The sequence below is a fragment of the Mercenaria mercenaria genome, chromosome 2, assembly GCF_021730395.1.
Source record: "Mercenaria mercenaria strain notata chromosome 2, MADL_Memer_1, whole genome shotgun sequence".
NCBI classification, from domain to species: Eukaryota; Metazoa; Mollusca; class Bivalvia; order Venerida; family Veneridae; genus Mercenaria; species Mercenaria mercenaria.
In genome coordinates, this window is record NC_069362.1 from 78,376,619 (window position 1) to 78,520,797 (window position 144,179).

Sequence of the window (144,179 nt, forward strand, 5' to 3'; positions counted from 1 at the left end):
TCTGTTATTACTTCCTTTTTATATTCCAAGTTAAAATGAACAAATCCAAATAAACTATAAAAGTTTAATATATTTAGCAGACTTCCAGTAGTCTTATTATTTTGTTTATAATAATAAATAATTACATCATCGTATATTCTTGACATACTTGTGTATTCTGTTTCTGGATAAAAAACACCATTACCAACTTCAAGACGACAGGAGCTCAAAGTGCAATTTTTATTTGCTGCATTAACTTTAAATGTATCTAATAAATGTGGGTTATGCTCTTGTGAATTACTTTTATCAGGTCGTTGTAAATAAACAAATACATGTTGTGGTTTTGTTATACCAGCTGTTATTCTAAAGGTTATATTAGTTTGTTGTGTATCAGTTGATTGTGTCACCATTTCCCGAAGTTATGACCACCTTGCTTTTGTATGTCTTTCAGCAATTAGATTAAGTCCAAATTCATTAAAAATCAAACGTGGAACCCATAGAATTAATTTTGTTACAATTACTCTACCAGCATCAGCAGCATTAGCTCTAAAAAATAATTCATCATCATCTGTCAGCTGCAGTGTTATTTGAATTTGACTTGGAGGTATAATACTAGTTTCTAAACCCTGAAAAAATGAATAATTATTTAACGGAATTTTAGCATTTACCTCATTACCACCTTGGATTGATAACTTCCTAGAAGCAAAACCACTATTATAATTGTCATTATCTTTTCTACTTTCAGCAACATCAGTAGTATCTAAATAAATAAATTCATTTGTTCCAGTTGTTTTTGCATACTCATTGGATAGTTCAACTAAATGTTTTACATTTATCACCTTGTATAAATTATTACAATCATATACAATTTTTCCATTTTGTTTAACCACTAACTGATCAATTATTGAAGCTGCATTATTAATTAGAGCAATTTGATCTCCATCAGCATAATTATTACCGTTAGCAAGCTTATTTACTTTAAAACTTACTTCAAAATAAGCATTAAACCAATCAAAATATGAGCTTCTATCATTAATTGTAAAGTGATATCCGTTTTTTTTTGTTGCTTAACATTATTTCCCAAGACAGATATTAAAGCTGTATCTAATTGAATAGGAGTTAATTCATATCTTTCACAATATTGTTTTGTTCTAAACATGTATATATTATTTTATTTTTTATAAATTAATCTGTTAATACGTTTACGCTGAGTTGAAGTTCCAGATCCTGACAATATTCTATTTAATTTTACATTAATATCCTCCTCATTATCATTATTATTTTTACTGTTATTCTTTTCTTGTAATTCCTTGGCAATTAAATTACCAACTGCCGGAGCAGGTTTCTTTTTAAATTTTTCAACAATTTTATTAGCAGCTAAATTTCCAACTTCTGTTCCAACCTTTTTTGTTCCACTTTCAAGTGCTGCTTTTCCTGCTGTTTCCAAAGCTTTTTTTCCAGCTGTGCTAATTGAAGATGCAACTCCACTTGAAAACAATTTAGTTAAAGTGTCAAAGATACCTGTACCGTGTATGATTTCTTCTTCAGTCTGAGCATCAACATAAATAAATATTCCTTTATTTTTGTCATAAACTTTTTTGTACATTATATAAAACTAAAATTTATATTTCTTTTAAAATTAGTGTAAAACTTGTTTCAACCTCATTAAAATTAATTATTCTACCAAATACATCCGTAATATATATTCTAATTGAATTTATAATATATTTATTAATTTCAGAATATCCAACTCTTTGTGGTTCTTTTGTAAATGGATAAGCTCTTGTTAAATCTGCAGTACTTAAAGCATAGATAATATCACTGAAATTACCATCAACAAGTGAATTATCAATAAGATCGCAATGAATGTAAATTGTATCCACAGAGTTAGTTATATTTGGTGTTGTAGTTCCCCATTCAGTTTTGTTTAAAGCTTTTTTCTCAAATCCAAGCAAAGTATGAAAATTTGACATTCCTAAATCCAACATAAAATTATCTTTAATTGAAATCAAAATCTTAAAACTACTTAAATCAAATTACAAACTTATTGGAGCAATGTCTGATTTATCAAATTCATAATCACCATTACTTATTAATGTTTCCCTAATATAATTATTAACATCTGTGTAACTGTAAGAACCATTTGTAAATATGATATCTTTCCAATCCTTACCCTTACCGTTATTATAACGAATTCTTTTATTGTCATATTCATCACTAATATTATGCCAAGAGTAGGTCATAGTGTTAATACTATCCAAACCAACAACATAAGTTTTATTTTTATCTAAAATTAAAGAACGACTAAATCTGATTGTAAAATCACTCGGAGTATTTTTGTTATTATCTTTAACTGTTTCAGAATTTAATACTATTTTTTGTTCCATTTATATATAATTAAAATTTTAATTCAAGAAAAATAATTTTTATATAACATTTCATGTTCTTTTGGTAAGAGTGAATTCATTTTTAATAGTTTATCAATTATGCTAATACCTTCATTTTTTAGTTCTTCATTATTATTTCCAGCATTAATTGAACCACAAATTAACTCCAAGTCATTAACCAATTCTTCCGGATTACATGGACAAACGTCATAACCTTGTCCTCTAATTACTTTTTTAAATTTCATAGATCTTTTATTGATAGGTAATCCTGAATTTTCTGTTAATTCTTTAAATATTTGAATTGAATGTTTTTTATTATTGTTATATCTTTTATTAATCAAATCAATTAAATCATCATCTACTTTAGTGTTAATTACTTCTTTACCAGTTCTTTGATCCTTAGCAACCAATTTGTTTTGACCATAAAGTTTATTAAGATCAATAATTAAATTTCCATATTGATCATTTGGTGAAACTTTGTATGGGTTATGATATCTTATTCCTTTTCCCATATATTTTCCAGATTTTAGAATATTTCTAATGGTTTCTCTATATTTTCTTTAATTATCCGAATCAGCTATAATTGCTTCCTTTTGCTTTAGATCAAGATCTGTTTTGTTTTTCTTTCTAGTTATTGCACCAGATTCATTACCCAATTGTTTAATATCCTTTGATGCCTTTTCTATGATATTTTCTACTTCTTCTCTAGTCATTTTTTCATCTGGATCTTTAGATTTGCTGTGAAAAAATTCAAACACTTCTTGTGGTGTATTATATTTTTCACCGAAAAGTTCTAAATCAATGTCTTTATTAAAATCAACTGTAAATTCTTTTGGTCTTGCTCCCAATTCTTCTGATTTTTCAGTTGTATCATCAGATGTTTCAGTTATTCCCATCTTTTCTCTTCCATAATCTTCTAATTCTTTTAATTTATCTCCTGGTATCCATCTAACAGGTTCATCCCCGCAATCTACTGGTATATATTCTTGTTGTCTTTTAGATTTTTCAACTTTTCCAGGAGACCCTGTAATTGGTTGCGGTTCTTGGAATAGCTGTGGTAAACCCTGGTATGTCTTTCATTTCATCACCAAGTGACTCTAATTGTTGTTTTATTCCAGGTAATGCTTTTAACTGACTTGATAATTTTTCTTTTTGACTTTCTATTCCTTCAGTAATTGGCTTATAAATTTTAGTGTACATATCCCGATTTTTAGCTTTTTTAATTTTTTCTTTCATTATTTCTTCTCTAAGATCTTTCGTCTTTTGCCCGAGTTTTTTCTTATTCTTATTTCATTAAGTTTTGATTGCATTTATATAATAATGTAAGATAATGTAAAATAATGTAAAATAATGTAATATAATGTAAGATAATGTATTATTATATATAAATGGAAATTCCAAATAATGATACAAAAAGTGATAAATCTAATAACTTTAAACAATTTAAGCAATATCCCTTTATGCCAGATTCATGTTTTAGAATGTTAATATGTGGATCTTCTGGATCTGGAAAAACAAATACATTAATGCATATACTTCGAAAACCTCTTATATATTATGATAAATTATACCTATATGCTAAAAACTTAGAACAATCTAAATATCAAGATTTAATTAACCAATTAAGTCAAATTGCAAAAAAAAAAATTAAAGTAGATCCAAATGAAATACTTGAATATTCGGCCGATTCCAACCAAATTGAACCTTGTGAGAATCTTGAATCAGAAAAACAAAAAGTAGTAATATTTGATGATTTTGTATGTGATGATAAAAAGGTTCAAAATGAAATAACAAAATACTTTATTCAAGGACGTCACAAAAACTGTTATTTATTTAAGTCAGTCTTACTATAAAACACCAAAAGATATCCGTATTAACTGTTCACATTATATTTTATTTGAAAGTCCAGGTAAACGAGAAAATGATATGATTTGTAATGAACAAAATATTAACCCTAAATCTTTTGCTAATGCAACAAATCAAAAATATGATTTCTTATATACTGACAAACCAAGGAAGTTTTTTAGAAAAAACTTTACTGGTAATATATAATGGGAGTTTTTAATGATATAGAACAAATAAGTGAACCTGACAGTATAAGTAAAGTTAAATTTGATATTGATTTAAGTGATTATGCTACTAAAAAACAATTCAAAAAACTTTAAAAGGAAACGGAATCATATCTTCACAAAAATAAGGAGCTTGATAACACAATAAACAGAGCATTAGATATGGGAGGTAATGAAATAATCAACCTAGGAGATCCAGATAAACCCTACGATGCAGTTTCAAGACGGTTTATGTATAAAAAAGTTCAAAGTGTAATAGATGATTATAATCTTGAAGACATCAAATCTATAAAACAGACATTAGAAGAAGAAGTAAAGAATATTGAAGATTTAACAAAAGACTTAAAAAACAATTCATTATTAATAGTTCAATTACAAGGTAAACTCGGAGAAGAAACGAAAGCTATAGTTGATTCTATTAAAGAACTTGAAGAGAAATCTGATTTGACAGATGACAACATAAAAGAAGTATTTAGAGTCAATTTAAACATTTTACACAAGCAACATACGGAATTAAAAGATAGTATGATTAAACATGAAGAACTAAAAGACAAGATTAATGAAGCTGAGAAAAAGTTACAAAATATGTATCAGTTAGAAATCAAAACAGAAGTAAATAAACTAAATACTGAAACTGAAAAAAAGAATCAAGATTTACTTGATACATTTTCAAATAAACTTGCAGAATATAAATCTGAATTGGAAAAGGCAGCTTCACAAAGAGGTGATGATCATGACACAGCGTTAGATAACCTTAAAAAAGAGCTCAATTCTAAAATAGATGACTTTAAAAACAAATTCGAATTTGGATTAGTACTGTTGACAACCGTCATAATTTAAAGTATGCAGACTTAAGTAATATTACAAAAAAATTACAAGAAGATATTAATGAATTTAATGCTAAAGTTGAAAAACATAAAAATGAACTGGACTTTGTAGTTGAAAAATCAGTTAAACAAGGAGAATCAATTACTGCTAATGCTAAAGCAATTCACACAATTAATGATCAGCTAGAAAATTTTAAGAAACAACTTCGGAACTTGATTAGTACTGTTGACACACGCCACAATTTAAAGTACGCGGAATTAAGTGCACTTACAGAAATGTTAGAAAAAGATATCAGCGAATTTAATAATTAAATTAAAAAAATAATAAATGATCTGGACTCTGAAGTTGAAATATCAACTAAACAAGGAGAATCAATTACTGCTAATACTCAAGAAATTTCTACTAATACCCAAGAAATTACAAAAGTAAAAAATGTTTTTCTAAAACAAGAAACACAATTAGCTAAAACAAAGAATACTGTTGACAATCTAACTGCTTTTGAAGTTGCTACAACAAAACGACTTGATGATTTAGCTGAAATAATTCTTAAACTTAAAAAGAAAGATAGAAAAGATAGAGAAGAATTGGAAAAAGAACTAGAGAAAGTAAGACGTGAAGTGTTTCTTTTTGAATATAACAGTGGTTATAATGAAGGAGAATCCATTGTAGTAGCATATTCATACATAAAATTGAAAAAAGTATTTTGATCGCCACGGTGTCTGGATATATTCATTATATGATAATATAATTAATAGTGGTGCGGGCTATTTTAGTGCTTTTAATTTAGTATCTGGAAATATCATAGATTATAGAGATTTTATAAACACTAACCAAGAATATAAACTAGCTGTACCGGATGTACTATTAAAAAATGTGTCCTCAGTAAAAAAAGCCGGAATTTATATAATAGATATCAGGTTTTTTATAGTGGCGTCCCACCAGTCGACAAAATGCAAAATATCACATTTTCTTTTTAGGTGGTGGCAAGAGGGTTTTACAGGTACATTTCCCGGTGGGAGTGGAAATATAACATCCAAGATCGATGATAGTGGGCCCGAAGCGGGCAGTGTATGTATGTATCAGAAAAAAAATCAAAATTTATTTAACAGAAAGGACAATGTTTGACATTCATCCTTATGACGATTCATCATCTACAGAAATACCATTTATTCTTATGTCGGATAGTTATGTCAAATTCTACATATTGGAGGAATATATAAATTATAAAGAAAGCAAACTTTTGAAGGAATATATAAATTATAAAGAAAGCAAATTTTTGGATTATAACTTTAATTAAAACTTTATTTAATTACTGTGTTTTTATTTAACTGGAATAATTAATATAATGGGAATATTTAATAATATAAATGAAAAAGTAAATAAAATAGAAAAACAAATAATAAGAAAACCTCCATTGTTTCTAACATGTTATACTCAAGATACCGGTAGTGGATTATTTCAATGGAAAACTGTAAATGCTAGTCCTGGTTTAGTTCAAAATGGTAATAATGTAAGAATTAATCTTAATTGCATTTTAATTATTCTTGTTGATGCAATTAAATTAGATAAAGGAGAAGCTAAATTACAACTAAAAAATAAAGAAAACGCAATTCTTCAAAGTTACATTGTAAAAAATAACAGAAAAAATGAATCTATTTCTATTAATTATGCTAATGAATTTAAAATAAATGATGTTATTTATATTAATTTTTTAAACGTTATGAATATTCAATTAACAATTTATGGTTCTACAATTTAAGAGTTATTTAAGAATTAATTTAAGAATAAGCTAATGTATCAATACCATTATCAAGAATATATTTTTTATCGTCATAACATGATAAAGATGTTTTATTTATAACATAACTGGAAAGATTGTGTTTATCAGAACGAATAACTTTAAAGGTGTGATTAGTTTGGGTTGAATTAAACAAAGTATCTTTGTAATTTTTATGAACAATTGTTTTGTTTGATATTTTGATATGTACAATGGATAAATACCTGCAGGTTCTTCATAACCAAATATATTAAATGATATTTCATTTAAAACTTCTATTTTAGGTATTAGATTTAATGTAACAGGAAACTTTATTCCAGTATAATCAAGATCGTTTATATGTTTTTTATAATTTGAAACTCTTTCAGAATGTTTTGTGACAGGAAATTTATAAGCTAAATGACACAATCTAAAGCATTCGTTATCATCATTCTTTATATTTATCAATCCTTTCATTGAATTTTGTAATGGTTTTGGTAATTCTAAATAACTTGAAGCAGCCAATGGATTATACTTATATCTATTTATATAATGAGCATCAACTGACTCTATTCTCCAGCCACTTCCTTCTGAAATCCAATTACCAATTCTATTTATTATTTCATCAAAAGCTTGGCGTAAAGTGTTTTTGATTTCATTTGTATTAATTATTTCTAAAGCCTTTGATTGAAAATAAGCTGATTTATATATTGTATCAGTTGCACTCATTTTTACAAAAGTTAATTTTAAAACAACGTTTATTTTTATACCTTTTAAAGTTTTAAGTTCAGATTTAAGTATTTCATAAGAGTCGTTTATAGTTAAATATAATTGATTCTTTGGAACTTGTCTATATGTAATTTTAATTTCAAATTTCTTATAATATTTTTTTGTAGATCTCTCAACTTCCATCTATATATTATATTTAGAAAAACAATCACTAAGGAAAAAAGGATTTAAAAAATACTAAAAAATAAAATAAATAAAGTTTAAGATGAATTAAAATATTTAAATTTATATCTTTTTCCGCTGGTTTTTGATATTCCACTTTTAACTTGGTTTTTAGCTCATCTGATTTTTTGAAAAAAAATGATGAGTTATTGTCATCACTTGAGCGGTTGTCGGCGTCGGCGTCTGCGTCGGCGTCGGCGTTGCCTGGTTAAGTTTTATGTTTAGGTCAGCTTTTCTCCTAAACTATCAAAGCTATTGCTTTGAAACTTGGAATACTTGTTCACCATCATAAGCTGACCCTGTATAGCAAGAAACATAACTCCATCTTGCTTTTTGCAAGATTTATGGCCCCTTTTGTACTTAGAAAATATCAGATTTCTTGGTTAAGTTTTATGTTTAGGTCAACTTTTCTCCTAAACTATCAAAGCTTTTGCTTTGAAACTTGGAATACTTGTTCACCATCATAAGCAGACCCTGTACATCAAGAAACATATCTCCATCTTGCTTTTTGCAAGAATTATTGCCCCTTTTGGACTTAGAAAATCAGTTTTATTGGTTAAGTTTTATGTTTAGGTCAGCTTTTATCCTAAACTATCAAAGCTGTTGCTTTAAAACTTGCAACACTTGTTCACCATCATGAGGTGACCCTGTACAGCAAGAAACATAACTCCATCCTGCTTTTTGCAAGATTTATGGCCCCTTTTGGACTTTGAAAATATCAGATTTCTTGGTTAAGTTTTATGTTTAGGTCAACTTTTTCTCTTAAACTATCAAAGCTTTTGCTTTAAAACTTGCAACTCTTGTTCACCATCATAAGCTGACCCTGTACAGCAAGCAACATAACTCCATCCTGCTTTTTGCAATAATTATTGCCCCTTTTGGACTTAGAAAAATTATTTTCTTGGTTGAATATTATGTTTAAGTCAACTTTTCTCATAAACTATCAAAGCTATTGCTTTAAAACTTGCAACAGTTTTTCACCATCATAAGTGGACAATGTACATCAAGAAACATAACTCTATCCTGCTTTTTGCAAGAGTGATGGCCCTTTTTAGACTTAGAAAATCATGGGTAGGACAATATTTCTATTATACAAAAAAAATCAGATGAGTGTCAGCACCCGCAAGGCGGTGCTCTTGTTTCCTTTGCAGCACATTGTTATTAACCCTGAATTAATATTAAGGTCTTTGGATGCTGCATAAGTGCTTTTATATGTTTTTTCTTCATTAGTATCACAATCGTATTGCAATAACTTTTTTAGGATTGTTTCGAATATCATTTGGTCTGGGACAATCACATAATCTTTCAGCATTTTCTTCTTCAGTTGATAGACAACCGCAGTTCCATTCAAATAAATTATTTTTTAAAAGATAAGGATCTATATCATTTTGTAATTTATCAATGACATGATTTTTATATTCATCGCTAACTATTTGATCAAGTTTTGATTTAATAACATTTCTTCTTTTAAGAACTTTTTTATATGAATTTTTGTCTGGATTCATTATTTCTCCTAAAGTGCTAGATAATTTTGGCATAATCATTCTATCTACCTTTCTATTAACCATCTATATATAATATACTTATAGAAAAAAATCTTTAAAAACGCACCTAAAGAAATTATATTGATTTGAGAAATTTGTTTATATAATCTATATCTTTTGAATAAGATTTTAAAGTCATTTTTTCTAAATTGTTATCAACTGTTAAAATTGTAATACCTTCTTGAGACATTCTGTTTAACCATTCTTCGTGTAATTTGTGTAGTTTTTCTAAATAATCTAAACCAACTCTGTTTTCTTCCGTTCTGTTTCTTTTTTGAAGTCTTTTTAAAACATATTTCTGGGTCGGTTTTTAACATAACAAATCCATCCATTGGGTTTTTTCCGTAGGGTTTTTTATAATATGATCAGTTAAGAAAAGATTGTATACTGCCCACTCGGGGTCATTTATAACACCGTTGTCGTGATGTTGTTTTGTAAAAACGTTACTGTTAGTTAAATAACAACGTTCAAGGACAGAAACACCATCAAACTGTTTAGCAGAAGATAACATTTTTTATATGACTGTTTAAAGTTGTTAGCTGAAAAGGAAATAAATATTTGGAAGGTTCTTGAGCAGCAAGTTCAAAAAGGTTATATGAATTTCGCTTGGGTTCATAACATTTGCCATTCGTGAATTGGTTCTGGAATTATATTAAAATTAGGATTATATTCTTTAATAATATCTAAAAAACGTACTTTTTCCTGATGCAATATTACCTTCAACTGATATATTTTTTCTCATTTATATAAAATACTATAGAAAAATCTTTAATAATCTTTACTAATCTTTAATACAAGTCTTCTTCTTTTTTTACTTTTATATCCGTTAAGTTTAAATTCCTTCATATGCATTTCAAGAGGTGTTGAATAATTTTTTTCTTTCTGCATTTCTAATAGTATTGTAAAAATATCCTGAATAACTTTTTTCTCTTCTTCTTTATTTACTTTTCCTATCCGTGCTTTTGTTATAAGTTGTTTTATTTTGTGATGATGTGTTTTTAAAATAAATTTCTTGTCGTCAAGTTTTAGTCTATTAGTAAATATGGTAATTATTGTTGGAACAGCGCCAGCAACTGCTACAAATACAGGAATAGCTGGAACAAGTGCTAATGCAGCTGAGCAACCAAAGATACCTGCTGTAATATATAACCCAGTACTTACTCTCCCACAAAATTTATAACTTTTTCTGTAAGCAGCAGCTAGTTTAGTTAAGTGAATAATTAATTGATCTATTGTTTCTATTCCATTATTATTAGAAATTAGATTTTTATTACTCATTTTTATAATTAATATTAATATTTTTCAACTTAAATTTCTTCCAATTCACTAAACGGAACCCAACTATTAAATTTTTCATTGTAGCCTTTCCATTTTACTAAAGCTTGTTTTTTCTTATAGTCTCGTTTAATAACTTTTTCTATTCTAAAAACCTCTTGTGTAGTAGGTAAATAGTTCTTGTTCATAAAATGAACCTTGAATTATTTCATCATTTAAATCTTTAATAGTGTATGTTCTGGGATTTGCATTATTAATTCCATAAATTATAAATATTTCCTCTGTCCAGTTTGGTGTATATCCTTTTTCAAAATGTCTTTTAAGTTTGCTTAAGCGAACACGATCACCAATTTTAAATTTTGCTTTACTTTTTGGTATCTTTAAATTACCAAATTTAAAATTAAAGTAAACAGTACCTTTATTTAAGTTTTTTACTGGCTTCGGTTGGTGTCATTTTTATACTAGAATGTTTGTTTTGTTATATTTATCAACCATATCCTGCAAATTATCTAAATAAGTAAGTAATTATTTGCAGTAAAATATTTCCACATATTCTCTTTAAAACTTCTATTAAATCTTTCATTTACTACAGCCTTGCCTTCATTAAATGTATGGTACATGTTAATTTTATTTTTATTTAAAAATGATTCAAACTTTTTATTATAAAATTCTTTTCCTTCATCTACCCATAAATTTGTTAGAATCCTTGCAGTCTTCGGGGACTTTCGCTCCTGAATTCTATCTTCAGAAATTATTTTTTCAAATGCTTCAGTTACAGATTCTCCAGTTTTATTCTTTAATGGAATAACCCAAGCATATTTACTAAATATATCAATAACGGTTAACAAGTACTTTACTTCTTTATTATATTTTGAAAAAGCTTGCATGTCAACTAAATCAGCTGACCAAGTATCATCAATATCATGAACAATCACTCTCCGTTTCCTAAATTTTCTTTTAATTGGTTTGTGTAATTCTTCTGCTAATCCATCGCTCAAGCGGTAGCTTGGTACAGTTATTTCGGGGGTGTACTCTACCCCCTTTTCCCGTTTTTTGACTTATGTCCCAGCCCAAGTTTGTATTTCGTTTTAATTATAGGTTTCACAACTAAATGTTTGCAATCTTTTCCCCAAATGTTTTTTGATTTAGTGTTATTTTAAGTTTGAAAGCATTGTTTGTCGCATTTGCTTTATCAATATTGTTGCCGTAGCAGATATCATGAGTTTTGCATACTGCATCCAGTTCATTGACAGGGGGTCCATTATCTAGGGGATTTCCCGGCCCACAATAGCGAAAACCCGGAAGTGTTAGACCCTTTTTAGGCAATAAAGGTAACATTGCTTTGTGAATATCAATTGCACCTCCAGAACGTTTAACAAATTGTGTTTTTATATTACCACAGGATGCACACTGAGCTCTTAACATAAGTCTACCATTTTTGTTGTAACATATTGAGGATTTATACTATCAGTAAATTTCCTTTCTTTTTACACAATATATTTGTTTTTGATTATTTATTATTATTGTATTTAAAATTATTAAAAAAGCATTTTTACTAAAAATGGGTTCCGATAGGACTCGAACCTACACCCTCCTAAAATTGTGATTAACACAGAATAATGATAATACTTAAATGCTCTAATACCTTAACGCGGTTATATTGTATAACATTAAAGAACTATGTTCGTAAATGTTGTATAAACAACTGAAACCATTTGACGATGCATGGTTGAACAATATTCAAAAGCGTATGTTCAATCATGCATATGCCTATGGCATACTCAAACAGTTGTGTGATTTTCATAACATAAAAGTATTATGATATTCAATCATGCATATGCCTATGGCATACTCAAACGGTTGAGTGATTTCAGTTGTTTGTAATATTTGTTTAATAGTTGTTAAAAAAAGTGCAAAAGCCGTTTTGCGTACATTTATTTTAACCCCGACGCCAGGTAGAATTTATTACGTGCACACCCGACGCCGGGGTGAACCATTAGTCTTTCCTAAGAGACCTCATCTGTAGGCTCACCATACAGCTGGTATATCCTAAATCATCAAACCTGCCCGGTTTTGCAGCCAGAATCACCTTCAACCCCATTGTTCGTTGCCTCCCGAAACCTTCGAAACTAGAGACAAGAACCTTCGAAACTAGAGACAAGAACGAAGTAAGGCACGACATTGACGGAAGAATTCTTTATGTGCACAACCAGTCAATGTCATAACAGCAGGCTGTAACCGTTAACAGATAAGACGACCCAGTACACAAACCATACTGCAAGCTACCTTTAAACAGACAAGGAAACGTCAGATTAACTTCCGGAACAAAGCGTAACACAACTCGACTCAATGATATAAAAGTTGAAACCGTTCTTATATAACGTATATTCTTTATTATAATAATGTTATGGTTTTGAAATTATCATAATTTTATTTTTCATGTGTTATAATTTATTCAATTACTTTTTGTTTTTAAATAATAACAACTCCTAAAGTAATTTTATTCTTCCAATATTAATTAAAATAATTTGTGTGAATTTCAGTTATCAAAGGGAGATATTACTTGTTTTTTTAATTTCAATTATTAAAGGGAGATATATTTGTAAATAACCTGACCTTGTTATATTTGTTATATTTAGCATTTGGTTTTCCCGGTCTGTGTTATTTTTAGTTTGAAATTTTCTTGTTTCATGGATAATTATTAATGTATTTATTGGTACTGTGTACATTTTGTGTCATTTCTAATGTCTTTAACAGTTGTTTTATCTATGTAAAAGGATTACAAAACAAGGAAGTAGAAGAGTGATTTAAACAGAAAATAAATGTGGTCTAAATTCAACCACACTATATTTTACTTCCTGTATGTTATATTAGGCCAAACCTATTCTACATTTTATCTCTCGGTGTAGTGTTTAAAGTTTTTAAGTGGAAACTATTTTTGAATAAAAATATATGTTTTCTTCATTTTAAATCATCTTTAGTTAAATCAGAGGTTTTCATTCGGTTTAACTAAAGATTTAAAAGATTTTGAGGGTACAGGTGTACCGAATGCAACCGAAGGTTCCAGCTTCGCGAGTTAGTATTATAAGTTTAGGGTAAGGTGAAGGTGCACTTACAAAATAGGGATAAGAGGTTAAGTGAGGTTAAACTGACCCTGTTTTCGTGGTAGGATTTTGACAAATACTTGGTGGAAGTGTTTAATCATATTTTACTATAGGTTTTCATATAGTACTATGAAAACTTGTTTATTTTTTGTTTGTTTTTTTAATTGCTTGACTTTGTTTTAAAGGTTAAGGTCAAAAGGTTAAATAAGGTCAAATAGGGCTCCGTTGCGGTATTTTATACACTACTTCTGTTTCAATATGATTTAACGTCTTGTATCAATTTAAAAAGAAAAAAAAAACAACTAGACGACATAACAGAATTTCCTATTGACAGGACAGGACCATATCTTAACATGATATGACGTCTTGTTGACACTATAAACTGTCATTGTAGTAAATATATCTTCGTATAGACATGATATATTAAACTTCTTGCTAACAAAATAAAATATTATTTTAACAAGGTTTTATGTATTATATTTCTATATCATGTAAGGTGTTCTTGAGTACAACACGCAAGAAACAGGATCTCGTTAAAATATATAATCATTCTTGAATGATCTAATAAATTGGGGTGCAATATCGGTTCCAATGCTGTCTGTTTTGTCTCTAATTATATTGCACTCTCCTGCTTGGAAATATGGAATTTCTTTCGCTTTTTTTCTCTCTAATTATCTAGCACTCTGCACGGAAATCACTTGAAATACTAGTTTCCTAAATTTTTTGGGCTCTTTCTTTCATTTTTGGTATACAATGGAATCAAGAAACCAAAATGAATCATATTTCTATGCCAGATATGCTGAGACATAAAGATGGCAACATGAATTTTATTATTATTTTTTGCAAAAATCGCGAAACCAAAAAAAAGTTGTAAAGTCGTGAAGTCGGCCATGTTATAAAAGTAGCAAACTACTCCCGTCTCCCCCCCCCCCTCCTCACACACACATTAAAAAATCTAAAAAGTACCAAAAGTGATGCATGTCTACTCGAGTACGGAAGAGCTTTAGTGCCAGGTGGGTGTGGGTGTTATTTATTAACGCGAAAGTTTTATATTTTTACTGTTTCGAAATTTCGACTTATACTTACTCGAAGTATCTTGCCTCATCGAGTCCTCATCCTTAAATTAATTTGAACGCCCGTCCGTCTGTCAGATGTTAAAAATGTTAATAAATAAGTTAGTTATGGCTACCTAGCTTTAAAGACATTTTACTAACTCTTTACAAAAAGTAAAAATAAAATGATCATATACCAGCCTATACACATTCATATCCTTTCCGCTCCTGTAACGTAATAAAACGTATTAGCGTCTGATGGCCCTTTCACGCTTCCGTAGAATCAACATTTATTAAACGAAATTCATTTTGAAGTTATTTCTGAAATGTCTAGGTGTGTAGCTCTCAATTACGGAAATATCTTACATCCGAGGCATATACTGACACTTTCAGACAACATCAAAAAGGACCTTTTGAAAAAATCTCGATATAGATCTACCGTTGCTCCGTGGGATTTGTGTTTATGGTTTCGTAGATGAAAAGCTGGCATGTCGTGCTAAAAAACAGGTATTTTCAAAGAGAAGTCCACGCGCATACATTTAGACGGGGTGACCCCTGCGCGTGACCCCTGACTATCGACAAATGCAAATGCGAATTTCGTTTTCAAGTTAAGCCTGTCTACTTTTATTTTCTGTACTGCCGGGAATAGCTGACGTCATTTTCTGTGTCTATGCCTGGCGAGATTGCATGAAAAATGTGCCCGGTGTCCTATCCAACATGCAGAGACTCAAACGAATCACGGTAAGAGCGTAACATAGTGTCTACATATACTTAGAATCACCCTGTCATACATCCATGTAAGAGCTACTCTGACATCTAGAGCTTCTTCCGATTATGTCCATGTATAGTATGGGTACACATGTGTATCTTTTGGTCGCAGGAGCACGAACAAGGCCGAAAACCTTCCAGATATCGTCAAAATAATGAAGTATGCTAAGTTCGAACACTACCCGTTCACCTTGTATGAACTGCCCCTCACCTTTGTGATATCCCAGGTACCCGATCATGGTCTCAAACGGTAGAATGGTATATGACTACACGTCCATGTAGGGTATGGTTATATCTCCTTGCCATAAGGTTCAAATCAGGTTAAAAACCTTTCAGACTTATTCACGGTGGAAAAGGTGATATTTCGTACAGGTTACCAAGTCTTTGGTGTAGCTTTCTATAGCCACTTATGGTACGTGCCTACACATTTTTCTCAAATATCCTTTCGGCTACCATAGCAGACTAATACGTACCATAAAAACGGGGGTCGCTATTACCGCTATCATACACCGACTGACTACCACAGACGCCTAAAACGTACCATCAAAACGAGGGTCCAGATTACTGACATCGTACAGCGTAGTACTACCGGATTTTTTTTATTTTTCTTTGTATCTGGGGGGAAATTGAATGCTTTTTATTTATTGTAGAATTTGATCTGAAGTGTAAACTTTCATTTATGTTATTAACAAAACGGTATAAAATCAGTTAAACTAATGAGTTAAATCATTCATATGACATACTAAATAATATTACGCAACAATTACAGGTCTCCATAAAATTTGAAAACAAAACCAAACGTCTCGTGCGCAATAATGTTCTAACATCATTGTTATCGCAATTTGTTGATAGAAAATCCTTTGCAGACAATTAAGGGATCATTACTCTCCAAAAATACCCATTAGTTTTGATGGTTGCTCGTAGCGGTAATTACCGAACTCAGTTTTTAAAACTTAATTAATTACTCATTTCTACGTAACGGTATTTAAAGCTATTTTACTACGTCTGCATTATGCGGCTCCGGCATTCTAGAGTCTGAAAACCACGGGTCTGCCACTGATGCGTTTTGTAGACTTTTCACAGTTACTTTCACTGTGGCACTACGGTAGTTCTGAACTTTTTTCCATGAAAATTTAATACAAAATTTCACTGTGGTAATCAGAAATAATGTACATTTATACACTACGGCAGTAATATTTTAAATTGTTATTGCACATAGAACATACATATATACACTGTGGTAATTCTCTACAGAACGCTTCATCGTTTTTACGCCGCAACGGTAATATATATGCACACATCACTTCTTCCATTTGCATACTAGACGTGTGTAAATTTATCCACTATGGAAGTATTGTACTTTTCAAATTTAAATCTCAAACTTTAGGTAAGAATGCATTTAAATTATCCCAAAGTACTAAATGGTAATTTTGACTTTGAGCTCCATGCATTATGCATTATAATGCATGGATACTCTGGAATGCTTTATAAATGGTACAGTATTCAGTATTTCACATGTACCTTTATAAACTCATTATATTAATTTATAGTCCGGGTCCGTAATGTAGGAGATACATTCGTGCACTTGTAATCTCTGAATCCTCTCACTGACGGAGGGTCGCAGGTTCGAGCTGTGCTACCGACTAGGATTTTTTTATTGAGAAAGTAGGCAGTTGCTTACGGACTTTGGCGTCTAGTACTGGTCTTTCCCAGGAACGATGATTAGCTGAACTGGCTGCCTGATATAACTGTAATAATGTTGAAAATGGCCGTAAATTCAAACAAAAACAGACTCTAAAATGATCTGTTTCCAAAACCGTACATGAATGTGCTTTCGGTGAAATGAGATCTTATAATTCTTCATTATATGATTAAACAATTGATACCTTAATTGTGACTTTAATGAAAAGTATCAACGGGATACAGCTCGCAACTGGGATACGCTCTAATTCAGATTTAATGCTATTAATAAATTCAGTTATTTTAAAATCTGTTTGAAAGTCAGTAAGGCATAACAGACTAAGAAAACGACACTTTTAGCCACTATTATAAGTTTTACCACGAAGTGTTATTCGACATTTTTGAGTTTTGTTTTGGCACTTGCATCGTATACACCACAAAAACAGATTATGAATATGAATAAATTTAAATGAACCTCAACGCGTTTACATGGTCCGATCCGCTGACATAACTGGTAGGTGACTAAAGTAAAATGCAACAAAAACATTTTTATAACAGAAAATAATAAGATAAAACAATAAAATTAACAACTGAATGAATGTACAGGCAATCTCCTATGAAAGGTTATGAGTAAGAAGAATCATATATCAAATGCTACACAACCTAAACAACGTATTTTGGACTAAATTTCACGATAGACTTATACTACTTACAGTCCGATAAGGAGAAACGGGTAGGAGACTAAAAGTAAAACATTAAAAGCAAACAAAAACATTTGGCAGAAAATAAAAAAAAAATTATATTTAAACGAAAGCAAGTTGTGAAAGCTATAACAGATGAGGATCATTCATTACTTAAAAATCATCGCAAAAGGTAACATAGAGCATATGTAATGTTACACAAAAAGTTCACTAAAAGTCATGAAATGATTCCTGTTTTTTTTGGAATTTGTACTGTAGTCGTTTTAACTGAGTAAGAATGAAACAATTTTGTCAACAATTTACGACAGATAACCGTTAATCTATATATACATATATTTTTTGAATAGCCTTCTAAAGGCAAGGGGGTGGGGGTAGGGTAATTAGCATTGTTAATGACGCATAGAAAGAAAAATTCACTGTGATAAACGTGACATCGGTAGAACTGTTTAATAAGTTAGTTATGTGTATATATTTAATATGCCCGGTTGTATGATTATTATTTCGATACCATATTACAATGTATCAAAATTCACAAGAAGCCAAACTTTATGAAACATGTTTTTCTTGAATTTCAAAACTTTAACTCTAAACACCTTTTCCCTTGAGACAGCTCATATTAGAAAATGTTATTGCATGTGAAAATTAATTATCAAAAGATGAATCAATCAAACTTTCTCGTTCGTACTAAAAACATAACGTTCATATACACACGACACATAGTAAAAATGTGTACACCATGTAATGTTGTCACTAAACTTAGACACTGTCTGTTTCTTTCTCCAGTTTATGCTTAATGTCCGCTAGTCAGACAGTCATTTCTTCTTCGTCGATTTCCAAGATAATTTTGTTGGCATTTTACGGGGTGTTTCTATTTTAATATGTACCTTCCTGGGAGATTTTTTGCAACCGTTATGTAGCTAAATCGAAGGAAGGGATTTCTTATTAAAATGTAGTAATAATGAGCAATGATAAAACGTATCAATTTATAACATTTAGTGATTTGCAATGGTTATATATACTAAAAATCGATTTTCTGGAGTTTCTAATTTTGCTCTTGTTGCCATAAGTTTTACGGACGTTTTCGGATTGGAGGTCTGTATGGACTTGTCCTTTAGTTAGCCAATCCCAGTTCTGGACGCATGATACGAAAGAAAGCATTCCTGAAAGTATCATTTAAAAGATCACGGGATTAACCCTGAAAATAGATGACAAATATTTTTATGTAAGCAAGACATTTTGATTTTCAACTACAATTATTGCACAACTTCTCTGGAACTGGCTTTTGTACTTAAGGGCTGGATTTCTCGAAGCTTTTTATCCTGTACTAAGAAGATTAACCTGTTAAGAGCAGTCGAATATATAATGCAATAACAGACTTTTCCTCTTCTGACATGCTTAAATATTTTGAGAAATTTGACCCAGAGCGATAATTTGAGTACATTTTTGGATTTGAGCGACTTGTTGACTCAGACCCAATTTATATATATGGAGTAAAAGAAAGTACGTTCACGTAACATAGCAATGACTCAATAATACCATGAAATCTTTAAAACTACTCAATAGATCAATATAACTTTATAATAAGAAGAGTATTGTTATACCTGTGTAAATTGTCTTTACACCGCTTACAACCAAATGATGACGTTGGTGTTCGGAGACCACAGGCGGTCTTTAGTTTCTTCATACTGCAAAACTGACAAGCATTTGTTCGCCCTGACATTGAGATAATTGCATGTGAGTCTGCAAACTCTCGGTCAATGGTATCAACTACCTGCGTCTGTTTGGGTTTCCTAATTCCTGAACGGTAACCTTCCATACTCTAGCTACCATGTTTCCATCTTTGATTTGACGTGTCATATGCTGTCCTTTGTTCATTGTACTAACCGAAACCAGGACTTATAATGTATTACATGTATTACATTATTCCTGCCGAAACATCCTTCTGTCGGACTAATTTCTGTGGTTTCAAATCATATGGCAAGAATTTTTGCCCTAATTAAAAGACCCACAAAGATGGGCTGAGCTGGCAAGGAACGCCTGTGCCAAAGGGATGTGTCTAGAAGCACTATACGGTTCAACCAGATGTTCAACAACCTTCCTCGTTAGTTCTACTTCCTTTTTTCCTCTAATATAAACTTTAAACTTCCAAAGATACGCAGAAACTGCATCTGCTAAAACGAATATTTTAAAGCCTCTCTTTAATACATACTATTAACTAAATGTTTATCTATTTATCTTTTTATACTGCATCACTCCTCTTTACGAGTATTACGTGCAGCTGTGCGCCTGTACAAGAATTTTAAAAGTAGAATGGACAGGAGAATTAAATGCATGAATACAGCTGATAGTGTTAAAAACAAGAAGAATTTACAGATAAAAGCAGTTTAAAGAAACATCATGTTAAGCATTGTGTGCAAGTTTGGTTACACCCTGCCTAAACTGGTTCAGGGTTGGGGCTTGCACAAGTTGTACTGGAAGGGAATTCCAAAGTACTATGGTGCCTGGAAAAAAGAGTACTTATAGTAATTACAGGGAGTGAGGATCTAGGTATAGGAGTGGGGATGCATATGTCTTGTTAGACGGGATTGGGGAGGGGAGGGGCTGACATAGGGAGGAGTGGTACCAGCGACAAAACCACTCTGCAAATAATTACCACAGTAGACGTTTGCAGGAAGAACGAATTTTAATGTAGTACCGCAGTGTAGTTTTACTCGTCCTGTTACTAAGAACTATAGTAGATTTTTGTGAGAAACTTGAATTTTAAGGCAGTGTCATAGTGTAGTTAGACATATTAAATGAAATTAAGTGCACTTCCACAGTGCTGAGAAAGTTACCCTGCGAAAGGATTAAACTAGTAATCAAAACTTATCATGTAGGCATTATTTATTCCCCCGATTACCACAGTAATTTAATGCAGGGCATGCGAAACCAAAGAGAGTGCCGCAGCGTATTAATACATATTCACACAAAATAGCATGTACTGCCACAGTGATGCAGTGGCCGTTTAAATATGTGACTTTTCATAAATAACATTAACTGTTTGTTTTATCTTTATATAAATACCATAGTAGACTATTGCAGGAAACAAGAAATTATAAGTTGTGCCACAGTGTAGTTATACCAATAACCACACAATGGACATAACTACCATAGTGTAGCAACCGTTTTACATAAAAATTACCGCAGCATAAAAATGTAGTATATTTTTGTTAATTCCTTCTATTTTCAATTGCGAAAAAATACAATTTTTACCCAAATACTGCATTATGCGCTATGGAAATGAGCACCCCCATTTTTCTGATACGTATTAGTCGTCTGCGGTAGCCCGCCTGCAAAACAGTAGCGGTAATGGAGAACCCCAAAAATATAGTCTGCATTTGGCGTCTCAGGTAGTGCGTCGGTGTACGATAGCGGTAGTCGAAAGGATATGAAAAAAGAAAATAAAATAAGAATTGAAGAGTGAGGGGGTAGAGTATTGCGAGGGGACACCCATCCCATACCCACACCGTCATCTATTAAAACTACACTACCATGCTTACCACCGCAGCCACGCAACTAAAACTGTCAAGAAGCGTGACTTCATTGTGCATAGTTTACTGCATTATCGTGATTGACTGACAGTGCCATCGAATCAGCATGATACATGCGAAAATTGTTAAGTGCCATGAAGCAAATAAAATATTTGCAATTATTTTCGACGTAATTAAGACATAATTTTGTGCCATTTGATAATTTTCGTGACGTTTTTTTTTTATAAAGAATGTCGGTAAAAATTATACAAAACTTATAATACCAAATTTATTAAAACCTTTCGACAACAAATAAATTTTGACTTGATTAAAATTGACTTGAAAATAACATTTGCAATAACAACAAGAAAATATATATTGAAAACTTTAAAATACCTAATCCACCGGCCAAATGATAACTGGCAGGTTAACTGTTATAAACAGACTGCTCAAACCTGTAGGTACAGACGTATTCATTTCTTGCCGTTCTTAGTACATGCACTGTTTTTCATACTTGTTGTTTATACATGAAGAACGTACATGTATTGTTATTTACAGATTTCTGCATTAAATTTGTTTTATGAGCAGACGTATGGAAACTATTTTTGTATGGCAAAATAACAAAATTATTTACCTTTTTTGTCTCAAATTATGTTTCAATGTGCCCAAGAACGCATCTTCGGTGATACAGAATTTCAAACTTTTTCGAAGGGGCATGCCTCCGGACCCCCTAGTAAATTAGCAGCCTACATATTGAATTTTGTCACCCTCCGTCCCTGCAAGTATGATGTTAGTAAGCCAAAATTCCACACGTCACTTTTTCGTTGTTAGTGTTTTTATGTACCATTCGAATGTTACATTTCAGCTAGATCTAGTACTGCGTATAATATGTTTACGTAGACTTTGATATTGATTCAAGTTGTTGATGATTCAAGTTGTTTATCAATCTAAAACTGTTACGCAGTAGCCTAAATGCACCTATAAAGTCCAAGTGCTGAGGTGGAGAAAAGAAGGCAATCGGTTTTTCACCCATATGATGCATGCATGTCTGGTCATAAATTTTCAAATAAATGAGATAACTTTTTAATTACCCACCGCTTCAACAGTCATATAGATTCTACAGAGATCACGCAGAGTGCAATTTCTATAAATAGCAAAACATCGGTTTTCCCGTTGATGGATACCGCATGATGTTTACACGCGCGTTCGGTCAAAGGTCAAATAATCGTATCATATAAATAACACGTGTTGTTGTTTTTCATTCATTACAAAACGGATTTAAAGAAAGGTAAGGAAGTGACTTTATTTATAAAATACTTTTATTCCAGATTATTTCAGATGGAATAATTAACGAAATAAATATCTAAGTTATTATACTTAATAAGTTCTTTTTTTATGGATTAGTGTAGTACTGAATATTACTTTCTTACACGCGCTAGTGAAAACTTTCTCACTTTTACAAGATCATGGTTTAGAGAAAAAAAATGAAATACGATAGCAAAATTTGTTTTATCTTTTCTTCAATACTGAGATCGGAGTGTATCAAACAACAAAATAAATGAATAGATAAATAAATAGATACTATTAGTAAATTAGTATTAGTAAATGACGCGGGACGAAGAACAACCATGGCAGGTGAGCTTTATCACAGTATAATTTATTTTAAAAACATATTTTGACGCAATTTTTGGGTATAAACAGTTGAACTGTTATCCGGTCTCCACTACAGCAGAAATTCTCTAAATGAATTGAGTCTCAGATTGAAGGTACCTATATAACCTGACATCTGACTGCCGGATATTTTTGAATGAGGTCCGCTCTATTAGAACCACTTTTGACAAATCCTTTTTCCCCGCATTTATCATTTATAAAACGAAATATCATATCTTATTATATAACACGGAAGAATGTTCGATCAGCACAAATATTTCGCAGATTCATCCACCTGTCCATCTGTCCAGTCTAAAAATTGTTCACAGCCTACTAGGGTATTAATAGAAAACTGTTATTTTTGTAAACTTTAACTATTTATAAAACAATTTTGGGTAATAGCATTTTTTTCAAACGAAAAGCACTGTATCAAGATGCCTTACATTGACTCGAGATGCTATTGTTTGCTGAGAAAATACATATAGCTTATCTGTTCAACAGATGCTTCCTTTATTGATGATGTACGCAAATAAAAAATATAATGTACGGACACGAAGTACATTAAATTTCCATGAAATGCGCGGTAATGTCTGAGTTTTTTTTTCATGTTGACTTCATTTCCTTTTGAATTATCCGTTTTCGGGCCGTTATACGTTTACGCGCATATATAAAAAGGTGTTTTAACAGCACGTCACGCGTTTTCTCTTGTTAACCCCCTTCCCCACCCGAAAAATGACAAGAACAGCAGTTTTATGCTAGAATATCCATTTAACAGCAAGATTTTTGTTGAATTTTATTCCCGCATCATTAAATGAGTAAAACTTTATGCGTATATGTATATGTACCACAAGTTAATAAAAATGAAGATATTGATCAATTTATCGGGGAATCATTTTATTATGTTATTTGACTAACGCGATTTGATTTCTTTCACAGTTATAGATTGAAAATCAGCTGCTTTAAACCCCGCTTTGGAATTTTACACTAAGCTGTTATTCATTTATAAAAAGGTTGTCAATAATTAGGAAATAAAATGTTTTTAGCGTTTGTGTGTCATTACTGGAGCATACCGTCGAACTTGACGGGAAAGTTGAACTATATTTTTGTAAAAAATGCTCATTCCTTTAGATTTTGTTCTTATAATCATTAACTGAAACTATATGCTTTACTTTAGACTGCAAAATGTCACCACGTGCTGGATTAGATGAGAAAGGTGATTCGTTTGAAGGTGACACACAAGCACCAGTTGACAGCCTCGGTCTGGCACCGACCGTATCCGAGGACCCGGAACCGGAAACAAACCGACCGCCATTACAGATAGTTTGGAGAAATGTTATTTTAATGACAACACTTCATATTGCGGCAATATATGGACTATATATCGTTCCACAGGCTAAATTGGCAACCTTAGTTTGGAGTAAGTATCTCTCATCTAAATAATTTTACAGAAATGTTACTGTCTGACGAATAGTGAAGTTTGCACATAATGGGAGAGTTCAAAGCGGCCGCATATATTCAGTGTTATTTGCCTTAGCTTTAACTATTTAACGCACCAGATATTTCTCCCTGAATATAATGTTTCTCTTGCACTTACATATAATGATTTTATTTCAGCATTGATTCTCTACTGGTTAAGTGGAATAGGGATAACTGCTGGTGCTCACAGACTCTGGTCACACAGATCATACAAGGCAAAGCTACCGATGAGGGTCATTCTCGCTCTTTTAAACTCAATGGCTTTCCAGGTAACTTTAATTTAATATAAACATCTCACTAGCCAAAGTTTATGATATAAAAATATTGAAAATGAATATGTCGGTCATGCAGATGTTATGAGGGAAGGACAGGCAGCGGATCGATTGCAAAATAGAAGAAAACTAGCAAGGTATCACTAGTAATCTAGTTCATTTGTATATTAGTTTGGTTTGTAGATCGCGCTCAAATAAAGCGAAGAAGAAAGCAACTAACCTAAATGAAAAATATAGCGTTTTAGCATTCTTATACCTATACACTTACTGTTAGTTCCAATATTTTCATATAGTGTTATTCTGTATGGTTACTAGACTGAATGTTTTCAAAATTTGTTTTCATTTCATAGTAGTAAAAAGCCAGTCTGTTTGGAGCTTTTCTCAGAGATTTTTTTTTTACATAGGATCAAGACTATGTTTTAAGTGAGAATTTACAACTGAAATATGAACCGTAGTCTAGGAGCTAGTCCAGGCTAGTGTGTATGATCCACATGTATGCTATCATGGATGCTCTATAAAAAAGTTAAAAGTCAAAAACATATACATGTATACATTGTATTGATAGATAGAGGAGCAGATACGATATTGTTATGTTTTAGCTCACCTGCCACGTAGTGACAGGGTGAGCTTTTGTGATCGCCCTTCGTCCGTCGTCCTTCGTCCGTCCGTCGTCCGTCCACAATTTCTTGTGAACGCGATAGAGACCACATTTTGCAATAAATTTTAATCAAACTTGCACACAACTTGTATTGGCATAATATCTCGGCTCCTTTCGAAAACTGGCCAGATCCCGTCATGGGGTTCAGAGTTATGGCCCCTAAAAGAGCCAAAATTTGCTATTTTTGGCTTGTGAACACGATAGAGACCACATTTTGCAATCAACTTTAATCAAACTTGCACACAACTTGTATTGGCATAATATCTCGGTTCCTTTCGAAAACTGGCCAGATCCGATCATGGGTTCCAGAGTTATGGCCCCTTAAAGGGCCAAATTTTGCTATTTTTGGCTTGTGAACACGATAGAGACCACATTTTGCAATCACCTTTTATCAAACTTGCACACAACTTGTACTGACATAATATCTCGGTTCCTTTCGAAAACTGGCCAGATCCCATTATGGGTTACAGAGTCATGGCCCCTTTAAGGGCCAGAATTTGCTATTTTTGGCTTGTGAACACAATACAGACCACAATTTGCAATCAACTTTTATCAAACTTGCACACAACTATATTGGCATAATATCTCGGTTCCTTTCGAAAACTGGCCAGGTCCCATCATGGGTTCCAGAGTTATGGCCCCTTAAAGGGCCAAAATTTGCTATTTTTGGCCCTACTTTCTTGTTTTTTTAAGATACAGCTTTGAAATTTGGATGACATGTACAGTTTTGCATGCCGATCTTAAAACCGACTCCCAGTGACCATGAATATGACCTACTGATCTACTTTCTTGTTTTTTAAGGTACAGCCTTGAAATTTGGATGACATGTACAGTTTTGCGCACCGATCTTAAAACTGACTTTCATTGACCATGAATATGACCTACTGACCTACTTCCTTGTTTTTTAAGATACAGCCTTGATATTTGGATGACATGTACAGTTTTGCACACCAATCTTAAAACTTACTTTCAGTGACCATCAATATGACCTACTGACCTACTTTCTTGTTTTTTAAGATACAACCTTGAAAATTGGATGACATGTACAGTTTTGCATGCCGATCTCTAAACTGACTTTCAGTGACCATCAATGTGTGACCTACTGACCTACTTTCTTGTTTTTAAGCTACAGCAAAAAGATTTGGACCACTTGTAATATTTTTTTACACATTTCAAAAGTAATCTTGCAAAATCTTTACCTTGACCCACTCTCCTATTTTTTTTTAAAGTTTAAGCTAAGAAATTATTCAAGCAAGCAACTCAACTCAGGTGAGCGATATAGGGCCATCATGGCCCTCTTGTTTATTTATTTCATTTAGATTCAACCCCACTTAAAGCAATACTAATGAAGTATATAAACAATGATATTAATCTGTGTGAATCGTATGTCGCGTGCGCGAATTAACTAAGTAGCTGTATATATTGTTCGTTTTAAGTTCTGAAACCTATACACTGTATATATATATTCCCGAAAACACTGAACTACAAAGTTACATGATAAAATGTTGAACCAGCCTGACTAGAGTTATAAAATGTCTTCTCAGATCAAATTCAGTTTTGTTTCCTTACCATCTCTCTGTTAGTATATAAGTTTGAAAGTATACAATACCAATAACACATCTTTTCTTGAACCGATGTTATATCAATACTAGTACCCATTAAAAAGATATTTTAGCTTTCATTACACGGATACAATGAACAACATTTCACAATTATAATAAAACTGATTTCTGATCTGTTCAAGCCAAGCTGTTCGCTTTCACCTTGACCCAAAATCATGTCAGAGCGAAAATCATACCTGGTTTATACCACAGTCACACATACGGCGCAAAAGCTACGTCGAGCTACGGATAGAAACGTAGTAACCCGTATCGATCCGTACCTGAGCCGTACGAATTGATACGGCTTACTACATTAAGGTACGTCTCAGGTACGTTTCAATACGGATTACTACGTTTTTATCCGTGGCTAGACGTAGCTTTCCGCGCCGTATGTGTGACTGGGGTATTAAGCGTAAACTACGTTAAAACTCTAGATTATTGACTTGGTTTATTTGTAGATCACACTACGCTATATACATGATCAGTTTCCCTGTGCAAGTTTAGGTAATGCGAGAACTAGCATTGCTAGTACAGTAAGAAGGTTTGTGTTTATGTCTATCCCTGTACCCCTACAGCAGCATGTAGGCGGACAATTATTGTCCCGGGTCTGTAGTAGTATGTAGTACAGTCACAAGCCTTGTTCACTGTGCCGAAACAATCATTTGGGCAGTTGTCAGTGTCCTCACTAGGATCACATATCAGGTTTTAGCACGTGTCGGGAACTTTATCTACTCGTGTGTATTGATAAACATGACGCGAAAAGCCGACAGACCCGTGGATATTTATATGCATGTATGTCTTAAATTACTCATACAAAGTCCAAAGGTTCTATTTTGTCCAAGACATCCTCCACAGTGATAGGCCCCTTTCTTGTTTCCATTTCCGGCTTTAGTGTCTGTACCACGTGATCCGCATTATTTGTTAGTTGAACCCCCTTGATAGGTGTAGCCGTCGCAGTTGTTCGGAGACTGGTTGTAGTTGTTACAGCAGACGTATGAATGTATTCTCGACACACCTCCCAAACTAAACGCCAAACATTGGCCTTCCGGGGCTTGATCCCAAGTCCTTTGCTTAACACGAAAAGTCGAAATGACATTCAGCGCACTTAAGAAGCTCAGGAAAACAAGAACACAGAAAAAATCCATAGTCATATGTTTTGTAACCCATCAATTCTACGATATTTATAGACAGCATGCACAGTAGAATCTCTCGCAGTAGAAAGCATACATCATGCATAATATCTGAGTCGGATGCGTATTCATACTACGGTGTATCTCTACAGTTAGAATGTGCACTAAACTTTCTGCTTTAAAAACTGATAGGTTGTTAGAGCTAGCAGGCAGTTCATTTTTACGGCACCAGATGTAACATTTGCAAAATATTGCTGAAAGATTAACACGGCGTCTTGTCTGCAGCACTTTATGCAGCAAAGAATACTGACATGTGCAACATAATACTGACAAATGCAGCACAGAATACTGACATGCAGTAGCATAGAATACTGACATATGCAACACAGAATACTGACATGCAGTAGCATAGAATACTGACATACGCAATACAGAATACTGACATGCAGTAGCATAGAATACTTACGTGCAACACAGAATACTGACATGCAGTGGCATAGAATACTGACATATACAACACAGAATACGAACAATTCTTTATCTCTTTATCAACAGAATGACATCATTGAATGGGCCCGTGACCACAGAGTGCACCACAAATACTCGGAAACTGATGCAGATCCCCATAATGCCAAGCGCGGGTTCTTCTTTTCCCATGTCGGTTGGCTGCTTGTAAGGAAACACCCGGATGTGAAAAGGAAGGGGAAGCAACTCGACATCTCAGATCTTCTGGCTGATCCCGTCCTTCGTGTCCAACGGAAGTAAGTAGATTAAACCTTCTAATGGTTGCACTTCTAGTAGCCTAACTCCGTAAACAGAGTTAGGTTCATTATGCTTTAAATACAGAATATCACAAAAGGAAAGAGAGCATAACTCTGGCTCTACTGATTATTGAATTAATAATAAAAATATACTCATTTCCAGGGCATAACTTTTAAGACATTTCAATGATATTGGTATTGGCGGTTCGCTTGATGCATGGCGCATAATGTCCTGGAAACGTAACGTTATAATTTTTAATGACTTTTAAAATCAGGGGTCGGTAGCATCTGCCATTTAAAGTACCTCAAGTTTTCTTTGTCGGAATGATTACATTTAATTTGGTCTAAGTTTTTCTTCTGTAAGACTTTCACATCGCCCAAAATGTAATAAGTTGAAATCTAGATGTGTTTACATGCCGTTAAGTCTTTGTTCTTTACATTTCGAAATTGCATTTATCCCATTATTCCGCGCATCAATTCCTGCCAGAAATATTGATAAGTAAAAGTTACTGTTTATAACAAAAAAATAATGTAGACAAGGAACTATTTAATTTCGCATTGTCTTCTCCCTTCAATTAGCAGGTACATTCAGGACGTTTTTATTATTATTTGGTATCTCGGGATCCCCTCATATATTTTACTTTGTCCTGAATAATTGCTGTATTAAATTTAATATTTTCCCGGTTAGTCCTTTAAGTTTTTTTTAAAGGTTTGTCGAAGTTGAAAATCTAGTTATAAGATCAAGGCGATATAGTTTCAGATGGATTGGTGGACAGCTTCATGTTATTTTACGCTCAACAGCTTAAATTTGGGTGGAGATATTGAAATAAAACTGGGAACACTGTACTTAATAGTAAGACCAATGGTTAGATTGCATACGGGGCCAAAGGAGTCAATGTGAAGAACACTGATAATAAAATAAATTAAAAAAACAGTTTCCACGCAATAAATTTAGTTTGGGTTGATGTTTGGTCTATACGCATGTTACAGAAAAAAACAATATTTAAGTTTACGAATGAGGCAAAGTGATCAAATGTAATCTCTTCATGATTTAATTGATTAATTGGTTATTTGGTTTCTATTTTGGGTCGCTGTTACTGAAACAGAAATGGATTTCTACTCAATAACTTATTAGGAATGAGATATTGGGGTGGATCTTGGCATGTATGTTAAAAAGACAGAAAGGTTTTCTGGGGATTGTTTTTTGTGTGTGTCAGCTAGGGTCAGGGTCACTATAAGGTCAAAATAACGGTTACTAAAAAACAAAAGAAGATAGTTTTAAAAAATCTGCGTTTGTATAGAATTTACACGTCTCATATCTCTATATGACTATAATGAAAGCTTCTCATCAGAAACCGCAGGCCAGATTTCATAATAATTTCACTGAAATGTCTCTTAAGTGGCCCTCTACAAATTTCCTTCAAACCATTATTCATATTTTTACAAGTCAGGGTCATTTCAAATGGCTGAGCTAAAGGTAGAAAAATCTTCAAACGATATATTCTCCTAAATAGCTGGTTTGATTTGGAAATAATTTATCATATATTACATTCATAGGCATCATCCTGCAAGCTTTTACATTTTCTTTTGATTCTTCGAATATATGCCACCAAAACTAAAAAGAAAAAAATCTTCAAACCTTCAAACCAGTGGTCCAATTTTAAAATTATTTGACAGCATTGTTTCTTTGGGTTTGTCAAAAACATAGCCACCAGACACCTTTCTTTATATGTCTAAAGTGAAAACTTTAAAAAGCTCGTTTATCATATTTATACCTTTTAATATCTTACGCGATTGGAAAACCATTTATATTGGAGATATATTGTACTCCTTTTCCGTCAGTCTGTCGACACTAAATTTAGGACCGTTTCAAAGCCTGTCAGTATGCGCGTCTGAAGTTTTGAGCCTCATGGAACCATTCAATGGGCAATAAAACACAGTAAATTTGAGAGAATTAACTCGAAAGTATCGTGCATGTAGAAACCAAATAAAGACAAGGAAATTCATTGATGCAAGCATCAAAGACGCCGCCAAGTGTTGTGTCTGAAGTACATTTACTGCAACATGAGAAATTACCTAATCGTTACTGTATTAGACTGTCTGGTTACAAATTATCAACATTAGCACATAATACAATATATGTTATAAACTGTTAAAAAGCAGTCAAGAATAAACATGATGTATTACCATGCAATACAAATCCTCTACCTGCAATGACCATGACATTGCGAGTTGGCGGTCCCTTTACATACAAAGTTAAAGTTATTATTTCACCAACTAAGGTTTGCACCTGTGGAAAGTTATTATATGCAGGTATATGTGTATGAAGTTTCACATAAATGCAGTTTGTTGGGAAATGAGGAAATGCTGAAAGGTAATTATTTCAGAGATGTGGTTCACAGAAACCATTAGTTTTATTATCATAATGTAATGAGTGTTTTCTTTTCACTGACTACTCACCTACATTATAGATTTCAGGATTCAGATTATATACAGCATTTTACTGTTTCCGTTGCCAAAGCAACCAAAATTTTTGTCCAAGAAAAGAATGATATAACATACATAATCTCTATATTGCCCCTATACACAAAGCAAATGTCATGAACCTTTCTTATATACTTTTGGAATATCATAGATTTCAGTTTTTTCGGACGAATGGTAAACCTGAAGTCCTCTTTGGTTGAACCGTAGGGTTACTAGAAATATGTCAGTGTCTGGTTACGAGAAATTTAGCAAGCATAATAACCCACTGCTACCTGGTATAAATTCCATTGTATCAGGTAAGTAAGTCATACGAAGGTCAGAAATAGTAAACTTGACTTAGAGTAGCCTCCCTTATCAATAAATCGGATCAACATTTTGACGAATTTTTAAATAAAAAATATTTTCTGATCTTCAAATAAGGAGAGGAATGACAAATAACATTGTTTTATATCACATGATAATTTGCATAACATACATTTTTGACGTTTTCTTTTTGTTTTTTTTTTGTTTATTCACTAAAATCTATTGTGCAATATCGTGGGTCCTTTAACACACTATTCACTTTGTTCTATTTCTCGTTTCGAAACTATTCATAACTATCTTTACATGGTCCAAAATAAAAGTGTATCCCATATACTCGACACCGCCAGGATAATTCAACAATCTATTTCAGATTTTACCTGCCGTCAGTGGTGCTGCTATGTTTTGCCATTCCATCGATAGTTCCTGTGTATTTTTGGGGAGAGAATCTCATCACTGCCTTTATGTTATGTGGTCTGTTGAAGTACTGTGCTATACTGAATGCCACGTGGTTTGTGAACAGTATAGCTCATCTTTGGGGTATGAGACCCTATGACGTTCGTATTAATCCAGCTGAAAATAGACTTGTCGCAACCGTTGCCATGGGTGAAGGTTTCCACAACTACCACCATACGTTTCCGCAAGATTATTCCACCGCCGAGTTCAAATGGTTTCTTAACTGTTCGACGTTGTTTATTGACATGTTTGCATTTTTCGGACTTGCTTATGACAGAAAAAGTATGCCAAAACCATTTATTGAGAAGCGAAGACAACGGACTGGTGATAATAGTGCACTTGCTGGAAGAAAAATAAAATGATATGTGCGTTATTCCTATTTCTGTTAGGCATATTTTGAGTCAACGTTCTGTTATAGTTTTTGATTATTACCTCGTGTTGTGATGATTAAATATGTTTGCTCAGAAATGTTTTACTTATTTTTCTGAATACATTTACATATATATAGAAAGAAAAAGATATTCTTGTTATGCAGTAAAATATACAATAAGAAATAAAAGCCGTCAAGACAATGATAGTTATATCTTTAAAAGTATAATTTTATCATTATTACATACAGCATTCATTACCTGATCTCAACCGGTTGAACTTAAAGGCATTATCTAAAGCAGACTTTTGAATGCACGAAGAAAATGTAGAAGTGCCTTTCTTTTATCTAATCCTTCAGAGCTCCTTGCTAAACGATATTTTTTTTACTCGAACTGTGAAATCATTTAACTTGGGTGGTGGTGGTGATGGTGATGTGTGTGTGTGTGTGTGTGTGTGTGTGTGTGTGGTGGGGAGTGGGGCTTGAATTCGTTATATTTGGGATTTGGTTTCGTGGATTGACCTAACCGATAGATCCACGAAAATTAGTCCCTCACAAATATTAATGATATCACATTCTTGAATCATGAGTGTGTTTAAAATCGTTTCATTTTGATAACATTAAATAAAGGTACATTCTTTGATAAATTGTTCTCGTGTACACACCATTTGTGTATTAAAGGCATGTATTTTAATGCTCCACTTTCTTGATTCACCGAAAATGCTGACCCAACTGAAACATCAGGTCTGCTATTACTTTTACTGTCAGTAAAGTAGTACGTTCCACAGAAACTTTGCTGTTTCTATAGATTTCTTTTTATGTTTTCTTGGGCATGAAACAGTAACAAAACTGGAAATAGGTGATACACATGAATAATTGTACTTGATGTCCTCTTTAAAGAACAATTACATAGATTAATCAAAACCATATCCTAAGTCAGTCTTGAGTAAACTTGCATAAAAAGTTTGGTTAACATGTTAAAAGTATATATCCCATATCATCGATGGTGGGATTTATTTAATACGAGTTACCATAGTATTGCGTTCAACCATCGAAGTGCAAAAAGCAGTATAAAATAAAACATGCAGCCCATATGGCTTACTGTACGGAACGTAACGTTGCATAAAAAATATAAGCGCAAATGTTTATACATCTGTAGCAGATAACAATAAAAACGAAAAGAAAAAAAGAAATTAAGAGTTATTTACTGAAGTGTGTTCATGTATGCAATATAATTGTATAACCTACAATTCAAGAAGATCTCTATTGACATGGGTTATGAGACTCGTCATGAATTCGGAATTTCTCTGTGTACGGTACATGACACTTGTATGTCATGCCAATGTTCTTATATCTACAATGTGATTAAATATTTAGGAATCGCAGTGTCTCTGACGTGACAGTCTGTACTGTTTACGTTGTAAAGATAGTCTTCAGGTCGAGGCACACTGAACGAAGTCTCCTTTTAATTTCACTTCAAAACAGATTTCCTTCAAAGACAAGAATATGGCTTTTTGGCTGTTTTATATTCCAGTATTTTCGACCTAAACTAAATTGCAACTTTCTACTTCTTTGTACTATACTTTTAATTATGTACAGGTGATTTTGTATTTCTATTTACTTCCTACGTGGTGCCATTGTGTCTTATTATCTCTCGCAGTCTCATATACGTCAATCATCATGATCATTTATACAGATGTGTTCATTGTTATTTCTCTGTAGAATATCTTTCCAGTACGAGAACATCTTATAGGTCAGAGACCACCAATTCAAAAAAGTACAGGGAACTTACTGGGAATGAGGTAAGTGTATACCTGGTAATAAGGTAACGTCTGTGCGTTCTGATTGGTCAGTCATGTAAACAAACCCAGGAAGTGATTATTTTTTCAAAATTCATATTTTTTCACTGCATTTACAGTATTTTATTATACATTTTGACAAAATTTGCTACATTTTATGTGTATTGAAAAAAAGTTTTATCAAACGAATTTCTCCCGCCATGTCAATGATGTAAACAGGGGGTCGTCTCATTCACACGAAAATTACTTAAATAAAGTATCACTATTCATGTGTTTTTCGTCCGATATTTTGGTAGAACTAAGATAGTTCTTGAAAAACTTTTAATTAGATATACATGTTTCGATGTATGGAAGGCCGTACACGCCATAATGTTACAATGTCAGTCTATGGGAAAACAATTGGTGGTCTCTAACCTATAATAGAGCTAAAACATGACTTTCGTCGGAAGTCATCACAGGTATTGAAAATGGCCACAAATCTGTTGTAAATGAGGTAGAAAGACGTTTTCGTGCAAAAATAAGCGTGAAATTTGATTTTTTTTTAAATTTTGGCCTCTTTTTTTTTAACAGGTGTGCCCATTTTTATCTGAGCTTTTTGGCTAAAAAGGATCATTTTTATCTCTGTAATGTTAGAGAATGATCAAAATTACTAGACCTTATTTCTGTTTTTTACGGAATGAATCGTATTTCAGCTTCCAAGTCAAATCAAAAGCAGACAACTGAAATTTTCACGAAAAATTGCAATCTGACGACGACAGGGACTGAGCCTGGGCATATAAATCGACAGGGGGTGACCTCAGTAATCTGTCCATATCTTTCTTAAAACTGAACATTTCTTGATGAAACTTTGTAAGACATTTGGTATTGGATCATGTTTTACAATATCACTGTAAAATTGGAAAATGATATATGAAACATTCATCTATAGGTCAGAGACCACCAATTCAAAAAAGTACAGGGAACTTACTGGGAATGAGGTAAGTGTATACCTGGGAATAAGGTAACGTCTGTGCGTTCTGATTGGTCAGTCATGTAAACAAACCCAGGAAGTGATTATTTTTTCAAAATTCATATTTTTTCACTGCATTTACAGTATTTTATTATACATTTTGACAAAATTTGCTACATTTTATGTGTATTGAAAAAAAGTTTTATCAAACGAATTTCTCCCGCCATGTCAATGATGTAAACAGGGGGTCGTCTCATTCACACGAAAATTACTTAAATAAAGTATCACTATTCATATGTTTTTCGTCCGATATTTTGGTAGAACTAAGATAGTTCTTGAAAAACTTGTAATTAGATATACATGTTTCGATGTATGGAAGGCCGTACACGCCATAATGTTACAATGTAAGTCTATGGGAAAACAATTGGTGGTCTCTAACCTATAATAGAGCTAAAACATGACTTTCGTCGGAAGTCATCACAGGTATTGAAAATGGCCACAAATCTGTTGTAAATGAGGTAGAAAGACGTTTTCGTGCAAAAATAAGCGTGAAATTTGAATTTTTTTTTAAATTTTGGCCTCTTTTTTTTAACAGATGTGCCATTTTTATCTTAGCTTTTTGGCCAAAAAGGATCATTTTTATCTCTGTAATGTTAGAGAATGATCAAAATTACTAGACCTTATTTCTGTTTTTTTTACGGAATGAATCGTATTTCAGCTTCCAAGTCAAATCAAAAGCAGACAACTGAAATTTTCACGAAAAATTGCAATCTGACGACGACAGGGACTGAGCCTGGGCATATAAATCGACAGGGGGTGACCTCAGTAAACTGTCCATATCTTTCTTAAAACTGAACATTTCTTGATGAAACTTTGTAAGACATTTGATATTGGATCATGTTTTACAATATCACTGTAAAATTGGAAAATGATATACGAAACATTCATCTATAGGTCAGAGACCACCAATTCAAAAAAGTACAGGGAACTTACTGGGAATGAGGTAAGTGTATACCTGGGAATAAGGTAACGTCTGTGCGTTCTGATTGGTCAGTCATGTAAACAAACCCAGGAAGTGATTATTTTTTCAAAATTCATATTTTTTCACTGCATTTACAGTATTTTATTATACATTTTGACAAAATTTGCTACATTTTATGTGTATTGAAAAAAAGTTTTATCAAACGAATTTCTCCCGCCATGTCAATGATGTAAACAGGGGGTCGTCTCATTCACACGAAAATTACTTAAATAAAGTATCACTATTCATATGTTTTTCGTCCGATATTTTGGTAGAACTAAGATAGTTCTTGAAAAAATTTAATTAGATATACATGTTTCGATGTATGGAAGGCCGTACACGCCATAATGTTACAATGTAAGTCTATGGGAAAACAATTGGTGGTCTTAACCTAAAAGCACTCCACTCAAAATTTAATTGATGTCGGATTTATCACAGCAGCTTTTACACTTGGGAAATAGGCTAGCCAACTTTAAAGTTATGACATGGTTATGTGCAAAAATAGCGGAAATTTAATTTTTTAAAATATTGGCTTATTTTTTAACATGTCCATTATTATTTGAGCTTTTGCAAAAAGGATCATATTTCTTATTCACTGTAATGTTAGAAAATGATCAAAATTACTAGACCTTTTTTCTGTTTTTTACGGAATGAATCGTATTTCAGCTCCAAGTCAAATCAAAAGCAGACAACTGAAATTTTCACGAAAAATTGCAATCTGACGACGACAGGGACTGAGCCTGGGCATATAAATCGACAGGGGGGGACTCAGTAAACTGTCCATATCTTTCTTAAAACTGAACATTTCTTGATGAAACTTTGTAAGACATTTTGTATTGGATCATGTTTTACAATATCACTGTAAGATTGGAAAATGATATACGAAACATTCATCTATAATAGAGCTAAAACATGACTTTCGTCGGAAGTCATCACAGGTATTGAAAATGGCCACAGATCTGTTGTAAATGAGGTAGAAAGACGTTTTCGTGCAAAAATAAGCGTGAAATTTGATTTTTTTTTTAAATTTTGGCCTCTTTTTTTTTTTTAACAGGTGTGCCCATTTTTATCTGAGCTTTTTGGCCAAAAAGGATCATTTTTATCTCTGTAATGTTAGAGAATGATCAAAATTACTAGACCTTATTTCTGTTTTTTTTACGGAATGAATCGTATTTCAGCTTCCAAGTCAAATCAAAAGCAGACAACTGAAATTTTCACGAAAAATTGCAATCTGACGACGACAGGGACTGAGCCTGGGCATATAAATCGACAGGGGGTGACCTCAGTAAACTGTCCATATCTTTCTTAAAACTGAACATTTCTTGATGAAACTTTGTAAGACATTTGATATTGGATCATGTTTTACAATATCACTGTAAAATTGGAAAATGATATACGAAACATTCATCTATAGGTCAGAGACCACCAATTCAAAAAAGTACAGGGAACTTACTGGGAATGAGGTAAGTGTATACCTGGGAATAAGGTAACGTCTGTGCGTTCTGATTGGTCAGTCATGTAAACAAACCCAGGAAGTGATTATTTTTTCAAAATTCATATTTTTTTCACTGCATTTACAGTATTTTATTATACATTTTGACAAAATTTGCTACATTTTATGTGTATTGAAAAAAAGTTTTATCAAACAAATTTCTCCCGCCATGTCAATGATGTAAACAGGGGGTCGTCTCATTCACACGAAAATTACTTAAATAAAGTATCACTATTCATATGTTTTTCGTCCGATATTTTGGTAGAACTAAGATAGTTCTTGAAAAAACTTTTAATTAGATATACATGTTTCGATGTATGGAAGGCCGTACACGCCATAATGTTACAATGTAAGTCTATGGGAAAACAATTGGTGGTCTCTAACCTAAAAGCACTCCACTCAAAAATTTAATTGATGTCGGATTTATCGCAGCAGCTTTTACACTTGGGAAATAGGCTAGCCAACTTTAAAGTTATGACATGGTTATAGTGCAGAACACAATGGGAAACAGTTTAATATTTAAAAAGGTATTTATACTATGTCAGAAATTGACTATTACAACAACAGGAAACAAGTATTTGCTGTCTTTACACTGTTCTGTTTTCAGAAAGTATGTCACCACAAGCTCGTTTCGAAGAGCACTTTGCCGCTTTGAAAGTTGCTGACGAAACCATAGACATGCTTGACCTGACGCCGGCCATTTCTGAGGAACCGTAACCGGAAATAAATCGTCCACCAGTACAGATTGTTTGGCGGAACGCGATACTGATGGGGTCGTTACATCTTGCTGCGCTGTATGGACTGTATCTCATACCAAATGCGAAGATATCAACATTTGTTTGGGGTAGGCATTCTCCATCAAAGTTTGGTATTTACACAGACAGAAAAGCAATTGAAACCTTACCTATTAAAACGTGAGTTGTATAAAAAGAAAATGGGCCCAGACATGGAAGGAAATTAACCGTCTTTTCTTTCATATACAAAAATGATATACGAATTTCTTCAACGCTTGTCTGTGCAGCTCCCCAATGCAGCCATGTGAGATCTCATTTGTTTCATTTTTCCCCAGATATAAAAGACTTTTTAGTCAAAGCTTTCTTGAATATTCAACTTTTTGAATTTATATGAACTATATTTACTTCCCATGTAAAGTTACAGTCAGTTGGATAGCGAAAACTACATGTTTTGTCGCCAGCTTGTAAGATAGTTTTAGGTCAAGGCGAACAAGGCATTATATATGGTGCATTTATATACATTTCCAAAATCTGGAACACGGCTAGCGCAGAAAAATGGTTTGAAATATCACAGGATTTACCAGCGAACAACAAATTCATGTATCGATTTGAAAACAGCGGTTCCATTCAACTGAGAACTCTAAAGAAATTTCATCTGCATTTACATGTATTTTGACGCAAAATCAATTCCTGTAAATGTCCTTACCGCTTAGTTGACACATACACTATTATAGCTCCAGTAATTGAAATATTTATGGTTAGAAACTCCCAAATGCTTTTACCACTTAGTATAGTAGAAACCATTCAATACTATCTGTCTTAAGTTCTTTCATTTTCTTTACAGCATATTTTCTGTACATTATTGGGGGACTTGGTATTACGGCAGGTGCTCACAGACTATGGGCTCACAGGTCGTACAGGGCGCGGCTGCCAATGAGGATCGTTCTAGCCGTATTCAACTCTTTGGCTTTCCAGGTATGAACGAATATCCCAGACTGTAGGGGTAGCGTTACTGCGTCTAATGCAGAGTTATATTGAAGGATAATCCTCATACTTTATAAGCAAGTATGTAACTCCCACATGTAGTGGAGAGACATGTTGATTTAGAGCTCTCTGTCTGTCTGTCTACCTGTCATAAAGTTTGTGCACACAACTGCTACTACACCATTAGGCGGATTTACACAAAACTTTCAAAAAGTGATAATTGCCAAGCCTAGTTATACATGTCGTTCTCCGTTTCGGTGATTTTCAGCGGAGTTATGGTCCTTGATTTGTCATATTTTACCTTGTCCGCGCAACTGCTCCAATACCACTAGGAGGAATTACACCAAACTTCTCAAATGTGATTATTGCCATGCCTAGTTATGCATATCGTCGGTATGTTCTGGTTCGGTAGTTTTCAGTAGTTAACTTATGGCAATTTATTCATCAAATTTTATGATGTTTTGGCCACTTCTGTTATATGATAAGGCAGATTTCCACCAAACCCATGCCATGAATATCCTACCACTTTAGATTTCATACAGTTTGCTGGGTTTTAGTGATGAATATAGCCAGTCTATCCCTCTGATCCATGACATTCCGTGCAAAGCATGGTTGCAAATTCATTCCGTGCAAAGCATAATTGTAAATTATCTAAATACATGTACACTGCTCACTTGCGTACAAATTAAACCAACTATCAGACAAATCGAGTCTGCAATATTTACTATTTGTTTTGTCCTCATTGCTTCTGAGGGATCTATTTTTCAGATTTTGTTAGGGCCTAATATATTATGTTGTTATTAAGTGATTAAGTATATATCACATGATATCTATTTCAAGAAAAAAAATAAATAAAAACAAAAACATTAGATAATTTTAGGATTTTATTTAATGATAACATCCTTACATCATTTAAAGATGTTTCAGCAAATAACCTTTTTATTTACACTACAGTATGTTCTTTGATTTTAATGCCGACCGTAACTTTGTAAATTCTTGTCCGGGCTGTAATTCTGTCATCCATGAAGGAATTTTGAAATAGTTTGGCATAAATATATTAACCTTTATGAGACGACGTTTCATGTGTAACACTCAGACCCCTTTCTACAATGTCAAGGTCACACTTAGAAGTCAAACAGTCTGTTTTGTGTCCGGATCGTAACTTTACCATTCATCAAGAGGTTTGAACCCTAGCTCCAAGGTCAAGGTGTTAACAGGGTTATTTTTGTGTCCGATCCATATTTCTGCTATCCATGGAGAGATTTTGAAATATCTTGGCATAAATGGTAACTATAATCAGACAATGTGTCACGCGCAAGACCCAGATCCCTTGCTCAAAGGTCAGTGTCATATTTAGAAGTCATATCATAATAGGTCTTTACGTGTCCGATATATAACTCTGTTATCCATGAGGGGGTTTTGAAACAACTTGGCATAAATGTTTACCATAAGGAGGCAATGTGTTACGCGCAAGACCCAGACCCCTAGCTCCAAGATCAAGTTTACACTTAGAAGTCAAGTGAAAGGTTAAGAGGGTCTGTTTCATATCCGATTCGTAACTCTGTCATTAATGATGTTACAATCTAAATATTTTAAGATTTTGTACCAATTGCAAATTAGCTCAGTGGTAAAGCATACAGTCCATGTTAAACAGATCTTTTACCGTGTGGGTTCGAATCTCACCATTGACATTATTTTTTTTTCTCGTAAACATTTAGATTCCTTCATGAACTATGTGACAACACAACAGAGAAGTATCATAAGCCGATATGGCAGATCAGAAAAGTTTGCCATTATATCAAAGATGATATTGACTAAATACATGCATTTAAGCCATGCAAATAATAAACATACTGTTGTTTTATATAAAGGCATACATACAAATACAAACCATCAAAGAAAGAAACAAAAATATGGGAAATGAAAATGAAAACATTAAAAATATTCCCCGATAACGAGAAAACGTGTCGTGCATAACAACCAGACCGCTAGCTCCACGATCGCTGTCACATTTAGAGGTTAACGGTTTACATGGTGTGTTTCTTGTCAGTTTCTTGTCAGTTCCAGACCTATACCGTCGGTGAAGACATTTTAAAATTACATGGCATAAACGTTCCCTATATTAAAATAAGGTGTCAGACGCAAGTCCAAAATCTCTAGTTTCAAAGTCAAAGTCAAACTTAGATTAAAAAGATAACATTTATGTTTCTTGTCCAGTCAATAACTCTGCCATCATCAAACATTACTTGTCACAATTTTCCCTATGATGAGTTAGTGTGTCATGTTCAAGACCCAGACCCTAGCTCTAACGTCAAGGTTACCTTCGGAGAAATTTTTTCTCTTGTCGAAAAATTAGTCATAACTTAACTATTCTGGCATATTTTGCGCATCGAACTGTAGCATTCTTGGACAAACCTCGGGGGCGTTTGTCACTAATAGTGCCATCTCTTGTTTGAGCTTCAATTCTAACTTTGAGAGTTACATATATTTGTACTTATCACTTTAAAATGTCAAGGTCAGTAGTGGCTATTGTCATGTTACCTTAAAGACACACCACCACTAACTAACTGTAACCTTTTGTATTTCCTTAATGCTGTCTGACTAAAGTACATCTCCTATTACGCTATACTTCGGATCTGAAGACGTGCTATTGATAGCCTCGTTCTGACGACCATTCCGTTAGCCAGGCAGAAGGCTTACTTACAACATTCTGTAAGAATAAAAAATCTGTAAGCGACTGGTCCCGAATTCGAGTCCCTGACAGCCTACACATTTTTACTTACTTACATTTTGTAAGAATAAAAAATCTATATTTAGACTGGGTTTTTTGATAGTTACATTTTTATGACGTAAAGTGTCAGCCGGTTAGCTCTGTCGGTAAACCGTTAGCTCTGTCGGTAGAGCACTTGCTCTGTAAGCGACTGGTCCTGAATTCGAGTCCCTGACAACCTACACATTTTTTTCTTAATCTTTGACATTCGAACAAGTCGTCTGATTGGTTAACATAAAAAAAATAGAATTGCGAAAATAAAAATAGCAATTCTGGAAATCAAAAATATACAGAACACGATTAAGAATGGGTCCTTCTCGGATCTTGGTTTAGAAGATCAAGTACTTCAGTCAGATTGTTCCATAATTGTAATTATACATTTTTGTATGGAGAAATGAGAAATAACAAGTGTCTAATTACAGTATGACAGTAACAGATATAAGGCTAAGACAATGTAATACTAAATATATTATTCAATTAATGTAGTAGTATGCACGGTACTTCATGTATTAAGGTGAGTTTAGATCACACTTTGTTTCTATATACAGTGTAAGATAGTTATTATTCTACTTTTTATAAAACTATACTGAGAAGAGAATGACTGAGTAAGTTTGCAGATGAAGTTATGAAAACCGGACTGAGCTTGTCCACCTGTCATCTTGTAGAATAGTTGTATGATACCAGTATTACCAGAATTATTTGCACAAAGTTCATGTGGGAGGAAAAGTAGACCACTAGGTATTGGTGGGTCTTTAACTCTTCTAACTTGTTAAATACCGATGGATAAAAATAAATGCTAGAGCTTACAATTAACGGTCAATGCAATACGTTAATGTTACACACCGATAGCCACACGAAAACTATATGCAGATATAGATTTGCCACAGTTCTCTACTGCGAAAATCTAAAGTGGTAATTTTGACTGGGAATTCACGGCATGCTTACAGTAGTTATCAGTGCCAAGTCTTATTATGCATATTATCGACATGTTCCGGTTCAGTGATTTTCTGGGGGAGTTATGGCCGCTTATTTGTCAAAGTTTATAATAATTTTGCAACTTCTGTTACACCATTGGGCAGATTTCCGCCAAACCTTACAGTAGTTATCAGTGCCAAGTCTTATTATGCATATTATCGACGTGTTCCGGTTCAGTGATTTTCTGGGGAGTTATGGCCGCTTATTAGTCAAAGTCTATTATTTAAGGTAGCAAGGTACACTTAGATGCGAAAATTTTGGGCACGGACGGTCTTACATGTAGCGCGTCGCAATATTGCACTTCCCCTATGAGCAAAATTTGGGTGGCTATTTTATAAATTGCGTGCATGTTTTGTGCTTTTAATTAATGGCAAGATCGGGATTCTCATACAAGAATAAAGAAAGCTATCAAAGCGAAAGGTTTACATCATCCATGAAAAATAGCGTGCCAAAATCATCAATGTTGCACCTTTTGAACAGTCTACAATGATCCCGCTGCAAGAACACTGTCCAATTTTATTGCATTTCTTAATTTAATAGTCCTTACTGAACGTCAGGACATAAACGGAATGGGGGCCCATCCAGCTCGTTTTTTCGGAAAATAACGAAAATGTTCCTGAGTATCAATCAACAAGCACAGAACCCTTCCGTGAATTGAATTTTTCCGCGAAATGGTGTCTCATTGATCATACAAAGCTACCAGCAGTTAGTTTTCCAACTGACATCAGAATTTTACATGTATCGGCTGTATAAATTTTCTAAAGAATTAATAATCATTATCTCTCACCTTAATTTACAGTCATCCAAAATCACGATGTTCTCTTTATAACAAATATTGACGGGGGCCAAAATTCGAAAGTGTACCCTGCTACCTTAATATTTTTGCAACTTCTGTTACTCCATTGAGTAGATTTCCGCCAAACAGAACAGGAGTTATCAGTGCCATGTCTAGTTATGCATATCATCGACATGTTCTGGTTCAGTGATTTTTAGATACTATTAGGCCGAATTTCAACAAACCTCGAGTGATTAGTGTGAAGTGTAGTTATGTATATCACCGTCATGTTGTGATAAAATGATTTTCAGCGGAGTCATGACTTGATTTGTGAAATTATTTTATATCTGTGCTACTACTCCTGTACCACTGGTTGGAATTCAACCAAACTTCACGAGAGTTACCACTGCCAAGCATAGTACATATTAGTGCCAAGCCTTATCGTTGAAATGTTTATGGTTCAATGGGTTTACTTTAACTGGGAATGGACATACATTTTTTGTATTTAATTGAGAATTAGTTTCAAGAAAGAGACAAACCTGCACTTTGACGATAGGCCTACAGTAACTTCCGAACTGCAAATGAAATTAATAGAATTAATAGACTACCTACTGACACTAAGAGTTAAGGGAACTTGAATATTTCATGTATTCTTGGAAAGAAAATATATTTCAATCTTAAAAGAAATGGATTTGGAAACTGTGATAATTACTGTACAGTAGTTAATCCAAGTTCAGGAAAAATAGGTAAAAACATCCAGTACAATTTATAAACAGATGTTTTAAAACATTTGCAGAATGACGTCATAGAATGGGCAAGAGATCATAGGGTTCATCACAAATTCTCGGAAACGAATGCCGATCCCCATAATGCAAAACGCGGGTTCTTCTTCGCTCACGTGGGATGGTTACTAGTAAGAAAACACCCGGATGTAAATAGGAAAGGGAAACTCCTTGGCGTGTCTGATCTGATGAAAGATCCCGTTCTCCGTTTTCAGCGGAGGTAAGCTTCATGTAATACTGTAATGTAAAAACTTTTAATAAGGTAGCGTTGATCTCTGCCATTGTGAGAAAGTTACAGATCCCTCGAGGCTGGTAGCATCATAAACCGCCAGATAATGCCAGGAGTTCAGTACTCGTAGGATAACTAGGTGAATAATGCTACAAATTAAGCGTTTATATTGTCGTGATACTGATTGTTCTCAGGTCTCTTATATCAGTTAAGGCCGAATTTCTTTTCAGATTGCACAATGATAGATGATTTAAGTAATTTCACTTTACCATTGCCTTTGTGGGTTCAAGCCCAGTAAGGTACAAGCTTCTACAGATGTACACCTTTTCTTGGAATTGTGACTGGAAAGACATATTGGGTCTTCATCCAACATTAAATCTGGAAAGTCGTAATATGGCCGAAAATATGTCGGCGTTACTTAAATCCAGCAAAACAAACTAAAATCAACTTCTTTATTTCATTTCTTATATCTTAACAACGAAACTGTTGAAACTGTTGCAATCAAGAATTTTTGTGAGTTCGATATTTTTGCTTTACTTTTCAGATTTTACCTACCATCTGTGATAGTGCTGTGTTTTCTCATCCCAACGATTGTACCAGTGTTTTGTTGGAGTGAATCAGTTATCAACGCGTATTTCATATGTGCCACATTAAGGTATATAGTCACACTAAATTTCACATGGCTTGTTAACAGTCTTGCTCACATGTGGGGTATGAGACCGTACGATGTAAATATCAACCCAGCAGAGAATGTTTTCGTCGCCATGGTCAGCGCGGGAGAGGGATTCCATAATTACCACCATACTTTTCCACAAGACTATTCAACGTCAGAATTTGGATGGTGTCTGAACATCACAAAATTCTTTATAGACACGTGTGCTGTCTTCGGTCTATCGTGCGACCGGAAAACCATTCCAGAAGAAATAGTTGAGCAGAGACGGCGGCGAACTGGAGATACGCGTGTAGTTACTGCGGAGCTGAAACAGGAATAAATGTTGAGAACGACTATGGTGCTAGCTCTTTCTGAAACAGAATGGAAACTTTTATTCTTTTAGCATTTGCTTTGTAGGCTTTTTTAATCATATATTTTTATGCGGTTGAGTAACCCGTCGTCATTAGTCAGTTCTAGAATGCTGTTCGGAATAAATCAATCAAATGATGGACTAGAGGGACACAACCTTATAAAGCTCATAGCAGAATTTGGTAACTACAAGCTTGGACTAATACCTAGACTGACTTAAAGTTAGAACATTGCAGACGATTTGAGACATTTGTGTTCCTTGCTTGTCAAATGCATATTTTTCAATTCATTGTATCTTTGATTGGTGTTTTGACTTCTTATATGCTTTTTCTAGCTCATCTGAGCACAATGTTTATCACCTAATGCCCGTCTTCCGGTATCCTTCGTCCACCTAATAAAGGCTTTCAATGAACTCCACCTAAACCACTTGCCTAGTTTCAACCAAACTTCTCAGAAAAGTTCTTTGATGGTCGTCGAAGAAATCCATTCCATGGCAGAATTTTGGTAGCCGTGGCAATAGAAGAGAGTTTAAAAAATTCTTCTTGTCCAGTATCGAAATAATGTCACACAAATGTTTAGTGGGATCGAGTTCTTATAATGCTAAAATAGAAAACTACTCGCGATTCGTGAAAAAAAAATTACCGCTTGGGGACATGGTCACTTTAGTGGAAACTTTGTAATTGTTGGCTAGGTTTTGAAATAAATTCACATACATGAGTACGTTAGTAGAGGGTCACTAATAAACAATTCCTTGAAATGCTTTCAAAATCAAATTAATTAAATGTTGTTTGTTAATTTTTCTACATTAATCTTGGTAGAGGGTAACCCATGGAATGATTTCGGAATAAAACAAACGGTTTATAAGAGTTTTCTATTTTTAGCTCTGGTGGCCATGTTTTACTGATACAAGCTTGATAGACAGTCACCCACGAAATATTTCTATAGAATGGTTTTACAGTTTGGCTAGCAGGTTTCTGACATATTGGAAAAAGTGACCTTGTGGATTTTGATGTAGCGATCATGTACTTTTACGTATAAGAATGGTTGAACAATATTGTTATAATGTCCAAAAATTGTATGACATTTTGTTAACATGCCGTTTTATCTTGTCGACATAATGTTACATGCTGTAGGAATATAATCATATCTTGTCAATGGAGAATCCATTGATTTTGCGAAACTGCCGTTTTATCTTGCCGACATGATGTTACATGATGTAGGAATATAATCATATCTTGTTAATAGGGAATCCATTGATTTTGCGAAACTGCCGTTTTATCTTGTCGACATGATGTTAATTGATGTAGGAATATAATCATATCTTGTCAATGGGGAATCCATTGATTTTGCGAAACTGCCGTTTTATCTTGTCGACATGATGTTACATGATGTAGGAATATAATCATATCTTGTCAATAGGGAATCCATTGATTTTGCGAAACTGACGTTATATCTTGTCAGCAAGACGTTATATATTGTAAAAATATAACCATACCTTTTCTAGGCCTACATAAAGTTATATCGAGATTCTGTAGGACAACATGACGATATATAACTCAGCAACTCGTCAAAAAATAAGACTACAAGTTGTGAAAATCTGGTCATGACGTTAAAAAAGAACTCAACTTGTCGTCTAAAACTAAGACGACATGTATTATAGAACTTGCCAAGATGTTAAAAATTATGTCTACTTGTCGTATTAATTATTGCATGGGCTTTTTGTTAAAAGAAAATCAGAATTTTACGAATATTTGTGACGTATCATAAAACTATTCACTTTCTTTAAAAGTCCTATATTTCTTAAGCTATTTGCATGTTAGAAACACATACTATTTATCAAAATACAATATTCACATTTTTGTTCAAGAGGCTTTGTTTCATTCACATGATATCTACAAGTGAAGTGAAAGTAAAACTCCCAGAATTCTGGCGCAAAAATTGGCTCATTGCAGTTTACTGATGTTAGCTTCTAACATAATGTAATGTTGCATGTAACATTTTCAAGGGCGTACTATTAGGATGTAAACTATAAAATTGTTTTCAAATTATTAACTAAAAAATAATTTCTTTTCAGTAATAAAGCCTGATCGGGCAATAAAACCTTGATTGGACCGCTAAGCTGGATCTTGCCATGTTACAAGGCTGTTTAATGTATACAGCAGTGAGTCAGTCTTACAATTGTTGTTGATCAGATGGTAGGGATCGCTGACTGGCGTAAATCTGCCGGGGACTATGTATTGCCATGCAGTATTCCAATAACTTTTTTTGAGTGTCAATATGTCAAATGTCAAGGTTGTTGAGGTCTGAAAATTTAAATCATTTCCATACATGATGCAGTAACTTGAGAATCATCTGAAAAGGTTTACTGTAGAACATTTAAACTTAATAGATGCGTCAGTCTCAGTCATCGTGAAACCTCCCAGGCCTGAGCTGGACATCCCGACCAACTTCCATTGCCCCGGACACAGATATTATGAAATTTGAGAAAAAAGAAACATGGGCAACTTGTAACTGTATTTATGATGGCCTATGGGTAATGACTGTCACTATTTATCGTAAAAATACGGGAACCATCCGGGGATCTGAGCTTCAGTCTATAATTCCAAATTGTGAGCCATCTCGCGGCAGAAATAAACCACCATACGTAAGGGAATAAAATTCCAGAGTCCGACCGAATACGACACGCATTGCCTAATTAAATACTGTTCCATCTAGATGAGTAAAATTGAATAGATTGATCAGTGAAAGTAAAGTATAACGGAAATAAAACACATGCAAATTTGACAACTTGTAAACAATTTCAAGGCATGTTCTCCAATTTTTAGTCGGTCACTGCGGTCCGACGAAAAAGCAACCTCCGTCGGGTGCGTCCGTCGGTCAGGCCGTCGGTCCGACGAGGTCTGGATTTGACTGAAGTCTTGGTCTGTAGATGATCCCTGTTCATATTAAAGTCTGTGTACCAATACTCGTACAATATATACAGGGGGAGGAAGTGGGGTGACATACAATTTTACCTCAAAAAATCTTTGCAATTTCTATTACCTAAAGCATATATATATATATTAATTAAAAAATAAATTACACTTTAATAAGTTCAGTCACTGAGGCCACAAACCATGGCGCAGTATAATTAACTAATGTCGAAAAGATTACATTATGTAGATATGTCGGATAAAATTTAGTAGTAAAGCTGTATTAATTATGTAGACAATACATCTTAATAAATCCCGACATACCGTGTTATTTCACACTTAGTCGACATAAATACTCGTACATAAACAAATCATCCGGGTGTACCATATACGTTTCCATATATACGTTTCCATACGAAATGACTAAGATATCACATGTCTACTAAAGTACGGAAGCGCACTATAAGTGCAAAGCGGTAATTACTTTTTTTATTCATGCGAAATTGTGGTATACTTACTTTCTACTCGGAAATTCGGAATATCGACTTTGTATTAAGACTTCTCATCCTCAAAAATTGAACGTCCGTCCGTCTGTCAGACGACGAAAAGGTTTATGAATAAATTTAGTTATAGCTACTTCTCTTTAAAGACATTTTACTACCTCTTTTAAAAGATGATACACATGCAGAGTTTCAAACAAGGGTCAGAGCGTAACATGCATGTATCTAATCAACAATGCAAAAACATTCCAGATATCGTCAAAATAACGAAACATGCTAAATTCGAACTTGAATGATCTGCCTTCACCTCTAGTGATATCCCAGGTACCCGATCATGTTGGCTACACGTCCATGTAGGGTATGCTATATCTCGGGTTGAAAACCTTTCAGGCTTATTCATTATGGTAAAGGAGATCTTTTTTAAAATGTGAACACTGACAGGTCACCAGTTATGGTATCCAGATCAGAACACATACATAAAAGTCCATAGATTAATAGATGGTAGTTACTTAACCGAAATTCCGAGTAGCGTAAGTATAGGATATCAAGATTTTGCGTTGACAAATAAGACCCACCCGGCATTAATGATCTTCCGTACACAGTGAGAAGTTAGTTAATGTAGTAAAACAGATGATCTTTTATTTTATATTTTCGCAAAAAAGAAAAGAAAAAGAAAAACAATAAAAGAAATAAAGTAAAACTCACACGTCACTGCCACCGTACCACCTTTGTGAGGGTAGTTAGAGCTAGTGTGTTTACATAATTTTTTGGTATATTTTGTATAACATTAGAATGTTTACCTAGTGATGTTTAGATCGAAGTCGCCATATGACCTATAATTGTGTCGGTGCGACGTTAAACAACAACAACAACAAGGCAGTCTGAAAGACAGCTAAATCCCCCGCCACTGTTATGGATGGTGAAAGGGTAAACCTTTGACCTTTAGCTGTGACCTTGACCTTGAACTGATATGGCTGACTCATGAATTCTGCACAACATCTTGATGAGGTGATCATTTGACCCAAAATTCATGAAAATCCTTCAAGGGGTTTAGGAGACACAAACTGGAAGGCTCAAACCTTTGACCCTAAGCCGTGACCTTGACCTTGTGCCAGCATGGCTGACTCGTAAGTTCTGCACATCGTTTTGATAAGGTGATCATTTGACCCAAGTTTCATGAAAATCCTTCAAGGGGTTTAGGAGATACAGAGCTAAAACCTTTGATCTTGAGCTGTGACCTTGACCTTGAGTTGACATGGCTGACTAATGAACCCTTGATGAGGTGATGATTTGACCCGAGTTTGATGAACATCTTTCAAGGGGTTTAGGAGATACAGAGTGGACACAAAATGGAAGGCTTAAACCTTTGACCCTAAGCTATGACCTTGACCTTGAGCCAGCATGGCTGACTCGTAAGTTCTGCACATCGTTTTGATAAGGTGATCGTTTGACCCAAGTTTTATAAAATTCCTTGAAGGGGTTTAGGAGATACAGAGCGGACACGAAATGGAAGGCTCAAACCTTTGACCTTGAGTTGTGACCTTGACCTTGAGCCGGTATGACTGGCTCGTGAGTTCTGCACATCGCCTTGATGAGGTGATTATTTGACCCAAGTTTGATGAAAATCCTTCAAGGGGTTTAGGAGATATAGAGCGGACACAAAATAGAAGGCTCAAACCTTTGACTTTCAGTTGTGACCTTGACCTTGAGCCGGCATGGCTGACTCATGAGTTCTGCACATCGTCATGATGAGGTGATCATTTTGACCTAAGTTTTATAAAATTCCTTCAAGGGGTTTAGGAGATATAGAGCGGACACAAAATGGAGGCTCAAACTTTTGACCTTGAGTTGTGACCTTGACCTTGAGCCGGCATGGCTGAGTCATGGGTTCTGCACATCGTCTTGATGAGGTGATCATTTGACCCAAGTTTCATGAAAATCCTTAAAGGGGTTTAGGAGATATGGAGCGGACACGAGTGTTACGGACAGACGGACGGAATGACGGAAGGATGGAAAGACGGACGGAGACCATTCCTATAACCCCCCACCATTTGTGGCGGTGGATTAAAAAATAGATCTACGTATTATTTTTACGTTTAGACTTTGACACTGATTCAAGTTGTTGATCAAACCAAGAGTGCAAAGTCGATCTAAAACTGCTGCAATAACAGTGATGATGCGCCTTCAAAGTCCAAGTACTGTGGCGGATCAAGAATTTACAATCGGTATTTCTGGGGTAGATTCGAAGGACATGCCCTCAGAAAATGTTTGCAAGTGCACCTCATATGGTGCAGTCTGATGTTTATTTCCAAGTCATAAATTTTCAAAAAGATGAATTACCCACCACTTCAACAATAATAGAATCTACAACATTACTGATATAAAGAGAGTAAAAAAATTTGACACGTATGTTTGACAAATACATGCTCACCGGATTTTAATGAAGGCGTGCCATCCCCTCTCCATGGATCCGCCGTTGAAGTGATTTCAGCATGTATTTACATCAACCCAACATCACGTCGAGTGCAATTTCTATAAATAGCAAAACATCGGTTTTCCCGTCGATCGATACCGCATGATGTTGTAGCGCGTTCGGTCAAAGGTCAAGCAATCGTATCATATAAATACATAACACGTGTTTTTTTTCATTCATTACAAAACGGATTTAAAGAAAGGTAAGGAAGTTACTTTATTTATAAAATATTTTTATTTTATTTCAGATGGAATAATAAAGGAAATAAATATCCGTGTTAACAAACTTTATGTTCTTTTTGTATATAGTGTAGTACTGACTATTATTTTCTACATGCGCGAGTGAAAACTTTCTCACTTTTACAAAATCATGTTTAGAGAAAATAATTGAAATACGATAGCAAAATTTGTTTTATTTTTTCTACGATATATGAGATCAGAGTGTATCGAACAACAAAATAAGTAAATAGATACAGAAATAGATCGGGACGAAGAACAACCAGGTGAACTGTATCACAGTATAATTTATTTTATATACATATTTTGACGCAATTTTGGGATATAAACAGTTGAACTGTTATCCGGTCTCCACTACAGCAGAAATTCTCTAAATGAATATTGACTCTCAAATTGCAGGTACCTAACATGCACATCTGGCTGCCGGATATTTTTAAATGGGGTCCACTCTATGAGAACCCCTTTTGACAAATCCTATTTTTTTCGCATGTAGTATTTATAAAAGCTAAAGATTACATCTTATTATATAATAGAGAAGAATGTTCAGCGATTCACCCACCTGCCCATCTGTCTGGTCTAAAGTTATTCAACAGTCTACCAGGGTATTAACGTTCAGTTAAACTGATGGCAACAAACACTTCGGCAAAATATAGAAAACAGTTATTTTTGTAAACTTTATTTTTTTTTAAAACAATCTTTGGTAATAGCATTTACATTTTTTTTCAAATGAAAAGCATTGTATAGAGATGCCTTACATTGACTCGAGATGCTATTGTTTGCTGAGAAAATACATCTAGCTTATCTGTTCAACAGAACCTGATGCTCCCTTTATTGTATGATGGTGTACGCAATTAAATATACTGTACGGACACGAAGTACATTACATACACGTATATTACACTATACGTATATAACTTTTGTAATATTTGTGATATATTTAAAAAAATCATTAAATATGGAGTATTCCAAATCACCATACGTTTTTATTTTCAATTTGTTTATACTTTTGCACCACTCGTTACTGTTCACTAGTGGCTAGTGCTTTCCCCATTCTTCGGAAAATGTCTTGAACTCATGTCAGTAGCTAGGACATAGTGCAGTTAATTAACAAGAAAATACTGTGTTATATGGGGATAACGCATGTTTTTTCGTGTTATAACATCTGCAGAATCCTGGGGGATCCTGGGGGAATGGTTGGTGCCCGAGCCTGGTAGGGCAAGGGTACTACCGAGGGATTTTGAAGACGTTATAATACGAAATGAAAATGAATATTTTATCCCTGAACATCATAAAATTTCCATGAAATGCGCGGGGATGTCTGCCATTTCCTTTTGAATTATCCGTTTTGGGACCGTAATACGCTTACGTTATACCACGAAATGCGCATATATATAAAAAAGTTTTTTAACAGCACGTGAGCGCGATATTCTCTCCGTTAACACACGTTTTCCCTCCTGTTATCTCCCCTCCCCTCCCCCCGAAAAGTGACGAGAACGGCAGTGTTATGCTAGAATATCCATTTAACTGCAAGATTTTTGTTTATTTTTATTTCCGCGTCATTAAATTTTTTAATGAGTTCAACTTTATGCGTATATGTATATGTACCACAAGTTTATAAAAATGAAGAAGTATTGATCGATATATAAGGGAATCATTTCATTATGTTATTTGAATTTATGATTTGATTTCTTTTACAATTTTAGATTAAAAAATCACCTACTTTAAACCCCGCTTTTGAATTTAACACTGTTAGAATGGATTCATTTATAAAAGGTTGTCAAAAATTAGGAAATAACACGTTTTTAGCGTTTGAAGCATATTCGAACTTGACTAAAGTTGAACGATATTTTTGTAAAAATACTAATTCCTCTAGATTTTTTCCTAAAATCATTAATTAAAACTATGTACTTTGCTGTAGATTGCAAAAATGTCACCACGTGCTGGATTTGATGAGAAAGGTGCTTCGTTTGAAGGTGACACACCAGTTGACAGCCTCGGTCTGGCACCAACCATATCTGAGGACCCGGAACCGGAAACAAACCGACCGCCAGTACAGATAGTTTGGAGAAATGTTATTTTGATGACAGCGCTTCATATTGCGGCTGTATATGGACTGTATATCGTTCCTCAGGCTAAACTTGCAACCGTAGTTTGGAGTAAGTGTCTCGCCTCAAAATAATTTTACAGAAATGTAACTGTCTGACGAATAGTGAAGTTTGCACATAATGGGACGCATATATTCAATGTCATTTGCCTTGGCTTTACTATAATGCACCAGATATTTCTCCTGAACTCTATATGCCTTATATGTTTCTCTTGCACTTACATGATGATTTTATTTCAGCATTGATTCTCTACTGGTTAAGTGGAATAGGGATAACTGCTGGTGCTCACAGACTCTGGTCACACAGATCATACAAGGCAAAGCTACCATTGAGGGTCATTCTCGCTCTGTTAAACTCAATGGCTTTCCAGGTAACTTAAATTTAGTATACACATCTCACTAACCAAAGCTGCGGTATCACTAGTCAGCAGATCAAGACCATTTTAAACAAGAGCTGTCAAAACCGCCTCGGTAGCCTAGTGGTAGAGCGTCCGCTTCGTGTGCGGGAGGTCGTGGGTTCGATCCCCGGTCGCGTCATACCAAAGACGTAAAAAATGGTACTAGCAGCTTCCTCGCTTGGCGCTCAGCATTAAGGGGTTTGTGCTAGGAATGGTCAGCCCGGTGTCAGTATAATGTGACTGGGTGGGGTAACATGCCACGTGTCTACTGCGTGATATTCCAGTGAGGCAGCACTATAAAGTTGGGCATTGTGCTTACTGCTACAAGTAGACACCGTCGTTTATATGACTGAAAAATTGTTGAAAAAGATGTTAAACCCGAACACACACACACACACACACACGCACACACACACACACACACACAAGAGCTGTGTAAAGGGGCATCATTTAAAATTGCAAAACAAGGTTATGGAACCTGTACATTGCATATCAGCTCATGACAGTTGACAAGTTTGTGAAGTTTCAATCCATTCCCGTTTTGTGGGTACTGAGTTATCTGCTTACATACAAAAACTTAGCCAAAAATAGCTAAGTCGAAAAAGGGGCATAACTTTGTGAAAGACAAAAAACAAAGTAGAGTTATGGAACCTGTGCATTGCATGTCAAATTATGATTACATACAAAAACTTAGCCAAAAATAGCTAAGTCGAAAAAGGGGCATAACTTTGTGAAAGACAAAAACAAAGTAGAGTTATGGAACCTGTGCATTGCATGTCAAATTATGACAATGAACAAGTGTGCGAAATTTCAATCCATTCACATTAGTGGGTACTGAGATACCAGCTTACATACAAAAACTGCTAAGTCGTAAAAGGGGCATTCTAGCATAAAAACTGCTGTTCTTGTCACTTTTCGGGGGTGTTTTAACAGAGATTCTCGCGCTCACGTGCTGTTAAAAGACCTTTTTATATATGCGCGTTTCATGGCAAAGCGTAAACGCAAATTACGGCCCCAAAACGGATAAATCAAAAGGAAATGACGTCAGTGTGAAAAAAAAAACAACACAGACATTGCCATGCGTTTCATGGAAATTTAATGATGTTGAGGGATAATTTATTCATCAGTTTTTACGCGTTTATGCTAGAATAGCGTTAACGCATGTTTATTTCGTATTACAACATCTTAAGAATCCCTCGGAAAACGTTGATACCCTCGCCCTGCCGGGCTCGGGCACAAACCAATCCCTCAGGATTCTGTAGTTCTTATATCACGAAAAACATGCGTTATTACCACATAATTTTGTAAAAATACAAAATAGAGTTATGGAGTATGTGCACTGCATCATCGCAGTGAAAAAGTGTGTGAAGTTTCAGTCCATTTTCATTAGTGGATAGGCCTACTGAGATACCAGGTTACATATAAAACCTTAACCAAAAATTTCTCAGTCAAAAAAGGGGCATAATTTTGTAAAATAGCAAAATAGAATGAGTTATAGAATCTGTACAGTGTAAGTCAGTTTATCACCGTAAAAGGTGTGTGAAGTTTCCACCCATAAGTGGTTACTGAGATAACAGCTTACATACAAAAACTTTACCAAATCGGGACGCTGACGCATGGGTGAGTCCAATAACTCTACAGTACCTATTCTTTGACTAGTCGAGCTAAAAATAGATAAAGTATGAAAATATTAAAAATGAATATGTCGGTCATGCAAATGTTATTCCTTCCTACTTTTCGCAGAGGGAAGGGCAGGCAGCGAATCTATATACACGCATTTTCAAACTATTTATAGGCAATTTGCGGTTTCATGAACATCGTTACTTAAGATACTTTGTGGTTTCTTAAAGCGACATTTCATGGATTTGTTGCTATTTCATATATAAAAATATGAAATACCATAAACTAGTCATGCTATATATATTGTGGTGCCGAGACTTAAATTTTGACGAACTCGGTTGATAACTTGCAAAATATTAGCAGAAAAATACCAGGGTATCACTAATCTAGCTCAGTCTGGTCAGGATCCATGCTGTTCGCTAACAGTTTCTCTAATTACTATAGGCTTTGAAAGCGAACAGCATGGCATGGATCCTGACCAGACTGCGCGGATGCAAATCCACTATGTTGGTTTTCTCATTGCGCGGCTCATATAAACAATGATATTAGTATTTTTGAATCGTATGTCGCGTGCGCGAATTAACTAAGTAGGTGTTCCGAAAACACTGAACTACAAAGTAACATGATAAAATGCAGACCCAGCCTGACTAGAGTTATAAAATATCTTCTCAGATCAAGTTCAGTTTTGTTTCCTTATCATCTCTCAGTTAGTAACTTAGTATGTAAGTATTCAATACAAATAACACATCTTTTTCTTGAACCGATGTTATATCAATACTAGTACCAATTTAGATATTTTAGCTTTCATTACGGATACTATGAACAACATTTTATAATTATAATAAAACTGATTTCTGATCTGTTCGCTTTCACCTTGAGCTAAAATCATGTCAGAGCTAAAATCATACCTGGTTTAAACGTAAACTACGTTAAAAACTCTATATTGTTCCAGATTATTTGTAGATGACGCTACGCGAGAGATTTATAAATAGTTTCCCTGTGCAAGTTAGGTAAAGAGAGAGCTAGCATTGCTAGAACAGTAAGGAGTTTTGTGTTTATGTCTACACCTGTACCCCCACAGCAGGCAGGTGCTGCACAGCATGTAGGCGGACACTTATTCTCCCTGGGGCTGTATGTAGTCCAGTCACAAGTCTTGTTTACATTGCCACAACAATCATTTGGACAGTTGTTAACGTCCTCACCAGGATCACATATCAGGTTATAGCACGTGTCGGGAACATTATCTGCACGTGTATATTCATCTTTGCAATGGTCATTAAAACATGACGCGAAAAGCCGACAGAATCCTGGAAATTTATATATACGTCTTATATTACTCATACAAAGTCCAAAGGTTCTGTTCTGTCCAAGACATCCCCCACAGTGGTAGGCCCCTTTCTTGTTTCCATTTCCTGCTTTAGTGTCTGTACCACGTGATCCGCAGTATTTGTTAGTTGAACCCCCTTGATAGGTGTAGCCGTCGCAGTTATTCGGAGACTGGTTGTAGTTGTTACAGCAGACGTATGAATGTATTCTCGACACACCTCCCAAACTAAACGCCAAACATTGGCCTTCCGGTGCTTGATCCCCAGTCCTTCGTTCAACACGAAAAGTCGAAACGACATTCAGTGCACTTAAGAAGCTCAGGAAAACAAAAACACAGCAAAAATCCATAGTCATATTAGACTCTTCCACGCGTTTATAATACATATTAAAGTATGTATTCGCTAAGACAGATCAGTGCTACAGACTATAGTCATATCAGCACGGAGAACTGTTTTGTACCACCCTCAATTCTACGATATTTATAGAGAATCTCTCGCAGTGTAGAAAACTGATAAAAGTAAACTTTTTGTGTTGCTGCAGACGAGACTTAGTATAAATCTGTCAGACGTATAAATTAACTTCCTGGTAGCAACCTATTTTAAACTTTATGTAGCAAGGAATATTGACGTACGCAGCTGACATATGCAACAGAATACTGACAAATGCAACACAAAATAGTGACCTATGTAGCACAGAATAATGAGATATGCACCACGGAATACTGACATATGCAGCCGAAATATGCAACAGAATACTGACAAATGCAACACAAAATAGTGACTTATGTATCAAAGAATTATGACATATGCACCAGTCCACAGAATACTGACATGCAACAAAAAATACTGACATGCAGCAGCACAATATACTGACGTATGCAACACAGAATACTGACATGCAGCAGCACAAAATTCTGACATATGCAACACAGAACACTGACAAGCAGCGGCACAAAGTACTGAGATATGCACCATAGAATACTGACATGCAGCAGCACAAAATACTGACATATGCACCACAGTATACTGACATGCGCAGCAGCATAGAATACTGAGATATGCACCACAGCACAAAATACTGACATATGCACCACAGCATACTGATATGCAGAAGCATCAGAATGCTGACATATACATCATAGAATACTGCCATGCAGTAGCATAGAATACTGATATATGCACCACAGCATACTGACATGCAGCAGCATAGAATACTGACATATGCACCACAGCACAAAATACTGGCATATGCACCACAGCATACTGACATTCAGTAGCATAGAATACTGACATGCAGTAGCATAGAATATTCACATATGCACTACAGAAAACTGACATGCAGCAGCACAATTACTGACATATGCACCACAAAATACAGACATGCAGTAGCACAAAATACTGATGTATGCACCACAGAATACGGACATGCAGTAGCGTAGAAAACTGACATATGCACCACAGCATACTGACATGCAATAGCATAGAATACTGACATATGCACCACAGAATACGGACATGCAGTAGCACAGAATACTGACATATGCACCACAGAATACTGACATGCAGTAGCATAGAATACTGACAAATGCAGCACAGAATACTGACATGCAGTAGCATAGAATACTGTCATATGCAACACAGAATACTGACATGCAGTAGCATAGAATACTGACATATGCACCACAGAATACTGACATGCAGCAGCACAAAATACTGACATATGCATCACAAAATACTGACATGCAGTAGCAGAAAATACTGATGTATGCACCACAGAATACGGACATGCAGTAGCACTGAATACTGACATATGCACCACAGAATACTGACATGCAGTAGCATAGAATACTGACAAATGCAGCACAGAATACTGACATGCAGTAGCATAGAATACTGTCATATGCAACACAGAATACTGACATGCAGTAGCATAGAATACTGACATATGCACCACAAAATACTGACATGCAGCAGCACAAAATACTGACATATGCACCACAAAATACTGACATGCAGTAGCAGAAAATACTGATGTATGCACCACAGAATACGGACATGCAGTAGCATAGAATACTGACATATGCCCCACAGAATACTGACATGCAGTAGCATAGAATACTGACATATGCACCACAGAATACGGACATGCAGTAGCACTGAATACTGACAAATGCACCACAGAATACTGACATGCAGTAGCACAGAATACTGACATATGCACCACAGAGTAGAAACTTATGTATAGCAGCACAAAATACTGACGTATGCACCACAGAATACTGACATGCAGTAGCACAGAATACTGTCATATGCACCACAGAATACTGGCATGCAGTAGCATATAATACTGACGCATGCACCACAAAATACGGACATGTAGTAGTATAGAATACTGACATATGCACCACAGAATACTGACATGCAGTAGCACAGAATACTGACATATGCACCACAGAATACTGACATGCAGTTACACAGAATACTGGCATGCACCACAGAATACTGACATGCAGTAGCATAGAATACTGATGTATGTACCACAAAATACTGACATGCAGCAGCAGCACAAAATACTGACGTATGCAACACAGAATACTGACATGCAACAACACAAAATACTGACATATGCACCACAGCATACTGACATGCGCAGCAGCATAGAATACTGAGATATGCACCACAGCACAAAATACTGACATATGCATCACAGCATACTGATATGCAGTAGCATCAGAATGCTGACATATACATCATAGAATACTGCCATGCAGTAGCATAGAATACTGACATAATGCATCACAGCATACTGACATGCAGCAGCATAGAATACTGACATATGCACCACAGCACAAAATATTGGCATATGCGCCACAGTATACTGACATGCAGTAGCGTAGAATACTGACATGCAGTAGCATAGAATACTGACATATGCACCACAGCATACTGACATGCACTAGCATAGAAAACTGACATATGCACCATAGATTACTGACATGCAGTAGCATAGAATATTGACATATGCACTACAGAATACTGACATGAAGCATCACAAAATACTGACATATGCACCACAAAATACTGACATGCAGTAGCACAAAATACTGACGTATGCACCACAGAATACGGACATGCAGTAGCAAAGAATACTGACATATGCACCAGAGAATACTGACATGCAGTAGCAGAGGATACTGACATATACACCACTGAATACGGACATGCAGTAGCACAGAATACTGACAAATGCACCACAGAATACTGACATGTAGTAGTACAGAATACTGACATATGCACCACAGAATAGAGACTTATGTATGGCAGCACAAAATACTGACGTATGCACCACAGAATACTGACATGCAGTAGCACACAATACTGTCGTATGCACCACAGAATACTGACATGCAGTAGTATAGGATACTGACATATGCACCACAGAATACTGACATGCAGTAGGATAGAATACTGACACATGCACCAGAGAATACGGACATGTAGTAGTAAAGAATACTGACATATGCACCACAGAATACTGACATGCAGCAGAACAAAATACTGTCGTATGCACCACAGAATACTCACATGCAGTAGGTATGAATACTGACGCATGCACCACAGAATACTGACATGCACTAGGATAGAATACTGGCGCATGCACCACAGAATACGGACATGTAGTAGTATAGAATACTGACATATGCACCACAGAATACTGACATGCACCACAGAAAACTGACATGCAGTAGCATAGAATACTGACATATGCATCACAGATTATTGACATGCAGTAGCATTGAATACTGATGTATGCACCACAAAATACTGACATGCAGCTGCACCAAATACTGACATATGCAGCACAGAATACTGACATGCAGTAACATAGAATACTGACATATGCAGCACAGAATACTGACATGCAGTAGCATAGAATACTGACATATGCAACACAGAATACTGACATGCAGTAGCATAGAATACTGACATATGCACCACAGAATATGGACGTACAGTAGCATAGAATACAGACAAATGCACCATAGAATACGGACATGCAGTAACATGAATACTGACAAATGCAATACAGAATACTGACAATTCTTTGTCTCTATAATAACAGAATGACATCATTGAATGGGCTCGTGACCACAGAGTGCACCACAAATACTCGGAAACTGATGCAGATCCACATAATGCCAAGCGCGGGTTCTTCTTTTCCCATATCGGTTGGCTGCTTGTAAGGAAACACCCGGATGTGAAAAGGAAGGGGAAGCAACTCGACATCTCAGATCTTCTGGCTGACCCCGTCCTTCGTGTCCAACGAAAGTAAGTAGATTATACCTTATAGTAGCTGCACTTCTAGTTACCCAACTCCGTAAACAGAGTTAGGTTCATTTTGCTATAAATACAGAATATCACAAAAGGAAAGAGAGCATAACTCTGGCTCTACTGATTATTGAATTAATAACAAAAATTTAATCATTTCCAGGGCATAACATTTAAGATATTTCTATGATATTGGTATTAGTGATTCGCTTTATACATGGCGGATAATGTCCTGAAAACGTAACTTTAGAACTTTTTTAATGACTTTTAAAATCAGGGGTCTGGGAGCATCTGCCATTTAAAGTGCCTCGAGTTTTCTTTGTCGGAATGATTACATTTAGTTTGGTCTAAGTTTTTCTTTCGTAAGACTGTTTTACTGAAATGTTGCAATTATTTCGATATTTTGTTTCACATATAACCGTATTTGCCGGGATATCCAGTCTTCTGAAATGTTTCACATGGCCAAAATAATTTCACTGAAATGTCTCTTTAGTGGCCCTCTACAAATTTCCTTCAAACCATTATTCATTCCTTTACAAAAAGTCATTTCAAATGGCTGAACTAAAAATCTTCAAACTTTATATTCTCCTAATCGCTGGTTTGTTTTTGAAATAATTTATTATATATTAAATTCGTATGGATCATCCTGCAAGCTTTTACATTTTCTTTTGATTCTTCAAATATATGCCACCAAAACTAAAAGGAAAAAATCTTCAAACAACCAAACCAGTTGTTCAATTTTGAAATAATTTGACAGAAATTTGTCTTTGGTTTTGTGAAAAACATAGCCACCAGACACTTTTCTTTATATGTCTAAAGTGAAAACTTTAAAAAGCTCGTTTATCATATTTATACCTTTTGATATCATACGCGAATGGAAAAAGCCGTCTGTTAAACCATTTATATTGGAGATAATAATTATATTGTAGTCTGTCGACACTAAACTTAGTACTGTTTCAAAGCCTGTCAGTATGCGCTTCTGAACATTGAGCCTTCTGGAACCATTCAATGGACAATAAAACATAGTAATTTTGAGAGAATTAACTTGAAAGTGTCGTGCATGTAGAAACATACTATTTCCAAAGGGGAACAAATAAAGATATTTCAACAATCTGTTTCAGATTTTACCTGCCGTCAGTGGTGCTGCTATGTTTTGCCATTCCGTCGATGGTCCCTGTGTATTTTTGGGGAGAGAATCTCATCACTGCCTTTGTGTTATGTGGTCTGTTGAAGTACTGTGCTATATTGAATGCCACATGGTTTGTGAACAGTATAGCTCATCTTTGGGGTATGAGACCCTATGACGTTCGTATTAATCCAGCTGAAAATAGGATGGTCGCAACCGTTGCCATGGGTGAAGGTTTCCATAACTACCACCATACGTTTCCTCAGGATTATTCCACCGCCGAGTTCAAATGGTTTCTTAACTTTTCGACATTATTTATTGATATTTTTGCATTTTTCGGACTTGCATATGACAGGAAAACTATGCCTAAACCATTTATTGAGAAGCGAAGACAACGGACTGGTGATAAAAGTGCACTTGCTGGAAGAAAAATAAAATGATTTGAGTTATTATTCATATTTCTGTTAGGCATATATTGAGTCAACGTTCAGTTATAATTTTTGATTATTACGTCGTGTTGTGATGATTAAATATGTTTGCTCAGAAATGTTTTACTTCATTTTCTGAATACATGTACATATATATAGAAGGAAAAAGGGTATTCTTGTTATGCAAATAAGTATACAATAAGAAATAAAAGCCGTCAAGACAATGATAGTTATATCTTTAAAAATATAATTTTGTCATTATTACATATTACAGCATTCATTAACTGATCTCAGCTGGTAGAACTTAAAGGCATTATCTAGACAGACTTTTGAATGTAGAATTGTTCGTTATAGTTAAAAATACACGAAGAAAATGTAGAATTGCCTTTCTTTTATCTAATCCTTCAGAGCTCGTTGCTAAACAATACTTTTTTACTCGAACTGTGAAATCATTTAACTTGGGGCGGTAGGGGGTGGGGGGGGGTTTGAATTCGTTGTTTTGGGGATTTGGTTTCGTGGATTGACCTAACCAATAGATCCACGAAAATTAGTCCCGGACAAATATTAATGATATCACATTATTGAATCATGAGTGTGTTTAAAATCATTTCATTTTGATAACATTAAATAAAGGTACATTCTTTGATAAATTGTTCTCGTATACACACAACATGTGTATTAATGACATGTATTCTAATGCTCCACTCTCGTGATTCACCGAAAATTCTGACCCAACTGAAACATCAGGTCTGACGTTCCGCAGACACTTTGCTGTTTCTATATATGTTTTTATGTTTTCTTGGGCATGAAAACAATAAGAAAACTGGAAAAAGGTGAATAATTGTACTTGATGTTCGCTTTAAAGAACAATTATGCAGATTAATAAAAACCCTATCCTAAGTCAGTCTTGAGTAAACTTGCTTAAAATGTTTGGTTAACATGTTAAAAGTATATATCCCATATTATCGATGGTTGGATTTATTTAAGGTTTAGGAGTATATCACCAAAACACAGAAATATTTTATAAACGAATAACATCGTTACCAATATTTTACTTAACCATTACATGTTCTGCCGTACTGTCCCGTACTGAACATATTCTGAAAAAGTTGTCCCCCTTTGAAAATGAATGCCATTTGTAAAGAAAAAAAATTAACAATTGCTGAAAACTGACTGTGTTCCACTTAATTATGTGAAATTTCAACACTCGCATGTGATTGCAAATGAATCAAAACTAACATGTGTAACAGTTCTTTGAAAATGGTGAATTTTTGAAGGCGTTTGACTGCCCGAAAGTGGGTCCCATTTAGGCAGTCTTTTTTTCGGAATTCAATGTTTATATTATTATACTGACACCTGTTTGTTTGTTTTTGTAATGAGAGCGTGTTTAGTACTTCTATTACTCTACAAAACAAGTGTCAGTATACTGATATAAGCATTGAATTCCGAAAAAAGAACTGTTTAAACAGACCCCACTTCCAGACAGTCAAGCGCTTTTAAAAACTCACCATTTTCAAGGAACTGTTACACATGTTTGTTTTGATGCATTTGTAATAGCGTGCGAGTGTTAAAATTTCACATAACTAGGTGGAACACAGTTTTCAGCGATTATTTATTTTTATTTCTTTACAAATGGCATTCATTTTCAAAGGGGAACAACTTTTTCAGAATATTTTCAGTACAGGACGGTACGGCAGAACATGTAATGGTCAGGTAAAGTATTGGTAACGATGTTGTTCATTTATAAATATTTCTGTGTTTTGGTGATATACTCCTAAACCTTAATACGAGTTACCATGTAATAGTATTGCGTTCAACCATCGAAGTGCCAAAAAGCAGTATAAAATAAAACATGCAGCCCATATGGCTTACTGTACGGAAAGTTACGTTGCATAAAATATAAGCGCAAATGTTTATACATCTGTAGCAGATAACAATAAAAACGAAAAGAAAAAAAGAAATTAAGACTTATTTACTGAAGTATGTTCATGTATATGCAATATAACTGTATAAACTATAAGAAGATTTCTATTGACATGGGTTATGAGATTTTTTACAAGTCTTCCGAAGTGACTCGTCATTCGGAAATATCCGTTGCTCTGTGTACGGTACATATGCCAATGTTCTTATCATGTCTACAATATGATTAAACATTTTAGAAATCGCAGTGTCTCTGACGTTACAATCTGTACCTTTTACGTTGTAATGATGGTCTTCAGGTCGAGGCTCACTGAACGAAGTCTCCTTTTATTTTCACTCTGAACAGATTCCTTCAAAGACAAGAATATGGTTTTTGGCTGTTTATGTTCCAGTATTTTCGGCCTAAACTAAATTGCAACTTTCTACTACTTTGTACTATTCTTTTAATTACGTATTTCTATTTACTTCCTGGTGCCATTGTGTCTTATTATCTCTTACTGTCTCATACGTCAATCATCATGATCATTTATACAGATATGTCTGTGTGCTCATTGTTAATTCTCTGTAGAATATCTTTCCAGTACGAGAACATCTTAAAAGCACTCCACACAAATATGTATTTGATGTCGGATTTATTATTTTGCGTGAACAGGTCCTACTGGATTGTAAAAAAAGATTAAATCGCACAGGAGTATAACTTTTTTGCGGATTTATGCCACCACGAAATTTTAGTTACCGAGAATAAGTCTTATCATATTAAAACACGAAAGAACAGTGCAAAATGCAGTGATAAGTGACATTTTATTAAATGTCTTCACCGCATTTAAATACAAACTGAGACCCGATCCGTGAAATAAACGTTATACTATTTAAAGCGTCTCAGTCTTGTAAAAAGGAAAGCTCTGTAAATATTGTTCATTGTTTGCAAGCAAAACTATATCGGATCATTTAGGTGTAATAAATTAGGTCACAAATGGGGTAAAGACATTTCTAAAGTTGCGTCGTTGAAGGTCAAAAATCAAATACCCTCCCTATTAACACATGATACAAACTTAGGCGTATATAAACTCTAGCCACAAGGACCAAGCATATGAACAATATAACTATTAAAGCAACTAATTACTTTGGTTCATATAGAGAATTGTAAATACTTAAAAGAAATAAAAAGGTCAAAGAAACAGCTTTTAAGACATACACTGAAAGTAAAAAAAGGCAACACTAAAACAGTACTCTTTATCGATTTTTGTCGAGCCCGCTTGCGGAAGCGAAGACATAGTTGTCCAAATGACTGTTCGGTGTATGCGCGTGCTTGCGTGCGTGCATCCGTCCGGATTTGTTTGTCCGGACCATAACTTTGACATGCAATCTCATTTATATTTGGCATGAATGTTAACATCAGTGACAAGGAGTGTCATGCGCAAACCACAGTTTCCTATCTCAAAGGTCAAGGTCACACTTGGAGGTCAAAGGTTAAATTCAATAATGACTTTGTCCGCAGCATTTCTTCTTCATGCATGGAGGGATTTTGATGTAACTTGGCACAAATGTTCATAGCCATGTGACGAAGTGTCATGCGCAAGAAACAGGATCCTAGGTCTAAGGTCAATGTCACATTTAGAAGTCAAAGGTCAGATACAAGAATGACTTTGTCCGGAGAATTTCCTTTCATGCATGGCGGGATTTTGATGTAACTTGGCACAATTGTTCACCATTATGAGAAGGAGTATCATGTGCAAAAACCTAGAATTACTTCCCTTTGTTGTTACTATAAATAGCTTATATTTTAACTTTTTTATTATTGGTCGTAGGGAAAAATCAAGACCACTTTTCTGTAGTACAATATGCATGTTACATCCAATTTTGAGGTGTATTTTGACCTATCTCTATTGGTAAGGATTTTTGTGTGAATTTTTTAAAGATTTACTTCCCTTTGTTGTTACTATAAATAACTTATATTGTAACTTTTTGCAATCATTTTTTATTTGGCATAAATGTTTGCCTCAATGAAACAGGGTGTCATGTGTAACTCCTAGTCCTTTTTACAGCTGGCGGGCTCGACATGTTGCCCGTGGGCATCAAGTTTAAATATTTATTTCATGTGATGATATATGTTACCGTTGCGATAGGCAAGTTTTTTTATTAATGCATATTATCCAAATCCAGTAAGTCAGTATCTTTTATAGACTCATTGCGCATTGCTTAGGATAATTATCCGGACTTGAGGTATGTTGTTCCACTCTTGAACAAGCGCTTGACAAAATTGTTAAACGTTCCCAGTTGGTGGATGGCGAAAGCAAACTCTGGATATCAAGATATCCTATACGAACCATAAAGGTGTTGCGTTGTGTGAGTTTAGGTCACAGGGCACGCATGTTTCAAATCAGTAATATAAAGTAATAAAAGCGATAGATTTTGAAGAAAACTGCTAGGAATAATAGAGAGATATATTATCAAATAAGATATTTAAAAAATCAAAGAAATCAATAAAATAAACTGAATATTTTATAATTGCATGTTGATGTTTTTGTGTATGCTAGACTCAAAAAGTAAAATACTGCTCCACAGTTTGTCATCCGTGGCAGAATTGTTTGATTTACAAGGTTGAACAAGTTCAGATATAAGCTGTCAGATATATATTAAACGATTACATATGTCACCTAAACTGGCATACCCTTGAACAGCGTCGTTTTATTGATCAGTCCTATAAAATTCTTGTGTAAAAACATACTGACTTCCGTGTTTATGTTGACAATCGCCACCTTATGCACACCAGAAACTTGACCTACTTATAACCATAATTAATCAAAATCAGCATTTTCTAGGAATATGCCTTTCACATTTTGTATGCAGATGTGGTAAATTCTTAACCACTACTAACGGATACTAGCAGAAATCTACATCTCGCTAACGTCTATTGAAACAGGTGATAGGTCTCTGTAAACATGGTACGCGAGGTCCAGTTCCGGTTCTACTGGCTTGTAGACAGTTGGCTACCTGTGAAAAGAGGCCTGGTTAACAAATCCGTAGGCATGTTTTAGTAAAATATGGTATCATACCTCAAAACGTTTGTTATTGTTTCTTCTATTCAGCCAGGGTGGATACCAGGCTCAAAAATTCATTTTGAATTTTTGTGAGGCCCCAAAAGGGATCAGCTTTTTTCTCCATTTTAAGGGAAATCAGAGAAAATTTTCTTTTTATCATTATTTGATAAAATGTGTATCTGGTTTAGATTAAATGTGCTGCAATATGAATAAACATGTTCATCACACTAATTATTTTGAAAATTGAGGCCCCTACAGGGTTTTTAAAAATATATTTTGAAATTTTTGATAGGTAACGCATAATTTATAAGTATATTGTTTTTCACACTATTTTTAAAAACTCCACTATAGTAAGGTTTGTTATTTAAGGTTTAGGTGAATAACAGGCATTCTACTACACAAAAGAATAAAAAGGTAACACTATGGGGACATGTTTATTGTAGAATAACTGATTAGAAACCTTAAAGTTTGTCGAAAAGTTTTGGTAAATTGCCCTCTTTTCTTTTTATGTTAAAAACCATAAAATGTACTTTTTATGTTTAATAATTGTTCTTAGGTCGTTATTTTTACCAAAGAAAAATAATTTTGAGGTTCCAAAGGGGTTTAAGTTACTCACATTTATTTTATGATCATTTAGATTAACAAGTAGTTTTTTTAGTTAACAGAATCATTGCCGAAATATGTTTAGTATACAGCGATTTATGATTCATCATTTTATATGTATTTGAGTATCCACATCTCTTTATAAGGGTGTAAGTGGAATATTGTTGCAAGACCAGATTAATCTTAAATGTATGCCCTCTTGATATAGCAAGTCTATATTCATGAGCGATGTCACCTATACCGGACCGGTTTCTTTATTCGTCTGATTTTTTTGTGAAACTCTTGCAACATTTCACTGGAATATACCTCAGACAGCAATCAAACCACTTGATTCAGCTAGTCAGATCATTGGACGGTTGTCGAAGACAAACCGGCCGGTGCAACCACACTCCCCCCTCTCCCCCCCCACACCTTCTCCACCCCTGCACAAATATTTACATAGACGATATTTTCCCTTAATCCATTTTTCAATCACTTCATGGTCTAGTAAAACTCCGTTGAAATAAAATAGTTCCCTTCATGAGTCGCCTTGAAAAAATGCGAGTCTGCAAAATTAGATCTATTATCAAGAGTGATATAGAGCTACCAAAATATTGTAACAAAACAGTATAAAAAGTTGTCCTTTTATTTATTGATTTTGGTCGTAGGAATATGCATTGTGATGCATTTCCGTATTCTCCGAGAAAACGTTAGATATCGAAGTGGTGTATCTATATAAATTTCCAAAGGCCAATAGCCCAGTATTGCTCTAATGCAAAAAGATCGTCCCCAAACTGACCACCTGACGGGTCACATGACCCCCTTCTTCGCTTCATTGCCGAGGAAGACGCCATATTGTTGTCGAAGACATACCGGCCTGTACAAATGATTTAATGTTATGTCAAATACAAATTTGGATATGGAACACTGACTTTTCGCACCTTCTCTTGTCAGGGACAGACAACTCATATAAAGGATATTTTCAGCAAATTTCCTTTTAAGTCGTCAGATTTCGCTCAATTTTTAATAAAATTTTAATATTTTTGTGATTTAAGTGTTTTGTGTTAATATTTTTCTATTTATAGTAACAAAAGCAGGTTTGCTCTCAAGTTTATTCATGCTCAACGGCTTCCGTTATTTTGATAAAAATGCTCTTAGCAGTTACATTTTTAATGAAACCTGACAAAATTGTTATATAATTTATCTTTATAGGAATAAAAAATTGAAATAATATAAATAAATAATGTATTTCAGAAAAAAGACAAAAATATTCATTATGGTTTATATACAGCTATCGATCCTTCCTTTTTTATCAAAATTACCGTAATATGTGTGTAATATGATATTCATTTTTTAATACAAAACCCGTAAGACAACAATTTTTACACTTTTGAGACATTATCCGCGATCGTTTATATCACTTTTTCTGAATAAACGTCACTTGACGCAATTAAAAGGGAGGTAATCGGTACATGGAAATAGATTGTGCATATTTGTCGCATTACTGTAATTAATGTGTTATTCTATTGTGTTACAAGTATCCAGGCACGTAGGTTAAATTTAGATTAAAAGGTTCGTGGTCACAAAAAAATAATTGAGTGGAATAATTTATAGAAAAATACAAACATTATTATATCGTTCATGTTTTCACAAAGTCGTACTAGTATACTTGCAGTTAATAAATCGATCTCATAAAAATTGAGCGATTTACCATCGAATAAATTGCACATTCTAACATAGCTGGATTTAGGTGCCAGTTAAACAAAGAAGAAAGTAGTCAGTCTCTGTACATTTAAGAAATAAGGAATCATATCACAGGGGCGTAGCTCGAGTGATATAATAATACGCATCAGAACAACAAACAATGACTTTATTCAAAAGCAAATCACTAAATGAGATATATTATTTCGATTCTAACACGTTACGAAGGACTTTTAAGTACATCCTTGACGACATGCATCAAATACTCGTATTTGCCTATCTTCTGTTGATTTCTTTTCCTGCGCGATTGTATGCCGTCTAACGTTTTGACGTAATAATTGTGACGTCAGGAAAATGTATTGTTGTATAATAATACACAATATTCAGCTCGGAAAATGAATTGGATCGTGTTAGAATCTGCGATAAACAACGGTTGACGCGCGGACCGGTAAGAGAGCATTATGAAGTCCAATATGACGTGAAATGGTCGCATGACGTCCGTTTCATTACTACTTGGATAAATGAAGCCCAGCAAAATTTTATCAAAACATTTAAATGACCTTGTAAGAATGAAAATAAATAAGGACTTCGAGTGGTTTTTCACTTAATTTATCACGGTTCAGAGCTCAGTTGTGTAGGAATTGAACCAAAATATTTTTAATATATCTTATTAAAATGCGATATTTTTAACAATGTGATTTGTATAAAGACATTGAGTGTAATATTTTAAGTGAAATGTATCTATAAATCTAACAAAGCTGTTTTACTCTTTGTAACGTCATGATGTGTGTATTATTCTGTATATTTTTGCAAACTAACGTAATAGAAGTTTTATATTCAGATAACAAATCAGACTATAAGCCAACACAGATTGTGACCGAATATGGTTGTTTTTTTCTGAGCTGATTTTTATTTACACTATGGTCATAGACCTTTGGGATGATAGGTCAATAATTACTCTGGAAGACTTTTTTATGCTTTGTGTGATTAAATTATGTTCTAATGTCAACTTTCTTTCAATCTAAAAATATTCATTTGTCAGATATAAACGCAGTTTGATTAACTTAAGAAATAAATCGCGACTTAGTACTGTTCATTTGAGTATAATTTTTTACGTGTTTTAAGCGTTTAGTGTAATACAAAATGGAAACTGCTAAACCTTTATTTATATCATATAAATACATTTGATTGGTCTTTGTTTAACATTGTTTACACTGATTCGATTCAGTTTTGCATTACTTAAACGTTTTTTTACGATAAACTTTTCAACCTACGGCATATATTTATACCAGCATGCAGCATCATGAAAGTGTCTTATGACTAATGTCCAGTGTAATCTAAAAGAATGACGACGCGACGTCTGTAAGCAATCGTACATCCAAACGCTGTGATATTTGTAGCTCCGTTTTGGAAAAGCCAATTGGTTTAAACAATATTTATTTTCAGCAGATATACAGCAAACATATATTTACACAAATCAAGGATTGAGTAGAAAGCGCTTATTTAGAAACTCGTTCCTTATAGATAGCAGGGATAGTTGGTAACTTAGAAAATAAAGTATTTATAAACTATGGAAAACATGCAAATGAAACATGCATATCAATAATACATTACCAAAGCTAGACAACTATTTACCTCATTTTGTTTGTTTTAAAATGGTAATGTAGTAAATGCATATATTTAAACATACTTAGAAACAATAAGTATTCCTTACATTGGTTTGGTTGTCAATCTACATTTATAACTAAGAAATATATGAGGGAAGTAAAAAGGGTAGAAATGAGAGTGTGGTGGAGATAGAGGTAGAGAAATATAGAGATATGGTCACGTACACGAGCTGGAAGTGCGGTTGGTTCTAAAATTATCAGCATGGAAAAAGTGAGCAAGATGATACATAATATCCAATAATTAATAGTTTATTGTATTATATAGTGTATATAAAGAGGAATGCCATGTATCAAAACGCTTGGTTGTTCTGATGTAATTATGGACATGTGCGAAGATTTCACTATTTGAATTATCCGAGAGGTTTGGGTCTCCAAATAGAAGTGTAGACAGAGAAGGTGTGGTGAGGTTTTGAATGTGAGTACAGTGCATTGTTGGCGATAGGAATGACAAACAAAGAAGTAATGATGAGTACTTTCGGTTTGGCCACATTCACATAGAGGACTGGTGATTATGTTTTTTTGAAAATAGATGTTCGTTAAAGGTGTTGCAATGAATTCTGAGACGAGTGTGTAGAATTTGGTGCTTACGGTTGCCAATGTAGTAATGAGAGGGAACCTTGGGCTTGTTGGCACTGAGTTTGCTTTTGAAAGAATTGAGTGTAGTGCAGTTTCGGTGTTCAATAGGAAGCTGATTCCAGGCATTTACAACCGATGGCAGGAATGAATTTGCGTAGAATAGTGTATGACAATGGATATCCCTTGTGTTGTTGGCGTTCCGTAGGTTGTATGTAGTCGTATCGCCCACATTATCAGGTACGAGAGAATTGAGATATAGAGGAGATAGGTTGTTTGTCATTTTATAAAAGAGCGTGAGTTTGTGTTTGAGAGTTTCAAAGCAGGTTTCCCTATAGAGATTATCGATAGAAACTAGTTTGGTTGCCCTACAGATAATTCTACACGCCGCATGTTGTATTTTTTCTAACTCATATTGATCATGGAGAGAAAGATTGTCCCAAACGACGTCAGAATACTCTAGGAGAGGGCGAATGAAAGATGTATAGATAGTTTCTAATGATTTTCTGTCAAGAGTAAATTTGAGTGTGCGCATAATACTGATGCGTTACCATGCTTTTGTTTTGATTGTCTCGATGTGCTCATGCCAAGTTCCATCGTTAGAAAATGTGACTCCTAGATGCTTGTGAGAGTTTACTTCTGCTATAACTGTGCCATTCATTGAGAGAGGAGGGTGATATGGTTTGTTGTGTTTTCGTGAAATGAGCAAAGAATGGTTTTATTTGGATTGAAGTCAACTAGCCATTTTTTGGCCCAGTTTGTGATAGTATTGAGATCTGTGTTGAGTGTAATTGCTGATTGTATAGAATCATCAACAGTTATGAAGAGGCTTGTGTCATCAGCAAGGAGACGAATAGTAGAACCGATGTCCATAATGATGTCGTTGATATAGAGAATAAAAAGAAGAGGACCAAGGGTGGAACCTTGTGGAACACCAGCAGATATAAGTACAGTTTCAGAAGAGGAACCACAAAGAACGACCCTTTGCCTTCTACCAGATAGATACCGGTAGTCCTTGAACCAAAGAAGAAACTGACATGAAATTCATTTTGATTCCAGTTTATGAAGGAGACCACGATGTCAAACTCGGTCGAATGCTTTCGAAATGTCACAAAATACAGCCCTGACCTCTTTGCCCTCGTCTAGGGCTTGACAGAAGGAATTGTAGATAGAAACAAGTTGATTGGAAGTTGAGTCGTTGGGAACAAAGCCTGATTGAAGTGAAGAGATAATATTGTTGGACATGAAGAAGTTGTATGTGTGCTTATGAATGATTTTTTCAAGAGTTTTACTGACAGTGCTTAGTAGTGATATAGGTCTGTAATTAGAGACTGTATGAGGATCGTTTTTCGTATGAATAGCGCAGACATTTGCTAATTTCCAAAGAGATGGTACCTTGCCTATATGAAGAGATCTGTTGAAAAGAGAGCAAAGAGGACTTGTTATTTCGTAGGAAAGTTCTTTGAGTATTCTACTGTTTATATTGTCTGGACCTGATGCTTTGCCTGTATTAAGTGATTTAAGTGTAATCTCTACTTCGTGCTATGAATTGTTTGAGTATTCTCCAGTAGTCTGTTGTTTTAAGATCTGGCTGTTTTAGTTTATCTGAAATCTTTAGGGATAAGTGGTGTTTGGCTTGTCTGAGCATATCAGTTGTTTTGTTTCTAAGCTGTTTGTATGCTTGTCAGTGTCGAGGGTTTTGTGATATTTTGGCTTTGTCATATGCACGTTTTCTTTTTCTGATATATTTGCGTATGTCGTTGTGTATCCATGGTGGTTCTGATTGCCGTATTGTAACAATTAACTTCTGTCATTTCATTTCATCAAATGCAATCGTTTAAAAGTACTAAGTGGTGTAAAAATGCTTATGTCCATCTTACATTCCCTTTCATCAAGAAATAGACTGTGGTTTAGTAGTTCACATTTGGGTATGAAACATATGGGTGTGTTTAGTTTATAGAAGCCGGTCTTCACACGCACTTTAAACAAAAACCATGTATTTCATACCAAATTATAAATTTCTAAACCACGACCAAAATATACGTATATCTTATGACTACTACTTGAAATATTCAGTCTAATTTTACATATTTTAGGAGTTATACTTCTCGGGATCCCTGCAGCAAACGTTTTACTGTCGTGTCACATTTTACATATTCTGGGAGTTATACTTCTCGGGATCCCTGCAGCAAACGTTTTACTGTCGTGTCACAATGCAGTTTTCCCATTGGTCACATCCAGTAACATACACATTTACAATACCGCAATTGTTCCGCCTTTACGTAACGTCAAAGCAGTGGTACATAGGTTTATCGTTTATAATGCAGAAGCAAATTTAACATATACTAATATGGTAGCCTGTCAAATAGTAATGTACTTTGTTGACTTTGAAACCTATGTAAAAGCACATTTGTAAATATATTGTCTACAGTCATACGACAGACTAGCATAGTATATCATTTAACCGGGAAAATGCAGTTTGATATTAATACAAGTAGCCACATTATAAGAAAAACATCTAAGCAATCCTACTTTTTTTCTCATTATTTACGCAATGTTATTGGCATTGATTTTATTCTTATATTATTTCACGTGCATGTAACATATTTTACGAATTTTAATTGTTTTCAATTGTAGATTTGAGCCGCAACATCAGAAAACCAACATAGTGGCGTTGCGACAAGCATGGATACAGACAGCCTGGAACTCTGTCTTGCTTTCTTCTTAGATACTTTAAAAGAAAAATCGACAATTTCTTCTACGGTTATCATGGAAACAAAGAAACGACAAGACGAATTTTTCATGCATGGCATCAAAGAAGCCGCAATTTCTTTGTTCCTTAAAGTGTCTTAGACATAGAAATATGGAAGCTGTCTATGAAGTAAAATGTTTAGTAGAATACGTGATTATAAAATTTCACCTCGTAAAATTATGATTGCTGGCGGCTTCCAATGATTATTAGTTTGATCAGATAAGTAGGGGAGAACGCTGTTGAATGTGCCACGGGTTGGTTGTGCCAGACGTGACTTATAATATTTATTGAAGAGCTTAGACGTCATTTGCAAATATTTGAAACGCGCTTTTTTTTCAAATACTCTTCTTGGAAAGTACAAGCTTTGTAAACAAAAGGACAACGAAACTGTGTTTGAAATACCGATTTTGACCGCTATAAGTAATTTTTGACACATTTATGTTCTGACAGCTCGTTATCATGTAGATATATCGACATAAGATATATTATGAAATTCAGCATTTTGAGCTATGTGAACTCAGAAAATGTCATGTACTTTTATAATGCTATACCATACTGTAAGGTAAGGGTGTACCCTGCACAATGTACCCTGCATACTGTCACAACCTACCCCAGACGCGGGACATATTGTGAAGTTACAGGCCATGTTCTCACTAGCAGTATTCGTTTTGTCCGCTCTTTACTTGAAAATACGACATTATGTTACTTTTGAAATACATTTTCAGTTTCTAATTCGTTTAGGGTTCAGACACCGAAGAGTAATTTACGAAAATACATGGAATATTCATGATTCCCAAGTAAAAACTTTAACGGGCAATTTTATACCGGACTGTTTATACAAAACAAGCATGTTTATTTTATCTTTCGAATAATTAATATTACTGTTATTACATTATGTAATTCCAAAACCGTTTATAATTGTTAAAAAGTGTAAATAAAATGAAAGAATAGTAGCTATAAATATTACGGCCTTTTTATGTGGCGTTCTTCTGTAGACGCGCCGTTTTATGGGGCGTACATCGCTAAATTTGGCATAAAGCTCCCCTAAAACATGAATTTACGCCATGATATATATTTTTATTTGTAACTTGTTAAACAATTCTCGCGTTAAACCGATGAAAAATCAACAGACTGATTTTAAGAGACAGAAAATGAACCTGATGAAAATGAGTAGTTTTTATTACCTCACCATATAGGATGTTGACAAAATCAACAGGAAATGCCGGTAATGGAACGTACAATATACCATGTATGTAGCGTACTCGCCGTAAATGCGACGTATACGTTGGACACGGTGAGATACGAATCAAAGCTCGTATTTTGTAATAATCAATACATACGTAGATCTTAATTCGAATTAAATACTTCTCTATACTTTTGCAGCGATATGTTACTTGATATAACATAATGAAGAATAATGTAGAGTGGTTAATTTCACGACTATTTAGTTTAAACATATTTATTGCATGAATTCCACAAATAAAAATAATACAATAACCATTTTGCATGCAAAGAATATTAACGAAAGCACATTGTACTTATAAGGTCAATCTTCTATTATAAAATTTACACATGGCTTAAATTTACAAAACAAAATAATATTTCTTGTGCAATACATCCAATTTAGAAGAAAATATATGATAAAAGATGTTTCTGACTATTTCACAACAGAGCTAGGCTAAGGGATGGCATATAAAATATTAAGAAAAGCAGACCCTTTCTAACTGTTAAAAAGTCAAGGAAGATATATAACTGAAAGAAGAAATATTCCCTTAAAGAATACTTGTAGGGATATTTCAGAGAGATTTTATTTGTACAGTGATGTTGCATACAATGTTCAGTAAACTGTATGAAAACATGCACTTACCAAATCTTCAATCGTAATACTTAGACTTTTTCAAATACCCTTCAAATTACTACATGCACATTTCTTTTACATTTTTTTACTCATTTAGAAAAGTATATTGTTAATAAAATGTCAAAATTACAGTTAATTGAAATATACAACCTCGTATACTTTTATTCCCCTCAATGCCTCATTTAAGTATCTAGCTCATATTATATTGTTTATTGGATTCATTTAAAACATTTGTTAGAACTTGTTAGAAATATTTAAAAGTGGCATGTGAGAGTGAACATTTGTGTATGTTTGAAACGATTTCTTTACTAAATTTTATTGTTTGGGGTGTTTTTACCTGTCAGAGATACTTTTTTTTATTTTAATACTGAATTAAAATAAAATGGTCTACGGTAATTAGGAACCCGTGGTATCGAGCGTAGACACCACTACGCCATCGTGTGATGTGTTTTCTACATATGTAATTATTTTCAGGATACGATTCTTTCGTAAGCTAACGTAAATGCCCGAAAATATTGGCGAAGATTAATGAGTGCCAGGTAAATGCTTATGGACAACTGACTGAAAATTATTATACATGATATCTAATTGTGAATGTAGCTCTACAAACACCACAGTGTATAGACTCTCTGTACGCCCAAACGGAAGTCGCTAATAACTAGGCGTTCACTTTCGTTTTTCAAATTTTTGGAAGCTGTCGGGTAGTGAGTATTTTTATGTTTTTTCTGTGGCTATTTGAAATAAATATTCTTGTTGTATATATTTTTCAGTGTATGATAAATGTCTCTGCAACAAACTGCCGTTAAATAGAGACTAACACATGAAATTAAAACGTATTTTCACCCAAAACCCAGCAAGTCAAAGCAAAACACGATGCATTCAGGCTAAAAATGCCCATTATTTAGGAACTGCGAGTGAAATACTTCTCAGAACCGCTTCTGAATGTTAAATTATAAATCCATGCAAATGCGTTTATACCTACAAATATGAATTTACAATCCTGAACAGTTTAAATATTGTTTAATTCATCCCCAACTTTGAGCGTGAAATATATGAGAACCACAACTCTTGTCGGTATTGATTTTTTGCCTTGTGCGCCGTTGTAGTTGTTTCCCTTTACACTAAAATATCGATAAACCTGCTGCTTGGCATTTATAGGTAAACTCGGCTCTACATGTTCGAGCAACGCATCTTGGTTAGACAGAATTATTGAAGTATGCTAATTAAAGCAGAATATAATACATCTTTAAACTACTGTAATTATCTTTTTAAAATTTCTATATAGAAATACATAGAAACCATAGTCATCAACTTCAAACAAAAATGGAAGCAATAAGTTTTTGTATCACATGGATGAAAAATATATTGAAATAAAGGGCAAAAAATGAAGATTACTTCACGAGGTTATAAAATTTTGTTAAATAACGATAAAAATACGTTTTTAATGTTTGAAATATATTTTCCTATACAAATCTATAGTAAAATTGCTTATCGATAAACGTTATCGGGTCCGCGATCCGTGTATATTCAAGGGAGACTACTTTTGCCAAACTACTGGTCAGTGTATTGGAATGTTGGCCATGAACATGCATCTGAATTATGCACTGACCGCCTAGTCGCAAAACTTTATTCAATAAAGACATTACGAAGTGTTTGGGCTTGTAGGCTCTATACACTGTACTTACTGAATTTATAAATATAAATTTTTATTGTATTTTACTTGCGACAGTGAAACAGTATTTATTGGTCTGTTTCACCAACGATGTCCTTGTCTTGGACAAGAAATAGAATCTGTACACGAGTTTCCGTTAACATACGAGAAAAATATATATTTATTCCGTTCAGCTTGACAGGACACTTTGTTTTGTTTTTTTTCTTTGAATTTTTAGCTCGATTATTCGGGGAATAGCGGTGCTATTCTACTCGCTCAGGCTTCGGTTAAAGTTAAGTTTTTCGGCAACCTTTTTTCTGTCACATCTTTTTTTTTTTACTTTTGCTTATACCTTACTGTAACTTCACGTAAACATTGTGCAAACAAAGCCTTTTTATGCAGGGACTTCCCATATACAAATACCCAAGGCGAAGTAGTTGAATAATTTTTTGAATTTAAGCTCCGCCAACAGACAAACGCGTTGTCTACATGAAAACTTTGTACAATCAAAGTGTCCAAAACGAGTCCGCTCATCTATCTTCCAAGACGGTGTGGTTGGTTATACGTGTAGAACAACTGATGTAAACGTTAGGAGCCAGGTCATTTTCCGCTTATTCTGTAGCGATTACTGCAATAATTATTAATTATTAATTAAAAGAATTGGATAACAGCTTCGATCTGCTTGATTTTGACTGATATCAGCGGTGATTTGGAGCCGGATATTAAAATAAACAGAAATTACCAATAAGCGCGCCGACGGCCAGCTGTTTCTTCTGTGAATGATGATAAAGTCCCCGTCATAAAGTCCGAACAAGTCTCTGAGATGCCGGAGATGGATCGAACACTGAGTTGTGCCACGTAACGATTATATGAATGATGCGTTAGTGATTTATGTGTAAAGAATCTAGTCATTATTACAAAACATAATTTGAAACACTATGCAGGTTAGAGTTTATTAGTACGCATTTACCAAATTGAATTAGTCGCGCGGCTGAGCCGTGCTAGACTAAATTAATTTGATAATTACTTACTAATAAACATAAGTATTAAAAGTAGTCAAAACTACAAAAACTTTTTAAAAACAAGTCACTTTATTTTTAACCAACGTTTCGGCTACATCAGCCTTTTTCAGGGTTCAAAATAAACACTAACCTTTACGAAAAGTGGATTCGAAACTGCAGAAATAACATATAAACTGGTCCGTGACTGTTACGAAAACGAAAGAAATTATAACTATTACTTTTTAACTGTCGGTTGTCATAAAACAAAGTCAAATTATTGAAATATATGATTGAAAAGAAGTTTTGAATAGGCGTACAGTTTTTCGACTAAGCGTTCAGTCCGGATTTTAGAAATTGCGATTAGTGGGCCAGTAATGTATCGACTAGTGGGACAGTGTAATCGGCATATATGTCTCAGAAAAACACATTTTCCTAAAAAGGCATTCGTTACCATAGAGCCATGCTAGTATTTATCGATGCGTAAGATATTTATCTACGAAGTAGCAAAGGTTTCAATTCTTTGCAAAAGCTCAAGATACATGTATTTCAAAGAATTGATTGTTTCATTACAAAATCGAACAAATACCCACAAGTGATTTGACTTGAAATGAAGTATATTAAGAGTTTTAATAGGCGTGTTTGGTATCTACGTAAACAGTAGCTCTTAAACAATATGTAGATTAAAAATACACTTACTTTATGCGATATTAACGAAATAAACAATGAAAATCCAAGCCATCCGCGACAGCAAAAAATTGTGTTTTGATTTCTGAACGCCTAGTTTTTGGCGACTTCCGGTTGGGCGTACAGAGAATCTATACACTGTGAACACAGTAATTTCATATATTTAGTCAAGTTTATTTGATAACATTCGACATTAAAATTAATATTTTAAAGAGACTATTTGCTAGGAATTTATCATAGTACGCAGTGGTGGGGTTTAAGTATCCTCCCCGGAAATTCCTTACAATAATGACAGTAACTGTTGCATTTTAGATAAAGATAACGGCCTTTTTATGTGGCGTACTTCTGTAGACGCGCCGTTTTATAGGGCGTACATCGCTTATTTTGGCATAAAGCTCCCTTTAACATGAATTAACGCCATGATATATATTTCAAATTGTAGCTTGTGATACTATTCTCGCATTAAACGATGGAAAGTGAACAGAGTGATTTTAAGAGACAGAAAATGAACATGAAAGTGAACGTCCGAGTTCAAAACCGACTTCACACGTCAATTTACTCGAATGTTTGAAGAAACTAGAGAATTACTGACAAAAATCACATTACCATGGGGAGCTTGAATGATCTGCAGCTCGTACTGAACATATCTGTTCTTTGAACACGTTGAACTTTAATGAAAATGGGTAGTTTTTCTTACCTCACTATACGGATGTTGACAAAATCAACAGGAAATGCCGGTAATGGAGCGTACAATATAGCATGTATGCAGCGTACCCACCGTAAATGCGACGTATACGTTGGACACGGTGTATCTACAAGAAAGAAATACATGTATACATTTAGAATATGAAAAAATGAGGTATATCTCCCGTATGTGTAGACAAATTTAAGATGACCCGAAAAGGCATTTATAGTGGGAAGAATTCTAAATCGATATAATCTAATTATAAACACATGCTTCCTCATTTTTATGACACTATTTCATTAAAAGTTTGTCTTTGTTTGAAAACAGAATGTAAAGTTTACGATTTTGTGATGTGTCGTTTTATATAATTTATCCCTTTCATATAAATTATTCACAAAGTAAGCCTTCTTGAATATTTCTTAGAATAATTTAACTCTGAGAAGCTCTACATAACCCATTTGTTTCGTCACCAGATTATTAGAAATTTAGAAGAGGGCAATAAAATTGTATACGTTGCTGAACATAACCAAATTATTTTTTACGAATTCAAATGTCCTAGTAATGACGTCATTAAACAGTTAGCCCAGGCTTTCATGGTTGACTGATTCGAAATATCCGAACCTCGGCCACCTGCGCATGGGCGGTAATTCGGCAAGCCTCATTACCACCCAATGCGCAGGTGCCCTCGGGACGGATATTTCTATCCGATTCGTAAACACATGACAGGTGTTATTAGCCTTGCGGGATTGCATAAAAATTAGGTCGGTGTCCTAAGGATTAATAATATCTGTCATGTGTTTACGAATCGGATAGAAATATCCGTCCCGAGGGCACCTGCGCATTGGGCGGTAATGAGGCTTGCCGAATTACCGCCCATGCGCTGGTGGCCGAGGGACGGATATTTCCATCCAAATCGTAAACCCATGACTGATATTTTTTCTTGCATATCGTATACATGCTAGCATTTTATTCTGGCAGACTATTTTTCTTGCATGCCGTATTTTACAAAAGGTAGAAATAGTTTCTTTTTAGCACTCTTTCTTATAGTGGAGAATGAACACAAAGCGCGGGAAATGAACGTCCGTAAGCAGAAGTGACGTCATGATGTTTTGCGTTACGCAAAATAACAAAGTTCCACTTTGGTGGTATCGTTTGTAGCGTAACAATATGTTCTTACGGTAAACTAATGTATTTTGAATCGAGAAATATACTATAAGGAACGGGGAGAAACTATCAAGGTACCTGTTTTTTTTCGTAATTTACATAAACAATATATTATCAGTGCATGAACCACTAGTTGCCATTAACAGCACGAGAGTCAACTGGCATGGGGGAGCCAGATGGGTTTTGCCGGCATGGGTAAAATCAGCGGAAACGCCAAGCCGATGTGCAAGAAATACAATTATTAGCTTTCCGTTTTGAGAGAAAAAAAAATCAAACAACACCAAAAAAATATATATAAAGAAAGAGTTGTTTCAACTAAAAATTGAACAGCATGTAAAACATGTGATTAAAGTTTCTCTCAGTTGAAAGGAAACAAAGTTAGGAAAACAATTAATTAAAAAAAAACAAAGATGCTTTAAGAATGTTAGCCCAGATGTGTAGTGCATAAAACTATTTTTTTTTGTAAATGATTTCATACAGAAAATCCTATTTTATTTTGGAACGCTTTAAACTAGTCTAACATTGTTTTATTACTAAAAGTTTATAGAATGTACAATGTCCTTTCTTTTCTCTTATTGAATAGGACAAGTATATGCGCGCTGGGGAAACTATTTCATGATGGACCTGTGAATTCTTTATTTGTGGGTGAAACAGGTCTCATAAGCGTAAATACGACTAGCTTCTACTGATTATAAAACATACCGTACGATTTGTTGTGAATTAACTGTTGTTGTACTTTTAGTAGTTCAACCGCCACCCTTGTTTAAGAGCAACATTTAAAAAACACGTTTTTTTTTCATCCTCAAGTAATAAGTAAGTAGGCTCGCCCAGTTTAATCAATCTAGACGCATAATCTAACTCAACACATAGAGCGCTTACTTCATCCGATTTACATTCGGAACATTTTCACGCGTTTCGGGCTTTATCGTATGTTTAACATGGGATTTTTGAACCGTCCAAAGATGTTAGAAATGTTTGTCTCATTGTTTATTTTCTTTTTAATAAAAATGTTACTGCTTTCATTGTCTACCACTTTTTTTCCACCCTTGCCTGAAAAAAAAAACAGTAATGAGTTTGTACACTGTTCAGACAATTGTGCTCTGTTGAAATTTAACCAAACACAAGTTTACCTGCATAAACAGAAAGCATGATATGTCACCATGCGCGGATCCAGAGGGGGGTGGGGACCAGGGGTCCGGACCCCCTCTGGAAATCTTTAAAAAAGGAAAGAAGACAAGAAGGAAAGAAAAAGTTTTTCGAAAAAGGCAACATTAGGACTGCATGTAAAGTATGTGCGGCTGCTGCTACATACGACCCCGACATAATTCATATTATTTATCTAAAAGAAACTAAGAATTTTACTTCAAGAAAGCTTGATTTTATCATTTTCCCAAATTTAACAGGTTAGTCCATAAAACTGTCCCAGAATGCAAAAAATGAAGTGCTAATTTTCAAAATTTCCAGGGTGGAGGGGGTGGGGGGGGGGCAGGGGATCGGACCCCCTCTGAGAAAATTGGCTGTGTCCGTGCTTGGTCACTATACCTGTCCAGTACTGGACATTATGGTTAACGCTTCTTTCCTGCACAAATGACAATTTCGCAACTTCTGTCCGGTTTGTACAAATTTCTGGCCGCGATAAACCATTTGACTTGTAACCACGTTTGAAACGAGTTTGCTGTAGAAGTGGTTAATTTAGCCTATATAAAGAATATGTATACAAGCCTCCTAGTGAAACCTTTATTACAGAGTACATCTGTACAGTCTTTCCCTTAACCTTCTTTGTGGCAATGGTGTCTAGTGATGAAGCCTGTATCTGTCACTTTTGCCCCACTAGGAACAATAGAAACCTAGGCCTCCTACTGTTATTTATCTAACTGTTAAAGTGAGCTCTAGTGTGACATTTGAGCATTTACATGTATAACGCAAATGTTCATTTTTGCTCGGTTTGGTTTGCCACTTTCCAGGACAACCGTCCTCAGTGCTTTCAGCGCTTTGATTTTTAACCAATTTGGTGTCAGGGGAGTGGTTGTCATGTAGTCTATTTACGTTCCCACTGCTCAACCTGGAGGTCAGCGTTAAACCACATCTCACATGACACCAGTACTGGGGTGTGCCCACTTCAGTAAATGTCACAATGACACTGCACAGCTGATAACTACATTTTATTATTGTAAGTATTTCATTATATGAAAAGGATCACTAATGTTCATGTTCATAGCGTCTATTTTCCCAACCGGCTACGTTTTTGGTAGGTGAAGTTTATATAAATAAATAGCCACAATAGGGCTAGAAAATTCTAATATTTCCAAAAAAATATGTAAGCATCAGTATGCTTCATTTTGCAGCAACAGATTATAAATATTGACCCATCTTTGTCCCCATATACTCACTTCAATTCATGTTATAGGAACAAGAATATCCAGGACCTGTAAAAAATTTTTGTTTTAATGACAGAAAACAGTTTATTGTACTTTTCTCGAAGCAGCAATATATTCGTGAGCTTTGTGTGTTCTAATTGTTGTTAGATATAGGCCGAGTTTAATTACTCAGTATTTCACCTATTATGACAGAAATTACATAAACAAAAGGAATCTTGTAAATTAAATACAGAAATTTATGCATTTTGTCAATCTTACTGTTCCCCAGCAAAGATGTCTCATACCCTAAAACGTCTATGATATATTTGTTTCGCCTTTTGGCTATCCAGTCGTCTGCCATTAAATTGAATCCTGGACCGTCAGCCCAAACCCCACATTATCCACGTGGTAAGTGCAACCGTTACCTGGCTACAGGAAGGTATTTTATGTGATTCGTGATATTGGAAACTCCACATATTATGATAAATTATCAGACTTGCAGTTTCGTTGTTATTGAAAGCTCTGTGCTAGCAGTAAATGTTCTCCATCTTTAGTCGAATTATTAGACTCCCTATGTGACACCAACATCTACAACCATCTTACAGGTAACAATACTATAATTCGATTAAATTCTAGAGACGGTGATAATCAGTCCGTAAGGTCTATATATGGCGTCCCAACATACAAATATCTAATTCCCCAGGCAACATCCACTCTCTACTCTAAACCCAAAACAAACAAAAACAAAAAGCAAAAATTCATCATAACGAACGTACCACTGTTCTAAACATCAACCGCATATCAGTCAAAAACAAAACCTCAGATCTTCATCAAGTTATTGAGCAAACCCAACCAGACATCGTCTGTTGCACAGAAACGTGGCTTAAACCTGAAATCAATGCCTCAGAAGTTTTTCTATCCAGATTAAATTATAATGTATACAGGGATGATTGAACACACATCTAGGGGAATGGAGTGTTGATAGTCGTTTCAAAAACCTTACATAGCCAGGAACAACCACAACTGAAGATTGATTGCAATCTATGTTGGGCAAAAATAACCATCCCATGTATACGTTCTATTTTTGTTTGTTCATACTATAATATAAGCCCCATGAGGATAATGCAGAATCCCCAAATCATGGTCATATCTAAACCTTATCCCTGACAACAGTATTGTATGGAAAATTGGTTACTTGGATATTTCAATATGCCCGACATCGACTTGGATAATCTAACTGCACACATAAGGAGCTATATAAAAACTTTGTAGAAAACATGGTCAACATGAACTAATATCAAGTAGTAAAAATCCGAAGAAGAAAATAAAACGAATTGTACCTATATTTACAGATATGCCATCAAATTCAGATCAAAACAGACCGTCCCTTCCAAACAAAAAGAAGAATACTGCTACATGTATAAGAAAGCCAACTTGTCAAAACAAAAATAAAACTTGAACAAAGGAAGTTTGGTAAAATTTCAAGTCTGGCCAGTATCAAGATTCTGGCCTTCAAAGTCAAATTAACCCGTCTGTGCTCAGATAACATCCCAGTTAAGGAAACTAAGGCCATAAAGGCCTCCCCTGGATAAATCCACAATCAATAAGACTCATACGACGACGAGACACACTTTATCCCAAAATTAAGAATAGAAGTAAAGCTGACTCCTGGGTATTCTCTTTCAAGTTAGTCTTTTGAAGCTAACATCTAAAAATCTAAAAACAAATGCAGTTCTTACTGGTCATGTTTGGAATCAGCTACTTTTTAAAGAGACTCGAAGCCAGGCCGAAGTAAGGGATTTTATACAGAATGTATACTGTCCGGTGGCTCGAACTATCGGTAACTCGGCCTGTCCCATCGAGTTCGAGCGCGATGTTTGGCTACTTCTTAGTGGTTATTTAAGGACGCGAGGCGAGACCTGATGAGAGCCATAAATTTGCTTTATTTGCATCTTATCACTAACTTCAACTGTAATATTCACAGAGCGCATGTGGTTTTCTAATGAGTTTAACAGGCTTTAACATATATGTTTCCAGCTGAGAGGCTGAGGGCTGAAGAGCAAGTTCTAATTGTTTCTTTTATATGTTTGATTTCTCAGTGGGATCTGTGTAAGTGATTTTTTCCAGCAAGCTTAAGGGGTTGGTACTGTTTAGTTTCTTAGCTTGAACATTTCGGCCTGGGTGATTCCCGCCTTTATAGCTTTGGGTATTGTATAATCACCCCTTAGATATAATGCCTGCCTTTTAATTTTGTCTTTTGGTAGTTCCTGTGATATGTAGGCTCCATAACCTCTGTTCCCCTTTCTAAATTCACGTTTGTTTAGTTCTGCCCATTGTTTTCTCGTTTAGGGCAAACCCACTATTTTAACTGGGGACCATACGCTGCTTTTCACGGAAATACAGGCTTGTGTATCATTGAAGGTTCCATGTGCACCGCCGTATGAATACATAAATTGTTTTTTGTAGTATGTGTAAATTGAGTTCTGCTCGACCCGGGGCTAGAAGGCGAGGACGGTAGCATCCATTTCCACTGCCGTCCATGAACAGGCTCAATCAAACCGAGCCTGCAACATTTTCGTTTTTGTTGTGTTGACCGTCCTGTGGAGTTTCCACTTTCTCTATTTTTTTCCAGTTTAACTAAGAAAAATGTGAGGTTCGAATGATCACAAGAAAGAAAATCTCTGTTCAACTCAGCTTGATACAGGGGTGACCATCTGTAAGGATCTAACTGGACACATCACATAAACAATATCACAGCAAAAGCTAACGGTTCTCCCAGATTTATCAATAGGAATATCAAAACATCAAACAGAAAGGTCAATGAAACTGCTTACACAACATATGATAGACCACAAGTTGAATACTACTCAGTCATTCGGCATCCCTGGCAGAAAGTAACATCTTGCCTTTAAGATCGAAAGTGTCCAGAAAGCTGCGACCGGGTATGTCTGTAATTATCATCATTTTACCAGCAGTATTACACAAATGATAAGCAACCTCTACTGGAAAACTCTTGAACATTGAAGGGTCATTAATTCTCTCATATACCTGTACAAAATACAACACCAGCTTGTTCACATTGACCATGATCACATCATACCCACTAGAGAACCCCAGTCTCGAACTCAGTATTACTTAAATGTTTTTCTTTCCTAGAATTATACGTTTCTGGAAAAGTGTCCCTTATAATTTCAAATCTAGTCCCAGCCTCAATATCCTTACCCAGAGGCTTGTGACGGTCATTATATCTAGCTTGTAACTTGCTGTTTTTATTTATTAACCTCTGCAATCTATTTTTATCTTTCTGTTTTAACCTTTGCACATTACTTTTTATAGATTAACGCTATTTCGTTTGTTAAACGGCGGGCAGTTAACCAGACCAGTGTTCCTAGATTCTGTACTAGTATGAAACCTGTTCTCCGCAAGTAACTGCCAACTTTCCCACATGAATCAGGGGTGAAGTATGAATGATTTCCGACACAATGTCTTTTATCAAATCGTCATGGAGAACATACGTCCTGCGATCCATAAATCTGCACTCTCCCTAATGAGTTAAGTGGGCGGGTTAGATTAACACTGTTTCCCTGACAAGTGTCTCCAAATCATAATCTTTATTGATTGTTCGGGAGTATCAACAGATTTTTTCTAAGAGTCTTGACCTTCAATGTATTCTTAACCAATGGTCTTGTAGAAATTTCATTTGACATTTATATGCAGTAATGGCAGTTAGCGACCAAGGACTTACATTTAAATGATATAGACACGGGAAGACTGTGTTTTCGGAACGTTGTTTTAACTGTTGGATATTCATCCTTGTTTTGCTTTTTTAATATAGTTAGTATCAAAAACCTCGTACATTACGTTAAGATAACATAAGATAAGTTTTATTTAAAGTCGACAAGAAAGCAACATTATAACATAAGCTCTGAAGAGCTTTTGAGCCGACTATAACAACATGATGAAAACAGTAAGAACATATTATATAAAAGCTGTAAAAAGAGAGACAACTAAAGCAGGTCATAAAAAAGCTATGCTGGATTTGCCTATCTTGACCCATGGGTCTAAAAGCTGTTATAAAAAAGATCTGTGTAAGACACTGAAAAGAAAAAAAAAGACACAATTGTGTTTTGCTAGAAAATGGTTTTAAAAGAACTATTATCACCCCAAATCAGATTTGGAGAGAACTGATCAGCAACTCCTTCATAGATGTACAAATCACAAAAACATTTAAGGATTAAAACAATAAGCAATAGACATATACAATTCTTTCAGCTGGGAGATGAAACATTTTCCTTGACTGTCCCTTAACTTTGGTTGTTCTGTTGGGTTTCCCACCAACATCTAGCATGCCTTTCTGTCTGAAACCAGCTATCACTTTTCCCCATTTCATGACAACTTCAGCTAGTGTTGGAGCTGGCATTCTGTGAAGGAAAATATATTAGTTACTTGTGTATGCTATTAGTGAATATATTATTCAGCTTCATCTTCTGAACAAGTGTACATTCCTTTATGTCAACATATGGCATCTTGCAAATGTTTATCTGTATGTTTTTCTCTAGTATTGAAATGCATAATATTGATTGTTAAAATGTAATCGAGGAGAGGAATGACACATGTCATATTTCTAAGATTCACCTAGTAGTATGTATCACCTGGAAATCTATAGCTGTGTCCGACAGATGTTGACCATTTTCTGCAGCTTCAATTAATTCTATATTTGGAACCGGTAACTGGGTTCATTAGTAAGGAAGCAAAACTGTCTGCATATAGTCTGTCACATATTCCATCAGGTCATATCTTTTTGCCAGACTGAGGACCTACAGTGTAAATTTTATGAAGATTTGTTTGTTTGTTTTGGGTTTAACGCCGTTTTTCAACAGTATTTCAGTCATATAGCGGTGGGCAGTTAACCTAACTAGTGTTCCTAGGTTCTGTACCAGTACAAACCTGTTCTCCGCAAGTAACTGCCAACTTCCCCACATGAATCAGAGGTGAAGGACTAATGATTTCAGACACAATGTCGTTCATCAAATAGTCACGGAGAACATACGCCCCGTCCGAGGATCGAACTCACGACCCCGCGATCCGTAGACCGACGCTCTACCTACTGAGCTAAGCGGGCGGGCTAAAATTTTATGAAGATCCTTCAAATAAAAATCATTATGGTGTCAATATTCTTATTTGCATAATGTAGACAGACTGAGTGTCAACCGTCCACAAGACTTCTTTTGACTTAAAGGGAATTCCTATAGTTTTTATGCGCATCTTTCTGCGCAGCCGACACTTTCTATGGAAAACTGAACTGAAGTCAACATTTGTTGAAACATGTTACAGACAATCTTAAATATGAGGAATTTGGAATGAAATAACATTTTTGATAAGTTATATCAGTAATCAAATGTTGATACTGGTTTATGTTGTATTGACAAGTATCATCCCTGATAGGTATCTTGCTATTTTTGTGGTTGGGTTTTCACATCGCATTGTAGTACAAAGACAGTGTTGTTCATATAATGTAAGATAATTGACTTAGTACTGATAAGACAATATCACCTTTCAGATTATCTAGTATTCAATTATAGAAAGAATTAAGAATTTTTAAAACTTTTAGCAGACATACATGTAATCAATTTGGCCAGGTTCGCGCCATTTCCGTCCGAACAGGTGTTGTATTCTTGCGGTCTTAACATAAAATTTAACCTGGTGACCCATACATTTTTAGCCATTTTTATGCTCACAATACAATTATCTATACACAAGAAGAAAAAGAAAATTTTCTATGAAAGAGTTTTTTCAAAATCTAAAAAAAATATTCTTCACTATGGGTATTTTTCATTGAAAAAAGTTCACAAAAGTAAATATGAAACAATATTTTTTTTTTCATTTGTACCCATTATTGTAAGGATAGAGAATTAAAAATATGACTATGATATCAAATAAGTATATAATAAAATCTGTAAAATGAAAAAAAAAAAACCGTATTGTGCTGCCTGGATGTATATTTTGGTTGGTATTTATAAAAAAGCAGAAAATTATGAAAATGTTGAAAAATCGCTGGCAGTTTCAGCAACAGTGGGTGTGTTCAAAACAATTTTTCACAAAACAAGCCTGGTGACCTATTGTTTTTATTTGTTCATTGTTTTCAGCACAAATTTTCCTATCATATATGTGAATTTAAAAAAAATCTATGAAAGGAAAAAAACTATAGGAATTCTCTTTAAGAGCAGCCCCTGCTTCGTTAGAATGGAAACTGTGATATTGATGATCATGACAATAAAACTGATTAATGTCTTGTTCTGATAATGTATCAATTTTGTAAATTTTTACAGTCTCAAAATCTTAATAACAAATGTGTGAAATATTTTTAACAAAACAACTGAGAAACCAGATACAGTTTTGTTATTTTACATACTTTCAACATTCTAGGTCAAGTGGTTCTCAAGTTATTTACTGAAAAGAGTTTTCTATGTTCAGCCCCCCTGTGACCTTGACCTTTGATGGAGTGAAACCAAAACAGTAGAAGTCATCTACTTTGTAAATCTTATCACCCTATGAAATTTAAAGGTTCTAGGACAAATGATTCTCAAGTTACTGACCGGAAATGGATTTCTATGTTCTGTCCGCTGCGACCTTGATCTTTAAGGACGCCCACTACAGTTTCGTAATTTTTTTTCTCAATAATAGATTTAGATGATATGTTTTGTATTAAAAGATCATGTTATGATGTATTGAAAAATGAAATAAAAATACTAGGTCACCAGCTTTGTTTCAATTTAATTTGCCCCTAGATATACCGCTATTTTTAACATTTTTCAAAATTTCTATAATCCTAAAATATATTTCAGTAAAGTACAATAATCAGCATAAATTTGATATCTAAGCATTTTTATAACGGAAAACAATTATTTTTTATATATCTATTTGAAACATGCTCAGAGAAATCAAAAGAAAATGATTTTGTAAAGAAAGGAATACTTGTTCAGCAGACCCAAGGGCTATTTTTGCATATTTTTGTCATTTTTAAGTTAGTACTTCCGCTATTTTATCGAGTTTCACATAATAGAATTTAATCAAACTCTGCACCTACCTTTGGTAATGTATACCTAATCTAAAATAAAAAGAAAATTGATAGGTCACTATATTAGATTTCACTTAAATCAAATTACAACGAGGTGGGATGTGGCGGGCATTTAAACAACGCAGGTTGGTACGTGATACTCTTTCAGTATTTGAGCAAATGACTTAGAGATATATCAAATTATCAAACGGCAGATTTCTTAATAAGCGGGGTTTAAGGTGTTTCTGAAGCATTTTGATGTCATAGAACGATGAAAGTTTCCGCCTTTCTCCGAACAAAACCTATAGTTTACGAATACGGATGTACGGTATGGGTCAGGTACGGGATTAGAAAAAGCTGTGACTCAATGCAGAGTTGGAGCGCCGGTATAAATTACAGACTCCAGTATATGTCGGTCTGAAGCAGTTTATACTAAAAGTACTTTAAATGTATATATTTTGTAACCATGGTGTAGAGATAGTACCTTAGTTTTTCAAATCATATTTTTTTGTTGGGTTTAACGTCGCACCGACACAATTTTAGGTCATATGGCGACTTTCCATCTTTAATGGTGGAGGAAGACCCCAGGTGCCCCTCCGTGCACAATTTCATCACGAGCGGGCACCTGGGTAGAACCACCGACCTTCCGCAAGCCAGCTGGATGGCTTCCTCACGTGAAGAATTCTACGCCCCAAATGAGGTTTCGAACCCACATCGATGAGGGGCAAATGGTTTGAAGTCAACGACTCTAACCACTCGGCCACGGAGACCCCTTTTTCAAATCATAGGTTTGAAGTTAAAAAGCTTTGAAATGAAGACAAATGTCCATATCTTTCTCAAAAACAGAAATATAGACACTATTTTAGCCAGGAGTATGGAGTTATGAGCATTTAATATTTTATTGTTAAAGAAAATTTTGTGATCAAGGAAATGTAACTCTTCTCGAACATGGAGAGCATAAACATCAAAGGGACATAACATAGTGAATATATACTAATTTGGTGCATTTGATTTAACATTCAACTTTGATCTCGATTGCTCAATACTGATCCATGATACTGTGTGCTAAAAAATTAGAACATCTGGAACAGTCTATTAACAGCAAAACTATGCTTTAGCAGAATGCGAATAGTGAAGCTCTAACTGGGACAACAGCAGCTAATAACTAAGCAGTTTAATTGCCTGGATTACATTGCCTGAACTGAACAATAATCGGTGACTCCGGATTATCGGCGTATTGGCTTTGTTACCTAACGGCAATTTTCGTGTAAAGAAAAAATATAATCTAATGCTGCAAACGTCATAATCGGTCAAATCTCCCCGAATTTCTCTGACGTGTTGTACAGAGTATGAATTTACTGACTGGTAGTACCAGTGAAATATAACTTACACTGAATCTTTTATATTTGCCCTTTTAGCAGCTGTCGAACGGAAAAGACCGTGAGCTTTGTCCAAATATAAATAATTATTTTACCAGTTTTGAGAGAATTTCAATTAATGGGAAATTACAGTTACAAACTAAATACCTTTCTGCAACACATGTTTACATTTTTATCGTAACCGGTAACCGGTGCATTTGTAAAAATCACTTTAGTTTGAAAAATCGAAGTATGCGAAGAGCTATGGTACGGTCTCTACATGGTGATACTTACCCTAACCTTTAGTCAGCATATTATACATATTATACATTAAATGCATGCGAACATACAATAATTTGTCGTACGCGACATTAGATAATGACTTCCGGGCATGCGCAGAAAACCGCTCCAACTCTGTAGTGAGCTACATCGATTAGAAACACAACCAAACTGACACGGTGTTGGGGTAAATATCGACCCGTCCGGAAAAACTGTAGCGAGTGCCTTTAATAGAGTGACCCCAAAAAGAATAGGGGTCATCTACTCTGCAGGTCCTATCATCCTATGAAGTTTCTACATTCTGGGTCAAGTGTTTCTCAAGTTACTGACCGAAAATGGATTTCCATGTTCTGTTCGGTGCGAGCTTGTCCTTTAAAAGAGTGACCCCAAAATCAATAGGGGTCATCTACGCTGCATGTACAATCATCCTATGAAGTCTCAACATTTTGGGTCAAGTGGTTCTCAAGTTATTGATAGAAAAGAGTTTAAAAGATGTCCAGCGGCTGTTTGGGAGTTATTTTTGAGGTTGGATTTGAACTGGGCAAAGTGTATAATCCAAGTTTTGCTGTAAAAACTTAACTTATTAAGTTGCAGCAAAAACACTGCCCTTTAGGTTTCGGCAAAAACACTGCCCCGAGTCTTGCTGCCATCATCCAAGTTAGCTTAGAACCTTTTCTTGAAGAAACGATGAATTAACTTTTAATAATGTGGATAACTAACTTTTGTTTAGACACCTCTCACAAAATGAATGTAAAAATACAGTAAAACACTCAAAATCTAACAATATTACAGTATACAGACATTTAATGTCAGGATGCTTCTGAGTTAGTTTGATGAAATTCCATGAGATGGCTATGAAAAGAAGTCACTTAAATGAAATATCGATGGTACACTTCGGACACAGGGCGATCTTAATAGCTCACATTGAACACTTGACTAAGCTAAACTCAATGAAATAATACAACTAGACCATAATAATACCTTTCAGAACTTCTTGGAATTTTTTTCTTCATATGGTCATAATCTCCCTGCAACAGCTCAAGTTCCTGAACCAAACCATTAACTTGGTTAGAGAGCACAAGACAGTTGGGACACTCATCACTTAAAAAATGGCTGCTGGCAGGTCAGATTCTGCTGGTGGTTGGACTTTTTCACTCTCCAAGAAGGCATCTGTACTTTGGACACAATCTGGTGCATGTGTACTAGTATTGTCAACTATTACATGTACATCTTGTTTCTGGGATAAGCATGCAAGTTGGTTTTTGTATGTAGGTTGGGCAAGGACTCGTATATTCAGATCAATGACAACTGATTGAGTGAATGCATGCTTGAGTACTGCGGATTTGGTTAAAGAATTAGGATCAAAGAATGATGTGGCAGTCAAGACTTTCTTCATAACATTCCTAGCATGTCTTTCAGCAACTTCTGCTTCTGTTTTTTTTTCTGTTTGGTAACAGCAGTTTGGGGGATTGATTTTATTGCTGTCCTTCCTTTTATTTGCAACTTTCTCGACAAAGCAAGTTAAAGTCTTAATTTCTCAAATAAGACACATCACATTTGAAATTCTTTGATATTAATTAAAGATACACCTACCTAATTATGACAGTAAAAGCCCAGTGGTGTCTTTCCTACTCCGTGGCTGCCACAAGCTATCCAATATTATTGAAATTGTGACTTGCGTTGGCATTCTCTGAAGATGGACGACTACCATGTTAAACGTTATCTACTAGGTGCCACAAGAAAGACTTGCCCGGTAGTCGCCCTTTAGAGGCCCTTTATAGTGAAATAAACGCGAGGTCAAAGGTCACTCGGTGCATATTTTCATGTGTGTCACATAAAATACCTTGAATCTTGGTCATTTATCGGTGTAAAATAACAACAACGGTATAAAAATGAAGCCAGGGCTTTGTACATTTATTAACAAACACTTAATCAAAAATTTCCTCATTTACATACTTATGAATATTCATTAAACCGTAAATAATGTGCAAAAAAATCGTTAAAATTGATATTTTCAAATAATACAAATATCAAATATTCACTATATGTGTTTATAAATGGACAAAAATAAGCAGAATTACATTTGAAATATTACTTTATATAAATATATATCTGTTTGTAGCATTATTTATTGTTTGCAAGAGTAAGTACTGACAAGAGTGGGTGGGGTATATTAATCATTAAAAAAAACACATCTTAAAAAATCTGACACTATTTACATATCTCACAAATAAACCATATTCTGAGATAGCAAGTTGTTTTGATTTTGGAATAATGTTCTTCAAAAGTATTCATTTAGAGCTTTTTCATCTCATTTGCATACTCATGAATATTAATTAAAATGTATCAAATATGCATTTAAAACGTTCATTTAGTACATATATATCTGTTCTTAACCACTGATTAGAATTTTATCAGTTTAATAAATGTCCAAGTAAAGCTTGTAAATAAACCATGAATTACGAATATAATTAGTATTTAACACTGATTCAAATACTGCACTACGTAGTTCACACAGTTCAATCTTGCTCATAGTCTTTTCTCTATACACAATACCAGAGGACATTGTTTTAAAAATGTTACAACTTTATTGTTGTCCTCGTTGCCATGTACATTTCTACAGCTGGTATATAAATAGCCTCGCATCCACAATCAAACATGCAAACCTGGTTGGACTGGTAGCATTTGCACATTGAACTGCTTCATTTTGTCTTGCAATCCACATTAGTATATGATATGTTACTTTGGATATTATAGGAATACGGTCATACATGTCACCCGCGGTATCCTTTGTATGCATGCAAACTTATATCCATTATTTTACGCTATCGATGCAAAGTTGTGAAGCGTAATAGGTATATGTCCAAACTGGCATATATGTATACAGTCCATAAAATAAACAAACGTGTTTGTAAACATGAACGGATCCAAACGGAAGGGGAAGAAGCATTTTATAGAAATATTTCGATGGCAAAATACAATACATATTCGTAGCCCTGACCAACCTATAAACAGGGCAAGTCTTTTTTAATAAGTGCAACAACACGGTTGACCCATTTAAACGAGTTGAAGCTATGATGGTCTGTCTGTATACACAGGATATATAATTATGTGGTCAGTCTGTACAACCCTGATACCCAAAATGGCCAGCATCTATACCTAAGGTACCGATAGTTGCCCTTTTGTACGCCACGGACACTCATAGTGCATCTGTGTGTATCGCTAACCTGACCTTTATATATATCCATGATACTCATAGTGACCATTGGCGGTCTTTCTTTATACCAAAGATACCGTATTGGCATACATATATAGCCCTGATAGCCTGTATGTGTACAATGGATACCACGACAGGCCTGTTTGCACACCTAGGATACCCATAGTTTTCTGTATATATAACCAGGAAGACCTACATACCCAGTACACCCAGGGTGGTTTTTATGCATAGTAAGTTTACAAATAGCGGTACCCAGGATCCAATAGTGGCCTGTATTTATAGCCAAGAAGACCTGGCAGTAGACCAAGAATACCCAGATGCCTCTATACCTACGGCACACCGGTGGCATGTATTTATACCCAGAATATTCATAGTGGTGACATTAAGTAAACGGTCAGGATGGCCTGTTTGTATACCCAGGATACTCAAGTGGCCTACCTAGGAAGCACGCAGGTGACCTGTCTATAAACCATGCATACCCAACGCATATACTGGCCTAGTGTATAGCAACGATGGTCTGTCTGTTTACCCAGGTTTTTTACGCAGAAAGACTTTTATGTAAAGCCGGGATATCCATAATGGCCAGTATATATGGCCACGATGACATGTTTGATATCCAGGCTACACAGAGTTGCATGGCTCTATACCTTGGCTACATAGTTAACCTGTCTGTATACCAATGCCATCCAAAGTGGCCTGAATGTATACCCATGATGGCATGTCTGTATACCCAAGATATCTAGAATGGTGTGAATGTAAATAGAAGATACCCTTAGTAGCCTATATATATATACACCCGTATTGCCAGGATGACATGCCTGTATACTCAAAATATACAAAGCTGCAAGGAAACTCGGCTGGCCCTTCTGTATGTCCAGAATACCCAGAATTGCCTGTCTGTATATATAGTATACCGGTATTTGCCAGTATGTACACAAGTGTAGCCAATATGACCAGTCTGCATGCACAGAATACCCAGGCCTTTCTGTATACCCATGATACCCTTAGTGGACTGTATGTTTAGCCAGGGAGGCTATACATGTATACACAAAACACGCAACGAGTGAATGATTGTCTCTAAGATACCCATAATTTTCCTATATAACTGGGATACCCATTTTATTTGTCTCTATATCCAGGCTACCTATTGTTGCCTGTATGTATATCCAGGTTTTCCCTAGATGTCTGTATGTATAGCAAGAAGGGCCAGTCTGTATACACAGGATACCCAGAGTGGCATGTCTGTATACCCTCGATACCGATAATGGCATCGATATTTAGGCAGGATGGCGTGTCTGTAAACAAATGACACCAAACATGGCCTGACTATATATCGCTGATACACAGGTTTGCCTGTCTGTATCCTAAGAATATCCATAGTGGCCTGTATGAAAAGCCAAGTTTGCCTGCCGATATACCTAAGATATCCATAGTTGCCTTCTCTATACCTCTAGATACATTGGGTGCCCAGTCGTTATACCAAGTATATTATTGATACCAGTTAAGGCTATCCTGTCTGTAAACCCAATATATGTATTAAATAATATATTGTTTAATTATCCGTCAAAATACTGCAAAACCTTACATAAAACCTTTGTGTACATTCTCCAGTTTATTAGGAAAACTGAACCTCTTGACGGCCATTGTGAAATGTGCCTGTCTTATTGGTTGTCTGAGTTGGTGTCAACCTGATTTAAAATAGTCATGTTTTTTTTTCAATCACAATACCATACTTAACTACATAAAGCAGCTATGTTAGCTCTATTATGTTTGCAAAGAAACCTTAACATATTGACTTTTGGCAGCCATTTTGAAAAATGAGCGCCATATTGGTTATCTGACGTTGCCTACATGGCGTATGGTTTTAATACCAATTGTATTTATCAATCTTAATACTGCAATAAATTACATTAAACATATGTAAACGCTCATATATATGCATACTTTGAACATACTTACCTTTGGTGGTCATCTTGGTCGCCATTTTGAAAAAAGGCAGCCATACTGGCTGTGTGACACAGGTTCACACTTTAAAATAGCCGGCAGATATATACCTAATACAAAAGAAATGCCTTTCTTTTGTGAAAACAAATACACATGCGGAGGCTTACATTTGTTTTGGTTGTGATTAGCCTTTATGTATAGCCTTCTATACCTTTTCAAGCTATAAATAAACATACCTTATTCTATTTGCAGACTATGTACAAGTGTTTGCTTTGTCCAAAAAACTACCCTAGCAAGACAGAGTTAAATGCACATTTAACATCCAAAGTTTACAGGAGATTGTCTGTGCTTTGCCCGTGGTGTGACCACCAGAGAACTTTTACCAGACCAGGGGATCTATTGACACACTGTAAACAAAAGCATTTTGCAACCACCCTGCAAAAGAATTTCTTTTCAACAGGAAATTGTTTTTATTTGTCACTATATCCGCAAGATTACGTTAAAATATCACATGCAGAAGAATGGTATGCACAACTGAGGCCAGGCGTCTGGTAATAAGGTGGACGGAAAGGCAGGAAAAACGGTCAGGTAAGGAGGGATAACTGGAGAGCAAGTTGGAGATCGACTGTTAGGTCAGCTAAACAAAATAAAGAAAATAAAGAAAATGAAGAAAACACTAGCGACGAATACACTGCCACAAAATTAAAAATGGATAAGAACAAAGGGGAAAATGTAACAAATACAATGGACGTAGATAGGAATTGCACAGTTAGCCTAAAGTACCTAAACACAGTGTCTGATGGTCTAACATACAGATTATCAGAGAAAACCACACAAGAAGTCAAAGATAAAATGAAAGATAATGACTCAAATGATAACGCAAACAAGTATAACAGCGAGGAAGAACATAAAATGAAAATGCAGAACAAAGTGAGGAACAAAACGATCATAATCAGAACGATGTGTCAAATCTTGAACAAGAGAGGAGTCAGGTTATTCAAGAGGAACCTTTGAATTTATCTGTTAAATGTCACAATGAAGGAGATGCCTCGGATCTAGGTGGAAAAGAAAGTGACAAAGATGAATGTGACGATGACACAAACAATAACAAAAAGAACGAGGAAGTATCAGAAGTACAAAATGTTACAAATACACAGGACAGTGGTACTGCGACACCACTTTTAGATGAAAGAACCGGTGAAATGAATATGTTAGGAGAATTAGACACAGTAAGTAAACTATTAGGGCCTGATAGCAAGAGAAAGAGGGAAGATGAAGATGAAGGTACAGCTGCTGAAAAAGATCGAGAAATCAAAGCAGTAAAAACAACTGAAGGAAACGTAAGAAAGATAATTATTCCAAAACGAAATGTACTTAAAGACGCAAACAAAATGGACCCTAAAGTCAACAATGAACCAGGAAATGAAACAGAACAAGATAAAGAAAGAACAGTAAATACAAACAATGACATAACAGACAAAAACGATAATGTGGTTGAGTTGAGTTCTTGGACAGAAAAAGCCAAAGACGGTTAATAACGGGTGTACTTCCTTTGTGTCCACTCGGACGACGAGATTGGAGTAAGGCGGGTGTCTTTAAGATATCAGAGGTGAACTTTACATTGCCTCCTAACAAGTCGACAGAAATGTCAGCTGACAGAAAACTTCTGGAGCTGGAATATGCTTTAATGCGATTGGAAGCTAATTTATAGGGTGAAACTGATTGTACTATGTCCAGAATTTACCTTTTGGACAAGTACAATTTCCTAGCACTACCTGGCTCCGCAAAATGCAGAAAGGAAGAGAATGAATTAGCAGCGTCAAGATCCAGATTTTACATGTACCAGATGTTACGGGAAATAGCTAGTGGACGTGAACCTTCGATGGCAGAGCAGTTACAAGTGTAAAGCTTTGAAGACATTAGGAAAACAACCCGACCAGGAAAAATTCGATTATCTCTTACATAGAGCCAATATAATTGATTGTGAATAAAGTTAAGTCATACACAGTGCAGGTTTTAAAAGAGAACAAAAAGCAGAAAGCTAAGGGCGAATAAAACACAGAAGGTCATAGTTAACCAAAGCATGAGAAAGAAGGTTATATCATAATTTAATCGTTATTTAGTCAAGTCTGTGAATATGTGTTATGTGTTGAATATCATATGCAATGTACTTAGACATATCGCGAGTAAATTGAAGTTTCGCAAAGTAGTAAATTATTTGTCAATAGTTGCCTATTATTTCTAGAAACCATGGAATATGTTGGATATTCCTTTAAAATACAGCGATCAAGGTCGTTATTATAATATTTCGAGAAGTTGAAATTGCAACCATTTGTAAGACTAACTCTGAGATGGTGTTTCATTTAAACCTATTATTGTTGCATGTTTGTGTTATTGTAATAAAGTTCCCTTATAAGTATATTTCAAATATAAAACTTTAAAGTGTTATCGGAGAAAACAGGATGTCATGTTGAAACAGTGTCAGTTACTCTGAAAAGTTCTAATGATGGACGTGAATACATTAATCTTTGACAGTTTTAACACTGCCAGTGTTATTCATTTTAAAGTTTGCTTGTTGATTTGTTTAAAAGATTTACATGTGAGTCTAATGATTAAGTTCTTGTTACTATTATCAAAAGAAGTTGTTAAACCTTAAGTGTTTTAACTTATTCATTAATACATTGCCAGCAACATTTTCGTTTTTGTCGTGTTGAGCGACCTGTGGAGTTTCCACTTTTTCTATTTTAGCATCATTCTTTTGTAGTAAGTGAAAATATGCAGCCTACACAAAAAAAAACATCTTTCATTTTTGTCCTCAGTCCTTTTGTTTGTGCCGTGCGGCGGCCGTAAAAAGTCTCCCCGTACATTCAATCAGGGCTGTTATATTTCGATCTTCTCAGATCGTTCAGCACGACTTTTATGTCGTGTTACTGGTACTGTTTAGTTTCTCAGCTTGAGCATTTCGGCCTGGATGGTTCCAATACTCCCGCTTTCATAGCTTCGGGTATTTTATAATCTCCCATTGTGTTATCAAATGTACACTGACAGAGACCAACCTGTCACAAACACAGTGATATCAATAAACTATATCTGTTTACAGTAATGAAAGCAAACTAAAACTGATTTCAATTTCATTCATTTCTCTGAAAACTATTGCGAGTATTTGTATAAAAAGCTGGAGAAGATATTTATATTGTATGGGGAAGTGTTTACCCCGTCGTGGAAACCGGTGACAAACGATTTTACTGTCTCACTTAAATCATATGAGCTGTTCTCATGCAAACTACGTATAAATCTAAGAACAAACTAATGGGTTTTCTATTAAACTTTATGTAAAACTGTCTTCCAGTTACCTGAGGAGCTTTAATTTAACTTGAAGTCAACCGAAACGCGGATCTTGTTTCCGTGAGTCACAACAAACAACTGATTTACCCAAAGTCATTCTGAACTAACATAAGTATTTTGAAATACCATTATCCATGTTTAATACCAAAATGTATCTTTTCTAATGGTACAGGACACACAATTACAACAGTTTCCTAGTTAAATCGGCTTATGGATCTACGTTTTGTACGGAACTGGAATATCAGCGTCCTGAGACTTACCGGACATTTTCATTGGTTGAGAAAATCCGTAAGTTGCGTTCATTGGACGGACTCGATTAGACTGTTTACAATTTACGAAAATTAATGCTGCAAAGGTTATAAATACAGCGTTCCCCTTCAGATGGCGGCTTTCCATCCATAAAAACGGGAACTGGGTTAATCGCATGTTTGATTCGCAAGGTTATTTTCAGTAAGTTACGGAATCCGTAAGTACGGAATCCGTAAGTGGACAAAATCCGTCAGTCAACAACAGTATCATTATAGTATTCTATACAAGTAACAGTATAAAATATTTACGTTTCCGTAAGTCATAGAATCCGTAAGTGGATAAAATCCGTCAGTAAATGAGTGTATTTAAAAATGTATACAAATAACAGTACTATTATACTAGTACAGAATATTAACATTTTCCGTGAGTAAAATCCGTTAGTCAATGACAATGTTTATAAATGTATACAAATAACAGTACTATAATAAACTGGTACAGAATATTAACGTTTTCCGTAAGTGGATAAAATCCGTCAGTCAATAGCTTACATTTATTTTGTATACAAAGAACAGTACATATATATATATACTAGTACATAATACTTTACGTTTTTCAAATACAAGTAACTGTAAAAAGAATTCAAAAGCTTTTGACTTTTCATATAACCGTAATTGTAATTATTAATCGACACTGGAGCAGCGTACCACCAGTGAACGTTATCAACCTTCACCCCTCCAAAGAAACTTTTAAACAGCAACACATGTACAAATTATAATAGAATCTAGTTATTTGTGTTATCATCATATATAAAGCTTTAATCTATCACCTTGGTATTAATTAAAAGTAAAATATAACAAGTAGAAAATTAAATCGATGTCATTCCGTACCTTATTCCGTAAAATACACGCCTATATATAGCTTACATATGATATGGTGCCTGCTTTTTAATTTTGTCTTTTGGCAGTTCCTGTGATATGCAGGCTACATAACCCCAGATCCTCTTTCTAAATTCCAGTTTGTTTAGTTCTGCTCATTGTTTTCTCTTTTAGGGCAAACCGATTATTTTAACTGGGGACCATACGCCGCTTTTCATGGAATTGCATGCAAATGTATAATTAAAGGTTCCATGTGCACCGCCGTATGAACACATTTGCGGATGTCTCTAAATTATTTTTGTATTTATAGCATGTATAAATGTTGAATTCTGCAAAACCCGGGGCTAGAGGGCGTGGACGGTACCATGCATTTCCGCTACCAACCATGAACAGGCTCAGTCAAACTAAGCCTGCGATATTTTCGTTTTTGTCGTGTTGAGCGACCTGTGGAGTTTCCACTTTTTCTATTTTAGCATCATTCTTTTGTAGTAAGTGAAAATATGCAGCCTACACCCAAAATACATCTTTCATTTTTGTCCTCAATCCTTGGGGAAGTGTATACTTAATGCTTTTTCAAATACAGGAAACACTGTGGTGCAGTTTAAGACTTAAACTTATTTTGTGCTTCGTCATAAAGTTCTTAACAATAGTTCTTTGTGTCATCTGTTAAGCTTCAAAGCATAACTGCTAAAAGTTGGTGACATTTCACTGCACTCAAAATTTGCGTACCATGAAATAGTTTCAGGTCCACATTTGAAGATTCAAATAAAAAATAACTGTGCACCCACAATGGACCTAGGTCATGGGGACATTGCGACAAATGTAAAAGGTTTTGTGTATTAAGAGTGCAGTGGGTTGCATCATATAAACAAAATAGTTTAATAGCACATGGCTATGCTGAAGGTCTGCAGCTAAAATACTGTCTTGAGATAGAAGCCAAATCCCTTACACAAATGCACAGTAGTGAAAATACACAAAATTCCATTATAGTACATAATATTGGCAAAGAGTAACAGAAAAGCCATGATCTCAATTCATATGTTAGGGCTGTTTATTTCGATCTTCTCAGATCGTTCAGCACGACTTTTATGTCGTGTTATTGGTACTGTTTATTTTTACAGCATTGACCATTTCGGCCTGGGTGGTTCCAATACTCCCGCTTTCATGGCCTTGGGTATTGTATAATCACCCCTTGGATATGGTGCCTGCTTTTTAATTTTGTCTTTTGACAGTTCCTGTGATATGCAGGCTCCATAACCTCAGTTCCCCTTTCTAAATTCCAGTTTATTTAGTTCTGCCCATTGTTTTCTCGTTTTGGGCAAACCCATTACTTTATCTGGGGACCAAACGCCGCTTTTCATGGAATTACACGCCACAACCCGTGTATCATTGAAGGTTCCATGTTCACCGCCGTTTGAATACATCTGCTGATGTCTCTAAATTGCTTTTTGTACTTTGAGCATGTTTAAATGTTGAGTTCTGCTCAACCCGGGGCTAGAGGGCGTGGACGGTAGCATGCATTTCCACTACCGTCCATGAACAGGCTCAATCAAACCGAGCCTGCAACATTTTGTTTTTGTCGTGTTGGGCGACCTGTGGAGTTTCCACTTGTTCTATTTCAGTATTTAAGATGGTCTGAAATAAGTTTTTTAGTGTGGTGGTTTAATGTTTGAGAGACAAATGTCAACAAAACTAATGCGCTGCACAAGGGAGAAGGTTTCTTTAGCAAATGAAATTGAAAAGCACAATGTCATCAATATTCTAGTGATTCCAAGTAACACACAGTGCATGTAGTCAATGCCTGTAGAACGTAAAAAAGCATATGCTTTTAAGCTAAGAAGGAAAGTTGGCCCATTTATACCCTTCACTGTGTTACCTTCTATTATTGCATTATGTGCATGTTCTTTTGGAGATAAATGGCTTCTGGCAATTTTGAAAGTCCTGCCTTCTTGCAGGCACCGGTAAAACCTATTTTTTTCCATTTAAATGAACCATTTTTAATGTAATTGCTCTTGCTGGCAGGTCCGCTGTACCACAAATAAGAAAAGCCTGAATATTTAAAATTTTCCCCTCCATGTTTATCTTAAATCCTTCTTTTTCCATACTTGTAAACTTTCCCTAAACGGCTCACAAAACATATTGATAATAGGCTTCTTCTCTCCAAACCATAATCCGTAAAACAACATATTTTGTTTTTCCTTACGAACTGTGTGTAGTAACTCATTTATCAATAAATATGGGCCATATTGATAGATTGGAACTCTTGAATACTGAAACATCTGTATCCCACGTAAAAGAAATATCATTAGGATTAGATAAAGGTCCATCTGGCATTGATAATGTTGTGTATATTTTGCCATCATATATTCTTCAATGCCACTTTTCTGCCTATTTTTACGTTTGAGTGTGTTGTTAAGATTTTGGCAGAAGTCTGAGCATTCGTACATACTTTTCAATTGTTCTTTTCAATTGTTCGATTATTGGAAATTCTATAAAATAGCTTTTTGCACCAGATTTTGTTAAATCTTTAGAACAAAAAGTAGTTGAACATTTCATCATCTGGTCTGTAACGATAACTGTACAGTAGCTACATAACTCAAGCTTTGTAATTTTTAAAACGTTCAACACTTCTGAGAGCAGGGATTTCCATTTATCAATGCAAGAAAATCAGCTAACTGCATGAGAGAAACTGAATGTGTAAATACGTAAATCCATATTAAAGACATACTAGTGAAAAGTGTCATTGAGTGACTTGGATAAATGTATTCTGATCCTAAATTTGTATGTGTTGGTTGTTCGATAAATGCTGCTTGATTTGTTTCATCATCAACATTGTCAAAGTTGGGACCTTGCACCTCAGTGGCAATTACAATTGCAGCTTGCTGGTTCTTCTCAGAATCTTGAGGTATAAGATTCTCTTGCTTCTGTTGTAAATTATCTTGCAGGTCCACATCATTTGCAATAAACAAAACTCTCTGAAATATTGTTAAACATGCATTATGATCCATATGGCAAAAATACCTAACCCTCAAAATAGAGCAAGTTCAAAGATCTGAAGCAAGATATGTTTATAATGACTACAGTTACACCAGTAGTGTTTCCAAAATGGAAAATGAACTAAACTGGCAAACCCTAGAACAACGCCGTAAGATCAGTGCAGTTACTATGTTGTATAAAATCCAACTCCTTGTTTTTGTTTACTACAGTCACCTTACAAGAACTAGAAAACTGAACTATTTGATACCGTATTCAAAGACACACAAACATGCAAACAGAAGAAAATCTCTGTGGAACAGTCTCCCTGCGTCTTTGCAAGCTACTCCCAGCTTAGAAATATTTGCTGGGCAGCTGCCACCTTTCTATCAGTTATCATTCAACTTCCAGCGTTTACTTTTAACCTGGCCTGTAAAATAGTTCTTTTACTTGATCTTTGTGATGCACGTAACTTCTGTGCTGTACTATTTTTTACAGCTATCTCTGACAACGCGCCTGCTAGTCATAATCGTTAATGATTGTTAAGCAGTAGAACATAGACATAGACATATTTTAATTAGATATTTAAATTCAAACTCGATCAGCTATGAATAACTGAAGATTAACCTGTACCAAAATGAAGCTAAATATATACAACTAGAACTATCACTGAAGGTGATGAATAACCCCCGAAGACTGCAATGATACAGTACATAAAATATAAGGTAGCATTTTATGCTTAAGAGGTGGAAAGAGCTTTTTGCTTTAGCTCTTCCCACTGTTTTGAGTAATATATTTGAATGCTTTGTGACCTTGACCTTTGACCTATCGACCTGAACCAGAGACCATGCACAAGTAGGCATAGTACTTGTCACTTCTGTGAAGTATCATTAATTCTGGCCTGGTGTTTTTGAGATTTAGCGTCCACACGATTTCACTATCTCGAGCACTGTGACCTTCACCTTCGACCTATTGACCCAAAACATGCATAACGAAGCATGGTACTTATCTGTGAAGTATCATCAAATTCTGACCAGGGGTTTTGGAGATTTAGCGTCATCAAGATTTTAGTACTATCTCGAGCCCTAGTTAAGTATTGTCCTCCTAGCCACTTTAGTACCTACACATTAGCTCGGACATAAAGACAAGCTGCACATTTTACACTGTGTTAGGGGGAGGGTATAATAATCATAAAAGCTCACCATGAACTAGCACCTACGTACGTGATCAAGCTAAAAGTAAACACATCTGTATATTCACTGAACATGTTACACAAGAGTTATAATATACAGTATTCCGGTTTCCTCGCCACTGACCTAGCTTTTATGGTGATGTGGTAAGTGTCCACTTAATTAGCAAACAAGAGTCCCTCCCTGGGCGAGTTCAAATCCTGCTTAAGGCGGTAGAATTTCTCAAGCAGCTGGATAGTAAGAGACGGTAAGTAAGTTTTCATTCTGTCATATACATGTACACTACATTTGCTATTGGGAAACATTCTGTTGTTGACGTTATTTAAGTATGACATTCAATTTCGCAACTAATATTAACGTCGTTCAATAGTCGTATGAAAATAGGAAGCTATTCATAAAGTAAGTTTGTGTATTGTTTTAACAAAACAAATGGCAAGGTTCTTTACTGTCACAAGTGTGACCATGTCCAGCTCTGATCGATCATCGCCAGTCAAAGTGAAAGTAGATCTACAATATAATTATGGAAACAATATTAAGTCTGGACGGCCCAAATAGCGATCAGCTTGATACAATTTGATAGATAAATAGCCTCATGTATACCACCTCAATAAAGTCATGGCCTTATGTATAGTGGTATAGCTAAAGCATCCGCTTTGATTGTGAAACACCCAAGGAGGTTGTAGGTTTGATGTCTGGCTCTATCAAACCTTATCTAAATTTTCTAATAAATTTGAATTCTGATCAAGTTACCGTCCGGAAATGGTTTAACTGTTCCGGGTCAATGTGACCTTGACATTTGGCCTACTGACCTCGAAATCAATAAGGGACATTTGCTGGTTTTCACCAACCTCCCTATCAACTTTCATGATCCTAGGCCCAAGATTTCTCGAGTTATCATTCTAAATCGACAGGGCTCATCGCTGATCATGATCAACCTCCCTATCAAGTTTCGTGATCCTAGCGTTCTCAAGCTATCATCCGGAAACCGATTAACTGTTCCGGGTCACTGTTACCTTGACATTTGGCCTACTGACCTCAAAATCAATAGAGATCATCTGCTGGTCATGACCAACCTCCATATCAACTTTCATTATCCTAGACCCAAACATTCTTATCATCCGGAAACTGTTTATCTGTTCCGGCCGGGTCATTGTGACCTTGATCTTTGGCCTACTGACCTCAAAATCAATAGGGGTCATCTGCTGGTCATGACCAGCCTCCCTATTAACTTACATTACCCTAGTTTCAAGCGTTCTCGAGTTATCATCAAGAAACCGTTTAACTGTTCAGGGTCATTGTGACCTTGATCATTGACGTACTGATCTCAAAATCAATAGGGTCTTCTGCTGGATATGACAGCCTCCCTATCAACTTTCATTATTCTAAGCCTATGTGTTCTCGAGTTATCATCTGGAAACCGTTTAACTGTTCTGGGTCACTGTGACCTTGACCTTTGATCTACTGATCTCAAAATCAATAGAGGTCATCTGCTAGTTATGACCAACCTTCCTATCAACTGATCCTAGGCCCAAGCGTTTGCGTTCTTGTATTATCATCCGGAAAGGGATTGGTCTACATACAGACCGACCGACCGACATCTGCAAAACAATATACCTCTCCTTCTTCAAAGGGGGACAGAAAGAAATTTAAGGAAATAGCTGACCAGGGAGACAGCCATTTTAGTGGGTTTATGACGTCATTTACACATTACTGAACACTTTTTTTAGCAAATAACCTTTTAAATAGATTAATTTCATATGTTTCTCGAGTGTATCATGAAATCAAATCAACTTACAAGGACTATTTTGCAATTTACACAGACGGTTCAAAAGATGAATCAAAGGTTGGCTGTGCTGCTGTCAGCCTCCTTCGTCAATCAAAATTACGTTTGCCAAATAATGCAACAATATTTTCAAAGCTATTGATTTAGCTCTAAATTTTATATCAAAAAATAGTGAAGAAAAATTTATTATCTTTTCCGACTCGCTTTCTGTTTTACAGTCAATTCATAACCGAAATATGGAAAATCCATTCATTCAAAATATTCTTCTCAGGTTTCATGAAATACCTTTTAAAAAGTTTATTATATTTTGTTGGATTCCTAGTCATGTTGGTATTCATGGAAACGAGGATGCTGATATTGCAACACAATCTAATTTGAAATTACCACATACCGGTTTTAGGCCCAATATAAAGAAATACATTTTATCTAAATGGCAGTCGTCATGGAACAGTGCTTCATTCAATAAACTTCATGATATCAAACCTACGCTAGGGGAATGGCACCAAGGGAACAGATCTGTTCGCAGGGAGGAAGTTGTTCTTTCTCGCTGTCGAATAGGTCATACCCGTTTGACTCAATCTTATCTTTTGAATAAAGAAGATCAACCCGAATGTGTACCATGTCAAACACCGCTAACTATTAAACATATTCTAATCGACTGTGTGGACTTTGCTACACAGCGCGGTACATATTATGACGTTCAATCTTTGAAAGAGTTATTTGAAATCGTTTCAGTCTGAAATATTTTATCGTTTTTAAAGCAGATAGGAATATATAAAAAATCTAACATTTCATATTTTTGTTTACATCTTGCAATATTATTATGTTTGCAGCTGATATTTTAACACACACGTATATACATTTTTACATAACTGTTTTTAGGTATGCTTTACATTTTTATATGGATGTTTTTAGATATGTTTTACATTACTCATAGTGTTCTTTACATTTTTACATGGATGTTTTTGGGTATGCTTTACATTTTTACATCAATGTTTATGCTATACAGTTTGCGTTTGCAATATGACTTCTTCTCGGCGATATATGACCATTTTGTGTCGATTCGCCGTAAAACCCAACTCACTCACTCACTCACTCGAGTGTAAAATGTAAAACATGGTAATTTCTTTCATTACTTAAAGTGAGAGAACGAAATATGTTATGAATCAGCACTTAGAATAAGCGTACATGATGCTGGACATCGGGACTGGACTTTGTTGTTATTATTGTTGTTGTTGTTGTTATATTTTGAAACATGTATGTGTACATTCGTATATTTTTATATATTTACTTATTTATTTGTACCAATATACTTTTAGTTATTTTTATGCCCCCGAAAGGTCACAACGTTAACTTTTTGCATGAAGGCACTTTACTCGCGAACCACTGCACCCAGGACCTTCAAACTTCACGACCCCAACTGACTTTGGGGTCACCAGGTCAAAGGTCAAGGTCACCAGGTCAAAGGACAAGGCGCTGCGGGGGCATTTGTCACCATTAGTGACAGCTCTTGTTCTAGACTGTGATAAAGTTTGATATTTCAATATTGTGATAATTATTGTTGTTGTTGTTAGTTGTATTTTAAATACTGCTTACATGGACATGTTGTTTATTCGGTAGTCGAAACGCGTTTTTAAATATGCAAATTCGCGCATTCCGGTAAGTCATTTAAAATTACATTTAGACTTACGATCTCTGTCTTTTAATCCAAGTAGGTACGTTTGTACCAGAGTATGGCCACAGCCTGTCGACATGAAAAGCCTTAGGTCTCTGAAATTCAGAATGCTACACTAAACAAATGAAATCATCCATGACCCTAGTAATAAGATATGGACCTTTCCATTTATTAACTAGTTTTGAACAAATGCCCTTGTGCCTACTTAGGTCATGTAACCAAATACACTGCCCTTCCTGAAAAGTTCTCTGCTTTGCTTTTGTATCATAATGCTTTTTTTGGTAGTTGATAACTTTGCCTATATTGTCCCGGGCAAAGTCATGAATATCTTCTATCGTTTTTGTAAATCAGACACATAAGAATCTGTGTCGATAATTGGGTTTTCTTGTACTGGTCTGCCCACCACAGCACTCACTGGAAGAATAATTTCCCGTCCAAGAACCATTTTGTTCGGAGACACTTCTGTGTTTGACTGATTTGAACTACGATAGGCCATCATGACCAAAGGGAGATACATATCCCAGTTATTTTGATGAACCTGACAATATTTGGACAGCATGGATAACGGACTTCTATTTAACCTTTCTATATTTCCGTTGGCTTGAGGCCTCATACCTGAAGAATGAACCTTTCAATATCAAGATAATTACATAATTCAGCAATCAGCTTGGACTCGAAATTACTACCCAGGTCCATATATTATTGCAAGGGAACACCAAAGCGACAGATAAAATTGTCAACCAAGGTTTTTGCTACAGTTTTCGCCTCTTGATCTGGTAATGGAAAGCTCTCTCGACTATTAGTTGGAAGAGGACCCAAAATGTCCATCATTATTCGTTCCATTGGTTCGCCTACCACATATTTACCTAGATGCTTTGTTCTGTGTTTTAGACAGATTGCGGGAAGTGCATACATCACGCCTTTTGCAGTAGACTTTTACACTATATGTTATGCCAGGCCAATAGAAGGTTTGCCTTACTTTATCAAGAGTCTTATCAAAACCAAGATGACTTGCCGTTGGTACACCATGATAATATCGCATCACTTGATTTCGCTTATTGCTTGGCACTACTAATTGCCTTAAAACAGTTTTAGACATTGATTGGAATTTCCGGTACAACATGCCACCCTTAACTTGCAGTCTGTCCCACTGCCTCCAAAGAGTCTTAAGAGCTGCTTTACCATGACTAATTTGGAACCAGGTCGGTCTCCCTGAGCCAGCATTGATTGAAGTGAATAGAGGTCCTATATTTGGATCTTTTAATTGCTCATTGGCAATTGTTGTAGGGTCCCATCCATCTAGAAGAAACTGATTATCTGTAAGTTCTTCATTAGCCACTTTCGCCGTTTCGCTCCTAGTCGTTGCTCTAGCCTGTCCTGGTTCACTAACATGACTGTCCTCCTGTGCTTCTTCACACTCGACAGTCTCATTTAACTCTTGTTGCCTAGCACATGCTTTACAAGGCATCCGGGAGAGAACATCTGCGTTACCATGACTCTTCCCAGCCCTGTGAACAACAACAAGGTTGTATGTACCAAGTTCCTGCAACCATCTAGCAACCTGACCAGTAGGCGCTTTAAGGCTCCGCAACTTACAGCAGAATTGTCAGTTCTTAGCAATACGTCCTGTCCGTACAAATAATGGTGAAGTTTTTTCAAAGCTACAACAACTGCCAACAATTCTTTACGGGTAATACAGTATGCTTGCTCGTGTTTGTTCATTGTTTTGCTCATATAGGCAATAACGTTTTTAGTCCATTGGCCAAGTTCTGCGCAATCCTCAAAGATGGAAATATATTGTTCCCAGTCCCCATCTCCAGTATATTGATCTGGTTTGATCTGGTGATCTTGTTGGTCTATAGCAGTAACGAATTTGTCAGTCATCAAAAGAATGTCCGTCATCGTGTCCGTTCTCTGAGACTCTTCTGCGACGTCTTGGAGATCCTTCCTCATCTCCATGGCCACCTTGACCCATGTTAAATTCGATCTCAGGATAAGAATAATCCATTTTTATTTATCTATTTTATAAATGTGTAAATGTACACAAGATGCAAAATCCACAAGAGCCATGTTAGACATGGCCAATCCCCACGCCGGGCATATTATAATTGAAGGCTAAAGTTCCTGGCAAGTTAGTGTCTGAAAGTATTAATTTTGGGGAAAGCTTTGAAGAACCATTTAATTGTGGTCCGTTTCAGGGGTTTAAAGATGTGGAAGAAAGAATAAGTCAGTGGTGAGGGGGTTTACTGCTAAATTTTATTAATTTTCATGAACAGTAAAGCTATGATGTTTTTCTATATGGCTACTGTAAAAAGAAGGAATGGAAAGCTAACAGGGAACACTAGTGCCAGAATGTCACAATATATGCCCGTCACAACAAATTTGTTTACTCTAGCAGCTGTATTTGCAAATGGAATTTTAATTTTGTGGTTGTTTAGTAATCATTGTAAGTCTTTTGTTTTTCTAAGTCTACAAAAAAAATCCTTACCAGGTAGAGATATCTTAAAATACACCTAAATTGGAAAGTAACATCCATGTTGTACCACAGAAAAGTGGTCTTGTTTTTTGCCAACGGTCAGTTATAAAAATGTTACAATATAAGTTATTTATAGTAACAACTAAGGGAAGTCAATCTTAAAAAAAAAAAAACAAAAAAAAAAAATAATAATTGTAAGTCCACACAAAAATTTTTACCAGGTAGAGATTGGTCAAAATACACCTCAAAATTGGATGTAGCATGCATGTTGTACTACAGAAAAGTGGTCTCGATTTTTCCTTACGACTAGTAATGAAAAAGTTACAATAAAAGCTATTTAAAGTAACAACAAAGGGAGGTAATTCTAAAGAAGGGAACTGCGCATGACACTTCGTCTCATGATGGTGTATAAGTGTGCCAAGTTACATCAAAATCCCTCCATGCATGAAGAAGAAATGCTTCGGACAAAGTCATTCTTGTATCTGACCTTTGGCCTCTAAGTGTGACCTTGACCTTAGACCTATGGACCTGGATCTTGCGCACGACACTCTGTCTCGTGGTGGTGAACATTTGTGCCAAGTTATATCAAAATCACTCTATGCATGAAGAAGAAATGCTTCAGACAAGGTTTCCATTCTTGTATCCTTTGACCTCTAAGTGTGACCTTGACCTTAGACCTAGGGACCTAGTTCTTGCGCATGACACTCCGCCTCGTGGTGGTGAACATTTATGCCAACATATATCAAAATCCCTCCATGCATGAAAAAGATATGCTCCGGACAATTTTTTGAAAGAAAAAATGATAAAGGGGAATAACTCAAAAATAGGCAAGGTAGAGTTATTGTTCTTGCACACTGCACTTCCTCCCAATGTGTTCTATCAGTGTATGAAGTTTGAAGAAAATCCCTCCAGTACTTTTGGAGTTATGCTCCGGACAAAGATCGTTGCGGACGGACGCACGCACGGACGGACAGCATTTCTAATATCCCCTTCGCCTTTGGCGGGGGGATAAAAAATTTGGCCTGACTATACCTGCCTCGCAGGGGGCTTTCCTTGGCCTTAACCTATTACCGTTTATGGTAGAGAGAGAGATAACTTAAGTCTTTATAAAACGTCAATATTTCCCCCCCCCCCCGCAAGATCCGATTCGTATAGCTTTTCTGTCCGAAATCGTCAATGTCCTTATCCGTCTGCCGCCAAATTCGAATTCACACGAGTTTCCGAAATTGTAGACAGAAAGTACAACTAAGTATTACTAAATTAAAATGTTTTTTTTTCTTTGAAAGATATTAAGGATTCAGTTATTGTTTACACAAGTAATTTAATTAGAAATACTGTCCGGCTGTGTATTCGCGGTTCTAGATATTAGTTAGAAGTAATATTCCCACTTCGGACACCATTTGTAAGCTAAACATAGGCGTGTATTTTACGGAATAAGGTACGGGATGACATCGACTTAAATCAGGTATTAATTACCGAAATGGCCGGAACGGTAAATAGAAAATAGCAGTGAAAGCTGTTAAGGTTGAATAATTTTTTAATTAATACCAAGGTGATAGATTATATATGCTTCATATATGATGATAACACAAATAACCAGATTCTGTGATAATTTGTACATGTGTTGCTGTTTAATAGTTTCTTTGGAAGGGTGAAGGTTGATAACGTTCACTGGTGGTACGCTGCTCCAGTGCCATTAATAATTACGATTACGGTTATATGAAAAGTCAAAAGCTTTTGGATTCTTTTTACAGTTACTTGTATTTGAAAAACGTAAAGTATTATGTACTAGTATATATATGTACTGTTCTTTGTATACAAAATAAATGTAAGCTATTGACTGACGGATTTTATCCACTTACGGATGCTGTAACTTACGGAAAACGTTAATATTCTGTACTAGTTTATTATAGTACTGTTATTTGTATACATTTATAAACACTGTCATTGACTAACGGATTTTATTCACTTACGGATTCCATGACTTACGGAAAATGTTAATATTCTGTACTAGTATAATAGCACTTTTATTTGTATACTTTTATAAATACTGTCATTTACTGTCGGATTTTATCCACTTACGGATTCTATGACTTACGGAAAACGTAAATATTTTATACCGTTACTTGTATAGAATACTATAATGATACTGTTGTTGACTGACGGATTTTTTCCACTTACGGAAAATAACCTTGCGGATCAAACATGCGATTAACACAGTGTCCGTTCTTACGGATGGAAAGCCGCCATCTGAAGGGGAACGCTGTATTTATAACTTTTGCAGCATTAATTTCCGTAAATTGTAAACAGTCTAATCGAGTTCGTCAATCAACCCGTTTGGATTTCGCATACAATCTTCTATGAATGAAACTGACTTCAAATTCGATGGTATTAAAGAAAATTCAATTCCAGATACACCACCATGGACTCTTCATACCCCTACAGTTCTTTTCGATTTGAAAACTGCCTTTAGAAAGACTGAAACAAGCCCTGAAATATTCAAGTCCAAATATCATGAAATCAAATCAACTTAAAATGACTATTTTGCAATTTACACAGACGGTTCAAAAGATGAATCAAAGGTTGGCTGTGCTGCTGTCAGCCTCCTTCATCAATCAAAATTACGTTTGCCAAATAATGCAACAATATTTTCAGCCGAGGCCAAAGCTATTGATTTAGCTCTAAATTTCATATCAAAAAATAGTGCAGAAAAATTTATTATCTTTTCCGACTCGCTTTCTGTTTTACAGTCAATTTATAACCGAAATATGGAAAATCAATTCATTCAAAATATTCTTCTCAGGCTTCATGAACTATCTTTAAAAAAGTTTATCATATTTTGTTGGATTCCTAGTCATGTTGGTATTCATGGAAACGAGGATGCTGATATTGCAGCAAAGAACTCCCTTTTATTATCACAATCTAATTTGGAATTACCACATACTGATTTTAAGCCCAATATAAACAAATACATTTTATCTAAATGGCAGTCGTCATGGAACAGTGCTTCATTCAATAAACTTCATGATATCAAACCTACTCTAGGGGAATGGCACCAAGGGAACAAATCTGTTCGCAGGGAGGAAGTTGTTCTTTCTCGCTGTCGAATAGGTCATACCCGTTTGACTCACTCTTACCTTTTGAATAAAGAAGATCAACCCGAATGTGTACCATGTCAAACACCGCTAACTATTAAACACATTTTAATCGACTGTGTGGACTTTGCTACACAACGCAGTACATATTATGACGTTCAATCTTTGAGCGAATTATTTGACAACGTTTCAGTTGGAAATATTTTATCGTTTTTAAAGCAGATAGGAATATATCAAGGAATCTAACACTTCTTATTTTTATTTACATCTTGCAATATTATTATGTTTGCAGCTGATATTTTAACACACACGTACATACATTTTTACATTACTGTTTTTAGATATGCTTTGCATTTTTACATGGATGCTTTTAGATATGTTTTGCATTATTCATGGTGTTCTTTACATTTTTACATGGATGTTTTATGGTGTGCTTTACATTTTTACATTAACGTTTGGGCTTTACAGTTGGTGTTTGCGATATGACTTCTTCTCGGCGATATATGACCAGTTTGTGTCGATTCGCCGTAAAACCCAACTCACTCACTCCCAATGTACGCGACATACGGATTTTCTCGACCAATGAAAATGTCCCATAAGTCTCAGGACGCTGATATTCCAGTTCCGTACAAAACGTAGATCCGTAAGCCGATTTAACTAGGAAACTGTTGTAATTAAGTGTCCTGTACCATTAGAAAAGATACATTTTAGTATTAAGCATGGATAATGGTATTATAAAATACTTATGTCAGTTCAGAATTACTTTGCGTAAATCAGTTGTTTGTTGTGACTCACGGAAACAAGATCCGCATTTCGGCTGCACTCAGGTAACTGGAAGACAGTTTTACATAGAGTTTAATAGAAAACCCATTAGTTTGTTCTTAGATATATACGTAGTTTGCATGAAAACAGCTCATATGATTTAAGTGAGACAGTAAAATGGTTTGTCACCGGTTTCCACGACGGGGTAAACACTTCCCTATAGAATATAAATATCTTCTCCAGCTTTTTATACAAGTCCTCGCAACAGTTTTCAGAGAAATGAATGAAATTAAAATCAGTTTTAGTTTGGTTTTCATTACTGTAAACAGAAATAGTTTATTGATATCACTGTATTTGTGACAGGTTGGTCTCTGTCAGTGTACATTTGATAACACAATGGGAGATTATAAAATACCCGAAGCTATGAAAGCGGGAGTATTGGAACCATCCAGGCCGAAATGCTCAAGCTGAGAAACTAAACAGTACCAGTAACACGACATAAAAGTCGTGCTGAACGATCTGAGAAGATCGAAATATAACAGCCCTGATTGAATGTACGAGGAGACTTTTTACGGCCGCCGCACGGCACAAACAAAAGGATTGAGAAAAATGAAAGATCTTTTTTTTTTGGGTGTAGGCTGCATATTTTCACTTACTACAAAAGAATGATGCTAAAATAGAAAAAGTGGAAACTCCACAGGTCGCTCAACACGACAAAAACGAAAATGTTGCAGGCTTGGTTTGATTGAGCCTGTTCATGGATGGTAGTGGAAATGCATGCTACCGTCCACGCCCTCTAGCCCCGGGTTGAGCTGAACTCAACATTTATACATGCTATAAGTACAAAAATAATTTAGAGACATCCGCAGATGTGTTCATACGGCGGTGCACATGGAACCTTCAGTGATACACTTTCATGTAATTCCTTGAAAAGCGGCGCATGGTTCCCAGTTAAAATAATGGGTTTGCCCTAAACGAGAAAACAATGAGTAGAACTAAAAAAACTGGAATTTATAAAAGGGATCTGAGGTTACGTAGCCTACATATCACAGGAACTGCAAAAAGACAAAATTAAAAAGCAGGCACCATATCCAAGGGGTGATTATACAATATCCAAAGCTATGAAAGCGGGAGTATTTGAACCACCCAGGCCGAAATGCTCAGTACTAATAACACGACATAAAAGTCGTGCTGAACGATCTGACAAGATCGAAATATAACAGCACTGATTGAATGTACGGGGAGACTTTTTACGGCCGCCACACGGCACAAACAACGCTGCTGTGATAATAAAATAGAAAAAGTGGAAACTTCACAGAAAAAAAAAACAAAGAAAAATATCAAACAGGGAATGCCACGCACCAAAAACGTAGCCTCCTCAAAACGAAACCCCCAGCACGCAGACGCGTGCACCACACACACACACACACCCACACCCAAAGCCAACACATAAGGACAAAACGAACAACACACACGCACACAAAGCCAACACATAAGACGAAACGAACAAACAAAGGAACACAGTGGGGCACCGCCTTGGAACGGTCAGTGGCAAAACACCACTCGGGAGCTTAAACCGGTTTATGGTGCACCTAACCTCACTCTTATCCCCACCATGTTCCAAAGACATGGGACGTGTAAATAAAAGTAATCCCCTCCAGGTGAATCTCTTACACACGTAATGGAAACAAAAAGGCACGGCATGTAAAACACAAAAATGCTCGTGTATAAATATATAAAAAACAAACCTTAAGAACCAAAAACGTATGTACTCAATGTCTTTTCAGAAGACAGAGCAACAAGAGAAACACCCTTAAGGGCCCGACGAAACAGGCCAGAAGACAAATATCAAAACAGTTCAGTCCTGGTAGGATTTAAGAACTGCTTGTCATAGAGTCCTCCCCCTCTTCCGTCAGACGCAATCAAAGAGGGAATCGTAGTGTTCAACTGTAAACGGGTTGAACACTAAACATGCGGTATGTCTCAAAACAGTTGGGTCGTAACCTCTTTTAATAAAACGTTTGGTAACCTTTCCAAATACATTTGGAAAATTACCGTGACCCAAGATCTTACGAAGTTTGTAAACCACATCCCCATAAAAAACGGGTTTAGAAATACCTTCTCGTAGAAGTGTCTTTAAATTACTATTGAATTTTAAAACTAAATCAGAATTACGATAATAAAATTTAGCAAAATATTTACGCAATTTGTAATAACGGTAGCCTTGCTGAAGAAGTTTACCTGTAATATATTGATTACGTTCATTGAAATGCTTGACATGACTACACGCTTTGGCAAACCGAATTAATTGAGAAATATATACCCCATAAGATGTAGCCTGAGGTACATCCCCATCCAAATAGGGAAAATTTACAATACTAAAATTAAAATCATCCCTCTTGTCATAAATTTTGGTATGTATAAAATTGTCATAAATAGAGAGATGTAAATCTAAAAATGAAGCATCAGTATCCGAATTGTTAGTTTTAATTAATTGAAGCTCCCTAGGATAAATAGTACCCACCAATTGACCAAAAAACGGATTATCCATATTAAGAATATCATCTAGGTCGCTCAACACGACAAAAACAAAGATGTTGCAGGCTTGGTTTGATTGAGCCTGTTCATGGATGGTAGGGGAAATGCATGCTACCGTCCACGCCTTCTAGTCCCTGGTTGAGCAGAACTCAACATTTATACATGTTATAAGTACAAAAATAATTCAGAGACACGCAGATATGTTAATACGGCGGTTCACATAGAACCTTCAACGATACACTTGCTTGTAATTCCATGAAAAGCGGCGTATGGTCCCCAGTTAAAATAATGGGTTTGCCCTAAACGAGAAAACATTGAGCAGGACTAAACAAACTGGAATTTAGAAAGGGGATCTGAGGTTATGTAGCCTGCATATTGCCAAAAGACAAAAAGCAGGCACCATATCCAAGGGGTGATTATACAATACCCAAAGCTATGAAAGCGGGAGTATTGGAACCACCAGGCCGTAAGACATCTTTTACTTCGTTTACAAAAGTACACACGATTTAGTGAAAGGAACTCGTTTACTTCAAAGTACATCGACAGTGATGGAAATATTCAGTTTAGTTTCATTGATATATTTGGTGTACATAGACATAATAAGTGCAAATGTCAGGAATTGTGTACATGTTCAAATATGATTTTTGCCATTATTTCTAAATTACAGAAGATTCAGCATTCTGTGATACTGAATCTGTCATGCCCACAGGTCATCCAAACTTCCCGAAGTATTTCGGATTGACTGTCGGACATGTGCATGTATTTAATAATCCAAATTCATCCATGTATGAAAAGAATTGGAACCACTGGCTCGAACCTCAGCTGGGGAATAGATCTTTATGTAAAAATTTCTAATATGGCTGATCGTATGTGGTAGAACTGATTTATAAATCTATATGGCCGATATATTTCTTGGGAATTTCTCTACACTACAATGAAGACAAGAGTCAACAACTTAGTGCTACAATTTTATTTATAGAATTAATCTATATAAATCTATATCTATTCAGAATTTATTTAAATTTAAATAAACAAAGAAACTTAAAGAATGAAAGAAGAATTTTAATTATTAATCTAAAGAGAAGAAGAGAAATTAATCTGTTTTAGTTTTAGAGTTTTGCTATCAGCAAGTATTATGTGAGAATGATCTCGATTAAATAAACGAAGCGCTTAGGCTTCGGTGACGTACCGGTTGCCCGGTACAGCCTATCTAACAAAATGCTATGCACGGGTATATAAATGGAATTTCCCGCGCATAGTCACATGACAGATATAATACTTGGACCTAACATAAACCAATGAAAATACTCGAAACAATAATACATTCGGTGGAGAAGACAATATGGCGGTGCCCATGAATTACAAGTGAAACAAGAATAGCTATAGAAAATATTTTAAGTATAAATCTGACCTGTTGCATTCCTTTCTCCTTAAATAAATTAAAATATTGAAATATGTTTTAATATATAATGAAAAATCTATGTGAATAAGGAATCAAAGTAGATCTATATTTAATGCTGACTTAAGTCTTAAGTTAAAGAGTTACTTAATCATAATCAAAACCAAAAATGTAAAGGACAAGTCCTTAGTCCTGAAAATTAAATTATAAAGTACTTTAAAACCTTCTGGCTTAACATTTAACTCTTAAATTATAAAGTAGTAAGTAATATCTAAAGATTCTTTAAGTAACAATTTTATATAATAAAAGGATAGAAATTTCACTATGAAAATAAATCCAGAAATAATTGACAAAACAGAGTGTTCCTAAAAATACATATAACTATAGCACTATAAATGAATGAAAAAAAAACAACAAACACTTGGATCTATCAATGGCCAATTTCATCATAGTAATCCAGTTCCACAGGAGACATTGAATTAAGTCCATAAAGTTCTACACGCTGAACATTTCTCCTAGCATCCCTGTCATCATCCTTCCTGCGCTGTTTTTCCCTTTCATTTTCAACCTGCCTTTCTTCCTCTATATCTTTCCTTTCTTGTTGTGATGGGAAGCGTGGTTTGCTGACTCCTGCCGGGCTAATGCAATTCGTGAAGCCTCACACAAGTGTTGTGAACCATTACGTCTAGTGTGCTGCCGAGCCTCATTCCCGCGGAAGGCCACAGTGTTACATTTCAGACATTAAACTATGTTTAAACTGGCTGATGCACCCTTGCCCAATATTCACTAAACCTATCATAGCGCTTGAAACACTTCCCTGCTGAGCAGTGGGGTACAGGGCATTACATCCCCTGTTCGGGCCATAGAGGTCTGTCAGCTGCTTCTAACATTTGTTGAGCCATGATGATAACTGAAATTGGCAAGGAAAAGATTTAATTTCAACAGAAAACATAAAGTTAGAATGAATAAACAAAATACATACTGTTTATTTTCTTATTTTCAAACTTTTTTAAAAGCATTTTCGTACTAATTTATACCTTATTTATTGACTTTTATTTTTCATCTTTTATAATTATTATTATTTTATATAAATTATACACATATTATATATATATATATATATATTACAAGAAAGACAACTCTTTTATACTTGTATTTATAGTTGCAGAATTTATCTCCCTTTTGAGTTTTAACACTACATACTATTGTATGTTGATTTTTAAAGTATAAAGCAATACAACATAATAATCAGCATCATGAAGCATAATAACAAGTTCCATGATTGGTATACAATTATAAATGTACAAGTTTCATGACTTATTACATTTACATATAATGCAATTTCATGAATTTACAAATAACATTACATTTTTACACAAAATTGTGCTGATATGTTTACTTTTAAAATAACTGTATTTTAAGCAATAGATTAAAAACATCTGTGCTGTATTTAATACAACTTGTTTTAAATTATCTTTTATAGGTAATTCTAGTCAGGACTATACATTTGTCTTGGTTTGACATTACGTTCCCTTCTTGATCTTGGAACAAATGGAACTGTGTAATGGCTACTCTTAGACTGACATGTATCTGTCTCATTTTGAGAAATGTCAGAATTTGTGACATCACATATGACATCATCTTCAATTGTGACATCATCATTCACTTTGTCAGGATCAATGATAGGGTTATTTTCTAGCCAACTCTCAGTTCTGGGGATACCCTCATAAGGTTTAAGGTGATCAACATGGACTACTATTTGCTTTGAGTCCTTGGATTTTTGTATCCTGTATGTTAAGTATGTAAGTTTTTCAATAATTAGGTATGGACCCGTCCATCCCAAACCTAATGTTTGATTTGCAGTTGGAGGATACCATCTCCAAACCCAATCACCTGTACAAAATTCTCTTGGTTTTAAGCCTCTATCATAGTAACGTTTCTGTCTGGTGGCTGATATGCCTAAATGATCATTTGCGAACAAGAGGACATCGCGCATTGTAGACTTGATCCACTCAATGTATTCAATGGGACATTCAATGTCATACTGACCAGGAGGGGGACCAACCATTAAATCAATGGTGTACTCTATGTCTCTACCTAGCATGAGTAAATTTGGTGTACATCCTGTACTGGAATGTTCAGTGGCCCTATAAGCTGCCATAACATATGGGAGGTGGTCATCCCAGTCTCTGAAATTTATTTCAGAAGAAACAAAGGTGGTTAACATTTGTATGAGTGTTTTATTACAGCGCTCTATCATTCCATCTGATTTTGCGTTATAGGGACAGGTATGTGTTTTTTTCAATTTGCAAGATATCACACATTGGAGAAAATAAACGGGATTCAAAATTTCTCCCTTGGTCATTATGTAATTGTGCAGGAAAACCAAACTAAAGGAAAGCGTTGGTGATAAGTGTGTCAGCTACTGTATATGCAGTTTGATCAGGTACTGCAAAAGCCATCTTTCACTTTAGTAAAGTAACAACCACAGACAATTATGTACTCATTGTTGTTCTTTGTTAAGGGTAAGGGACCTAAAATATCTACAGCACAAATTTCAATAGGTTTGTAGGCTCGAATCTGCTTAAGTGCTGATTTACCTTTACCAGGACCAGGTTTACAAGGTGCACACATTTCACACTGACGAACCCACATTGCAATATCTTGATTCATACCAGACCAAAAGAAACGACGCTTAACAGCTTCAATTGTACGGCCTCTCCCTAAGTGACCTGCATACCTTTGACAATGTAAATGTTCAAAAATGTGCTTTCTAATCTTATCAGAACAGAACAGAACAGAACAGAACAAGCACTTTATTAAACTCACACCATACATAAAGGTATATGAGTAAGCAATTCCAACTTTACAAATCGGATCACGTGACAAAATATCGTGAACATGAAACAAAAAGAAAATAACAACAAAAAAAAAAACAAAAACAAAAAATACACTTGTCATTACAGAAAAAAAGAATGAAAAAAAGAAAAAAGGGGGTATCTTGGTGGGGACATTACTACTTCTCGTTGTAAATATTGATTTTACATTTTTGAAAGAGACTACTAATAAACTCTGATAATGTGGCAGTTGACCTCAATACAGCCGACACTGTTTATTTTCCAATACAGGTAAATCCAATATCTACTTTACAATAGATCTATGACGGATTATCTCTGAACACCCCTGGACTTATTGGACTCAACTGCCACATTATCAAAGTTTATTAGTATAAGTGAATGTGTATCGACAGTTGACCTTAAAACATTGCTAAAATCTTATTGGTCACTTTGGCACGCCTCTGTCTAGAAATAAACAGTGTCAATTTCAATGTGTGCAAAACGTGGGTGACCTGTTATGACTGTGTTATTTGTATTCTTATCGGATTATCTTCATTGACTGTATTGTGCTAATTTCGGCAATTATGTTTTCAAGGTAAGCTTTTATATAAATATAGATTAATAAGTCTGGGATAGATTCTAAATAATGCTCAAACATACGCACTTGCGTACACTACTGTGACTACCTGTAGAATGTCATTGGTTGACAATTAATATGACAGTAACTTTTGCATAATTTTTGTAAACTGATAATTGTTGTATTTACGGTAAAAATGCTGGGTTAACCTGAGCCTGAGGATATGTACAGAATATGTACATTTTAAAAATAGAATACGTATCAGTAAACATTGCACTGGGGAGGGGGGAGATGATATTAACTTCGCACATACACATCCTTTTGTATACACATATCCTTATATACACATATACAAACAAACATGCATATAGAGCTCTACATATATATACATATACAGTACAGCTTTTTTCCACTTTGTAAGTCAAATATGTTTGCTTATAAACATACAATGGCATGCATATGACAAAGTAGTTATAAACAGATGTAGCAAGGTTTGACAGCAGCAAGATTTAATAAGTAAAAGTATAGCTATTTCAAGTTTTAACAGTTTCGATTAACATTTTCATAAATTTAGAAATGGAACGCAATTTCTTGTTTGACTCTGTGGACAAGAGCTGCTTAAATTTGAGAATATTTGGTCTTCTATAATAATATGGTTTTGCATACAATTTTCTAGAATAATCAAAGTAAGGGCATTTAAGTAAATAATGATATTCATCACCAACATCTAGTGTTGTACAAAGAGAGCATTTCCTCTCATTATTTGGTCTTTGTATCCATCTCCCAGTTTCACAGGGGAAAAAGTGGTTACCAGTTCTAAATTTCAACAGAGAATTCCATTCAGTTTTGTTTAGATTTAAGAGGTAACCTTCTAGTGAGATAGAACTCTTAAAAATTGAATAATTTAGTCCTTTTGTAGAATTCTGATGGGACGAGTGCCAATTTTGATAATTTTGATCAAGGAGTATTTGCTTCACAGCATTTTTTAGGGTTTTACACTGAATATTTTCTTGATTTTGCCATAAATCAGCCCTACCAGTTTCAGTTAGTATACTTTTTATGTAATTAATCCACTTTGATTCAAAGTTTGGTAAATTTAACATGTATGTATACATTTGATATGCCAATTTTGTTTGTTTCCCTGTAATCAAATTATTCCAGTAATTTATCACCCTACATTTAATTAGGATATTGAGTGGGTATCGGCCAAATTCAGCATACAACATATATAATGGAGTTGACCGTCTTAAATTTGAGACTTTCCTTATGAATTCAGTGTGAACTTTCTCAATGATAGTACTATTCTCATAACCCCAAATTTCTGATGAAAAAAGTAAAACTGAGCTAACAGTTTGAGAGAACCCTGACCACTACAGTCAGTACTTGTTAAGTAAAGAAGGTTTTTATGAACATAAGTACTTGCCAGTTTTGCCATAATTTAATTGTATCACTATCTATGATAGACAATTTTGATTTTTCAGGTTTTTCAGATTGTTTTTGTTTAAGTCTGATAATTTCTTTTATCGCTACATCACTTTTCTGTATATTTATCAACTCATGATGATACCAGCAGTTTAACCAGTTAATCTCAGGATTTGATAAATCACAAGTCACATTTTCACTGACAGAATTTATGCATGAGCAAGAACTGCTGAGATTTGCCTTGTGACTATTTGCATTCAAATGTTTTGAACCTTCACGGTACTAAATATCATACTCATATGCTCCTAACACATTAAGCCAACGAGCTATTAAGCCTTCTGGTTCTTTGAAATTGTTTGAGCGTTTGTGATCAGTCCTAATAAGAAATTTCTTTCCTAATAGGTAATGTTTGTAAGCTTGTACAAAATGAACTACAGCTAAAAGCTCGCGTTTTTTGACAATAATTATGTTTAGCATTATTTAATGTCTTACTACCGTACGCAATAAGTCGTTCTTGCCCATTTTGTATTTGAGAAACAATACCAGAAACGGTGTCTGCGCTTGCATCTGTATCTAAGATGAAATTTCCATTTTCATGTGGAAAAACAAGAATTGGTGGGCTTATCAAGCATGCTTTTAACCTGTCAAAAGCTAACTGCTCAGAATCTTCCCATTTAAATTTTGCCTTTTTTATTGTCAACCTAGTGAGAGGTAAAGCAATCTCTGCGAAGTTTTTGATCATTCTCCGGTAATAACCACAAATTCCTAACCATGATTTTTTACTTTATTCTTATTTTCAGGTACTGGCCATTCTTTAATACATGTTATTTTTGAAGGGTCAGATGTGATACCTTGACTTGATACTTGATGACCTAGAAATACTATGTTAGTTTGAAACAGTTTACATTTACTAGGTTTTAACTTCAAATTTGCTTGTCTGAACCTTAATAAGACTAATATCAGGTTTTCTAGTGCTTCATAAAAAGATTTGCCCATAATACAGACATCATCCAAATAAACTAGTACTTTATCAAAACCAAGCCCAGCTAAGACAGCCTCCATCAGCCGCTGAAAAGAAGCTGGTGTGTTTTTTAATCCGAAGGGGACAACTCTAGACATAAATTGACCACGTGACGGAATTCTGAAACTAGTTTTTGGTGCATCAAACTCACTCAGTTTTAATTGCCAATATCCCGAAGCTAAGTCTAGACAGTGGTAAAAATGTCTGTTTGCAAGTCTATCTAGAGATTCGTCAATCCTTGGTAAGGGATTTGCATCAAAAATTGTCACGAAATTCAAGGCTCTCAGATCCACACAAAACCTGACAGAGTTATCTTTCTTTTTCACTAAGCAGATACCTGAAGACCAAGGAGAATTACAAGGCTCAATAACGTTTTTCTCTAACATTTTATCTATTTCTTCATCAACAACACAAGGTATTCTTCTTGGTTTACACTGAACTGGCTTAGCATTTATGGTGTAAATGAAATGTTCTGCAATATCTGTTTGACCTAGTTTGCCATCAGGTCCGACAAACACATCTTGAAATTGTGTTAATAATTTTTCAACCTCAACTTTTTGTTTAAATCGATGGTTGAGGGTAATGAATCAACCATTTAAGGTCTTAAATGCTCAGGTAAAGTACTTCCAGTGCTTTGATCTGACAGTGTCTCATTACAAAGAAACATCTCAGTGACTGGATTCATGTTTCCCTTAATTGTGTTTACTTTTATTCTGAAAGGAAAGTCATTGACATTCATAACTGACAAAGTAAGATTTTCATCACATGTGTCTACTAATGAATGTGCAATATAGATTCCTTTGCTAATAAAATCTCTGGAGGGATCTAACATATTTATCTTATTTGTATAGTTTCCATTTATATGAGCTGGTATAAACATCTCAGACTGAGCCGGAACAAGTACAGGTTCTGAGATTTCTATTCTGGCACAACATAAACTCTGATACCTGTGAAGTTTGACTTTGCCGAGTTTTGTTTTTAAAAGACGTTTAGGTATTTTCAAGCTAACATCATAACATTCAAAGAAATCAAGACCTAAAATGCCTATTGTTTCTTCCACATTGGCGACATACACATCTATGCTTACAGGAATATATTCAATATAAAACACAAGTTTACATTAACCCCTTATTTGTAAACTAGTACCATTTGCAGACGACAATGTTTCATTAACTGGGTCTAAGTTTGGTTTAATTTTCATTCTGTCATATGCCTTACTAGATAAAATTGATACAGGACAACCTGTGTCAACAAGTATGCCTCCTTTAATTTGATCAAAGGAACATTTGACTTAGTAACATGAAGAAGTTTGAGAGCTTGCCTCTTTATAATCTTCATTTGTAATTGTAAAGGTACTATTTTTAGATGTTAAGTTTTCATTTTGAAACATTTGTGAATATCCCTTATTGCTTTTACTACTTGATGAACAACCCTCTGTCTCAACAACAGTCAAGTTTCCTAATATGCAACTTTCATCCTCAGTTTTTGAACTGATTGGTCGACCCACACTATCAATACTATTAAGCTCTTCTGTCATACAGCTTTTATTTACAGTTTTTGAACTCTTTAAACAATCCTCATTCTCATTTGTCATATAACATATCTTTTCAGTTTTTGAACTCTTTGAACAACCCTCATTCTCAGCTTCACTTCTCTGTCTCAAAATTTCTGTATTTTGTAAACTTTTCTCAATTATAGAAACATTCATACTTGTTGAACAACCCTCACTATAAGTACAATCCGACCTTGACCTTGATTGTATATCACCATGTACTGACTAAATTTTCGGCCGCAAACCCAGTCCCAATCAGTTTCCTGCGGGGTATAATAACCATATTGTAGCTGAATTGCTGCTGGGTTATTATAGCAACGTGACTCTACATGCCCTTTCTTATTACAATAACCACACACAATATCCGACCTCCTAGTTGGGCCTTGTCTCGGTTCGAATCCTTTACACTGTTGCTGTGCATTTGTGCCTTACGGTTGCACAGGATCGGTCCTTTTTGGGCTTTGACTACGTTTATGAGCGTTACTCTGTATATACGACAATTTTTCAGTCAATTTTTGGTCTAATTTTTAGATCAAGCAGAGAGGATAACATCTTTTGTAAATCATCTAACTGCAATCCTCTTTAAGATTTTTCGATCTAAGGGACGCAACTTGATCTTTTTCTAACAAGGATGATGGAGTTGTCTCCCTGTCTTCAGTGTTATCAGGCTTCGAAATCTTATCTACTGAACCACGTATTGCCTTATCAAACAAGTCGGGATGTAAAAACTGAACATGTTTTTGTAAATCAAAATTGCCTAATCCGTGGATGTACTGATCAATTATACACGTTTCTAGCGCAGTACTAGGCATAGATGGAAAAGCTCTTTGTCCGAGCTTACGTAATACATATCCATAATCGGCAACAGACTCACTCTTTAGTCTTTTCCTAGTTCGAAATTCACACATGAAAGCTAATTCTCTCTCATGCGGGGAAAATCTTTGAGTCAGTACTTTCTTAATTTCAAGGTAGTTTGTCATTTGTTCGGGCTTTAATGTAGATAAAAGCCTTTGTGCCTCACCCCTAAGGTTTCTAGACAACATACACGCCTTTTGCCTTTCGTCCCAATTATTCCAGCTAGCTACCTGCTCAAAATGAACAATATAATCTGGCCATTCACTAGAGGTACCATCAAACTTATCTGGTTTAATTTCCTTAGGTTTTTGAGGAATATTATAGTTTGACTGCGGTTAAACTGTATTTTGCATACTGTCATCAAACATTGTATGTTTAGCAGGCTGAAAATTACCAACATTGTACACCGTATTTCCTATCCTATCATGTGACGAAGGATCTGTCTGAGCATAAACACCATAACTCCGATCATTGGGTATATGCAGGTTATTCATAGATCTACCTGTCTGCACACCTGTAGGTACAGATGTGTTTGTTTGTGCAACGGGATGGGATAGAGGTGTCTGTATTGTATCTACAGTTATTGGTGCTGTATATCTGTTTGTTCTGAGAGAATCAAACTGTGTTCTGTTAGGTTCGAATACCGGGTTCCTGACTTGAGTATTCGTATATAATACTGACAGTTCTCATTCAAAATCGTGGGCATATGATGCGGAGACATATTGCCCATACAGTTACAGGTTGTAATAATCTTGTTTGCCTATCAGAGTACCTGACTTTTGGTTCTTTACTGCTATGTAGCAAGGTTTGACTATTTAAATAAGTACTAACAGGTCGAGAGGTAGAACGACTTTCAATGCTGCCTTGTATTTGTTGATGCCCAAATTCAAAAGTAACGCCATGTTTTCTGCTTCGATACAACCTAGTTGTGTCACTTGCAATAGGTTCTTCTATGTATGAACCAGCATAATTCATATTCCGTAATCTAGCAGGTAATTCATAATATGTTTCATCAAAGTCAATTCTTGGAGAATTTACATGGGAAGTTACGATACCTTCAGGTCTTCTAAATGGCGAAAACACACAAGTATGTTGATAACTCTCACTCCTTGGCAAAAACACAGAACTCGAGCACGCACTAGCATCACATATGACTACCTACATTTGTATAACCGTCGGTATGAAACGATGTGCTTTGTTCTGCCATACTAATACACAATAAGTTTACCCTACTTTATATTGTGCTATTTTTTAACCTGTCAAATGTGCACATATTATACGCTCTGTGCATTCGATATTATAATATTCGGCCCAACTTCGGTGCTATCCGTATGTTTTACGGAAAGAAATTTTGATTAAATGTCTAAATATCATTATTAGTATTGTAAGTGAAACACATACTCGTCGTTCGTATCTGTGGCTCAGTGGTTACAGCACATGGCTTGTTTTTTCATATCTGACACAATCTTTTAGAAGAAACACATGACTGTATTAACATATTTACATAAGAGTATTTGTTTAGATCCTGTGTTTTCATGTCCTGCCTGTCTGGATGTGAATTTTAAACTCCTCTATCATGATAATCCCAGTAAGTTTAAGTTTTACATATCTTGCTCTGGTACCATTCATTCGAAGAAGTTTATTTTTATTTTGGTCATTCCATAACCTGGATTGGTACTGTACTCTTAGATCACATAGTGTGTTCCCAGCTGAGAGTTGGAAATATTCTTCTTTCATGACATTTAGTCTCAATTCGCGAGAGAAGGCTTAGAATGGAAAATATATTTAAAAATTTTATTAGCTATATATATAATTAAACCTGCATTTAACTTGAATGGTTACTGACAGAAAAGAAGAAGTAGATCATTTAGAGCGTAAAATTATAATTACAATGTAATAAATTTAAAAAATGATGGAAAAAATGTCATAAAGATTAACACTTCCTATATTTAGATTTGTGTGTTTTGTAAATAGATAATATTGTACCTGAAACGGAAGATCACAAAGACCTTGACATTTAATCGCTACACTTGATGACTAATTTAGAGTAGAAATGAAATATCAGCTAAAACCGTTTAATAATCGTTTGCAGAAGATACACATTCCAAAAATTTAGATATGAAGATATTTGGAGTTTTGCAACTGCGTTGGAGGTACAGTAAAACACCGCTCGCTCGAGGTCGTAAGGGGATGAGCAAAATGCTCGAGTTATCCATGGTTTCGAGCGACCCAAACATTGACCAACATACGAAGAAAACTAAAGTTTACGATCATCGGGACCGTAAACGGTCATGCGTAATAATAACATACTTGTGACATTTTCGAAAACAAACGTATTACAAACGTTATCTATTGATAGACGTTTCAATATATAATTTGTACATGCGAAGAAACATTTAATTTTTATTCATCAACAAGTGCATATTATAATTGTCGTCTCAATTTTATGAAACGGCTATATTATTTCCTTCATTTGCATGCAAATAACCGCTGATTAAATTACTAAGATCTCGATCCCGCAGAAAAGATGCTTTAAGTTATCAGTAATTGATCGATATTTGATCAATAAAACTTTTCTTTAAGCTTTTATCAATAATTAATCTCATCATAATATCGAATATACCGACAAACAAACATTTAAGATGGGAATAGACTACACAATTCTCACGGTGTGTGAAAATGTTTAATTAACCGATACATTCTGACCACCGAAGGTGTGAAAAATTTTGACACCTGTGCTCGAGTTAGCCAGAAGCAACAAAGAGTAAATTAATACACTGGGACCAGATGTCATGCTCGAGCGATCGAGTTATCGATGTTCGACCCAGCCATGGTAATATCACATAGAAAATAGAAGGAAATCGACCGGGACCACATGAGTTGCTCGAGCGAGCCCAGGTGCTCGAGTCATCGATGCTCGAGCGAGCGGTGTTTCACTGTACGTAGTAATATACGGCGGTTTCCCTTTCCCCACGATAATACGCAAGATTTAATCTAAGTAGATGTTTAAATATGTGTTAAATATTGATATACTATAAGACTAAATGTCTAAATCATCTAACCCTTTTAGTAATCAGTTTTTAAGTTTAAGATAAAGAACTTGTCATAGAAAAGAACATGTACAGCTATAGGTATTTTTAAATACATGACTGCATTGACACTTAAAAACTAGTTTCAAACTTAAACTTTTAAGATAAACTGTATCTATACTACGAAAAAAATCGATTAATGGGATACCTTCATAAGAAATATCGATGTACACCATGCGGTGAATAGTCATAAGATCTACTAGTAGCCAAGGAATGAATCCCTTTTCAGACAAATCAGCAGTTTTGTCATACCCAACAGTTATATTATACAATACAGACACACCTTCATATGATGAATAAGCAACAACTCTTTTATCTGAAATAGTGAGAAAAGTCTTGTGTACAAATACATATCAAACTGTTATCTGGCGACACAGAAACTAAGTATCTATGTACAAGCTATAAGAGCAGAATTATGAAATCATGCGGCTCAAGAGAATGCTGTGAACTTGGATGCGATAAGTTTAATCTAATGGTAACGAGTTGTATTAAAATATCTTTATAGCAGAATATCTTCCATGAATATCAAGTAACGAGCATAGTTAGTAGTCTGTGATCCGACTTTTATCCCATGCAATACAAAGTGTGAAAAACAAACTAGATGACGAATCTAGGACAGGAAGGGAGACACGCGGCCATCTGCTTAGGTTATATTTATAAACAGCGTGAGTTGGGTTTTATGGCGAATTGACACACAGTAGTAAAAATAAGGATCGACATGAGTAAATCGTAGTTTATGCTCATTATAATTTAAATATGTAACTGTTCGTTTACGCATGTGTTTCTCTGATTACAATAAATCTACATGCAATTAAAATGAAGGGATTATCTTGTAATGGGAATTCTTCTGACAAAATGTAATTCAATCTTACCTTCGACACCGTGTTTAGTTGAACAGGAACGATACGAACTATTTTCTCCCGAGCATGATCTACCGGCAAAATCCGGCCTAGGGTTATCAGGGTTATCACATTTTTTGTACCGCATCTGCTTTCTCCTGTAACAAAGCTCTTCCCAAGACGACCAGTGGCTCCATTGTCCGTCAACTATAATTCCAATGCTAAAATAGACTTTTCTTTCAGAAGCAGCCGATAAGATCAATAAGGAGCAACAACAGACTATTAAGTACTAGATCTATATGGGTAAAATAAAGTATAAAACAAATTTCCTATGCTGATAAAAAGGACATAACATTACACTTGAACCTGCAATGCCCTTGAATGCAGTTGAATGTAAGAGTATTATTTATGATATGACAAGCGTATGTTACCTATTCCTGAGTATAGGTGTGTTTCAATAATTTTGTACATAATCAATTATGCATTGATTTCAGGAGTCTTTTTTCCACATTCATCATGTATTTAAAATTAGTTTTTTTTTCCACTCTCATCAAGTATTAAAATGAGAAAATGAATGTGTGTGTTCGGGTTTAACGTCTTTTCAACAATTATTCAGACAATGAGAATAATTTACGAAATAAACGGGAAATACGGAAATCAATAAACCAGTGCTAAAAACGACATAAGTGATACACAATTAAATTACACATATGGCATAGTATTCAAAATAGATAACACATCAGATTGTTTGGCCAAATATTTTCAGAAAATATCTATTTAAAGGGAATGCAACCATACGATTTCGGTAGTTCCAATACTCCCGCTATCATTCATAGCTTTGAGTATTGTATTATCAACCCTTGGATAAGGTTTGTGTATTTTGACAATGCCTGTGTTATTTAGGCTCCGTAAGCTTAGCTGCCCTTTCTAAATTCCAGTTTGTTTAGTTCTGCCCGTTGGTTTTGTCTTTATGACAAGCTCATTTTCTTGATACGAAAATATACTCGCTTGTTTATGATCATGGAACCTTCAAGTTCCATGTGTACCGCCAAATGTACACATTTGCGGATGTCTCTAAATTGTTTTAGTACTTTGGTTCTGCTCAATCATAGGCTAGAAGGCGCGGGTGGTAGAATGCATTTCCGCTACCGTCTATCAGGTTCAAGCAAACCCAACCTGCAACATTTTTACTCGTGTTGAACAACATTTATTGTTTCCACTGGCACTAGAACAGCAAATGTTGCCTTGAGTGGCCTAATGTAATAAAAATATGCCTTATTTACAATTTATTAAGAAATATATATAAAAGTGTGCCTTCTTATTTATTACATATCTACCCTCTGTTTATATATTAAAGCATGATAATAAACGGAAACCGACATCGTCCCTCTTCGCCGGCTATAACTTCCATAACAATAAGCTATCGCTGGCACTCATGTACTGATCGGAGTGAGTGAGTGAGTGAGTTGGGTTTTACGGCGAATCGACACAAAATGGTCATATATCGCCGAGAAGAAGTCATATTGCAAACGACAACTGTAAAGCCTAAACATTGATGTAAAAATGTAAAGCATACCTAAAAACATCCATGTAAAAATGTAAAGAACACTATGTCTTACATTACTCCAACATCTTCCATACGGTAGAAGCGTAAGCTTTACGGGTTATCGGTGTGTAGATCCGAAAGCGATACAACTCGCTCAATTTCTGCAAAAATAGCGTTCTTTGGTGGGGATTTCTTTATAAATCGAAAATAAGGCATATTTTTATGAAAATAGGCAACTCAACATTCTAGTGCCAGTTAACGTTTCCACATTGCAAGTATGAATGTATGAAATAATAATAGCTGATGGTGTTCGTTTCGAAGAAAACAATTAATTTTGCTCAGAATGTCATAAAGATTTGCAAAAACCAAAGAGAAATAACATTATTTTAACTCAGGAATGTATCGTAAAATTAGTAAATATCAATTCTGAAGGTTGTCTAAACCTGTGAATTTATGTTTACAAAATCTGTTTATTCGTTCATGTGTAAAATTAGGCATTTTTGTACCAAATATATGACTTTAAATCATATTAGCTTAGTGTTTTTCTAATTTTTGCAAAATCTGCTTTAGCATAGAAATAAATTATGTAAGCAACTTATAAACAATTAAGACTTTATCTTAAATTACATGTATATCAGTATATCAATCTGACTAAAGTACTTGATTTTCTAAACGAAGATCTGAGAACGACCCATTCACATACGTCTTCTGTGTATTTTGGATTTCCAGTATTGCTATTTTTACTTTCGCAGATCTGTTTTTATTTGAACCAATCAGACGACTTGTTCGAATGCCAAAGAGTAAGAAAATGTGCAGTCCTTCCAGGGCTCGAACACGGGACCCCTCGCTAACAGAGCAAGTGGCCTACCAACTGAGCTAACCGGCTATCTGACAGATTACGACATAAGAATTGTAAATATCAACAAGAGTGCAAGAATGTCACTATATACGCCCGTCGCAGCAAATTAGCAATTAGCAGCTGTGTTTGCAAATGGAATCTTAATTTTGTAGTTGTTTAGTAATTATTGTAATTCTTTTGTTTTTCTATGTTCACAAAAAACTCCTTACCAAGTAGAGATACCTTAAAATACACCTAAAATTTGAAAGTAACATCTATGTTGTACCACAGAAAAGTGGTCCTGGTTTTTTCCTACGGTCAATTATAAAAAAGTTGCAGTATAGGTTATTTATAGTAACAACTAAGGGAAGTTAATCTTAAAAAAAAAAAAAAATCCAAAAAAAATTCCACACAAAAATCCTAACCCTGTAGAGATAGGTCAAAATACACCTCAACATTTGATGTAATATGCATGTTGTACTACAAAAAAGTGGTCTCGATTTTTCCCTACGACTAGTTATGAAAAAGATGCAATATAAGCTATTTATAGTAACAACAAAGGAAGGTAATTCTAAAGAAGGGACCTGTGCATGACACTTCGTCTCATGATGGTGTACAATTGTGCCAAGTTACATCAAAATCCCTCCATGCATGAAGAAGAAATGCTTCGGACAAAGTCATTCTTGTATATGACCTTTGGCCTCTAAGTGTGACCTTGACCTTAGACCTGGTTCTTGCGCAAGACACTCCATCTAGTGGTGGTGAACATTTGTGCCAAGTTATATCAAAATCCCTCCATGCATGAAGAAGAAATGCTCCGGACAAAGTTTGCATTCTTGTATCATTTGACCTCTAAGTGTGACATTGACCTTAGACCTAGGGACCTGGTTCTTGCGCATGACACTCCGTCTCATGATGGTGAACAAAAGTTACATCAAAATCCCTCCATGAATGAAGAAGATATGCTCCGGACAAAGTCATTCTTGAATTTGACCTTTGATCTCTAAATGTGACCTTGACCTTAGACCTAGGTCCTGGTTCTTGCGCATGACACTCCGTCTCATGATGGTGAACAACTGTGCCAAGTTTCATCAAAATCCCTCACTGCATGAAGAAGATATGCTCCGGACAAAGTCTGTGGACGCCGCCCGCCCGCCCGCCAGGGGCGTTCCCATAATACGTCCCGTTTTTCAAACGGGCGTATAAAAATCAAGGCTAAATGTAGATTTGCAAAATGTTGTAAGTTAAGCTCTGATTGGCTAGCGAAAGGGTCGTCAGAACGAGGCTATCAACAGGTCGTTCTCAGATCCTATGCGTAGCGTACTTTAGTCAGATTGATCAGTACAGTGAAACACCGCTCGCTCGAGCATCGATGACTCGAGCACCTGGGCTCGCTCGAGCAACTCATGTGGTCCCGGTCGATTTCCTTCTATTTTCTATGTGATATTACCATGGCTGGGTCGAACATCGATAACTCGATCGCTCGAGCATGACATCTGGTCCCAGTGTATTAATTTACTCTTTGTTGCTTCTGGCTAACTCGAGCACAGGTGTCAAAATTTTTCACACCTTCGGCGGTCAGAATGTATCGGTTAATTAAACATTTTCACACACCGTGAGAATTGTGTAGTCTATTCCCATCTTAAATGTTTGTTTGTCGGTATATTCGATATTATGATGAGATTAATTATTGATAAAAGCTTAAAGAAAAGTTTTATTGATCAAATATCGATCAATTACTGATAACTTAAAGCATCTTTTCTGCGGGATCGAGATCTTAGTAATTTAATCAGCGGTTATTTGCATGCAAATGAAGGAAATAATATAGCCGTTTCATAAAATTGAGACGACAATTATAATATGCACTTGTTGATGAATCTAGTTCCTCTCGATGGTGAACAAATTGAATTTCATAAATCCCTACTCATGAAAACGATTTGAAAACGTTTGACGCCGCCCAACGCCACCAGTGTTATTAATACGTGACCGTTTTAACGGCCGTATAATCGGTAAACTGTAGATTTCATTCGTATGTTGGTCAATGTTATGGGGTCGCTCGAAACCATGGTATAACTCGAGCATTTGCTCACCCCTTACGACTCGAGCGATGACGGTTTCTGATTATTACATAAACTATATCGTAATCATTACATTACTCATATACAATATTTAAAGAACGTGTTAAACTTGATTACTAATATCACACTCCACATATTGATAAAGCAGATTGTAAACTCCAATTTTATAAGCAGTATAAAACTTGCTAACATGCTATCGACAATCGTGTAAACTAACTTTAATAAACGTTACCAATATTTACAAGATACATTCTCAACAGTGACCCTCGATAAACATGACATTTATTAATTTATCAATTACCATCGTAAGTTGATTTGAAAATTTGCGAGTAAAATTTATTCATGGACAAATAATTCAACCTGCCTATAATGGAGAGTCATTATTTCACATGTGTATCTCGGAACGCGAGTTAGAATGAAATTTCTATAAATAAATAACTGAAATATCAATGGAGGAAATAATTTCAGACAATGTTTATAAACTCCGAGAAATTCAAAATCTAATGGAGCGTGAACAACGTTCCATGTAACGGTCTTCAAAAAAAGCGCATTTTACAATATATTTCAAACACATTATAGACCATATGTTTACTTACAACTATGAGAAGTTTCATCATAATCAACGTTGAAGAAAAATTTCCATTCGCGAAACTGTTTTGAAACTTATGATTTTTCTTTAGACTCCCATTTTGAAAACTTGCCTGAGGTCCAAATTGTTCAAATCAGTCTAGCAAAAGATCAAGTACACGACTCTTTCCTTTTTATTTGCTGAATTTTCTAGGTATAATCTTTGATAAATAAGAGCTTAATAAAATTTTACATTGTATAAAAATATGCGAAGTCCAAATATCTATAAAGCATTTAAAATCGAAAGTCGTGGAATATTTGGTGGCTATTAAGAATTTAAAAGTTTGAAAACTTTAAGATATCTCAGCACTTAAATTACATATGCAGAATTTAGTAATAGTCATTATTCATTTGTTGTATTGTATAAATCGACGTACTCTTTTACATGGAATGGAAAATAAATGGGTTATTACTAGATAACTAAAACAAAAGAATAGCACATTGATCAAATCATGGCGGGTAGTCAACACGGGGACAATATGTCCAGCCGAAGTGTACCTTACAGGTATCATGCTAATATCTATTTTTATGAGTAAAAAGATACTTAAAATTAAAAATCAGAAACCATGTCATGAATACAATCAAAATAAGTTTCCCATATCACAACGTATGTTTTCTGGATAAAGCAATCACCGATTAACTACGAATTTCACAAAGAAATACTAAACATTAACTAAACAGTATACAGTTTTGATTTGACGTTAAGAACGTCATTAAAGTAGTATGACGTCGTCGTTCATGGTGTGTATTTTTTAAGTCATTAATAGGACACATTATGCGTATCACTTACTAAACATCATGCATTTGAATATTTAGGAACAGTTTAAAGTGGTTTTGCTGAAAAATAACTTAACCGTATATTTTTTATTTCAGTAATAGCCTTTTATCTATACACTTCTATATTTTCATGATGCTTGGGTGCTTTGGAATTTCCGTTGCCATGACAACACAAATAACATTAATATAAAAACAAGAGGGCCAAGATGGCCCTAGGTCGCTCACCTGAGAAACACACCATAAAACAACATATTAAACAGTGTAAACATGTTTGACCTAGTGATTTCATGGAGAAATATATTCTGACCAATTATCATTAAAATTGGAGCAAAAATATTGAGTATAGATAAGTATTTTCTTTGATTTGATCTAGTGACCTAGTTTTTGACCCCAGATGACCCATATTCGAATTGGACCTAGATTTCATCAAGGCTATCATTCTGACCAAATTTCATGAAGATCAGTTGAAAAATGCAGCCTCTATCGCATACACAGTTTTTCTTTGATTTGACCTAGTGACCTGCTTTTTGATCTTAGATGACCCATATTCGAATTGACCTAGATTTCATCAAGTTAATCATTCTGGCTTAATTTCAGGAAGATCAGTTGGAAAATACAGCCTCTATCGCATATACAAGCTTTTCCTTTGATTTGACCTAGTGACCTACTCTTTGATCCCAGAAGCCCCATATTCGAAATTGACCTAGATTTTCGCAAGGCAATCATTCTGACCAAATTTCATGAAGACCAATTGAAAAATACAGCCTCTATCACATACACAAGGTTTTTCTTTGATTTGGCCTAGTTTTTAACCCAAGACTACCCATATTGGAACGTAACCTAGATTTCATCAAGGCAACCACTCAGACAAAATTTCATGAAGATAGTTCAATTTTTTTTGCCTTTATTGCATACACAAGGTTTTTCTTTGATTTGACCTAGTGACCTAGTTTTTGACCCGAGATGACCAATTTTAGAACTCGGCCTAGATTTCATCAAGGTTATCATTCTCACCAATATTCATGAAGATCAATTGAAAAATACAGCCTCTATCGCATGCACAAGGTTTTTCACTGATTTGACCTAGTGACCTAGTTTTTGACCCGAGATGACCCATTTTCAAATCTGGCCTAGATTTCATCAAGGCAATCATTCTGACCAAAATTCATGAAGATCAATTGAAAAATACAGCCTCTATCGCATACACAAGGTTTTTCTGTGATTTGACCTAGTGACCTAGTTTTTGACCCGAGATGACCCATTTTCGAACTCGGGCTAGATTTCATCAAGGCAATCATTCTGACCAATATTCATGAAGATCAATTGAAAAATACAGCCTCTATCGCATACACAAGTTTTTCTTTGATTTGACCTAGTGACCTAGTTTTGACCCGAAGGACCCATTTTCGAACTCGGCCTAGATTTCATCAAGGCAATCATTCTGACCAATATTCATGAAGACAATTGGAAAATACAGCCTCTATCGCATACACAAGGTTTTTCTTTGATTTGACCTAGTGACCTGTTTTTGACCCGAGATACCCATTTCAGAACTCGGCCTAGATTTATCAAGGCAATCATTCTGACCAATATTCATGAAGATCAATTGAAAAATACAGCCTCTATCGCATACACAAGGTTTTTCTTTGATTTGACCTAGTGACCTAGTTTTTGACCCGAGATGACCATTTTGAACTTGGCCTAGATTTATCAAGGATTTCATTCTACCAACATTCATGAAGATCAATTGAAAAATACAGCATCTATCGCATCACAAGGTTTTTCATTTGATTTGACATAGTGACCTAGTTTTTGACCCAGATGACCCATTTTCGAACTGCGACCTAGATTTCATCAAGGCAATCATTCTGACCAAAATTCATGAAGATCAATTGAAAAATACAGCCTCTATCGCATACACAAGATTTTTCTTTGATTTGACCTAGTGAGCTAGTTTTTGATCCAAGATGACCCATTTTCGAACTCGGCCTAGATTTCATCAAGGCAATCATTCTGACCAATATTCATGAAGATCAATTGGAAAATACAGCCTCTATCGCATACACAGGTTTTTCTTGATTTGACTAGTGACCTAGTTTTTGACCCAGATGACCCATTTTCGAACTGGCCTAGATTTTATCAAGGCAATTATTCTGACCAACATTCATGAAGATCAATTGAAAAATACAGCCTCTATCGCATACACAAAGTTTTTCTTTGATTTGACTAGTGACCTAGTTTTTGACCCGAGATGACCCATTTTCAAACTCAGCTCGATTTCATCAAGGCAATCATTCTGACCAATATTCATGAAGATCAATTGAAAAATACAGCCTCAATCGCATACACAAGATTTTTCTTTGATTTGACCTAGTGAGCTAGTTTTTGATCCGAGATGACCCATTTTCGAACTCGGCCTAGATTTCATCAAGGCAATCATTCTGACCAATATTCATGAAGATCAATTGGAAAATACAGCCTCTATCGCATACACAAGGTTTTTCTTTGATTTGACCTAGTGACCTAGTTTTTGACCCCAGATGACCCATTTTCGAACTCGGCCTAGATTTCATCACGGTTATCATTCTGACCAATATTCATGAAGATCAATTGAAAAATACAGCCTCTATCGCATACACAAGCTAAATGTTGACAGACAGACGACGGACATCGAGCGATCAGAAAAACTCATGGTAGAATTTGATTTGCCTTAGATAACTGAATTACAATTTATTAATTTCTAGTTTCTGGAACAACATAAGAAAATCAATGATTTTCCAGTATTTTAAACTACTTATTATGCAATAGTTATATCATGTCACTAATACAGGTTTTCTCATTTAATGTATTTTTAAGAAGTTTTTTAAATCATACATCATTAGGAGAAAAATGGCGACATGAGCTAGTTACAGTGTAGGAATACTTTAAATAACCTACGGGGTGTTTGGGGAAGATACACGTATAAAGACTTTTTTGTGTATCTTGTCACAATTGCCTGGATATCTACCTTGCTATCATGCTGTAACCAATCACTGTGTTAGACAAGGCAAACCAATGTTTTAAATTTAAGAAAAAAGTAAAATGATTTTTTGTTTTTCTTCTACGTATGGTCAATGTAATAACTTTGCCAGTTTTAGATTAAATTAAAAAAGTACGTCATCTACACGACTATTTTGCTTAAGAGAACGTTTTGCTTACAGTATAATTATATTTTTCTAGAAAATTTTGCACATATGCGTATGTTACTTATTATACAGGTAATACTCACTGGTGTTGTTGGGCATTGTTTTCGCCCTACCAGCCTACTTAGCCCCCTTTCTGACATCATTTTTGGCAACTGATTACATCTTACCTTTCATTTTTCATCCTTGTAATTAGTGAAATACTTATGTACCTTATATGTCATATTTAGAAATCATTTTCAATACCTTATTAACTCGAGCAGCTTCGGTATAAATGCTAAAGTGTTGAATTAAAAGATAAAACGTACTTAAAAATAAAAAAAGAAATAAGTTATTCACCTTGTGGACATCCGCTCTCTGCAGCATTAATGCTGTAGTTCCCGTCAGGCCATACTCCTACATCTAGTGATGCATTACTTCTGTACTTCATACAAAATTTAAATTTGTATGTATACGGTTTTGCTGGCCCAAATATGTGTCTGTCAGACAAATGGTAGAATGGTTCATTTGTAGAGTTAACCAACGTTTCAAAAGGCATTGCATCTGACAGTGGATTGATGTGAACATATCCCTCTTGTTGATCCTGCCATGTAAGTAAGAGATGACTTTCTTGCCATCCATGTATAGATGATTCGGGACAACCATATCGTGACATTGGTATTGCGTACGGACCGGGCGGCCACTGGCTCGTAAAATCTGTTGGATCTAGAATAGTATATGGAAGATAAGGTTCTGGTGAAAATGATACAAATATCAAATATTGCTTTAGATCAGCAAACACTACTATCTATGATTATACTGTAATGATGCTTTATTTCTGCTTTTCAACATAATCAAGTCTTTCTGCATTTAAATTCATGCATGTCGAGACAGAAAGTGCGATACGCAAGACTCATCAAATGCACTTTCTGAATGGTTTGGCGGTCAATAGTGGAATCTATTGCCCGAGGTCCAAAGAACTGACAATGGATTTGACAACTAACAAGCCATTTTAAATGATTAGAAATTAATTTGAATTATTTATCTTTTAAGTCCCACCAAACGTGGTTGAACTTTAGACGGACATACAGGATTTATTACAGACCGGTGATTTATACGAGTCAAATAATACTTAACATTATATTAAAATTGTTCGTGAAATAACTCAAGCCAATTTTATTATCTAACCACGCAAATTCTTCGCATTTTACAGCACTACATTTTAGCTCAATACGTCATGCTAGCATAAAAACCTCCCCACGATTGGAAAGCGTTGCATACTGAATTTTCCGATAATTCGTAAATTTTAAAGTATTAAGTAGTTATTGCTGTGAAAATGTTTTTTTTTCAATAACATCTTAGGTAGGAA

The 144,179-nt window shown here is 35.1% G+C and overlaps 3 protein-coding genes and 1 long non-coding RNA gene across 8 annotated transcripts; 3 read left to right on the forward strand and 1 right to left on the reverse strand.

The window, feature by feature from the left end:
- Positions 1–15,082: 15,082 nt before the first annotated feature.
- LOC128555241 (uncharacterized) lies at positions 15,083–22,599 on the reverse strand. Its single transcript, XR_008369909.1, has 2 exons — positions 22,238–22,599; positions 15,083–16,145 (listed from the first exon to the last, which is right to left on the reverse strand). It is a non-coding gene; the product is annotated as an uncharacterized LOC128555241 (long non-coding RNA).
- Positions 22,600–22,752: 153 nt separating this feature from the next.
- Positions 22,753–32,859, forward strand: LOC123564386 (stearoyl-CoA desaturase 5-like). 2 transcript variants are annotated; one of them, XM_053537031.1, is made up of 5 exons: positions 22,753–22,891; positions 24,428–24,670; positions 24,868–24,998; positions 28,946–29,151; positions 32,309–32,859. In XM_053537031.1, exons 2-5 carry the CDS (start codon positions 24,436–24,438, stop codon positions 32,751–32,753), a joined length of 1,017 nt encoding a protein of 338 aa, XP_053393006.1. In that variant the 5' UTR covers positions 22,753–22,891; positions 24,428–24,435; the 3' UTR covers positions 32,754–32,859. The 2 variants fall into 2 exon arrangements, with proteins under 2 accessions (XP_053393006.1, XP_053393004.1); XM_053537029.1 differs by lacking the exon at positions 22,753–22,891 and adding an exon at positions 23,215–23,238.
- Positions 32,860–37,226: 4,367 nt separating this feature from the next.
- LOC123564387 (acyl-CoA desaturase-like) lies at positions 37,227–46,590 on the forward strand. 3 transcript variants are annotated; one of them, XM_053537033.1, is made up of 5 exons: positions 37,232–37,990; positions 38,627–38,863; positions 39,598–39,728; positions 45,054–45,259; positions 45,813–46,590. In XM_053537033.1, exons 2-5 carry the CDS (start codon positions 38,788–38,790, stop codon positions 46,258–46,260), a joined length of 861 nt encoding a protein of 286 aa, XP_053393008.1. In that variant the 5' UTR covers positions 37,232–37,990; positions 38,627–38,787; the 3' UTR covers positions 46,261–46,590. The 3 variants fall into 3 exon arrangements, with proteins under 3 accessions (XP_053393009.1, XP_053393008.1, XP_045213868.2); XM_053537034.1 differs by lacking the exon at positions 39,598–39,728 and having other exon boundaries at positions 37,227–37,990; XM_045357933.2 differs by lacking the exon at positions 37,232–37,990 and having other exon boundaries at positions 38,801–38,933.
- A 151-nt stretch (positions 46,591–46,741) lies between these two features.
- On the forward strand, positions 46,742–63,964 carry LOC123564388 (stearoyl-CoA desaturase 5-like). 2 transcript variants are annotated; one of them, XM_045357935.2, is made up of 5 exons: positions 46,742–52,376; positions 54,329–54,566; positions 54,755–54,885; positions 61,981–62,186; positions 63,308–63,964. In XM_045357935.2, exons 2-5 carry the CDS (start codon positions 54,338–54,340, stop codon positions 63,750–63,752), a joined length of 1,011 nt encoding a protein of 336 aa, XP_045213870.2. In that variant the 5' UTR covers positions 46,742–52,376; positions 54,329–54,337; the 3' UTR covers positions 63,753–63,964. The 2 variants fall into 2 exon arrangements, with proteins under 2 accessions (XP_045213870.2, XP_045213869.2); XM_045357934.2 differs by lacking the exon at positions 46,742–52,376 and having other exon boundaries at positions 52,558–54,566.
- Positions 63,965–144,179: the final 80,215 nt, after the last annotated feature.

Coding starts and splice junctions, on each gene's coding strand:
- LOC123564386 (XM_053537029.1), top strand. Junction 24,671..24,867: donor ATTGGCAACCTTAGTTTGGA/GTAAGTATCTCT, acceptor ATTTTATTTCAG/CATTGATTCTCTACTGGTTA. Junction 29,152..32,308: donor GTCCTTCGTGTCCAACGGAA/GTAAGTAGATTA, acceptor AATCTATTTCAG/ATTTTACCTGCCGTCAGTGG.
- LOC123564387 (XM_045357933.2), top strand. CDS start 38,816: ATGGACTGTATCTCATACCAAATGCGAAGATATCAACATTTGTTTGGG. Junction 38,934..39,597: donor GAAACCTTACCTATTAAAAC/GTGAGTTGTATA, acceptor TTTTCTTTACAG/CATATTTTCTGTACATTATT. Junction 45,260..45,812: donor GTTCTCCGTTTTCAGCGGAG/GTAAGCTTCATG, acceptor TTTACTTTTCAG/ATTTTACCTACCATCTGTGA.
- LOC123564388 (XM_045357935.2), top strand. CDS start 54,338: ATGTCACCACGTGCTGGATTTGATGAGAAAGGTGCTTCGTTTGAAGGT. Junction 54,886..61,980: donor TAAACTCAATGGCTTTCCAG/GTAACTTAAATT, acceptor CTATAATAACAG/AATGACATCATTGAATGGGC. Junction 62,187..63,307: donor GTCCTTCGTGTCCAACGAAA/GTAAGTAGATTA, acceptor AATCTGTTTCAG/ATTTTACCTGCCGTCAGTGG.